The 144,179-nt window shown below is 37.8% G+C and overlaps 2 protein-coding genes and 1 long non-coding RNA gene across 9 annotated transcripts; 2 read left to right on the forward strand and 1 right to left on the reverse strand.

Moving 5' to 3' along the window:
- Positions 1 to 6,329: 6,329 nt before the first annotated feature.
- LOC101686436 lies at positions 6,330 to 11,874 on the reverse strand. The gene is made up of 4 exons (XR_006607857.1): positions 11,792 to 11,874; positions 11,156 to 11,283; positions 7,163 to 7,195; positions 6,330 to 6,635 (listed from the first exon to the last, which is right to left on the reverse strand). It is a non-coding gene; the product is annotated as an uncharacterized LOC101686436 (long non-coding RNA).
- Positions 11,875 to 12,292: 418 nt separating this feature from the next.
- Positions 12,293 to 24,055, forward strand: LRAT (lecithin retinol acyltransferase). Of its 3 annotated transcripts, none has more exons than XM_004772015.3 (4): positions 12,293 to 12,379; positions 17,390 to 18,770; positions 19,057 to 19,597; positions 23,411 to 24,055. In XM_004772015.3, the coding sequence occupies exons 3-4, from the start codon at positions 19,058 to 19,060 to the stop codon at positions 23,561 to 23,563; spliced, it is 693 nt and encodes a 230-aa protein (XP_004772072.1). In that variant the 5' UTR covers positions 12,293 to 12,379; positions 17,390 to 18,770; position 19,057; the 3' UTR covers positions 23,564 to 24,055. The 3 variants fall into 3 exon arrangements, with proteins under 3 accessions (XP_004772072.1, XP_004772071.1, XP_012901070.1); XM_004772014.3 differs by having other exon boundaries at positions 17,390 to 17,569; XM_013045616.2 differs by having other exon boundaries at positions 17,390 to 19,597.
- Positions 24,056 to 53,179: 29,124 nt separating this feature from the next.
- On the forward strand, positions 53,180 to 104,959 carry RBM46 (RNA binding motif protein 46). 5 transcript variants are annotated; one of them, XM_013045631.2, is made up of 6 exons: positions 66,219 to 66,485; positions 68,546 to 68,707; positions 72,002 to 72,469; positions 73,200 to 73,982; positions 95,764 to 95,823; positions 102,853 to 104,109. In XM_013045631.2, the coding sequence occupies exons 1-5, from the start codon at positions 66,443 to 66,445 to the stop codon at positions 95,817 to 95,819; spliced, it is 1,512 nt and encodes a 503-aa protein (XP_012901085.1). In that variant the 5' UTR covers positions 66,219 to 66,442; the 3' UTR covers positions 95,820 to 95,823; positions 102,853 to 104,109. The 5 variants fall into 5 exon arrangements, with proteins under 5 accessions (XP_004772078.1, XP_004772076.1, XP_012901081.1 ...); XM_013045632.2 differs by having other exon boundaries at positions 103,986 to 104,109; XM_004772021.3 differs by lacking the exons at positions 66,219 to 66,485; positions 95,764 to 95,823 and adding an exon at positions 53,180 to 53,347 and having other exon boundaries at positions 103,986 to 104,959.
- The last annotated feature ends 39,220 nt before the right edge of the window (positions 104,960 to 144,179 follow it).

Genomic DNA, 144,179 nt, shown 5'->3' on the forward strand with positions numbered 1-144,179 from the left:
CCTTCCTTTGAGAACATTATTCTCTTGTCACACATGACCCTGGATTGTTATAGAAGACTGGTCTACATTCTGCAAGGCAGAAATATCTGTCCAGTAAATCAGGAAATAGATAAAAGGAGTCTGGGAGAATTCTGTATCCCCTGAAATACATGAGCAGGCTTTTCTTTTTTAATATAATTGCATTAATTATAAGAGTATGATTAATAACAGTTCTTATATAATTTTCAATCTTTTAACTAAGATTATATGTAGAAGGAAAAAATGGGTCAAATTTATATTCATTCACTAACTTACAAAGGAAATAGTAGCCTAGGACAGGTTCTCTTATTTAAAATTAATCTTTGCTTAAAGTAACACGTTTAGAAATTTCTCTTAAACATGGATTTTATTCATTTGAGTAATAATGAATGTATTTTAAAAATATTTTATACATTTACTTGAGAGAAAGAGAGTGTGTGTGTACACAAGCCTGCAAGAGCATGGGAGAGGGGTAGAGGCAGAGGGAGAGAGACAAGCAGACGCCCAGCTGAGTGTGGAGCCCTACCTGGCTGGATCCCAGGACCCTGAGATCATGATCTGAGCTGAAGCCAGACACTTAACCAAGAAGCCACCCAGATGCCCCATGAATATATTTAATACTGTGTAAAATTGGTAGCTGTAATCGCCCAGTGAAAAAACAAAATCAAAGTCTAGTTGTTTGACTTGCTCAGAGTAAAAAATCTAAGAGGAAATAATAATCCTTTTTTTTTTTTTACCAGTCTCATGATTAACATAAGATATGCTATAAAATTAATATAAGGAAAAAAATGAAAAATTGTTTTAAAACATGGACAGTGAAGCTATCTTCTGTCAGTCTTAAATCTAGGACAAATATTGAATATATAAATTATTATATCAGTGCCTATACAATAAATCATGATATTCTGCATCCAGAATAATTGTATTGCTTTTATATATTCTTGCATAGTTGCAATTATATTAATTTTTCCACATCATTATTCAAGAAATTAATAAAAATAATGTTTAAAATATTAGGAAAATAATTTGTTACTAGAGGACAGGTATCTATACTATACCCAAGCAGTCGTAACCATATCCATCTACCTTTCCCTTTTCATTTAACTTCCTCATTTCTGTTTCTCCTTTCACGGATACATATCTTGGTCAAAATACCCCTCAATAAGGGTGGCTTAGTGGGTTAAAGCCTCTGCCTTCAGCTCGGGTCATGATCCCAGGGTCCTGGCATGGAGCCTCGAATCAGGCTCTCTACTCAGCAGGGAGCCTGCTTCCTCCTCTCTCTCTGCCTGCTTCTCTGCCTACTTGTGATCTCTGTCTGTCAAATAAATAAATAAAAGTCTTTAAAAAAAATACCCCTCAACCACAATACTCATAATACCCCTGTGACCTGCCCCATTCAGATCTTCTCTGAATGACTTCCATGCATGTTTGTGCACATGCTTGTGGTCATTAGTGAATCTTCCCTGGTCATTAGGGAATCTTCCCGGTGAATACTCCCATGAACTATCTATTGAGATTGTCTGACTTTAGCATATACTTTGTGGTATGCAGCTTTGTCCATGCTCAAAGACTAAAGCTTGAAGGCAAAAAATCTTAGGGGAAAAAAATAACATCTTTATACCAGCCCTCACGATTAACATAATATGTGCTGTGTATAGACCTCTTGCTTTCTACACCAATTTTGCACCCTGGGCAAACAGTTTTGAATTTTAAGGCTGATGGCAGTATGCCAGTGCTGGGGCTGATGCTATAGCAAAGAAACTGGAAGGATGATTTTGTACGTTAAAATGCACGTTTTACCATGGCATAAGTCTTCTTCAGCTGTCAATGAAACAGTGGGGAAAATCAACTTAGGATTGGTGGAAGCCCGTTGCTTATATGTAGGGCATCATTACCACTGCTGACACTTGGGAAGACAGACCAGTCACTGTAAGGATGGTGGCTGGAAGAAACTTTGGCTAGACTCTAAGCAGAGCTTTATGAAGAGGGATTGCTAATATACAGCATTAGACATGCTTGCCCATAAGGACCGTTGTCAAGGACATGCTTTTAACCTTTCATCCATGATGTGTATTTAAAATGCCTTTCAGTTTTACAAGGACCCCTATGGGGCTAGATTAGTGGTATCAGGATAAACTTATGGTTTTTGGTATGTAAAGACAGACATGGAAATAAATATAGATTAAAATGTATGTGGGCATGAATATACATGCGTATGTGTATACCCTTTTTTTTTTTTCTGTCAGCCGAGAGGGCCTAGGAGCAGTTGTAATGAATTTCCCAAGTATCCAGATTTTTATTTCTAAATATCATTCTACACTAGGAGTAACAAGGGCTGTGTTGGAACACCTTGTGGTGGCAAAAAGTGGAGAAATGTTCAAAGAATGAGAGAAAAATCCAAAGAATACACAAGCCAGTCTGAAGGAGCTCCCGCAAGACAAACTTGTAATAATTTGACCATCAAAATAAATAACATATTAATGGGTTATAATCCACTGGATAAGAATACGATGAGGTCCAAAATAATATTAATAAGTAGGGGAGAATAGAAAGCTTTTCCTTATGATAGAAATCTAATTTCTTACTGTAGAAAGGATGATGAAAATAGGAAAATTAACATTTGGTAGTATTTTGGATTCCTAGACCAAGTTTCAATGGGGCAAGATTGGAGTACAGTTTTCATTTAACACCAACAATTCTCTGAACACCAAGTTCAAATGGGTATCCTACAATTCAATTCAATTCTGACTCCATCTACCTGGAGATAGCAAACCAGGACACAAAAACCTAGAGATAGATACAGGTTATGGGCTCAATTCTATGGGACTATTCCCTTCCACCCTACATCAGATGCTAGTCTAAAGCTTAGTTAATTACCTGTACTTCTGATTGATTGGTTATAAGTGAGAATTTCCCATAATTCCTTCCTTGGGTTTGACTGATTTGCTAGAGCAGCTCACAGAACTCAGGAAACCCATTTATTCACTAGATTACCTATCTGTTGTAAAAGGATACAACTCAAGAGCAAGAGCATAGAGCATAGAGCATAGAGCAAGGTGTATGGGAAGACACTGGAACTTCTGGGCTCCTTCTAGGAGTGGCAGTCTCCCTGCATCTCAAGGTGCTCACCAACTTGGAAGTTCTTGGAGCCCTGTCCCTTGGAGTTTTTAATGGGGGCTTCATTACATAAGCATGGTTGATTAAATCACTGGCCATTGGTGACTGATTTAACCTCTAGCCCTTCCCCTCTCATTGGAGGTCAGGGGAATGGGGCTGAAACTTGGAACCTTATAATTATATGGTTTGTTTCTCTGATGGCAACCCCCATCCTTAGGTGATCTAGAGGCATTACAAAAGTCACCTCATTAACATAACAAAAGACATCTTTATTGCTCTCATCACTTAAGAAATTCCAAAGGTTTTAGGAGCTTTGTGTCAGAAATGGAAGGAAGACCAAATATAATTCTTATTATCAATCATAACATCCCAGGCAACAAGCTTGGTAAGAACTGATTCAAGCAATGGATGCTAAAACTGTGTTAGAAAGTTAGACATCACCAAGACATAGAAACAGTCCCAAGTGAACAAAGTTAGCATCACTAGCATTAGTGCCTTGCAGGCTGAGACCACCGGGAACACACCTGTATTGAACAAGCTGGGATTATGAATGGTGGTGATAAGGAAGAATGCACCCCATGGGAAACCATGAGGCAGTCCAGTGAGAGGGTGTTAGGTAACTCTGGAGAGGGGTAAAGAGAACAGTTCTGGATCAGAAGCTATCAGGAATTGTGGACAACCCTATCACTGGCTACCTCCGAAAATCTTATGCTGAAGGAAGAAAGGATGGGCTAAAGAGAGAGCTGCAATTGGCAAAGCAGCCACAGGCATACATATTTTAGCCAGGAGAAAGGAAGGATTGGCCATTTGTGCAATGATGACAGTGTTCATTGTTTTGTCTGTATTCAGACATGATAAGGGAGGGGTCTTGTCACAAGGTCCCAGAGTGGCCTTGACGAATATTGATGTTCTGTGAAGTAGTTTATGTTCAACACAAGAACGCCAAGGCCGAGCTCCGGGTGCCAGTGTCTCTCCTAGCAACCCCAAGGCCTGGCCTGTGGCATTTTCAGATGCCAGGTGTCAGGGACTGCTTTTCTCTTTCCCGATAGTAACCCATTAACCAGAATTGACTAAATCAATATCACGTGCCTCCTGATATGAAAAGGAAAACAACAGTATTCTTGTGGCATTTCTGCCAAAAATGCATACCCTAATCAAGAGAAATATCAGACACATATGGGTCAATATGCTATAAAAGAGTGGGTCTGCGTTCCTCAAAAATGTCAATGTTGTGAAAGAAGAGATTGAAGAATTGTCCTAGATTAAAGGTGAGCCAACTCTAACAAAGCACTGCAATCAATGAATTGAAATTTTCTTTCACAATAGCAGACATTACTAGGGTAATTGGCAAATCCTAAATAAATTTGTAGTTTAGATCACTGTAGTGATGTTAATTTTCTGATTTTGATAATAATACCATGATATTTAAGAGAATGTCTACTTTTAGGAAGGACGTTGAAGAATTTAGGGATAAAGGGGCATCACATCTACAACTTACTCTCAAATAGTTCAGAAAAAACATATATATGTGTGTGTGTGTGTGTGTGTATAGAGAGAGAGAAAGGATAAAGCAAAATTTGGAAAATATGGGTGGAGAATACATGAGAATTCTTTACATAATTTTTGCAACTATTTGTAATTATATCAGAGGTTGAAAGAAAATATACCATCTCTTCCCTTTTACAAATGCTTTTCTTTTTTGAGTAAAGGTTATCTTGCATGAGGGTGAATTCAGCCTTGGTGTTTCACTCACTACATTTTTTTTTTTTTTTTAAAGAGAGGGAGCATGAGCAGGGAGGGACAGAGAGAATATTAAGCAAGTTCCACACAGAGCCTGACACAGGCCTTGATCTCACAACCCTGAGATCATGACCTGAGCCTTATTAATCAGGAGTCAGCAACACCAACTGAGCCATCCTGGCACCTCTCACTCAGGGCGTTCTTGAGTAAAAGATCTATTTATATGTGTATTTACATCTAAATCCTTTCTTAATTTTCTATGTCTATAATAAAGCTGGCATGAGATTTTCTTGGGAGGAAACCACTTCCTTTTTTTTTTTTTTTAAAGATTTTATTTATTTGACAGAGAAAGATCACAAGTAGGCAGAGAGGCAGGCAGAGAGAGGGGGAAGCAGGCTCCCTGCTGAGCAGAGAGCCTGATGTGTGTGGGGTTCGATCCCAGGACCCTGAGATCATGACCCAAGCCGAAAGCAGAGGCCTAACCCTCTGAGCCACCCAGGTGCCCCAGGAAACCACTTCCTTTAGCAGCCCTTTTGTGGCAAAAAATTTTATAGTTCATCTTTTCTTAATTCTATAGATATGGATTGTTAGAAATACATGTATTGAACTTTGTGTTGAACAGTTCTCTTGGTGGTGGAAGCACCACCTCACTGAGGAGCAATCCACAGGTGAGCTCCTAAACCCTGAATGACCTCCCTGTTGTGTCATTTCCATGTGTTGTTGACATAGCCCATATCAACAACATTCTATGAAATATAACATATGCACTAATACTACAGAATTTCCCCCTTCAGAATGAGGAAAAACCTAGGAGGGAAGGCTCTTTGGAGAATTTGATGCAAAACAGTTATCTTCATTATGAATGTTGCTTAGAAAACTTGCATCTCAAAATTGAAGAAAACAGTTCATATATGATTGCATCTTGAAGTAAAGAGTAGTTGGTATTCTGTGGACTAAGGAAAGCCATTATTTGAGGCAAATAAAATTTGTATATATTATCGTTGTCTAGAACCAACTGAAGCCATCCATGTATTATGGAACTGGGTTGAAGTATGCCAGCGTCATCCTAAGAAGGAAGTCAAATCAGTAACTAGTTCAGCCCAGTGTATATCACTTAGTCTTAAAATTTGCTTATTACTTTGAAACACTGCTATGTTTAGATCTTCTTAATGATCATTGATAACTAGTGGTAGCTACGTAATTTTTTTTTAAGATTTTATTTATTTATTTGACAGAGAGAGATCACAAGTAGGCAGAGAGACAGGCAGAGAGAGAGAGAGAGAGAGAGAGAGGAGGAAGCAGACTCCCTGCTGAGCAGAGAGCCCGATGCGGGACTCGATCCCAGGACCCTGAGATCATGACCTGAGCCAAAGGCAGCGGCTTAACCCACTGAGCCACCCAGGCGCCCCAGCTATGTAATTTTTAATAAAAGTGTTGTTACCAAATCTGTGTAGTGGGAGTTTCTTGTAAGTTCTCACGTATATATGCACAAGTCATCTTACCAGGACTCCAGTGTCAACCTCACTGAGCCCCATTCACTTTTGTCAATGACCTGGGGTTTGGCAGAATTGCAAAGAAGAACAGCTTCAAACAAGGTGGTTCTCAAGGTGTGAGGGCCACTTACCTGAAAATCACCTGGGGTGCTCGTTAGAATGAAGCTTCCGGCTCAGACCTGTTCAGTTGGAGGCTCTTGAAATGAGGCTCCAAGGAAGTGATGCTGAGGTATCTCACATGGGAAAAACATTCTCAGTAAAACTTGCCTGAAAGGAAATTTGTAACAGTAAGTGTACTTTATACTCTTTTACTTCTTTCATATTTCTTACCACATCGAATACTTAGTATCTCAAACATGAGAAACCATTGAAATGATTTTATTTGATCTAAATTTTAGGAGGCTAAGAGTACATAAATTATCCTAAAAGCAGCTTCTCTGTAGCTCCGCTCTTTTTCAGTCTATCACTTGAATTATCTGAGGCTCATAAAGCCATTCTTTTTTATTTTTTTATTTTTTTTTTATTTTCAGCATAACAGTATTCATTTTTTTCACCACACCCAGTGCTCCATGCAATCTGTGCCCTCTATAATACCCACCACCTGGTACCCCAACCTCCCACCCCCCCGCCACTTCAAACCCCTCAGATTGTTTCTCAGAGTCCATAGTCTCTCATGATTCACCTCCCCTTCCAATTTACCCCAACTCCCTTCTCCTCTCTAACACCCCAAGCCATTCTTAAGCTTCCGTTATCAGTTAAAGGAAAGAAGTGGAAAGTTGCTAAAAACAACTCACCTGTTCAGCTGTGCTTTAGTCTAAGCCAGTAACCTATGGGATGAGGATAAGCAGAAGGAAAATATATCTGAAATTAAACTCATTTTCTTTCTTCCATAAACCCGTTCTTATTCTTCCCTTCCTTCTCTTACTGTTGGTCCAATTGCTCCAGTAAGGAACTTGAGAGTCATGCCTGGGCCCACTGTACTCCTCTTACCACTCCTACCACCCCCAATACAACCAGGTTACCAGTCTTGGCAGTTTGTCTCCAGTAATATCTTTCATCTTTTTAACATGCCCTTCCATCTCATGCCCCTCCCCACATCTTACTCTCTCTTCCCTGGACCACGACATGGCCATCCAACTGGTCTCTGCCTCCAGTTTCTCTCCCTTCTCCCTTCAATCCATTCTGCATCCTGCCTTCAGAATTACCTTGGAGCAAATCACTCCTGTTCTTGTAAGCCTGCACTGGTTCTCTGCTGCCTCTGCAGTGAAGCCTGAAGTCCCAGCAAGGCATGGGAGGCCTTTGCAACCTGGACCCCACAAAGTGCCAGTGGAAGTTCTAACCTCTCTGAGAGAAGCGTACACCTTATATTCTAGTAGAACTAGCAAATTATACCAAAGGCTTTTTAAAAAATCTTGCCTTTATTCATGCTATGCCTTTGCCTGGCCTCTTGGCACCAACCAGGTTCACCTGTGTACCTGGCAAACTCTCATTGGGGTCTTGACTCCTTGTGGTACAACTTAGGTGCTTCTCCTTCTCTCACTGTTCTTGCCCCAATTAAAAACGATCGTTCTGGGGTGCCTTCATGGTTCAGTGGGTTAAGACCTCTGCCTTGGGCTCGGGTCATGGTCCCGGGGTCCTGGGATCGAGTCCCATGTCAGGCTTTCTGTTCAGCGGGGAGCCTGCTTCCCCCTCTCTCTCTGCCTTCTTGTGATCTCTCTCTGGTCAAGTGAATAAATAGAATCTTTAAAAAATAAATAAATAAACAAATAAATAAATAAATAAAAATGATCGCTCTCTTGGAAGTGTCCCAGCACCGTTAGTGCCTGTGACTGTTCAGTGCGCTACACTGAACTATGTAAGTTTTATTCAGGTCTTTCTGTTCCCTACCTAGTGGCTCTGTGTTTCATTAGGAAGGGGACTAAATCTCATTTATTGTGGTATTTCTGGGTGCCCATACAGAACTTGAGACTCACCTGGAGAACAACATCATTTGTTGAAGTGGATTAGAGATTAGAATTCTCCCATCCCCATTTCTAGAATTTTCTACTACCCTATGGATCTTTGCTGCCTCTTGCAAATTTTCCTGCATGCTATGGGCAATCAATAGATTGTTGAATGTGTTCCAGAAAGAAAACTCATTTCTTGAGTTCTTACTAGGTCTTAAAGGAACATATACATATTAATTTTTTAATCCTTACAACAACCTTATGAAGTATCCATCATTTTTATTAGCATTCTCATTTGAAAGTGGAGATAACTCAGACCAGAGGAGTTAAACCACTTGCCCAAGGTCACATAGCTATAAATAAAAGAGCCAGGATTTAAACCCAGGCAGCCTGGCTACAGAGTAGACATGCTTAAACATTCATCGCATTTTCATTCTCATTACATGAGAACTATGGACAGTCCACAAATTTGCCTAGCCCTTTCTTTTGACCCATTGGTCTGATCCAGGCCCCCTGGGGTTCTTAATTATTTGGGAGAAACAAATATAGGCTTTTTCAGAAATAGGCAAATATTATAAGTATGTACATTTCATCTAATCCATTTGGCTATAAAAGCATGGAAACATTTTATTGATATGTACAATTTTTGGATATATAATCTGTAATTTAAAATTAGTCAAATATAAATTATGTTAATATTTCATTATTTTATGACATTTTCAATTTTATAAATTTGACATTTGGCTAATGAAAAAATACCAAAATGTATTACTTACATCTTTCTCAAAAAGGTATGGATGGAATTTTAGGGTCAAAAGGACTTTGAGGTTCACTCAGAAAGATGACTCTATATCCAACATAATACAATTTTTAAAAAGCGAAAATAAACTTTGGGGACTTCATCAAAATCAAAAGCTTCTGCACAGCAAAGGAAACAGTCAAAAAAACAAAGAGGCAACACACGGAATGGGAGAAGATATTTGCAAATGACAGCACAGACAAAAGGCTGATATCCAGGATCTATAATGAACTCCCCAAACTCAACACACACAAAACAGGCAATCATATCAAAAAATGGGCAGAAGATATGAACAGACACTTCTCCAATGAAGACATACAAATGGCTATCAGACACATGAAAAAATGTTCATCATCACTAGCCCTCAGGGAGATTCAAATTAAAACCACAATGAGATATCACCTTACACCAGTTAGAATGGCCAAAATTAGCAAGACAGGAAACAACACGTGTTGGAGGGGATGTGGAGAAAGGGGAACACTCTTCTACTGTTGGTGGGAATGCAAGTTGGTGCAGCCTCTTTGGAGAACAGTGTGGAGATTCCTCAAGAGATTAAAAATAGAACTTTCCTATGACCCTGCAATTGCACTACTGGGTATTTACCACAAATATACAGATGTCATGAAAAGAAGGGCCATCTGTACCCCAATGTTTATAGCAGCAATGGCCATGGTCGCCAAACTGTGGAAAGAACCAAGACGCCCTTCAACGGACCAATGGATAAGGAAAATGTGGTCCATATACACTATGGAGTATTACGCCTCCATCAGAAAGGATGAATACCCAACTTTTGTAGCAACATGGGCTGAGTGAAATAAGTCAAGCAGAGAGAGTCAATTATCATATGGTTTCCCTTACTTGTGGAGCATAACAAATAGCATGGAGGACATGGGGAGTTAGAGAGGAGAAGGGAGTTGGGGGAAATTGGAAGGGAAGGTGAATCATGAGAAAAACAATCTGAGGGATTTGAAGTGGCAGGGGGGGGGTGGGAGGTTGGGTTACCAGGTGGTGGGTATTATAGAGGGCACGGATTGCATGGAGCACTGGGTGTGGTGAAAAAATAATGAATACTGTTATGCTGAAAATAAATTTTAAAAAAATTTTAAAAAAGGAAAAAAAAACAGGAATAATCTTGAAATATTAACCAATAAGATTTAAGGTTTCTCAGCTAATTCAAATAAATGTAACTTCATAATAAAATTGTAAGTTTTAGATAAAATTAAGTGGGAGTTCTATTTAATGCCCACTGTGAACTTAGAACACATACGAATACTTAGTTTAAATCAAGAATGATGCATTTCTAGATAATATTGTTAAAATGAGGTTGTTTGAAGTCACGTTTTTGGTCAATAATCTTGGCAATACACTTTACTTTTACAATATCAATAATTACTCTTTCTTATTTATTCTTCCTGAGTTTGGCATCCTGAGAAAAGAAAAAAATTGATAGCTATTCTACATTGAAAGATTAAATAAGTAGAGAAAAATCTTGAAGAGTTCTTCTATTTAATCTATAAAGTAAAATACTGGATAAATAATAATTATAATTACTATTATTATTTTTTTTTTTGAAGTAGACTCCAACTCACAACCTTGAGATCAAGACCTGAGCTGAGATCAAGAGCCAACCAGACCTCCCAAACATCTGGTTAAATTATAATTGTCATTTTTTCTTTTGAAAGACAAAACCCAGAAATTGTTATTTGAAAAACAAATGGTACAGTCATAAAAGACATACAGTAGTCCCCCTTATCTCCTGGAGATAGTTTCAAGACGCCCAGTAGATGCCTGAAACCATAGATACTGCCAAACCCTCTATATATTACATTTTTGTCCTATACATACATAACTATGATAAAGTTTAATTTATAAAATTAAGTGCAGTATGAGATTAACAATGACTAATGATAAAACAATTACAATAATAAACTGTAACAAAAGTTATGTGAATGTGTTTTCTCTCAAAATATTGTACTGTACAATATTGTATCCACCCTTCTTCTTCCTCCTCTTATGATGATGTGCGAGAATAAAAAGCCTACCTGAGGAGATGCAGTGAGGTAGAAGACACAGACATCGTGACGTAGTGTTAGTCTACTAATAACCTTCTGAGCGAGCGTATGTCAGGAGGAGGATCATCTGCTTCCAGACTGTGATTAACAGTGAATAACTGAAACCAAATGAAGCAAAACTCAGATGCGCGGTGGGTGCTGTATGAGAAAATCTGGGTCCTCTCATCAAAAGTAAAAACAAGGGCTGAAAGAGCCATCCTTTGAGGAAACAGAGTTTAGATTGTCATCTTATATTTGACTTGGCAGTGAGGCATGCAGGATGACTATTTCTAACTATTGCTAGATTGAATTCTAGAAAGTTCAGAACACGAAGTCAATGAGAATCATCAGCAGGGAAGGTACTGGATGCTGTCACCACTTTTGTACATGAGTTGACAGGACATGAGTTGAACCAATTTACTTAGAATCACAAAGTAGGTTGTGACAATGTTTTGGGTGGTATTGGACTGAATGTAGGAAATTTACTAGTGATGTCAAGGATGTTGAAGTTTGGCTAAATCTTTGAGCTTGGCATCAACATCATTCTATAATGGGTGCCCGATTGGTATAGCCTGCTGACTGACATGGCATCCTGAGGTTCACAGTGTGGCTGGTTTGGTTACTTACCAAATCATCTCACAGGCCACTCCCATGCCAACTGCAGGCCTCCATTCCCAGGTTCCAGATGCATTTAAGATTCTGATTTTCTGGATGCCATCTGATCCATAAAGGTCAGAGCCAATGGGGATGATGCCCTTCAAGGATACCACTGAAAAATATCAGGAACCCTCCCTTCAAGATTAGCACCTTCCAGAATTAAATAATAGAGATTAAAAGAAAAACAGGAAAAGAGAAAGTGTAAAAATGTAAGTGTTAGAACATGAAATAGTTATGACCAAAGGGCAAATATCCTGGTTTATTCTTTTTGAAAGTAAAACTAATTGAACATTAAAATTACAGTGATTTCTGATTTAAATTCTATTGGATGAAAACAATTACACAGGTTTTTAATTCATCTTTAAAGAAAGAGCTACTGAATTTATTTTCTGTGTTAATTCTGTGTGATCCAAGTTCAATTCCACTCATTTGCTTTTTTTCTTTTTTTAAAGTGATCTCTGCATCCAACATGGGGCTTAAACTCAGAACCCAGAGATTAAGAGTCACACGCTCTACTGACAGAGCCAGCCAGGCACCCTCCACTCATGTGCTTTCCAGGTAAAGAATGGGTATAAATAAAATGCAAGTAATCCAACTTAATGGGAAGTCACTGTAGAGGGCAACCAGGATAAAAATCAGTGAACTTAATTCAAACATGAAGGTTTTTGCCTATAGAGAACACAAATAGCCTGGTTCTTAAAGAGAGAGCTGTCCATTTGGACGTCTTCCAGTTAAGAAGTTTGTGACAATTTCAAAATCAAGTTTCCCTTTTTAATAGTTGTTTGAGCTGTTTAGGTATGAGTCAGCTTTAGCTGAACCACACTGAATTTTATTTTAGTGTGAGCTAAGAGTCCAATTACAAAAATACCAGAAGGATATACTTCCTTCCTTCCAAATGCAGTTTAGAAATCAAAGAGGTATCATTCTTTTCAAGAACATACCAATTATATATATGGCTACAAAATACTGGTGAAGCAGTGTATAGTTTCTATACAATGAAACATACATAATCAAAGGAACCCGTGATTATCAGCACCAACTGCTACCAAACTTTTGCCCTGTCTCTCCTGCCCTTTTTATGGAATGACTACTTCACTGGAGTGATTTCTCTCACTTTTTTTTTTTTTTTAATTCAATGAGGCATTGCATTGTTTAAAGCAGTTATTGTGAATCCTATTTAGATTTTCTAAGTACTGGACAGTGATTTATCTTCATTCTCTGGCAATTACTCCCTGTGAAAATTCACCAAGAACAATGATGAAGACTCTCTGAAGGGCCTGGGTCATTGGATTTTCCTAAGCCCCAGGACCATTCACACTTGGAGGGTTTAGAGAGCATCTCATTCTAACCTGGCTCAAGACACTTCACACATGAGGCCTTCTAGGCCCCAGAAGTCTCAGATCTCACACAGCATCAGATTGGAGCATCTAAAGCTAATCCTGATATTAAGGAAGTTTGGCCTTCAGTAACTTGTCACTATATCCTTAGAATGTCTATGCATTTACAAAGAATTTTTGAAATATAGTGAATAACATGGCATTTATCACTGTTCCCAGTCCTTAGCATTACTGGTGATCACCAATACTGTTCTCTTTGGGTGACAGCAACATCTCATTCCTCTGTATATTTTATATATGAATACAGTGGTGGTATATTTATTTGCCTTTCAAATATGCAACCAAAGACTGTTGCTACATTTGCTTTTGTTAACAAATCTGGGTCACCAAATGTTCATATTTACTATTTACATATACATGTTTACATTACATTACATATTACATATTTACATATTTACTATTGCCTTACCATGACAGGTTAAAATTGAAAGGAAGCAAGCGGAAGTTACTAAGAAGTCACATAGTTTGCCAGTTACCGTATTTTGAAATGAAATGCGTTTTACATGTCGTGGGGCATCTTGGAATTTTTAGTCATTCCTTGGTATTATGTCATTTGATCATTTCAAATATGGACCTCTGGGGGTTTTGCATGTCTCAAGAGTCATCTTCAAAGAAAAGACTGGCCTTTATCTCTGTTCTTATAAATTATAAACGGCTTTATTGGTGGTGAGCAGCTGGAGGAGCAGAGCTCTGTGGAAGCTTCCGAATCTCCCCAGTGTGATTCTCCCTAGGCCCACTGTCTACTGACTGTCCCTCTGTGGTTGCACTCAACTCCAGAACAGTTATGTGCCTACTTTCTGCTCACCCAGGAGGGGTCTCTGAGCAAAAGCAGATCTTTTGTAGACACTGCGTTCTTGGATAGCTGTGCTGTTACAGCGAAGAGGAAAAGCACCCCTGCCTTACTATGATTCTCTGAAGAATAATGCAAATCATATGATAGACAACATGTTATGTTATGAATGTTGGTATAGTGATACAGTGTTTAATCCTCCAAGCATCCCTTTGAAATATTATTTTAGAAAGATGACATTGAGGCTCAGAGACGACAAGTGACTTGTCTGAATTCATTTAGCTGTAAATGGCACTATAAGGCCTAAACTTGGGATTTTTGCCTCCTTCCTCCATGTCACAGCTGCCTCAACCTGGTATTCATTTATATGAAGATTACTTACTTGAGTCCTGATTCTTGATATTAAATACACATTCTTGGTTTTTTGATCAATCTTCTTATTTTATGGTTAGCAAAACAAAAAAACAAGTAAACAACAACAACAACAACAAAAAAACCCTAAATCCTCTCTGGCTGGAACTGAAGCCTTTAATCTTTCTAAAGACAATAGGCAGGTCTGAGGCCCTCATACTAAGGTGCTGGCCAACCAGGAAGGAAGCTGGGGGAAGGAAGTCTTCCTCCCAGGAGGTAATTGATTACTAACACTCTAGTTAGGTAGCACTGAGTGTGGAATCTCCATGAAAAGGAATCTGTCCGTGTCCCCCCCACCCCCACTTGCAGAGGAAAGTGCACAAAGCCTTTATTCTCCCTACTCCCTTAGAATTAACCAGTTAGGGCTTCCGTGTTCATGGGGCCAGACCTGAGCATTTGTAAGTAAAATCAAGGCAGAAGGATAGCTCAGAAGAAAAACAAATGGTAGGATTATCATTATTTGTGTGTCCCCAAATTTAATAATCTTAAAAATCTAACAACAACAAAATCACGCTAAAGAAGGGCAATAATTTTGATGCATGAAGTTTAGAAAACCAAATTCACCAGGCTTAGGGACCAGGGGAAAGAAGGTGTAAGAGGTGAGAAGTCTGGGATCAACTAGGTTCTGCTTCTGAGCCCATGCCCCTGAACAAAACCCTGAACACCTATGTCTAAGGACATGGAACTACATGGCCTCTCAAGTGCTAGGGCCTTCCTGGTGAGGGAAGACTATTAACCAGAATCTTCATCAGACCTTCCTCACCACTACAGGAAAACAACTGATGCTAAAAATTAAACCCCCATGGCACTAGAGAAGCAGGGAAATGAAGTCCAAATTAAAAAGGCATGGGATCTAAGTTTAGGGTTAGGTATTTCATTGAATTTCCAAGGCAAGCATAAGCACCAGCCGCACAGCAGGTACTTAATAAATGAATGGATGACAGGTGAACAAACTGATGGAAGGTCAGTCCTTCCCCAGTGGTGATGGACCTGGGGGCAAAGAAACCTGTAGATGAGTCCTGATCCATACCAACACAGTGAAGGAAGCAAAATTATAAGCCTTTCTTCCTGTGTAAAATGAAGATGATAATTCACAGGGTAATGAGGATGAAGTGAGAAAAAGCTCACTTCAGGGCCCAGCACATAGGAAGCACAGAATTTTGTGATCCTATTGTCTACTCTAAAGACTTCTCTGAGGAACAAGGAGGCTCCAGATGCTAGAAGTTTGCAGGCAGGAAATGTTAGCCTTCCACATTTCCACTGGACTCTGCACCTTGTCTCTGAGAGTGGGACCTCTTTCTCCTGGGACCCATGATGGGCTCCCAGGGACCCAAGGGTACCAAGATGAAGCTCACAAGTTAGGTGGGCTTTATGAGGCCCGATTTCAACCCCTTTTGCACAGAAACCCAGCACAGTCTTGGCCTGTACCGCTGGGAGAAACGGGCCCAGACTTGAGAACTACAGGTGGGGTTGTTCTCACTCTCTACTGGGAGGATAGGGAAGTGGTAACTGAGGCCAGAGTTCCTGAACCTTTCATTGAAGTCTGTGTGTTGACCTGGGAAGCCTCAGCTCTTTTAGAATTCCCAGGCCAGACCTGGTGACCCATTTGAATGCATTCAAGGCATTTGCACATGGAGACTTGTTGAAAGTAGCTGACTTTCATACAATCCGGAAAACAAGAGATTTTTCTAGCAACCCATGGGGATGCTCCTTGTTCTAAGTGAATGATTTCTGGTTTAAGGAAGGAGAAATTTTTTTTTAAAGGATTTATTTATTTATTTTAGAAAGACCGAGACAGTGCGGGGCTGGGGAGGGGCAGAGAAAGAGCCTTAAGCAGATCCCACACTGGGGTTGGATCTCAGGACCCAACAACCTCAGCAGAAACCAAGAGTCCCATGCCTAACAGACTGTGCCACTCAGGCACCCCCAAGGAGAAATTTCAAACATCAGATTTTTCGTGGGCCTTTCTTTCTAACAGCATTTTCCCTTCCCAGTTTAGCTAATATTGATGCAGTCTATTAGTGGGAGTGTGACTATTAGCATATAAACAAATTTTTGAAGTGTGCCTCTAAGGGAGCAATCAGGAACTGACTGCTCAGCCACAAAAAATAATATACAAGCCTAAGAACGTTGAGAGTTGCCTTTTGTAAAGTAGGGTTACCATGGGGAGGGCAAATCAGTTGAGCCCTCTAGAGCTCATTGGAGGACGCTGCATTTTTTCAGTTGAGAAGCTGCCCAATCTTCCCTAACCACTCCCCGCTTAAGAGGTCTCAGAAGACTTCAAAAACACGGCAAATGGAAATGTTCTGCAGCCTCCTTTGGGTTACCCAGGGCCGAATTTCCTCAGGCGGGGCAGGGGAAACGCAAATCAGCTTGGCACTGCGTATCTTTAACAAAACCCCTTGGGGATGAGGCTGTTGAAGGTCTCGAGGTGATTTCTCCCTAATATTTTTTGCTCTGAAAGAGTTCTCTGTAGTTCTCCGTACTTTTGTCTGCGCAAATTTCCCAGGTGGAGTCAGTCGTAGGCGTTAATAATCCGCATTAGTGACCACCAGAGACGGAAATCGCTAATTACTAAGTCCCCTTTGATCTCCCCCAGCCGTTTGGCTCCTGACACTGGAGGTTCCGGCATCTACGCTTTCTTAAAACTGTACCAGACTAGAGTGTTCAGACGTGCGATCTGCAGTTTAACGTGTGCGCCGAGATCCGGATCAGATTTTTAAGAATTTCCACAGACTCCCCAGATTTTAAAATCCAGCGGCTGAACTGGTGTGCGGCTGGAAGCTAACAAACGCCCACGCGCGCGGGTGTTTGATTAATTTTGGCAGCTGCGTACTTCTGCGCTTTAAATTTTGGGGGGCAGGCTGGGGAAATAAACGATTTAAACTTTCATTGCACTGCCTGTCTCCCCTTCTCCATCGTCTGCTTTCGATTCGGTTGTGGGAAATGGAGTTTTCTTCTCTTTGCTAGAACTCTAATGTGATTCGGGATCATTTGCAAAAATGAACAAAAAAGTCACCGGCAAACGGGACGACTGGGGCAGAACGCTGATGGCAGACCCGGGGTGGGAGAAAAGGCCGGACCTCCGAGGATAATTAGAGAAGACTGCCTCCTCCCCGCCTGGTCTCCATGGTCCCCTTCATCTTCCAGGTAAGATGAATGGCCCTTCATCCATCATCCACAGCCAGCCTCCTCCCCCAGGCGAGCGGAGAATCTGCTTTCAGAAAAAACCTATTAGCCGCGAATTGGGCAGCTTTGTGGAGCCAACCGAGGCTCTCTATTGTGGCCTTTGTCTGCGGAATTTAAGCATTTACATAATGCACTAGCACCGAACTCCGAGCAGGGTTGGGACTCCGGGTGCGGAGCCTGGCGCGGACTTCGCGTCTACAGCTCCCTCATCCGGCTGCTCCAGCGGACCACCTTACCGGTTGCGCCTGGGTCACGCTGCAGGCGCTCTGGCAAGGAAAGCAGTGCCGCATCCGTACTTTGCCCACTCCGGGCGGCTGCGCTTTGAAAGCGGCAAGGTCTTGTTGGGTGAAACCACACAGGGTCCATCTGACCCTGAGGTCGGAGGAATAAACTTGATATGAATCTGGCTTTCCAGGCGGTCGTTGGGGGCTTCGCCGTTTTTCTGTTGACCGTTGAGAGCCGCGCGCTCAACGGTCACTGGTGCGTCCGAGCACAGAGGCGCCTTGGGTTCCAATCGCCAGAGCGCGGGATCTGGACTCGCGGGTCTCTAGGCGACCCGCGCGCCAACTGAGAGCAAAAAGGATTCGGGCATATAAAAGGGAGGACGAAGACCCGCGGCGCGTGGGACTAGGTCTCCGGGGAATTTAGGAAGGATTCCGCATGCTTTGGAGAGGCGCACGCTTCGAAGAGGAAATGCAAACACTTTAGTAAGCCGAGGTCTCTGGGTATCCACCCCTTTAGAGGGAGGTGGTTCGGCTCAGAAATCTCGCCAGAGGGGACTCTTCCACCGAAAACTTTCTCGAAGTGCCCAGAATACGCCCAATCCAGACAGGTGCAGAAACTTTTGCCGTGCAGTGCCTCCGCCACTGCTCTAAACGACCGCTTAGAGGATGCAAGAGGTTGGGTCGCGAGTGCTAAGGGGGAACCTGCATCTGGAATCGGGTCTCCAGGAAGAACACCGCACCCGGGGGGCCGCCAGCCCCCTTCCAAAGAACCCGCGCGCCCCTCGCGGCGAGCTGCGCTGGTAGCCTGGGCCCAATCAGCGCTGTCGTAGGGTCTGTGACGGCGTTCGGCCCCGCCCCCTTGACTGGGATAAAAGGCTTCAGAGAAGGCTTCAGCCCAGAGCTCCGCGCGCGGCTCTGCGCCCCGGCACTGTCCCCAGGTGGGTTTCGTGGATTGTTGCTCTCAGCGCCGGTCCCACTGTCCCCGCGGTCTGCCGCGATCAGGTCCTCATTCTTCTCAGTCCTCAGGGCGGGGCGGCCAAGCCAGTCTCCAGGATTCTCTCCTTTTCTTTTCGCTCCCCCTTCAAGGCAGCTGCAGTCCTCCGCGCACTGGGCCGCTGGCCTGCAGGTGCGCAGCAGCGCAGCGCCCCAGGCTGGCGAGCTCACCTACCCCGGCCCGTGCGCGACCGGCTGCGGTCCCCCCACAACGCAGCCTTTCCCCTGCAGGATGAAGAACCCGATGCTGGAGGCGCTGTCCCAATTGCTGGAGAAGCTGCTCCTCATCTCCAACTTTAAGCTCTTCAGTTCGGGCACCCCGGCCGAAGACAAGGCGAGGAATAATTTCTATGAGATCAGCTCTTTCCGCCGCGGCGACGTGCTGGAAGTGCCCCGGACCCACCTAACCCACTACGGCATCTACCTGGGCGACAACCGTGTTGCCCACATGATGCCCGACATCCTGTTGGCCCTGACCAGCGACAAGGGGCTCACGCAGAAGGTGGTCTCCAATAAGCGTCTCATTCTGGGCGTCATTGGCAGAGTAGCCAGCATCCGCGTGGACACAGTGGAGGACTTCGCCTACGGAGCCGACATCCTGGTCAATCACCTGGACAAGTCCCTCAAGAAGAAGGCGCTGCTCAACGAAGAGGTGGCGCAAAGGGCCGAGAAGCTGCTGGGCATGACTCCCTACAGCCTACTTTGGAACAACTGTGAGCACTTCGTAACCTACTGCAGATTCGGCACCCCGATCAGCCCCCAGGCAGACAAGGTACACGTGTGACTCGCCCGTGGGTTCGGTGGGGACCCCTTTTCCATCTCTAACTTTTTTCTAGGCTCTGGGATCAGGGATTGAGTTCTAGAATGAGTAACGGTCTCTGGTGTTCCTGAAGGAGGCCAAGTAAATAAATAGCGTTGTCCCTTGCAAGGTAACCTCAAAATGCGCTGTTAAAAAGTGTGGAAATACGGTCCCGCTGGCAGCGATTCTAAATCTACGCAATTATTGTTGCAGAGGTCCTCAGGGTGTCCATCCAGCGTCGTCGAAATGACAAAAGGGCAGGTCAGAGATGGGGGGGGGGGTTGAGAAAAAATCTGTCGTTTTGTGCTTGCAAATTTTCCCAAGAATTGCAATCGAAGAAAGGCGTTCATCGTTTGTATTTTATCTATAACCCTGTGTACAAATTGTTGTGCCTTTAAAATTAAGGAAATATGCAGGTTTCTCCGTCTTTAAGCTGCACAGTGAATTCCCTTTGCTTAATATAAACTATCATAATTCCCAGTAGGAAGACCTCCCTGGTAGATCCCTTATTCTTGTGTCTGGCTTCAGAGAATTTATTTCCTTGGTATTCTGAATTCTTTTCCTTGAAAGCTTTAATCCCCATCTAGACTTCCTCATTGTTAGGCATCCTTCAACCCTTAGCTCCAAAGGTGGGATTGTTTATGGATTCCTCAAAGATCAAAACAATTGGTTTTCAAGAAGGTCCATTCAATGTTGTAATTTTAATGGGCACTTAAAAATAAAACCAGTATTAGCATTGACGATGATTAAATTACAAATCCAAAGGGGTGGAGGAGATGGATTTTTTATTTCCTTTTGAAACCTCTTAACTTAAAGATAGTTGACTTTCTAAGCCTGCAACTGCTTTTGCAATTAGATGCTTTCTCAGTCTTTGCTGTAGTTGTTAAAGAGTTTATTGTTAATGTTCACTCTTAAGTGAAACCTGGGCCATCACCTAATGAGCTTCACATTTTAGCCTTCATGTTTAGATACTTTGTGGACCAAAAGAATGAGTCCATGCAACTGATTTTGTATTGCTCCACATCTTGATGAATTTTTTGACCATATGGAGAAATCTTTCTTTCATCTGTGGCAGAACATACAAATTCTATGCTTTTTATACATTGGTCTATGAAACTCCTGATAGATTATTTATAGAGCTACACCAGACTCAAGCTAGGAATTCTTTTCTAAGTAAAATAAAAATATAGTTAGAGCAGTGTGCAATGATTTAAGAATCACAGCCCCAGACCAGGCCTGATTAGAAATGAACTTCACTACATTTGCAAACAGTGGCTCCAAAAGTGTACAAAAGGAAACACGCCAGATTTACTTAGGAACCAAGCAAATTATTTCTCTAAGGAAAAACAGTATTTCTATCCAGTAATTAGGAGTTACCCTTTCATGGAACACATATAGCACTGTATTCTATATTTTGACCAAAAAAAAAAAGTGCTTTTTTTGAGGTAGTAAAATATTTAGTGTGCATAAATAACTAGCTGGAGTCGTTTTTCATCTTTGGAAACTTTGTAAGGTTTTACAGAAGTAAAGAAGTGTTTTAATTGCTGTTGCTGCATAGCACCTCTTGTGAAACGGAGTTTTTGTCTCCACTTTGAATGGTGTAACAAACAATTTGGCCAGAGTAGATTTCCTGGGGAAAAAAAAAAAAAAACCCATCCCAAATTTTCCAATTCTAAGAACTGTTTTTTTGAACATGCCTTGAGAGAAGTAGGTCATTAATACTGAAGGAGGACTGGTTTCTTCTTTTCAGAGATGTAAGGGATTACTTGATGCAGGGTCTGATTGCTGGGTTCTCCATCTATGTAGACAACTGTAAGCATAACACTGAGAGTTGTAAGTTGTCTCTTAGTTAAGTGTGAGTTTATAACACTCTGAAGAGCACTTTCCCTCATGAAAGCACTGCAACTAATTGGAAAATAAATTGGAAGAAAACATTTTGCTTTTTTGTAGCATGAAGCTCTTTAAACAAGTGTAGAAATCATAAAATTAAGGGAGTTTTATATTACTATTAACAATTTCAGTATTTTGGAAACTATAAAGCCCTTTAGTAACTATTGCTATGCTTTATGCTTTTTCAACTCTTCTTCTTCTTCTTCTTCTTCTTCTTCTTCTTCTTCTTCTTCTTCTTCTTCTTCTTCTTCTTCTTTTTAATTGCTGGTCATGCTTTTCATTGTTAAAAAATTAACGCAAATACCCCTTTTAATTTTGGGGGTCTCAGTGCTCAGAAAGTGCCCCTACAGGCTTCTTCACACCTTCCAGCAATGCAGGACATTTCCTCCTGTTGAGCAACACTAGACTAGAGATGCATTCTGAGCTAATGGCCAAGTGAACAAGAACAGGACATAGAAATAAGACACTCCTTGGGAAAAATCTGCTTTTGGGGAAAGGAGTCCACAATGATTCCCTGTTTTCCTTAATTAACAATTACTGGGGAAAAAGACAAAAGGACATAACTGTATGGGGACAGCTTACTCATTTACCTAAATGCATATCTTCCCATTATTTGCCAAGCACTTTTCCCATTGTCCTGAAAACTTCATTTAGTTTGATCCTCACCACTTTAAGATTGTATATTTGGGGTCAGTGTTTTTGTTCAGCAGAAAGAGACAAATCATCTGTTTGACATGTAAGAAAAACAGCATCTGGATAACTAACAGGAAGTTTCGTATTTGTATTTGTATAAAAGTATGGATAGAGGCAACCTTACAGTCAAGGTAGCGCATTAAAATATATTGGGCTTGTATAGTCTGTCCATTAAGAACTTAGAAACCTAGCTGTCCAGGACTGTATAGGACACCCTCAAAACATATACAATGTCATGTCTAGAAAAGGAGCTTAAAACTAGTATGAGTAGTGAAAGTCACACATAAAATCAGTTCATTGATAAATTTTGCCCAGACAGTGATGAGGTAGAGATAATTGTCAACAGATGTAGCAGTAATAATAATCACCATAATGCCTTACATTTATGCAGCATGTAGAAGAATACAGAGTACTTTTGCATTAAAGATCTCATTTGATCCTCACAACAACCTCCTTATTCCCATGGAGGAGAAGAGGGTAGTCTGGACAAGTTAAATGATTTACATGAGATTTACTGGAGCTAACAAGAGTTGAGCCAGGACTCAAACATAAGCCATCATTTCTGAGTGCATTAAATTTTTAAAGAAAAACAATTTCACATATTAGAAGAATGGTTTCCTCAGAGGCATTTATTTATCTCCAGCAGCCAATTTTATGTCACATAATTGATTGAATTTAATTTACTCAGGGAATGGGATATGACCAAAAAAATTAGACTTTCTATGCCTTTAGATTTTGAGATTTATGAAGAACATTTTCACTGGTATCATCAAATTTTCAAATGTGAGTTGTAGGAATTGAATTCACCAATAATAATAAGCTAAATTTTATCACTCAAGATTAGAGATTCCTATGCTTATGTAGTTTTAGAATATGTTATTGTTATTGAAAGGCAATTTAAAATTTTAATCTTTAATCCCAAATAACTTTTATATGGTTACTGTAGTTTTCTATAAAAATTCTGTATTTAGAAATTGTCATTATGAACCTCGTTGCCTGAAGCATCATTTCAGTCACTTATGGGATGTGGAACCAAGAAACTGAACTACTCACATCTTAAATACTTTCCAAAGTCATTAAGAGCAATTCTAGTTTTTCTGTTAGACAGAAAAATAGGTGAGAAAATTATGCTTTACTATTTGGTATAGGTGATTCTTCTTAGGTTCAGCCCCTTTTCTAATATTCTTAAATTTTATTTTCTAGTTCTGTGAGAATGTGAAGATAATTATCCGTGATCAGAGAAGTGTTCTCGCTTCGGCAGTCTTGGGATTGGCATCTATATTCTGTCTGGGCTTGGCGTCGTATACTACCCTTCCTGCAATTTTTATCCCATTCTTCTTATGGATGGCTGGCTAACTTCATATCCCCGTGTCAGTGTGTGTATTCTGTGTGTAAATATGTTTATATTTATAGAGCACAAGTCAGTATATGCATCGTCTAGAAAAATGTGACCTGTAACACTGTGTTCTGGATAAAAATGTGACTAAGAATCATGCAAAGTGCTTACTGTGTAAGCCCAAGAACAAAGGCTTTCTCAATCTTCAGGCAGTTCCATTTTAAAGCCCTGTGCAGATCTTGGAAACATGGCAACTTGTGATAGAAGTCATCCTTCCAAGGGAACCAGCCAGTAAGATGATGGCCACAGGAGATTATTTTTTCTCCTGTAATCATGGTTCTCCATTAGGCCTGAATTTGAAGATTAGAAGACTTACTGAATGAGCCCACTAACTTCATTGTAAATTTATTCTGTTTCATCGAAAACCTTACATTAAACTAAAAGAATTTCCCTTGTTCAGATGAAAACATGTTTGGTGATGGTAAAAAAAAAAAACAAAAAACAAAAAAACATAATCTTTTTTTTCATGTATTATATATAATTCCCAATAAGTCAAAAGTATTTTTATTACTTGAAACCATGTTGTAAAGTTGGAGTTTAATGATAAAGTAACTTACTAGAACTATAGAAACCTATGTTTTCCTGCAGAAATAAGCTAGTATAGCATCAGTTGAACAATTTGATTTGGATTTACTTACCCAGAAACTTGACATTTGTTATTTTTTTTTCCCTTTATGTGTCACTGTGGTGATATTAAACCACTCTGAGAGGTAAAAAGATACAGGATTGAAGTAATTTGGATACTTAGAGAGTGTATGTGCCAATTAAATATGCAAATGTACACATTTACACAGACTGATGAGAGACAAACATTCTTGATTGCTTTATAATACAGTGTGGTTGCCAGAGAGCATTTGTAGAAGTGATGTAAAAACAAGTTTAGTCTGTTTTCTTAGACCTTGCATCCACAGTATAACTTTCATATATGTCATTGGATGGTTTACCTTTTAAAGCACTTACTAATGTATTGTATAGTTTTTAAAAGTCCTCAGATTTGTCTTCTAACAGATTTATTAATTTCATTGCAAAGTGTAGTTTCCATCCTTTAAAGAAGGATGCCCCAAGGAAATTACTGTTAGAAGTAATTTCTGAGTGTCAGTGTCACCAGGTGTGTAAATAGATTACACTGAGGCTGTCTTAATATCACGGTTGAGATGTAGCACTGTTAAAGACAGCATTCAAATACTTTGTAGAATTACCAAATTATAAAAATTAGGCCACAAGCTAGACTTGCATTTCAAGTATTAAAATTGCTTTTTAAGCTATCAAGAATCACAAGATAATGAGTCACATTATGAGTGATATGGGGAAGTTGAGTCGGTTACTCAGTGATCTAATCAGAACAAATTTAAGAGCAGATTTTAGTGTAACTGTTGTTTTACTACCACTAATTTACAACAAATTCAGTTGGAGTTTAATAATAATTAAACTTCGGGGCACCTGGGTGGCTCAGTGGGTTAAGCCTCTGCCTCCGGCTCAGGTCATGATCTCAGGGTCCTGGGATTGAGTCCCGCCTCGGGCTCTCTGCTCGGCGGGGAGCCTGCTTCCCTCTCTCTCTCTGCCTGCCTCTCTGCCTACTTGTGATCTCTCTCTCTGTAAAATAAATAATTAAAAAAAATAATTAAACTTTGTGTTTAATAACTTAAAATGTTTTAAATAGTCAAAACACGAAATGGCAACACCACAGAATAAAGGTTATCTGGGCCTATTCCAACAACTTAAATTTATCTTAAGTATGTGTACATGAAAGCAACCACTATGAGAACTCCCTTGTATTAGTGGTTTTTCCCTGACTGTATATTACCTTTGTAGCAACTGTTTAAATAAATTGATTTTTTAAACATATGGTGTCCTGCTAAATAATGTTAAATGTTAAAATTTTTTAAACATATGGTGTCCTGCTTTTTTGCAGACTTCAGTATGTCAGGTAGCAAAACCCACTGCCTGATGTTAAATCTGTGTTCACAGATAATAATCCCTTATTAAATGCTAAGGGAAGTATTAAGGTTAGAATTAACATAATTAGTCTTACTTCATATGCTTAAAGTAAGATCCAGTTCCTCATTCATTTGAGTGCTCATTATATGCCAGGCACTGACCTGTTGTAATTTCAGGGTCTAGAATTAATATTACATTTGAACTACCCATATCAGAGTATATACAGTGCTCAGGGAATACAGGGGAAGAAGCATTTAAATCTCCCCAAAGTTCAGAGAAATCAGAAGTAGGCAATGCTAGCATTAGGCTGAGAAGTAGTATGAGGTGATTTTATCACACTGATGTGTTCTGCTATTTACAGGAAGAGGAAACTGGAAAGAAGCGTTTGTCCAGTACCCCACAACACTAGAATCTATTGAACTTAGGACAGAGGAAAGTTTTGGTGTGCTCAGTTTGATGAGTTGCTTAACAAGGTAGAAGCAGCACAGATCCCTGATTTGTGGTTGTGGAAGAAACTGAGCCATTCCTGTGTCTCTGATGAATGTCTCTGGGCTTCATTACTTAAGATTCATCCTTAGGATTCTGCAAGTCCCTTACAGTTCTAAATTCCCTTCTAACTTGTGAAATGGTAAGTAGTGTCTAAGGCAGCTTTTTGGTGCTTGTTTTGTTGCCATATGTAGATGAAGGCCAAAGAACTAGCTGGGGCTAAGATGAAATAATGTCTCCAGTACTTGGCAGGTAATAAGAATGAAAAGAAGCAGACGTGGACCTCAAAGTTTAGGGCCTCATTGACACAGAAGCAGTACGTCTGTAATAGAGCTGGTTTAAAGCACAGAAAATGACCTGGTTAGTTTTAACCAATAGGGCCAAAATTATAGGGATGTGTACTAGGACTTGGAAACGGGATGTTTTCCAAGGGGAGAGATTTGGGTAGGGCATTCTACGTAGCAGGAACAGTATGAGCGAATGCAGGAAAACTGCCCATTCCTTGCCTAGCACCCAAGTGGGAGGCACTCAACTGTTCATTGACTGAAGCATAGAACTGCATGGGGCAGTCAGGCATAGGCACGTGGTTCACAGGCTAGCGTAGAGCAAGGCTGATGAGGAGAAGTGTTGGAAAAAGAGAGCAAAGATTAGGTGGGTACAAGTTTTGTGCAGACCAAGAAGTTTGGATTTTATGAACAGGCAGTGGAGGTTTGAATTCAGCAAGGTAATTCCCAAAAGTATAGAGGAAGGAGGGAGCATGGGGCAAGATAGGACAAAGGACTTTCTTAGGAGACTAGTTATGGTCCCTAATCTCTCAAATCAGGGCCTGTAATTGTGAGGGTGGGGAGCAAACATGTCAAGAAACTGTCAGCAGAGGAGCCAAATCCTTCTATTTGACTCATGAGTAACTGTTTGTGGAGTGTCAGGGAGGAGTCATGCATCCCTTCCTGCCAAAAAATCTGTTCCTGAAATAGAACTTCATGTGGTAACTGTATGTATTTTGGATATTTCAGAACTTTATTCTGCTAGTTCTGTGTCTTTGCAAGGACAAGCAAAGAAGTGCAGATTTGTTGTTTAATTTTTTTTTTTCAGAATAGAGATATATTTCTTATTTTTCCATTTCTATTTCATACTACTGCTGAAAGAAGTTTTCCAGTGATAACACAATTACGCCAATGGCAAAATTTTGTGATAGATGAGAAGCATATAAGAAATGATGATTGCCAATATTATGTTTTATATAATCTGTTTAGAGAATTTTATCTAACCTATATCTGTTAGCTCAACTAGTTTTATATTTGGTTTATATGTATATGAAATAAAATCAATTGTATATGCTGTCCTCTCTTGTCTTTGAATTTGATACACATAAATGTTTTTCTGAGCATGGTAGCCTGAGAATTTTGTCTTTCAAGGCTTCCTTTACTGAACATAATTGGCTTTACATATTTGAAATTATAACTATGGGGATATGCTTCCAGATTGATATGATTTATGTTATCCACATCGGGAAGCCGATCTTGATTATAGAAAAAGTTTCTGTGTATATTAAATAACAACTCTCTCCATTCCACAAAGCCAAGCAGCAACAGCACAAAGAGCCATGCACATGAACTCAGTCACCAGATATTTAACCCTGCCAGTGTGGCTGCCATTTTCCTCTGGCTGAGTGGAGCAGCAGTGTGAGTAGGACAAAATCTCAGGGTCGGTTTTGAGAGATACATTTACCGTATTGTAAAGAACCACAGTGGTTGCTGAGCCAAACCCTTAAACATCTAACCACATTTCAGACATGGAAAATCAGGCACAGAAGTTGAAATACTTTGCGATTACACAAATGACCAGAGGCAGATCCATAATTTGACTCCAGCTTTCTTTCCTCTATATGACCTTGAATTCCTGAGGTCTCCCTAAATTAGACAAGCTTTCATCCAATGAATGTATTAATTTCTTGCAGACCTTTTGTCTACTCCAAGCAGGGCCACAAAAGAATGAACTAGTTGGAATCTTAGTCCTATAGTTGCTCAGTCTCATGAGAAAGATTGGCAAGGAAACAGATTTCAAAACAATAAGTTTGTGCAAGTATCAGAAGGGCAGAGGCAAAACTTATACCTGTCTGCTGGGGGCAAGTAAAGGAGAGAGATGGTGAAACAAGTTTTCAATATCTTCATTGAGTTGTAAAGAGTACAAGCATTCTAAGTGAAAGAGATCTTTCTCCAGGCCATTACAGCCACCTGGAGAAGTACATGGAAAGGCACGGAGTCATGAGAAAACAAAGCACAGTTGGATTACTGCTAGTCTCAAAGAACAATTACCTGTGTTTATATTGTTGTCTGAGAGCAATGTATCCATACTCTTCGACCATTCCTTTGAGGAGGACAACTCTAGGCTCAGGTGCTTTTAGAGAAAAGAGGCAAGATCATGGAGAACTTGACACTATGAAAGTCTGAAGTGGAAAGAAAGCATTTCCTAAACTTTCCAAATACCTCAGGTGAGCCTTATGAGCATCCTGTTTTGTCAAACACATGATCGGATGGGATATGGTTGTTAGGAAAAGAAATGTAAAGTTTATGGACGGAAATTTATTTAATTTATTTAAGGAGAAATGGGAGCTGTATGAATCAAAGGATGAATGGTCACATCTCCCCAATCCGCTCACATCTGCTCCCATGATCCAACAACAACCCTGGAGCCATCCTCCTCTTGATTCTAGATTCTGTCCCAGATACTTCATTCCACATTCCACTGAGCTTGTAACTGCTACTCTTCTTGCTACCCACCTACTGTTCCTGACCCTCAGAGTATCATCGTTTCTGCTGCCTCACAGTTTTCTACTCCTTGATTTTGTGTTTCTTCTACCTCTCCACTCTCTGGGCCTCTGTCTCTCATTTAAAATTTCTAAAGGATCTAATGAAGCTGACCAGTCATTATGTAATATTGGTGGTCATGAGCAAAGCTCTCTTTGAGGCTACCTCATGGCCAGTTGTTCTTTCCATATATGTTAGGTCTATTCCCTTCACGTGACATCCTTGGGCCAGTTGTTGCCAAGTTGCACAATGACATGCTCCAAGGTAAGGAGCCTAAAAAGGCTACTTATGGGGCGCCTGGGTGGCTCAGTGGGTTGAGCCTCTGCCTTCGGCTCAGGTCATGATCTCAGGGTCCTGGGATCAAGCCCCGCATCAGGCTCTCTGCTCATCGGGGAGCCTGCTTCCCCCTCTCTCTCTGCCTCTCTGCCTACTTGTGGTCTCTGTCTGTCAAATAAATAAATAAAATCTTTAAAAATAAATAAATAAAATAAAAAGGCTACTTATGATTGATTTTTCTTTGAAGATAGCAATCAGTTTTAGTTTTCAAGAAGAGAGTAACATCTCATTATCGTCACAACTCACTCTGCAACTGTGTAGAGAATGGATTAGGTGAGGAGATGTAACTTAAGGGACATAAATTCTATCACCAAAATGTAGGAGAGAAATTATGAAGACCAACAGTAACTCAGTAGGATGGAATGAGGAGGGAGGAGAGAGAATGACTGATTTGAGGGGTGAGGAGGGGGTTTCATTTGGGCCCAATGAAGAAAACAGAAATCATTCTAAGTATTGTCAGGTGGAATGAGCATGTAGATGTGTGTAATTTCCTGGTTTCCCCTCTACTCTCACCCTCCAGTCTCCCTCGAGGGCTTCACATTGGCCAACTAAGCCAGAAACCAGGTTACAGAAAAGCCTGCCAAGAATGACAAGAAATGCGTCTGAGGCATGACAGGCTATGATTTGGCACCAAGATAACCGTACCTGTTGTATGTGACATACCGGCTAATTTGGGCAGAAGTAGGGAGAAATAGAATGAGCCTGATCTGGGATATATAAGTTTGAGAAGGCTTTGGTCTCATGGGTGGAAATGCACAGTAGACAACTGGAAATTGGAGTCTCATGCTCAAGACAGAGCTCAGGAATGGGGATATATTTAGGAGTCATAATGGTGGTGGGTGAAGCCAAGGATATGAATTGGACCCTCTGGGGGAGTCTATGCAGAATTTTAAAAAGGAGGTAAGAGTAAGGTCACAAAAAAATAAGAGGGAAGAAGAAAGCAGTAACAGTTCCAGAAGACTGAGGAATAATGGCACAAAGGTTAGAGTAGACCAAGGAGAGACTGTGAGAAGGCCAGGAAGGAGTAAGTTTTAGAAGCTAAGAATCTGAATAGCATGGAGATACAGAAGAGAGCTGGGGTCTGGTGGGTGTTCACAGTGGATTTGACAAATGAAATTGAGTGGCCTTAATGAATCCACAATGTTAGGTATGGGGATGTTAGGGAGTTTAAGGGAGAAGGCAGATTATGGATTGAAATGTAAATGGAAAGTGAGCGTGGGCTTCCTTTTGTCATAGTTTGGTGGGAAAAGGAAGTCAACAAAGCCCAAAGACAGAGAACCGCATAATATCCGACATCTCTGTTTCCTCTTCAGCATTCTTTGGAAGGGAACATACTGGGACCATACTGTGAACTGCTTTATGCCTCATTTAAGAAGCATAACTCAAGTTAATTTTCATAGTTATTTTCTGAGGGAAATAACTTTTGGGGATATTATCAAAACTGCACTTTTCTTTCAGAGCAGCCATGACTATCAGAGAGTTAAGTCAAATCAATGAACATTCCCATTTCTATTGTCTTCCTTGAAAAGAACACATATTCAGATGTAAATTCTGGTAAGGGGGTAGGGGGAATGGGAAGGAGTAGAAACAAAAACCATACTGCCAGATCTCTAGAGTCTTGAGCTCTTGTTCAAACAACCTGTTGAGGGGAGTCCATTACCATTTCTTCTTTTTCCCAGAACGATGGAGAGATCAAGACACAGTGCAAGACTCAGATTCAAATGCTATTGGAATTGGGGGGGGGCATGATAATCTCAAGTATACTTCAGATTCTCTACAGATTAAAATGGTCATGGGCATCTGGGTAGCTCGGTTGTTAAGCATCTGCCTTCAGCTCAGGTCAGGAGCCCAGAGTCCTGGGATCAAGCCCCGAATCAAGCCCAGCATTGGGCTCCTGGCTCAGTAGGAAGCCTGCTTCTCCCTCTTCCACTTCCCCTGCTGTGTTCCCTCTCTTGCTGTCTCTCTCTGTCTATCAAATAAATCAATAAAATCTTTTTAAAAAGTCATAAAAATCATAACACAAGATTAAACCAATCCAAACCGCTAACCTGTTCAATGGATATTATCCAAAATAATGGTTTCTTATCCATTAGTTCTATATTGATCTCAATGCATGTAGAATTTTGAGATCATTTTATCTGCTATTCAGCTGAATCGCTTATTCTTTGAGGAAGAATGTGTTAGTGTTCCTAAGTAAATCTTCTTGTTTATCCTGAGTAAATCAATGAGCTGAAACTCCCAAATTTATCAAATAAACAGTTCTTGTATGCTAAGCCTGGCTCAGCCTGCAGCTGCCCCCTAAGGATCTGCTCAAGCAGAAGAACCAGAGCTTTTTTTTTTTCCCCTAGAGAAAGAGAGAGAACAAGGGGGGCTGAGGGGCAGAGGAAGAAGCGATTCACCACTGAGCAGGGAGCCCTATGACATGGGACTTGATCCCAGGACCCCAGGACCATGACCTGAGCCAAAGGCAGCCACTTATCAGAGTGAGCCCCAGGTGCCCTTCCCCCCACCCCGAAGAACCATGTTGGTCCAGACACCTGGTCTGACCAGGTGCCTCACTGCTGGGTGGAAACCCAGAACGTAGCAATTGCTACATGCTGAAGCTACACCAACATTTATTTCTTCTTTGAGATTCCCCAACTCAGCTCCACACTCCACTACTGCACACACATCTCCCTCCACCTCATCTCTGGCAAGTCACAGACAAAGGACAGTCGACGACTGTCAACAGTGGTCAGTTCTCTCCTTTTCTCCCTACATCTAATTTTTCCTGGAAATGGACTTTAAGTGACAATAACATCTGAAAATAAAAGAGAATGAAGGAAACGGCTTTATAGCAACAGCAGTCTGAGGGACTAGCTCCTCAGGAGGCTACTCCATCTGCATTTCTCTTTGTGGCTGCTGTGGGAACTGACACCCCTCCTTCCATAGCTCAGATTTCTCTATTTTGCTGGTGTTCATTCCCCTAACCACCCAGAGACCAAGTGCTATGGATATCTTTTCTCAAAGGAGAAAGGACACTTTTTCCATTTATTTTCTACACACCTCAGCAATAGGTGAAGACACCAACAAGAAGACTTGATCAGAACCGTGATTCTCCCCATATGGCCGTTTCCTTGGTTTTCCTTCCAGGCCTCAAACTGATCCCCCACCCCCCAACGTAAGTCCACCATTGGTTTGCACAAAAATGAGAATGGGTGGGATTGATGAGCTGTAGTCTTTGCCTTCTTATAATGAAGCAGGAATTTAAGTCACTGTGTGAGAGGCCTATGTGGCTTGAACGGGCAAGTACTGAAGGAGTCGTCATCTTGGTTGCCTCCGAATAAGCATTTGAGTTTACCCCCTTGCAGCGTCATTAAGTATGATTAAATATAATTTGTAAATTTGGTAGTCTCCTTTTTATCTGTTATTATTATTTTATTATTTATTATTGATTTTTTTTACTTAGGGACGTATGAGTCCATTTTCTTTCTTGGAACTTCACCTTTATTTTTTGCTATGTAAAAGGCAACCAAGTGTTCATCTTTACATCACGTCCAGACTCAGGTGCTGCAGCTCTTGGTGGCTTCACCTGCTCATGCAGACTTTGCAACGCAAGGTGACCTGATGCTGACACGTGGAACGGACTCTCCTCGAGAGCCCAGAACGTGAAAGTTTCCAAGATTTATTTAAGAAGTATGTTGGAATGAAGGGATGTCATGACATCTGTGGCAAACTGATTTGCCCTCAGATTGCCTCCACGTGGCAGTTGTCTTGCGGTGATAGTGACTAACTCTGAACCTCAGGACATGGACTCCGAAGTCAGCGTGTTAGGATGTGCTCCCAAGTACACATTTGTTTCCTGGTAGGAGGGAGACTTGGCGGGGTGAGGGAGGTCTCTCCTAGGTACCCAGAATCTGGGGGGCTTCCTGATCAACCACTCCACATTTGTCCTTCAGGCTTAGGATACCAACTACTTTTTGGCAGTGCAGCTAACTCATTCCCATGGGAGAGAATTCAGATTCTGCTGCATTCCTCCCATTCAGCTCACCTATAGTGAGTGTCCACGATATAGGGGTCACTGACCTTGGTAAAGGGACTAAAGGGGTGGGAGATGAAAGTTTTCACTCTCTAGTGAGAAGGCAGAGGGGCGCCTGGGTGGCTCAGTGGGTTAAAGCCTCTTCCTTTGGCTCAGGTCATGATCCTGGGGTCCTGGGATCGAGCCCCGCATTGGGCTATCTGCTCAGCGGAGAGCCTGCTTCCTCCTCTCTCTCTCTGCTTGCCTGTCTGCCTACTTGTGATCTCTGTCAAATAAATAAATAAAATCTTAAAAAAAAAAAAAGAGTCTCTAGTGAGAAGGCATGTTGTGACCACAGTTTTAAAACAATCTTTGGTTGAAAGTGGCTTTAGAAAATATCTGACATATTCTCATTAATTATTTTATAAACTCCTGTTGCACACATTTGCTTATTTGATAACAATTACCCTATAAAGAAGAAACTGGGCCTACAAATAATAAATGACTTCCTTTTTAACCACCAAAGTGTTATTCTTGTTTTACAGTCTGGGAAACTGTTCTTGTTTTACAGTCTGATTCAACGCTCATGACCCTGAAGTCAGCGATGTAGTATCAGGACTCAAGCCTTGGTATTTTTACCCTAAATTCTGTATCATATCCCATCACCCTCATTGTGGGCAACCAGGTAAATGAGGACATCAATTTCTTTCCGAGATCATACTGCTGTGTCTAGCCAGTGGGCTTGGCATAAGAAGGGGACACCTTTACTTGCCTAGTCCTTACCTGTGCTTTTTGGTTGTAATCTTAAAGTTCAAAAGGATGTAACCACTCTGAAGATCTTAAATTCTCACAAGAGGGGTGCCTGGGTGGCTCAGTCATTGGGCGTCTGCCTTTGACTTGCATCATGGCCTTGGGATCCAGTCCCACATCAGGCTCCCTGCGTGGTGCCTGCTTCGCCCTCTCCCAGTCCCCCTGCTTGTGTTCACTCTCTTGCTGTTCCTCTCTGTCAAATAAATCTTTAAAAAAAAAAAGAAAGAAAGTCCTCACAAGAAATTGATATGTAAAGGCCAGTTGGTCCCTGTCCTTGGAATTGGAAAGTTTGGCTAACACAGCTGATGCCTGGTTTTAGTTCTGTTAGATATGCTAAGTGGCTCCAATTACTGCAGGTACTGCTCCTGCTCAGCAGCCTTCTGATGTGGACAATACAGAGTTTCTAAGCTGGCACTGTGGTGAACACTCTAAATTCCATGGTGAGTTATTTACAAGGCAGCTTCCTTCTGTGAAGCAATGCCAAGACAGATGCAGAGATAAAACCAAGGCTTGTGTAAGAACATCAGGTGTGTCTGTCTGTTTGTTGGTAAACACACAAGGGCACACACAGTTCCCTAAACCACAAAACTCATCTGGGACTTATTATTTGGGCCAGGTGTTTCATATTCCAAGTTAGAGCCCAACTCAACGGGTGAATATTGAAAAGCTGAGAAAGCGGGGGTGGCAAATGAACCTTCCTGGCTCTCCACCTATGGGGCATGGTGAAAAGCCTTCTCAAAAGTTTATTGTGAGTGGTAGAATCACAAATAATGATAGACCTATGTTACAAACTGAAGGACGTTATTTACACGTACAATATATCTAATATTGTTGATTCAGCAGAAATCTGTCTTGGTAATTTTCTGAGAACAGGCTGGATTGAATATCCTCCTATAGTTGAAAACATTTTCCCTCCAGTCTCTATTCTTATGGACCAGGCCCTAGAATCCTCGCTGACAGCACCACCACCGGGTAAGCAGAGGACAGAGGCAGTGGGTCGAAGAGTGAGGCCCTTGAGCTTAGGAGATGGACATTGTGTCAGAAGGCAAAGTGAGAGACAGGTAGGTGGAGATGCAGGTCTTTGTTTTTGTTTTCTTTAAAAGCCGATCTTTTAGATTGGTAACGAGCTGAACCAAATCCTTAGGGTGCACAGAGTGAAGGTAAGGTGAGGTGGGAAACAAGAATGTCCCAGGATCAGAGCTCCCAGGTGCTTTTTTTTTTTGTGTGTTTTTTTTTTTTGTTTGTTTGTTTGTTTATTTTTAAGATTTTGTTTATTTGTCTGAGAGAGAGATAGAGTGAGCGAGTGAGCACACAAGCAGGGGGAGCATCAGGCAGAGGGAGAAGCACACTCCCACTAAGCAAGGAGCCCGATGTGGGATGGCCCCTGTTGGAAAGCCACAAGATTGGCCTGGTCTCATAAGTACAGGCCTCTGCCTCATGTGCCCCCACTGGGCACCTGTTAAAACCCAGACCCAATGTTTGCAGCAAGGTGAGGGGTTAAAAACAGAAAGACTACACCTGGAGTGCAGGAGTGAACTGGTGGCTGCGGGCCCAGCTGCCTTTATTTCTAATTCTCCAATGGGGCTTGGGGCCAAGTTCAAGGGTCTGAGATGACCCAAAATAACCAGATGCCGCAGGTTTGAAATCAATGTATTTGCCTTGTTGGTAGCTGGTTTCCTAGGCCCCTGCATTAAATTATACGTTCTCTTAAAGTGTTTCTGAGGGTATAATATAGTGTTCAATAAATTCTTAAAAATAACTACAATTTCAGTATCTCCCACTTTTTTTTTTATAGACATTCAGCCAAAGGAAGAACATTCTCTCACTTTTAGATCCATAGCAGACTTACACTTAGACATCTAACTAGCCACTCACCCTTTGATTGTTTTCTCTCGTTACTTTCTTCCTTTCAGCAAGCAGACATTGAGTACTTGCATGCAAGGTGCTTTATGAGCTATGGATGTGGACAGTGAGGCCCCAGGGCTTCCTTTCCACCAGAAGGCCAAGGGCCCTGTGTAGCCTCCCACAGTCTCATGCCTGGCAGTGATAATGGTGATATTATTCAGGCTGGGTTTTCCAGGCATGAACGTGGCACTTATCCCTGACTGTTGTCAATTTCTTTTCCTTCATTTTAAATTTTATTTTTTTAACTTAAATTCAATTAGCCAACATGTAGTATGTCATGAGTGTTGTAAATTTCTTGTTTAGTCCTTTGCTCCTCTCATGTCATAGTTTCACATTTTCATTCTTAGCCCTTTTTCTGGGTTTAAGGAGCAGATGGCCTTTCTTTTCGTCACTTTGCTAAATTTCTTCTGTTGCTCTGATAGCTAACATACAAGAAAGAGTTTTGGCCATGCACCAGTTTCAGGTGTTCCTCCCCTGGCTCTGACAACACCGCCGCTTCCCAGGGTGTGGGCGCATTGCCCACCTCATAGCCCCAGCAGGCACACCTGTCAGCACTAGGCACAGGCTTGCAGACTTGCCTCCATGACGCACTCCCTCAACGACTCTGATTCTCTGCCAAACACCCTGTTCCATCTTGCAAGTTTTCCTGTTTGTCTACCATCTAATCTATGGGAGATTGTCAAAATAATTGCATTTCTAGATTTCATAGCAAGAGCATTGATTCATCCTGGAAATGTTAGTGTCGTTTAATCCTTTTTCTATTGTTTCATAAATGTTTTCACATTTCTTTGTGATTCCCCAAGGTGATTTCACTTTCCCCCCTCAACAATCATGTTCAGTCTTTGTCAGGGAGTCTCTGTGGTACAATGGAAAGGTTGGGCTTTGGGTCTTGCTCCTGACCAGCTGAGAGTTCTTTGGCAAGCTATCCTGCTTTTAATGTTCTCCAGCATAAATGGGGGACAGACGACATTACTTATTTCCAAGATTATGGTGAAGGTTACAGTATGTCAAACTGCTGTGGGCTTGGTCCATAAATCTGCTTAATGCATGGTAACCAAGATGTTATAGTCAGTATTGCCTCTTCCATGCTCTAAGCAGTTGCTTCTAGGCTTACAGTTCCTTTTGGAAACTACACACCAATTCTTTCTGTTAATGTTTACCAAAGGGATTCTTCTGGGCTCAGCTTCTCCTCTTCAGACTTAGCTCTAAAAAGCAAAGCAGCTGTTTGTGTCTCCTGCTGAGGTGCTTTTGTGGAGCAAAGCCTGGCCGGTGGGGTTCTGGGGCACTGCATGAGGCTTATGCCAGGGGGCGGTTAGGTCCCAAGGTCCCCAGATGGTTGTTTAGTCGGTCTGCCCATTCCAATGATGTGACCCAGCTGCTGACCTCTTGGAAATCCCAGCAGAGGCCAGGCTTCCAGCAACGAGAGGTACTGGTTCTTTTATGAAGAGAAGGGGCTACTGTCAGTGAAAAGCTTTTTCTGTCGAATCTGGGTAATAGAAAAAGTTTGGAAGAGCCAGGGCAAGGAGGAAGGAGGGAAAAGGAAAGCGTGGCCTGAACACAGAGGCTGTGAAATGTGAATTTCAGCTTGGGACATCGATGGGCACCTCTTATTCTAAAATCGGAACCTAGGAAAGCTAAAAGAACCATTCAGATGTCCTTAGCAATCATATGGAAAACTGGACTTTACAGCATTCAAGATTCCACCTGAGAGAAAGATTTGATTATGCTCACTTTCTGGATGGGGGCAGCAGGAGGCCGGGGGGGCGTGAGTGAGGTGGAGTGGAGTGTGCATGTGTGTGTATTCAGGGTTTCTCCCAAATACTGGGCAATAATAATGCATACATAATAACATGACACTTAGCCAACTAAATTATTTTATTTAACACTCACACCCCATTTCTAGCATTCTTAATAAAGGTCAGTTTTCTTTTCAAGGTATACATTTCATTAGGCCTGTGTACCTCTGTTAAATGGAGTGCTTTTAAAAACAAACAAACAAAAACAAACAAACAAAAACTTTAGTATCATTCCAAAAAATCCCCCCAAAACAAAACCTTAATATCATCCCATTCTTCTTTTTCCCTTTTTCTGATTGTCTACAGTACTGTTCTCCAATGCATACTCCACGGGCCGCTTGAATCAGAATCACCCAGGAAATGTGTTAAAATTGCAGGTCCCTGGACAACGTTCCACATACAGTGGAGCTGGGATTCCTAGTCGGCTATCACATCAGCACTGTAATATGATCCTTATTTAGTTGGGGCTAGCAAAACACCTGTCGAAATACCAAATTTCCCGACTGTCTTTTCCATGGGACAGTGTTCTGACCAATCTAATGAAGACAGACATGTTGTAGAGGAATTCCAGGTGGGCACCTTGAAGGGGAGGGAGTGTGCCTTCTCTTTTGCCATTTCTCTCACTGACAGCCTGGAAGTGGACATAAGGGTTCAAGTGCCATCAGCTGTTCCGGCTCATGAGGTGACTCTCTGGATGGGAGCCAGCAGCCTAAAATGTTGAAGCAAGAAGAAAGAACCTTGGGTCCCTGTGATGATACTATATCAGATTTGTACTGTGTTCCTTCAGAGCAAATAAGCTGTTAATGTATTCAGGCAGTTGGAATTATTTTAGAATGTTCTGTTCTATGCAGCTGACCTAATTGCAATTGCTAAATTTGCTGATTCAAAATCTTGACAGGGATCTTAGATATCTTCTTTTTTAATGACTACCCCTCAAGACAATTCTTAAACACAGTTGAATTTAGGAGTCACTGCCATGCTATTCAAGGTCCATAAGTAGTTTCACAATTATCTCTTGAACCAACCAGACATAGGAATGGTGTTATTCATAGGAATTGCTCTTATCGTTCAGTGCTTAGTACTCTGACAAATACTGGAGATGGTCCATCAAAGTCTACAGAATGAATATTGTTTTCTGTTTCACCCCTTAATTTTCTTCCTTTAGCTACCAGAGAAAATGTTTCTTTACTGAGGACAGCCTTAAAAAACGCTTGGAAGGCAAATCTTTTTCTACTGCTTTGAAAGTCCTAACTATACTACCTCACAGCAACACAGTGAGCAGCAGCTTTGCTGTGATAAGATTCTCAGTGTGGAGTCCCGTCCAGAACTTGCTACCGGGGGATAGCAAGAGCCCAGTGATCCTACTTAGTCACTCAGTGATGCTAGCCCCGTGGGGAGTAAATCCAGTTTTAAACACAAAGCAGTTAAATGCTTACTGTATTGCTTTAATGCTCTATATCTTTATATGGACACACATGTCATTTTATGAACAAAGTAAACTTCCAAGTTCCTGGGCATTAAATGGCCTCTAATATTATGGTAACTAATAACTGTGATAATCACCCTCATGAAAAATGCCAGTTATTGGGACACCTGAGTGGCTCAGTCATTAAGCGTCTGCCTTTGTCTCAGGTCATGATCCTAGGGTCCCGGGATTGAGTCCTGCATCTGGCTCCCTGCTCAGGGGGGAGGCTGCTTCTCCTTCTCCTGCTTCTGCTGTTGTGCTCTCGCTCTCTCTCTGTCAAATAAATAAAATCTTAAAAAAAAAATGCCAGTTATCTGGATGAAAAGTTAGGTCTTTCATTTAGAACTGTGGTGCCAGGGAGTCAGGGATGAGACATGTTAATGATCTACGGGATTCTCGCCAAGATTTTTGGAAATGACCCACCTCCTGCTTTAAGACATTGATCATCCAATGTTTCTAAAAGGGTGTAAAAAAATCCAGCTCTTTGCTTGAATTTCCATATTCCCTAGGACACTGAATCTGTCAACTTATCCAAGTAATTTTCTTTCTTCACTGTGAGTACTGGAATACGCTACTGAGTGTAAGAGATTTCATAATTGTTATCATAGGGCAATGCTTGAAGATAAAGTGGTTGCTAAATTCTTACCTATACAAAGCAGGAACACTGAAGTTAAAAAAATAAATAAATAAAAGGGAGGGGGTGTCCCTGGTTGGCTCAGTGGGAGGAGTGTGTGACTTGATCTCGGGGTAATGAGTTTGAGCCCTATTTTGGATATAGAGATTTCTTTCTTTTTTTTTTTTTTAAGATTTTATTTATTTATTTGTCTGAGAGAGAGAGAGAGAGCGAGCGAGCACAGGCAGAGTTGCAGGCAGAGGTAGAGAGAGAAGCAGGCTCCCTGCCAAGCAAAGAACCTGATGTGGGACTCGATCCCAGGATGCTGGGATCATGACCTGAGCTGAAGGCAGTGGCTTAACCAACTGAGCCACCCAGGTGTCCCATGGGTGTAGAGATTTCTTAAAAAAATAAAACTTAAAAAATAAAAAAAAGAACAACTAAACTTCCTAAGCTTGGGTTTTCTTCCCTGATAAAATAGAGATAAAAATAGTACTTTTACATCAAACTAGTAAAGAATAAGTAAGATAACACATTTAAAGTTCTGAGCACAGTGCCAAAACAGAGTAAGTGCTCAGTAAGCATTAGCTGTAATTGGTAAATTCTCATTCTAGTAAATGTTTCAGCTTCATGGTGTGTAAAACATCTGTGAAGCTTTATTAAATACATTCTCTTAAACCTCTTCTCTGAAGTTTTTAATAAGGGAAAACCAAAATTATCTTCCTTGAAGAAGATATTTTCCAGATCCTGCTTCTAATATTTCCAAAATTAATAACAGAATGGTGACCTAAGATTACCTATCTTCCTGGGAGAATATGGGAATAGTTTGGGGAAGAGTTAGTGTTACATCATTTCATTCATTCAAATTCTACTGGAAAGAATAGAAACTCTACTGTGTCACTGGGATGCAGAAAGATGGCAGCACCTAGTGGGAGGGGCCTACCAGGGTAGTACTAGCGGGGGGAAAGAGTAGGTCCTGGAATTCTCCCTGCTCCCTCCTTTACTCTGGGAGTATATAACCAAAATCTAAGAAGATTCTCTGGCCTCTGGCCAGCTGCCAACTCCCTAAGCTGCCCAGCAAAGGACTGGGCCTCAGTTCATATTACTGATGAAGAGCATCAGTATGGCCTTGAGCTCACAAGGAACATTAGATAACCAAAGATCACAACAGCAACCAAAGAACTGGACAAGCCATAGTGGATGAAGTTACATTGATGAACTAGAAGGCAAGTTTAAAATAAGCATGATACATATTCCCTAAGAAATAAAGGAGGCTAATCGTAACATGAAGCAAGAACTAGTACTTACAAACAAAAAATTAGAAAAATAGCTAAATATGAAAAACATGATCTAAAATAAAAACGCAACAGGAGAGATAAGTAGCACAATGCATATAACCAATAAATTAATAAGAAGCTGGATAAAACAGGTCAAAAACTCTACCCACAACATTATGGATAAATAAAGACAAGCCTTACAGCATCTTGATTTTTAAAAATGTGAACTCTCCATCCAGATGCACAGGTTCAAATATCACCTCTGCCACTTACTGGCTGAATGATCCTGAGCAAGTTACTTAATTACAACCATTTTCTCATGTGTAAAATGGATAGTGTAATAGGACCTACCCTATAGGATTTGTAGTGAAGATTGAATTAACTTATGCAAAATGGACAGAAGATGCTACATAAGTATAAATTATGATGATTATTATAAAGGGATAAGACATACAAAAAATTTTAAGTGTAGGAGAGAAGTATATTCAATTAATAAGAATCCTTGAAGAGAAAAAAACAGTTAGGTGAAAAAAGAAAATGTTTGAAGAAAAGCCTGTGAGTACTCCAGAATGAAGGAAAGATGAACTGTATCTGAGTGAAGGAGTTCATAGAGAGCTAAACAAAATGGATGAGAAAAAAAAAATTATACATAAAGGGGCATCTGGGTGGCTCACTTAGTTAAGCATTTGCCTTCAGCTCAGGATCCTGGGATTGAGCTCCCTGCTCAGCTCCCTGCATCAGGCTCCCTGCTCAGCAAAGAGCGTGCTTCTCCCTGTCTGCCGCTTCCCTGGCTTGTGCTCTCTCTCTCTCCCTCAGTTTTTTTTTTTTTTTTAAACATATAGTTTAAAAAAAAACAACTATATGTAGACGCATTATGATAAAATTTAAGGCCAAAGAAAGAAATTATAAACGCTTCCAGAAAGAACAGAACACCTTCAAAAAGAAGAAGATTAACTGATGTCAGACATCTCCACAATAACACTGGTTGCAAGAAGGAAACAAAGTACTATTTCAAGGTGTTGAAATAAGAAAGCTGAGAAAGTAAAATTTTATTTCCAGGAAGACTATTATTTAAATATGATGGAGCAAGAACAATGGTGTCAGGCATTCAAGGCTCAGAAAGATTGTATTTAAAGGCCAACTTTGAAAAGACTATTGGAGGAAATCACTCAAAGGAAAAAAAAAAAGAAATTAATCTAAACAGTCACCTTAAGATATATGGGAATAATGAGTGAATAAATAACTTATTAAATAATTTATAAGAAAAGAAATGTGTGTATGTGTGCATGTGTGCACACGTTTGATAATCCAAAGTGAAAACCAGGTAGCAGCCACAAAGCATGTGTGTGTGGTTTAGTTGGGAAGCCGGTAAAGAAAAGCGGGAGCTGACAGAGTTCTAGAGTCCTTGCTTTGATCATAAGAAAAATAAAAATTTTGATGAGTATAGGTCTTAGTTAAGTTAGACATATTGAGTATATAATATTCTTACAAACAGAAAAATAATCTAGAGTAGAAGTTGGGAAAGGGAAAAAAATAAAAGAGCCACATCCTTTTCTTTGCCATCATGTTAAATGCCTACTTCCTTTATTCTTAATTACACCAGGCACAAGTTGCCAACCTCATTAGGAGTTAATAACTGGTCACACACTCAATTTGGTTATTCCCTTGTTGCTGCAAAAGGCAGATAAAATGAGGCTAAATTAGGTACCAATAGACTTAAAACCTCATTAATTCAGAGATACACTTTGTATTCCTTGACACTACTGACAGGATGGGTTAAGGCTTAATTCTGCATGAATTTAAGAACACTAGTAGTGTATTCAAGATTACAAGAGAGGATATGTAAATTACTTGAGACAATCATTTTAAAGATCCCAAATACTTCTAAAGCAGTCATTTACTCGTACCCATTAACTTGCAAATACGCTAAGGTAAATAAGTCATTCTTACGTATTCATTAAGTCTGTCCTCAAAAGAATTCTTTCAGTCAGTATTTCATGTTCACGTTTCTGTTATTAAAATAATAAATACTTATTGTCAGTCCGGAGAAGTAAAACATTTGAATTTTTCTTAAATTAAGATAAAAGCTCTTTCGCCTCTTCTGATCTGAATTAATGAGTTAAATTTCTATTGTAAAGAGAAATCTAGCATTAAATCTTTACTAAGTGCAACATAACATTCTAGCTGACCTTGTGTTAACCTTATTTGACAGCATAGACTCTGTAATAAGAAACCGACTTCCATGGTGATTCTAGCTCTCAGAGTAAGCAGTATCTAGATTTTTTTTTTCTATTTATCAGGAGGGTGTTTTCAGACAAGATAAATGGTGCACAATCAAGTAACAGATTCCGTTTTAAAACTAAATGCAACACTTATTTGGCGGGTTACTAAATTATCTCTCTCTTTTTTTTCCTGTGGCAGATGAAGGCAGATTTTACTGAGTATTGATCTATGTAATTGCTGTGGTCACAGCATACACACAAAAGAGGGGAAGGTTTATTACTTGGTCTCTACCTGGACAGATAGTTTTGATGAGCTCCTTCTGGCCTGAAGCAACTCCTTGGGGCACTGGGTGCTTCCTCGCCCTGGTCCTGGGGGTCCCAGCCTGGTCAGCTGGGAGCTCCTGGTGGACTTCTTCAACCCTCAGCTAGTGATGTGTTGCATGAGAATCCAGCTGTTCTTGGACATGCTCCCCTTCACCGCTAAGTATAGGCTGTGATACAGGTGACTGCCCATCTTAATTTTGCAGTGCCTTCTGAGCAGCTGGTGGAGAGTTCACCTTCTCCTCATCCAGATAACTTTCTCGGACATTCAAGCACCACCAGTACCCTTTGGCTTACCTATGCCCAGACAGATGGCTGTCCTTTTCTGGCATCAAGCCCAGGAATGGGCGGTCACAGGCTTGCACATGGTTAGCTTCCAGATCTGCCAACCGGAGTTGGTACTAACTATTTCACTGGCCTTATTGGAGTCCAATCAGAGCCTCTTCTTGCCATAACAGCTGATGCTGGAGGCCAGCCTCTTCTGAACCCCAGACATATTCATAGCTGGCACCACAGTGCAGGAATACAAGTAAGTTACCTGATTTATCTTCCCTTAAAAATCACATTATCTTTTTTCTTTTTAAGAAAGAATTCTATTACATTGTTCAAGATAGCAGAATGAAGTGAAAAAAATACTTTATTTTAATCCTTCTCTTAATATTTCATAAGAATATTCTACTTTTAGTAAAAATGGACTCTCCTTTTAGAATCATAAGCAGTATTTTCCCCCTCCTGAATATTCTTCCACAACAGAAGTTTTAGTGACTGTCAAATACTCCACCATATGGATGTTTTACAATTTATTTAATCAGTCTTTGAATTTTGGACACTTTGCTAGCTGTGCAACTTCTCTTTTTCTCATCTGTACAATGAAATCAATAATAATGCCAACTTTAAGGGTTGTCAGGAGAATTTAAGGCATTAACACATGCAAAGTGTTCAGAAGCATGCTGACTGATATTCCTCTTCTAGACCATGACCACCATCAAGGCAAAGATCTTCTCTGCCTTTTTCAGTTTTGTATCTCGAGGGTCAAATATTGATTTGGCATGTAGGAGATGTTCAATAAATGTGAATAGTAGTGTTAGTTTTGGTAGTACTGGAGGTAGAATTAAATTCTCAATAAATAGTTGTTGAACAAAGTAATTAACATCCTTTTACTGATATACTGATAGAGAACTACTTTAAACAACTAATACACTAGGAAATCTATATTAAGTTTCAGAATAAGACATTTTGTTTTTAAATGCTAAGACCTTTTCATTGTCATGTGGAAATTTAGTGAGGTTAAATTTACAGTCATTGGAGTAGCATTTTCCAACCATCTGAAGCTGTTTGGTAGTTAAATAAGTTTGTTGTGGCGCCTGGGTGGCTCAGTGGGTTAAAGCCTCTGCCTTTGGCTTGGGTCGTGATCCCAGGGTTCTGGAATTGGCCCTGAATCGGACTCTCTGCTCAGCAGAAAGCCTGCTTCCTTCTCTCTCTCTGCCTATCTCTCTGCCTGCTTGTGATCTCTGTCTGTTGGATAAAATAAAATAAATAAATAAATAAATAAAAAATAAAAATAATTAGTTTGTTAAACCTTGCGTTAAACAGAAGTAAAGAGTTATCTTTACCAGAGGACATCTCTAAACTTCTAATAAGCTACTACACAATTAGAATTTTTAAGAAGGGATGTAGTAGGTGGTGTTTATCAAATTAATTTGGTCACATAACTTTTTTCATGGAGCATTTTCTAATTCAAGCGTTGTACTGAACACAGTTTGTGAATTCAAAGACACTGTTTTTGAAACATGGGTATCTACTTAATAAACAGGAAGGCATACAGGAAGCCACCTAGAGGAAACAGACAGACCCAAGATGGATGTTACACTAAACAGTTTACATTTACCATGTCATTGATTTTGCTGTTCAACCAAAGCAGGTGTTAATGTTCTGGGTCCCTAGAATTATACTTCTCAGGCCCCTTTGTGGGTGATTCCATGTGACCAGCTGCTATTAATGTGATGTGATTGGAAGGATATGTGTCAGTTTGAAATCTGGCATGCGAATGCCCACGTGGGAGGGTCCTTTTCCTCTGCCATGGTGGCCTGCAGTGTAATAGCCAGCCGTTCTCCATCTGTCTGGGTTCCTAAAGTAAAGGACCATCTCACATGGGCAATTGCATTTCTCTCAAGAGAGAAATAAGCCTCTGTTACTTTCCGCTGAGATTTGTGGGGTTATTTCTTAGTGCAGCATAACTCAGTTCATCCTGACTGATAGAGAACCTTATTTAAGCTAGACTACAAATGTCCAAGACAGCCAGTATTGTTGTATGTGTAATTGATATGAAAATGGAGACATTGGGAGGCTAAATAATTTATGTCCAAACTTACACTGCCAGGATTTGAACTATCTCATTCCAAAGCCCATTGTATTTCCGCTTTATTACTGTGACTAACAAAAAAAATTATTTTTGAAGTGGAACTCATTAGACTTCACAAGTGCTTAGAGAGTAGTAGGTTGTAGACAAATATTTATTGAACAGTGTTGCTCATGTCCTTGAACTACTCTTGAAGTGATGCATGCAGTTGGAGTCCTTTATTGGGCTAGCTAAGTCTACTTCTAGAGGCCAACAAGAAGGCTGACAGTAAAATTTCCTTTGGGGTTTACAGTAATTTCAGCTTTTACGGTAATTTCAAATCCAGGGATTAAAAAAAACCAAAACAAAACAGAGCAGCTTAAATTGTGCAAAAATGAATTTTTGAGTCCCATTATTTTTTAAGATTTAATTTATTTATTTATTTGGCAGAGAGAACAGTGAGAGAATACAAGCAAGGGAAGAGGGAGAGGGAGAAGCAGGCTTCTCACTGAGCAGGGAGCCTGACATGGGGCTTGATCCCAGGACCCTGATAATGAACTGAGCCCAAGGCAGTTGTTTAACCAACTGAGCCACCAAGGCACCCCTCAGAGTTCCATTTTTATCAGTCTCAAAATACTTTAGATATAATTTTTCTAAACCCTGACATTATGAAAATCATTTCACTCATATTTTGCAAGTAAGTACTTTAGTTTTTCTATCAAAGCAGGGAGATGGAGATAATGTCCATCAACATTTTAGTAATTTGGTAAATCATATAGGAATTATAGTTTTCTTTTGATCACTTTAAGCATTCAAATTTGAGAAGAAATTAGCTGCTCCTAATTTTTAAACTCCTACTCATTCCTTTGTGTCACTTGACAAATAATTGTTAGGGGCACTATGCTAAGCACTGGAGGTGGGCAAGACATAAAATGGGCAAAAATCTCTGCTTTCTTGGATCCTATATTTTAGGAGGACAGATAATGGCAAGATTATGGATAGGTAGATGGTGAGAAGCACAATGGAGAAAAACTAAGCAGAGAGAGATAGATATAGCTTGTATGAGTGTTGGGGAAAAAGATGTAATTTACATAGTATGGCCTTGGAGGGTCTTACTGAGAAGGGAATTTCAATAAAGCCTCAAAGAAGAAGAAATAGCCCATCACTTGACCATGTGTAGGAAGCAATTCCAGGATTATGGAATAGCAAGAGTAATGGCCCTGAGGCAGAAGTTGGCCTCCTATAGTCAAGAACAATCAGGAAGTCAGTGTGACTATACTAAAGTGAAGGCAAGGATTTTTGTCTGCCTCGTTCACCATGAATCCCCACCCTAGCATTAGCATTATGCCTGATATGTAGTAGGCATTCCATAAACGTATACTGAATAAATGAACCTATCAATGGGCAAAGGGAATAAATGGGAGGCCAAAGGAGATTCAATTTTTATCATATGTGTGCATGGGCGTACACTTTTTTTCAAGAAAAGAAGAATGAAAGCCAACATGACTGGTTGTTAACAGCAATCAATTCTGAGTTGTGAGAAAGTACATTGCATCTAACTTGTTAAATGTCTATTTTTAAATTTCTAAAATTACAATAATACACAACAAACAAATCAAAAAAAGACACTTAAAATCTCACATCCCATGGGGCGCCTGGGTGGCTCAGTGGGTTGAGCCGCTGCCTTTGGCTCAGGTCATGATCTCAGGGTCCTGGGATTGAGTCCCGCATCAGGCTCCCTGCTCAGCGGGGAGCCTGCTTTCCTCTCTCTCTCTCTGCCTGCCTCTCCATCTGCTTGTGATTTCTCTCTGTCAAATAAATAAACAAAATCTTAAAAAAAAAAAAAAAACTCACATCCCACAAAAGAAATGGGCCCTATAAGGCTTCGTATTTTCATTGCTCTCTCCTGGTAAACGACCCACCTCTGAGACAGCTGCGAAAACTGAAGCTCGGAGACATTAAGTGAGTTGACCAAGGCCATACACAACTGGAAAAAGAAGAGCTGAAATTGGCATATAGATTTTTTGGCTCTGATTCCAGTGCTTTTTTTCTTTTTTTAATACCATCCTAGATATAAGATGTATATAAAAACAGGCTTTGCTACAAAGATAAACTAAGATATTTAACCATGCATGTAGTGAATAAGTAGTAAGAAAAACAAACCTGTGTAAAATTTTAGTATGATGTAATGCTATTAATATTTGTTCTTAAAGCAGTCCTTATCAATTTAGACCTTATGGTTATTCTACACCTACTTCGTCTTTACTTCTACACATCTAACTAATTGATGTAAATACTACTCACCCACTTCCCAGCCTTCTAAACACATACTACAGACTTCCTCTCTTAGTTATTGTAGTAGTAAAGCCCTATTTCTGGGTTACACGGGGCTACTGTATGGAACCAAAGAAACAGTTCTAATCCAGTCTGGTTAGCCTGCCCCATATACACAGGGCAGTCCTAATGAAAATCAGAATTATACTTTGTAGTTGTTTATTTAAATATATTATTTTGATAGAACAAAATGTAGATTGTTTTTTTTTTTAACTTGCAAGGGCTTGGCAATTCAGTGGTGGCTAAGATGTGGGTTGAGATGAAAAGGAAAAGTATCCCATTTATTAAGAATGAGGATTGGAATGGAATAGTTAAAAATTGGCAAAACATAAAAGGTCAGTGATTTCAATGATGCCCTAGAAATTGTATGTATAAGCAGATCAATGCAAATTAAAACAAACATAATAACTTGTTAGAAAGATCTGATGCTTTAACGTAGAACATTGACTGACTGGATTGTGGATTGTAATGGTTTTCTACTTTCCCCTTTGAGTTCCATGGACTCTCTAGTCCCTGCATTTGAGAAAATGCAAAACACTCTCACAAGCAAAGAGGGGCAGTCTCCCTCTGCTTCTTTTGCTAAGACAATAACTGAGTTAGATAGACATAGCTGCAGTCACTTTGGGAGGGCACCACCCATGGATTCTGAAGAAAGAAATGTCAATCCCCAAGAAACTACTTCACACATCCTTTATGGCCAGGAGTACTAATATCTCTGAGCCAAAGCTGACCTGGTTGTCCTCGGCCAAAATAATATTCTTCGTTGAATATATCTGTGATAGGGTTTTTTAAACCACTGTGTAATTTAAAGCACAATTTAAAAGTTTCTCTGAGAGCCAGGTTTTAGGACTGAAAGTCAGGAGAGAGAAGCTGGAGATCCAGTATTGCTATTAACTGGCTCTGATTTGGGACAAGTCATTCTGGCTCTTCCAGCTGAACAACTGCTATGGTGTCTGTCGGCTCTAGTTCCACTGTAATTTGTGACTTAAAGAAGATTCTTCAGTGAGGTAAGACAGGAAAGAGTTCATCATACTTTCTCCCTAACCAAGTATTTAAGTTTTTAATCAGAAAGTTATTTTTTAGGGATGCCTGGGTAGCTCAGTCAGTTAAGCATCTGACTCTGGATCTCAGCTCAGGTCTTGATCCCAGGGTCATGAGTTCAAGCCCAGAGTCATAAGTTCAAGCCCTGGGTTGGGCTCCACACTGGACTCTGCATTGGGTGTGGAGCCTACTAAAAAAAAAAAAAAAAAAAAAAAAAAAAAGGAAGAGAGAGGAAGTTATTTTTAACGTATTTATTGGTTATTTCATATGAGGTAAGTCTGTTTCTCAAAGCGGGGAAAAGATGATTTTTATGGGATCGTCAAGCACTATTTCTAATATTGTAATTGATTTTAAAAAAAAACAACAACTGGATGACTGAATCCTGTTGTTAACTAACAACTAATAGCAATCAGCAAAGGTTGGTTTTAGTATTGCTTCCTTTAGTTAGCACCTATGTTAACTGAGGCCTTAGTTACAAATTTGGTCCCTGTATAGACCATTAAATTATGTACAAAGATTCCCATTTCTAATCTGTTGTCTTGGGAGGATAGTTTGCTAATCATGGGAAGTACACTGACTGAATGAAAAGATGGCTCGGGATAGCCTATCACCTTAACCGGTCAAAGCACTTTTCCACCTTATAATCATCTTGGTGCTGACATTTACATCCCAGAGACATCAAAAGTTCAAATTAATCTGTTAAGCAGAAAGCCTCAAATGAGGATCAGTGAGTTGAAGTGAGTAAACATATTTACTCTGAGATTTTTTTTTTTTAAAGCCCCCACACTTCTGAGAGCGTTTTGAGATATCATTTAGATTGGAGAGTCACCTGATTAAAGGATGGTCCTTAGCTCCCAAGCTGTGTCCTGTAGAAAGATCATTAATTCTGTAAAAAAGCAAATAGTTGGCATGTTTTTGGGGGATCTGTGCTATCACTGCCTGATATGGAGGGAGTAAGCTCTAACACTATACAGTGCTCTTTTTTTTTTGTATGAAAGTATTCACTCCTCATTTCTTTTATTAGGACTAAGTTGGATTTTAAGCATTAATACAGACTTCTTATTGCTTTTCTTCCTCTTTGGGGGGTTCGTATTTTACAGAAGTTATATGAAAATATTTATTCTAAAAAATTGCATTTCATATGAGAAAAACCACACATACATGATATCTAGACTACTTGAACCAACTATATTTTTTGTATCCCTTTCAATTTTTTGATTGAATTGATTTTACTGATAACTTTTTCTTCCCAGGTCCCAAAGTCATGCAGAGAGCTCCCTTTCTATTTTTTCCTTTACTTATTCAACTTTAGGCTTCTTTTCAGTAAAATATACCTCCATATCACTTATTTTCATCCTTCATTCTTCCTATTAATTTGGATCTCCTTTTCTCATGAACTTGAAAGCCCTAATTTGGAATTTATTCCTGAAAAAGAATTCTAGTTGGTAAAGGTATTTAAGATTCTCTTTTCAAAGAGACTTGAGAAAGTCTTACTTTTATATACAGAGAAAATAGTTTTATAGCATTTGAAAAATACATCTATTAATAGATTTTGGATAGTAAAAAATTTTAGAAGAAATCTGACCAAAAGGACACACAATGTAAATACCACAAGGGTCTTCAAATAGCATTGTCTTCATCAAAGCAAGGTTCTAATGGCCTAATGCCTGTTGAGAAGCCTTTGTTTATTTGTTTTTCTTTATATGGGGCTGGGAGAGGGTGTCTGGCAAAGGAAAAAAGGAAGCTAGAAATGTAAAATAACCCTTGAGGCTTTTCCAGGAACTATCTTTTGCACCTCACAAGATGACATCTCCACCTAGTGAGGCTTTAAGGATCTTACAGCAACTCCTAGAAATATTTTAGTTTGAATTTTTCAGACTAATATGTTTTAACACAATTTCAGCTAAAACACATGTAGTTAGACCTTAAACACATGTAGTTAGAATTAATTACTGAGAATTGAGATGGCACTGACATAAAAATAAATAATGTGGGTAATCTCAGGAGAAATGAAAGAGCAGTCACTAATAGTAATCAACATGCTAGAGCTTGCCATATTTGCAGTTCTTTAGGTAGAGAATTGACATGTTAAAAAGCAAACAAACAAACAAAAAACCCAGCCAAATAGTTACATTCTGTGTCTGGATTTTCTGGTTGGTTTTATTATTATTATTATTATTATTATTTTATATATAGGCATATAGTCTATATACGTGAGATTGGTGGTGTTCATGAACTGAAGGACACACAGTTTAGGAAGGTATTTGTTAAGCTTCTACTTAACATGCTCTGGGCATTACACCACTTGTTTCTGGACACATTTTGAGACCGTATAGCATAGTGGTTATGTCTGCAGGGTTTACAGTGGAAATACACTTATCTGCTGTATGACCTTGAACAAACTAACTTAAACTATCTATCTGCGTGTCTCCATCTGACACATGCAGGTACATGGGGCAAGTACCTTTGTCAACGTTATTATGAGAGTTAAATGAACTATTATGTGAAAATACCTTATAGTTGTTTCTGGAACATAACAAGTGCTCAATATTTGTTAACATTATTTATCATTAATGCTCCCAATCCCTGGGACACCTGGGTGGCTCAGTTGGTTAAGCCGGTTAAGCCGCTTTCTGCTCAGCTCACGGTCCTGGGATGGAGCCCTGTATCAGGGTTCTTGCTGGACGGGGAGCGTCCTTTTCTTTCTGACTGCTGCTGCTACCCCTGCTTGTGCTCTCTCTCTCTCTGACAAATACACAAATATAAATCTTAAAAAAAAAAAAAAAAATCCTCCCAATCCCCATTATGTCACGACCAGAAAATGGTAACATGGATTCGAGTCCAGATCCATTAGACTCCCAAGTCCTTGCTAATTCCTACTACGAGAATAGGGATAAAAAGCACACAAGCATGTCTTGTTAACAAAATGTAAGACATTTGTTAGTGTCTGAACATAGGGAGACAAATTAAAATCACTAGTTAATGTAGAAGAAAGCACCTTGACGTTGGGTATTTGGGCACCTAGGTCTTTGTGTAACCCAGTGGATTATTCTGGCTATCAAGTCCCTCATTTGTGAAAGCAGAAGCTACGAGATGGAGGTTCTTTCCAGTCCTATTATTCTGAGTCTATTAGTCAACAGACTAAGTTCCTAAAGCCGTTTTTATTTTCTTTGCCATTTAAACTCATGCAATATCTTCAAAGGAAGCAAAATTCAAGGCGTGTATGTAGAATAACGCACAACCGTACCTGTGAACGTTGGTTTTACACAAGCATAATACCTGGTTCTTCAGCTCCGACACTGTCATTTCTCACCCAAACTGATTAGGGGTGGAATCAGGCCTATTACTAAGTCTCCCCCGATTTAGCCCATTCTCCTAGGCATTTAAACCATTTAACTTTCATGTGTCTAGTCTTATTTGCAAATCCGCCCGTTCAGCCTCATAGCTCCCCATCCTCCTCCGCCTTTATTAAAAAATGGTGTAAACTAGGAGTTTAAGACTTGAAAACTCCGTCAAAAGAGAAGAATCATGACAATATATCCATATTTTCCCCGAAGTAACAGAAGTATGTCAAAATCGTAGCCTTCGTTTTTGAACACCTTAACAAACACCTTAACAGATTTTTAACACCTTAACAGAATTCTCGACACCTTAACAAAATTTTCTTTCGGCATCATTACATGTACGACCAACCCCTAAAACTTGCTCTCCTAATTCCAATTGGTTAAAGTGCTTGTCGCTCCACGCGCTTTTAGTCCCCTCAGAGAGCCTCATTCAGATGAAAACCTGTGGTCCCTCCCACTCGCCCCTCCCTGTCTCCTCCCCGGGGCTGGTCACTGATTGGTTGAGGTTCCACTCCTCGTGGGGAGGTCTAGACCACTGCGCGCAGCGCCTGCTGGGAGACAAACCTAGGCGCGAGGACCGCGCGAGCTCCTCCGTGTGGGCTCCCCTCCCCCTGCGGCGACTTCCGCTCTGACCGACTGGTCCCCGAAACGGTGGCGGCGGTTTGTGGTCGTTGGTCTCAGGGATTTAGGACCAACATTTGAAGGCCAGAAGGGGTGAGGAGGGGATGGGGACAGCGGGGTCACTGCCAAACCGCTGGTAACGGCTGGAGACCCTGCCTCCCAGCCGCAAAAGGCCCTGCCCGACACACTGTCACGCCAAATGCGCAGTGGGGACCCACGCCCCGCTGGAGGCGGTGTCTGCCGGATTCGCCGTTCTCACTCCCCTGCCCCGTCGAGCCTTGGGAGAGCTAGTGTCAGAGGCTGGGCTTCCTGGCCCCAGAGGGCATCTTTGACTGGATAACTCCCGCTGTCACCCTTTGCGCCGCGTGGTACGAGGCGTCTGGCTCCCAGGTCCCCGGGCCGTCGGGGGGGCCCCTCGGCGGCTCCCTCCGCCCCCCCGGCGCCCTTCCCTCTTTCTGCCTTATTTCCGCTCTCCCCCGCCGCCTTCCGGCTGCTTCCCACCTGCTGCCCTCCATGTTCTCCTAACCCCGCGTCCGTCGACCGCCACACGTCGAGGGTGTCCGGCCGTTGTCGCGCTCGCGCGTTCCCCTCTAGAGGCTTTGGGACGACGTCCGGGGCGTCCCGACTGCTGGGTGAGATTTGGCAATCCGGTCGTTTTCACGGAGTTCTGGGGATGAGCCTCGAACTTTCCTCTGCCTTTGACCCTTTCTCTTTATTCCCCAAGTGCTCTCTTGTGTGTAGGGGTTTGAACAGCGAAAGGTTGCGGGTGTGCGGGCAAGATAACTGACCCCCTACCACCCCCCTGCCCCGCCTCGCGCCGCAGGCCGCCACGGAAGGTAATACTCGCAATAGTATCTGTGTTTCCTGACGTCAAGTAGTTTCAATTACAAACTTTTTAGCGTCTTTTCTTTGGAGTCCTGGAAGGACCACGAAACCTGGAGTCCGGAGATCCGGGCTTTAATCGTGGCGTTGATGCGAATTCTGAGATCCTTGGGAAGCCAGGACCAGTGAATTGGGGCACCAGTTTCCTCCTCTGTGAATTTGGTTAATGTTGAAGTTTCTTTTAAGCTCTCCCTTTCTATTCTTGACAAGTAATTTATAGCCTTTATAATATACGATGATTGTAACACAGGCCGATATTGCCGATGGAATACCCGGAGGAGCTTTTCAAGACTCGGCTTCTCTTTACAGATCTGTTCCACTTTGTGCTTGAGAATGGCGTCAGAGTCAGGAAGCAGGATATGTTGAGTGTATAAGTACACTAATATATAAATAACATACCCACTGTTGGTAGGATTTTCCTTACATGAATAATAGGAAGATATTTTCATTTCAGGAATCACTACAATGTATAGTTGCGCCTTTGGACAAACTTCAGTTCAGAGATTTTCAGAATTAAAGCTCCTCAGCTGTAATGATTGACTTCTTTCCAGGGTACATATCTAAAGGTTTCTTCTTAAAAATTTGGTTTTTTTTTTTTTTTTTTTTTGCACCTATATGCCATAATAGACATAAAGATCTGTTAGTGCTGCAATTAGCAGCGCCTTAATTTCTGTTTAAGGGACTGCTTATTTGCTAATTTTCACTTTAGAGGGTGGAGTATTGGACTTGAGCATTATTGCCAAAGATTATAATACATATCAACATCTGGAATATACATGTATAATATTGGATGTATTATGAGTTAACAATTATAAGAATATGCCGAATTTATGGACTGAAATTAAGCCTCATATTTTTAATGCTGTCATTTTTGTTGTTAGGAAACAGACATGTTTTAAGGAGGGTTTGTAACTATAAATGAAATAATTGTAAAATCTGTCTGGATTTGTATATTAATGCTGGGTTGTGTCTTATTTTATTTTACTATCTTATCATTGGTAAAGCAAAAACAAAAAAAATTGAGGAAAGAAAATGTGATCTCTATGTTCAAACTGTCACATTTTGGATGAAAGCTTTTAGAAAAACTTATGTAAGGAGTAGCAGTGTATTAGTGGCATACAAGAATTTTGGTTGTATTGTGGATATCTTTATCCTAAATTCCGAGAATTTTGTGTTCAACACAGTATTTAAAAAATTTATTGTTAATTATAAATTAAAAACTGTACTGCCCTCCACAGTATTACTAAAAGTTGTGAAACACCCAGTGCCAACGCTTTTTATACATTATATATTTAACTTCTAGAAATAAAAATGTGTCCTCATATTTTAATAAAAATAACTTAAAATGGAATTGAATTGATCCATCTATACCTTTTTACTCTGAAATACTGTTAGACTTCTAAATCCATACACTTTTGAATCATCCTTCTCAGTTTCCAACCATGTGGAAAATAGTGCAGTCTGTTAATAAAATGAGCTGCCAGTAAAAAACTTTCATTGACTTGGCCTCTGTGGTCTAAGCATACCATACTCAATTGAACTAACAAATCAGGAATTTAATACCATGTAATTTAAGGAATGCCATAAAGATCTAATGTGATTTCTATAAAAGCATTTTGATACCTTAAAAATTAATGTTTTCTTCACTATTGTATTCACATTTTAAAAATCATAGTAAAATTTATAAAATGTTCATTTTCACTTGATAAATTTTTACTGTAATTCATAAAATGAAGTTTCAACTTAAGTAGTTTAAATGTGGCTGACACAGATTTCTTTAGATAAATGATTAATTTTCATGTATATTTTGCTAAAATAGTGCTAGTTATTTTTTGGCTAATATCTATTTTGAAAGGCAGTATGAATTTGAAAATTTATATTTTTGCCAACTTATTAAGGATGCTTAAAATTAATGAGGATAAAGTTAGCAGTTAAAGCTAAAGGCTTGATTTGAACTGTTAGTTTGAACTGTTAGTTGAATACCTATCCTGTGATTGGTTATGCCATGTGGCTGTCTACTTTATAGCTCAGAGGATTTTTTTCTTTAACTTTTCTTCTAATTTTACTTTTGAAACTGAGCTGGGGAGGAATCTTTGAAGTTCAAAATTCAGGAAAAAAATTTATCCATGAAAACTAGAGTTTATATGTGATATAATAACTTTTATAACAACTTTTAATCTGCTGTCCCTGCTTTTTTTTTTTTTTTTTTTTTTGCTGTTTATGTCAAGAACCTCCTTCCTTTACTCAGATTCCTTGGGTCAGCAAGACTAATTGAGCCTAGAAGCTTCAGTTGGTATGTCAGTTTGGTTATGATATATAGGACTGCTATGCTTTCTTGGAATTTTGGTAATTCTCAGATTGATTTTGGAATATTTTATAATAAATATAAAGACATGATATGCCTGTTTTAGATTTGATTTTTAATTCTCTTGTTAAGGTTCTTAAATTCTGGCTTTTTTTAGAAATGTATTTTGTTAAGTATGGTATTAAAGTTATATATTTTTAGATTTTTGCATTAGCTATGTGTATATATTACTTGTGTTGTGGAGGCTTTAGGAAAAAGCATATATTCCTTTCCTTTTTAAAAAAAAATTATTTGGGAGAGAGGGAGAGCAGAGTGAGAGAGAGAGAGAGAGTGCACACACATAGAAGTTGAGGAGAGGAGCAGAAGGAGAAGCAGATACCCCACCAAGCTCAAGACTCAGTCCCAGAACCCAGGGATCATGACCTGAGCCAAAGGCAGACATTAACTGAGCCACCCAGGTGCCCCTTTCTAAAGAGAGGGTGAGACAAAAGAAAAAAAAAAAAAGGTGAGATTAGTGACTCTCTTGTATGTCTTATACTTATGTAATTTTAAGTTTTTAAGATATTTTGGTTGAGATTTCTTTAATGTATGAAGTCCAGCATAGTTTTCTAGTTGTTATCTATTAAAAAGAGTCTTTAATGTGTAGACTGAGCAATTTCAACATGACACGCTAGATATCTTTAAAAATACAACTTTAGAGACATGAATTGACCCAAAATATATATCTGTAAGTAATTGCTGGGGTGGGTTTTATTGCACACATCAGCCATTTACAGTAAGCTGTGAGTTACAGAAAAACAAAACAAAACTGTGTATTAATTAAATTCTACATCTTGGGTAGAAGCAGAAGGTATATTTACCAGTTGTTTTTATAGCAGTAAATAGATATGTAAGGTAGCATATTAAACTAGTGGCATGTTTAAAATATATAAATCTCATATTTGCCACTTCTCCACATTGTATCAACGTAATCTCTTTAGTGTAATGGACCAGCGTAGTGTCCCATGGGGTGGGCCATCTTAAGTTTATAAATGTCTGAAGGTTTGAGCCACAGGTCTTTTCGGTTACTAGTTTTGTGACCTTAAGCAAGTCTAATATTCTCTTAGTAGAAAATCTTCAAGGATGGTATAATGTCAAAACCTGGTAAAAACAATCTTAAATGGAGAAAGGTAGCTTTATTATTTTTAAAAAAATGTTTCTTCAGAATATCACATATACTTGGTCTTCAAATGTAAACACATTTTTAAAATGGATCAAGCTAAAGGCTTGATTTGAACTGTTACTTGAATAATCAGTCTCATTACAAGGATGACAGAATTTCGACTATTTAAAAAGACAGTGTAGAAGGTTCCTGAGTGGCTCAGTGTGTTAAGCCTCTGCCTTTGGCTCAGGTCATGATCTCAGGGTTCTGGGATAGAGGCCCGCATCAGCTCTCTGCTCAGCAGGGAGTCAGCCACCCCCCACCCCTCTGCCTGCCTCTCTGCCTACTTGTGATCTCTCTCTCTGTGTGTCGAGTAAATAAATAACATAAAAAAAAAAAAAGTGTAGAATCATTTTTCACTGGTCCAACCAGGACAGTTTTAAAATATTTTCTGATTATATTTGGAAAGATTGTTCTTAATTAAGCATGAAAATAAGAAAGTTATGTCTTGGGGGTGCCTGGATAGCTTAGTCGGTTAAGTGTCCGACTCTGGATTTCAGCTCATGATTTTGGGGCCATGCTGGTTGTGGCACCTGCTTAGGATTCTTTGTCTCCTTCTCCCTCTCTTCTCTCCTGCCTCTCACTCTCTCTTTAAAAAAAAGTTATATCTTGGAAAAGGAGGTTAAGTTAGGCCATATCGTAGATGGGACACAAGTGGGTAAAAGGTCAGAGGGGAAGTTAAGAAATTGTGGGTTGAATCTAATATGATGGAATTCAGTATGGCTTTAAAATCCAATTACTTTGACATAGGCTAAGAAAGATTTGGGTATTTTGTTGACAGTATGCTTGATTTGAAACATCAATGCCATGCAGCTATATAGAACACTAACATCTTTCTCTGTAATTTTGGCCACTATGCTTTTAAAGAAAAAAGAGTCAGGATAGTGAGGGAACATGAAACTGTTTGTGTAAAGAGTAGTTAAGGCAGCATTTTCTAAATAATTTCAGAGAAAGTTAATAGAAGTAGTAAGGTCGTGTAGGGTGGAAGGAGTAGGGTATTGTGTTGAAATAGAAGTTATAGCTGAAAGATTTGTTTTAACTGAAAGTTTTCATGGCCTTAAATACACTGATTTTCATTGTGATACTCTTAAAAGAGTGGTATAGTGATTCTCAGATGTATTTAGGTATGGAACACATTTTTGAGGGCTGTTAATTGCTCTTGGAATAGTATTCTAAGGGATACCATTTTAGGAAATGTTGGGTTTAAGGTGGGTGATAGAATGAGATAATTTTTAGGATCTCTAAAAAATCTGACATTATTTATTAGAGTTTTTCCAAGAGGTTTTTTTTTGTTGACTTCTCCCCCCTCTAAGTTAATACAGGTGTGGTTTTTTTTTTTTTTTAATGGTATAGTTTTTCAAGAGGCATGAGTAACTGAATAGTTGTTACAGTTGTATTTTAAAAAAAAAGATTGATGTGAAAAAAAATTTGGATTTAGATACTGGTTTTGCAATTTATATGATTTCAGGCGAATCACATCACTTTTCAGAGATCTCAGATTATTAAATATCTAAAATGGAGGTAGTCTAAAGTAGAGCTTGGAGCCCAACATTTAGGCAGACAGGTCTCTGATTTGAGTATCTACCCTACCAATTTGTGGGCACTATAACTTTATCTTAGTCTCAGTTTATTTTTGAAATAAAATAGAATAGTACCTCACAGGGTAATGAAATGATGTTTATAAAGTGTCTGTCATGCAGGGTATATAAGGTGCTAAATAAATGAATGCAGAAATAAACATAAAATGGAATTTCCTAGATTAGGAATGTAAAGGTAAATGTTGTAAAGTAACCCGTCAAAGATCTCCTGACTAAGCACAGAATTCAGGTCTTCTCTCACCCAAGTCTATTATTTCTAGTTGCAATAATCCCATCCTTTCTGTCTTATTCACTGAATGGTAATCACATACCAGGGAGTGTACCTGGTGGTAGAGATTTGGAAATGAAAGGCTAGACTCCGGCTATTTGGCAAAATTTAGGGGAGAGGGAGGTAGAAGGGATTGACAGACCAGCACTCTCAGATGGGTTCTGTGATGATAGTACAAATAGAGGAATACTTAGTTAGCATTTAGACGGGAGGGTCACGGGGAGGTTTTCCTAAAGGATATTAGGAATGGGAAAGGCAAAGAGAGTGAGAAAGGACTGTGGGAACAGGCTATATACAAAGGCTGGTATGTGAGAACTTGGCACATTTGACAAATTGCAAAAAGGTAAGTATTGTTGTTCACATATATTAAGAAATGAAATTGGAGAAGTAGACTGGGCCAGATTATGAAAGGACTTTTAAAAGTGACCTTTTGTTTTTCTTTCTCTTTTTTAAAGATTTATTTATTTATTGCAGTGAGGGGAAGGAGGAGAGGAAGAGGGAGAGATTCAAGCAAGACTCTTCACTGAGCACAGAGCCCCAGATGCTGCTCTTGATTTGATCTCAGGACTCTGAGATCAGACCTGAGCTGAAACCAAAGTTGAATGCTTAATTGACTGTGATACCTAGGCAACACTATGGCTTTTTAAAGAGTTTAGATTTTATATTTAAGGAAGAGTGGAAACCCTCAAAAAGGCTTCTTGCTTTTAATACAAGTAGTACATGTTTTTGGCAGTCACAGAAAAGTGAAAATTAGAGTACTCTGACTCCTCATTCCTACTTACCAGTGATAATTACTGTTTAAATGTCTTGTAAATATTTCTAAATTTTTTTTATGCTTCTACAAACGTGTGAATGTATATGTGAATATCTTTAAACAAAATATTTCGGTTGGTAGACCAGTAAACATCTTGTTTTCCAATGTAATTTTTTAAAGATTTTTATTTATTTATTTGTCAGACAGAGATCACAAGTAGGCAGAGAAGGCAGGCAGAGAGAGGAAGGGAAGCAGGCTCCCTGCTGAGCAGAGAACCCAATGCAGGGCTTGATCCCAGAACCCTGGGATCATGACCTGAGCCGAAGGCAGAGGCTTTAACCCACTGAGCCACTCAGGTGCCACCTTCATATATTTCTTAGTATTTTTCCATATCAGTACATACAAATCTGACATTCTCTAACAGTTACATAATATTCCATTATGTAGTTAACCATAATTTTAAAATATTTTATTCATAGACAACTAGCTATTTTTTTAGATTTTTTGGTCTTTTTTTAAAAGATTTTATTTATTTACTTGAGAGAGAGAGATGCTTAACCAACTGAGTCACTCAGGGCCCTTCCAGATTTTTGCTTTTACATACCTTGTTTCAGCCCACATATTTTTGCATACTTGTGAAACTATATCTGTAGGTTAATTTTTTAGTGATTACTAAGTTTATAAACACTTTAGATTTTGATAAATATTAGCAAATTTCCATCTAAAAAGATAATTCCAATTAAATACATGCCTCTTAACAATATATGAAGTCCTATGAGGATTTTTCTGAATTTTCTGTAGATTCTTCATCCAACAAATAATTCTTGAGCACCTACTATGTACAAAACACTGTAATGGATAGCAGGCTAATTGTTCAAGGCATATGGAGTCTCTGCCCTTAGACGCAGCCCAGAGTTAAAACCATAGGAAGTCCATAGGTGGTGTTTGGTCTGTACAGTGTTTGTTACTGTTTATATATTTGATATAATTTTCAGTTTTTTGTTTGGTTTATTTTGGTTTTTTTGAGTATGCAATACTCTGTTTTCAAGGAACCATGTTTGAATACTTCCACTTGGCAGGAAGTTACCTTCTGTGTCAGTCCTTTCTAACTTAGCACAGTTCTGTCTGCTAAGTAGAAAGTTATATTACTCTCTGTCCCCAGCACCAGACATTCGTGATTGTAATTCTGCCCCTTAGGGTCATCATTATGACTGAAAGTCCAGTAAAGTGACTTGGACATAGAAAACATTTAATAACGGTATAGAGAATTGAACTGAATTTTGAGAATTTGACTCATTAAGTTTTGAATTGGAATTTAGAACTAATATATAACCAGGACTGTTTGAACATGATTTTCTACCAGATTACTTTTTAGTCATGCCATTTTTATGTCTGTTGAGTATCACACATGTAAATGCAATAACGTTTATGTAGCTTAGCAATATTTTACTTTATTTTTTATTGAAGTATAACATATAGTATTATGTAGTTTCAGGTGTACAATATAGTGACTAAACAGTTCTGTGCATTTTCAGTGCTTATCTCAGTGTACTCTTAATCTTCCTCATCTCTTTCACCTACCACCCACCCATATCCCTTCTGGCAGCCACCAGGTTTCTCTGTAAGAGTTTGTTTTGAGGATTTTGGGGGGTTTCTGTTTTGTCTCTTTTGTTGTCTGTCCATTTGGCTTTATTTCTTAAATTCCACATATGAGTGAAATCTTACGGTTATTTGTATTTCTCTGACTTACTTGGCTGGCTTAGCACAATACCCTCTAGGTTCATCCATGTTGTCACAAATGGCACAACTTCATTCTTTTTTTATGGCTGAATATATTGCACTATATGGAATATGCCACTTCTTCTTTATCCATTCATTTATCAGTGGACACTTAGGTTGCTTCCATTTCTTGGTCTTTATAAATAATGCTGCAGTGAACATAGGGGCACATACATCTTTTTAAATTAGTGTTCTCTTATTCTTTGGGTAAACACCCAGTAATGGAATTACTGGATAATATGGCAATTCTATTTTTAATTTTTTGAGGAACCTCCATAGTGTTTCCCATGGTGGCTGTACCAAATGCATTCCCACCAGTTCTGCAGTTTAGTAGGTAAAAGTAGCTCTTTGGTTCTCAAATTAAAAAAAATTTTGAGTCACATAAAAATCTGCAGATTTCTGGCTCCCCTCCTGAAAAACTGGAAAATTTGGCATAACTGGGAGACTGGATTTGATCATGATAACAATTTGCTAGAATTTTGTAGCCCTTTTCAGATGGTGCTTAACACTTCTTAGAGTCTTATCCTTGGCCTTTCTGCTTATCTAACATTTCTTCCCAGGGACTTGTAGGCATTTGAATTGGTCATTTAGTGGATACAAAAACTTAACATGTGCAAAACTGAACTGTTTCTACCCCTAAAGTCTGTTCGTTTTCCTCATCTTTCTGCTTCTCATGGCCCAGGCCAATACTGGGGTGTTATCCTTGACTTCTCTGTTTATCTCACAACCCATATCCAGTCTGTCAGTGAATTCTGTTGGATGTATTTTAAAAATATATCTCCTATCAGAGACTCCTTCTTTTCTTCTTTTTCCCTTCACCAGCCTCTCTGGTCCATTCTGCCATTTTCTGTCACCTGAATTTTAGTTGTAGTCTTCTCATTAGTCTCCCTGTTTCCACTTTTTGCTTTCCATTTTTGTTGTTGTTGTTAAAGGTTTGATTTTTAAAGTAAACTCTACACCTAGTGTGGGGCTCGAACTCAGAATCTGAGATCAAGAGTTGCATGCTCTACCAACTGAGCCAACCAGGCATACCACCTCTTTTCACTTTCCAAAACGGTAGCCAAAAGACCCTTTTGAAAGGAAAGATCCTATTACTCCTGTGTTCAGGAACCTATGGTGGCTTCTCATTTAACTCAGAATAAAAGCTAAAGTCCTTTGTGACCTGACTTACAAGGTCTCTGTGTCATGTGACAGCTTGTTATCTCTTTGACCTCCTCTCCTACTATTCTTATCACACCCCCCACTGTCTTACCATACCAGTTCCCTTGCCTGTACTTTTTGTGTGCCATGCACACTTGTACCTTGTACCTTTGTCTTCGTTTTTCTATTTGTGTGCAGTGCTTTTCCCAAATACCTGCATGGATGGGTTTCTTAATTTTTTGCTCAAATGTTATCTTCTCATTGAGGTCAGTAGTAGTTATCCTATTTAAAATTATACTCTCTCTTCTGTCAGTTCCTTCCATGAGTCCTATCCCTGTCTGTCCCCTGCAACACTACTACCTTTCACATATATTCCTACCTTATTACTTTCATTATCAGAATTTTGGTCTTTTATTTACTGATGTATCCCAGACATAAGGAATAGTATCCACATACAATTGGTGCTCAACAAACATTTGTTGGACAAGTGAATGAATCCTGAGTTTGCAATCCCTGGTCTGCAGTTTGTGCTTTTCTTATTATTTTATTAGTCAATTTATTATACAATAATACTTATTAGAAGTTAGTTTTATTTATTGTTGCATATTAATTAGATAGTAAATACATTTATAGTGTTTATATGAAAATAGTTTTCAGCCCTTAATACTTAATCCTGGTAAGAACGCTGTGAGGTAGAAACTATTATTATCCACTTTTTTTTTTTTTTAAGATTTTATTTATTTATTTGACAGACATATCACAAGTAGGCAGAGAGGCAGACAGAGAGTGAGAGAGAGAGGAGGAAGCAGGCTCCCTGCTAAGCAGAGAGCCCAATATAGGTCTTGATCCCAGGACCCTGGGATCATGATCTGAGCCGAAGGCTGAGGCTTTAAACCACTGAGTCACCCAGGTGCCCTATTATTATCCATTTTTTTAAAAAGATTTTATTTATTTATTTGACAGAGAGAGATCACAAGTAAGCAGAGAGGCAGGCAGAGAGAGAGGAAGGAAGCAGGCTCCCTGCTGAGCAGAGAGCCCGATGTGGGGCTCGATCCCAAGACTCTGGGATCATGACCTGAGCCGAAAGCAGAGGCTTTAACCCACTGAGCCACCCAGGTGCCCCTATTATCCATTTTTTAAGGACAAGTAAACTGAAGACCAAAGTCAGAGCTAGTAAGGGAAAAGCCAGGATTTATATTTAAGCAATTATTTAGGTACTTGAATTTGTTCTTTAATTTATCACACCATTCTGCTCATCTTTATTTTAAATAAACCTTAAATGTATGTGTTGCAGATAATTTTTCCTTGTTTAAAATTTTCTATCTTGATTTTGCTTTTTTGCCCTCCAAAATAGTTTAATATTTATGTAGTAAAAATAATAGAGTAATATTTTCCTTTGAGGCTTGTTTATTTTTTGAAGGTCCTTTTTGTTTCTAAGATTCCCCTTAGTTTTTTGATTTGTAGTCAAAGCTTAAGATGATCAGATACACATTTTATATCACCTTGATGGCATTGTGGAGATTTTGTTTGAAGGGCGTAAGACTAAAACCTGGAACAACAGTTAGGAACCTAGTACTTACCCAGTAAGAAATAATTGAGGACGGACTGTGGGGATGGACAGGAAGAGATTGATTTCAAGATATATTCATAGGTAAAATATGCAGGTCTTTGTGACTGATTAGCTGTGAATTAAAGGAAGACTACATTAGCTTGCAAGTTGCTGGTTTTAAGTTTGGAGGAGAGGGAGTATGTTTGTTGTGATGCCATTTATTGGTTGAATGGATGAATTGATGGGAGATATAAAACAGGAAGGAATATAAACAGGTTTGGAAGATAAAGTGGTACTCACTTTTGGATATGTTGAATTCAGGATGCCTACTGAATACCTAATTTTCTTTCCCTTTTTTTAGAGAGAGAACACTAGTGGGGGTGGGGGAGGGTCAGAGGGAGAGAGAGAATCCCAAGCAGACTCCTTGCTGAGCATGGAACCTGATGAGGGGCTCTATCTTAGGACCCTGAGATCATGACCTGAGGCGAAATCAAGAGTCAAACCCTTAACCAATGGAGCCTGAGTATCTCATTTTCAATACGTTCATTCGGCAGTTTGGTAAATGAATCTTAGCTTCCTGAAGAAAACTGGGCTACTAAGTTGAAGGAATAAGGTAGATGGCAGGTAGAAAATATATGGGTCTATGAGCTACTTTCCTGCCTTGTTTTCTTCAGAATTACTTCATTGAATAAAATATAACAGTTCGCAAAGAGCTTTAAAGACTGTGAAAAGTTTGTATGTCTGTTATATGTGTGATATTAATGTGTTTGTAGCTATATTCATCACTCAGAAAACTTCAGCTATTTTACAATTAGGAGGGATTCTAGGAGTCACTTGACTTAGGTATATGAATTCATAATTTCTGAATATTCCACTTGCATAAAAGTCAGTTTGGATACTTTGTTTTTTGAGGGGCTTTTAAGGTAAAATTGTGGCAAAAGGGCATTTTCTTGGCAGGAGGGGATATTGAGATCAGGAAGACCTCGTATTGAATTCTTTCTGTGCCACTTTCTGGCCCCATGATCTTGGATAATTTATCTTTCTTAGCCTCAGTTTTTTCATCTGTGGAAATAATTTTCTTTTAGCAAGGTTGAGACTCCCTTTTAGTGGTTTTAGAAGCTAGAGATAATGTATACATGTTTTCTTGTGTTTATAATAGGCTACTAAATAAACGGAACCTCTTCTGATTTTTGTTTTCAACCTGTTTTTATCCAGTGTCATACTTTTGTTCTGAAATCAGTTACTGTAAAGATAAGTATCTGGATTCTAAGCTAGAGTTATTTGCAGATGTTTAATGGTTCTAAAGGTTCCAATATATGCATAAAATTAGTATTCATGTTTATGTCCAAAAAATGAGTTTAGAGGTTTTTAACAACAGTTAGCTAACTTAATATCCATGAAAGCTATGAGATAGGCAGTGTATTTTCTGCATTTTAAAGGTGAGAAAATTAGGTTACAGAAGGGCTAAGTAAGTTAAAATTATAGCTAGTTGAGTGCAAAAGGATTTGAATCTAGGCAGTCTGGCTTCAGAACCACAGTCTACTAAGTACTAGGGAGTAAAACTGCAGTGACAGTTTTCACTTACTCTAGAGCCGAAATTCTTTGGTAATGTCTTCTCCATTCCCACCCTCTGTCCACTGTAGAGATGCTAATGCTCTTCCCTAGGTTTGTGTCTGCCACAGCACAACTCCTCTGCCCCAATCTTTGAGAAAATGCAAGATGTTTCTGAGAACAGCAAAAACAAAAGCACTGTGGGTATGTGAAAAAATAAGATGAGCTGCCCTCTATATTTATCAAAACTAACCTTTAATTAAGCCTCAGGTGATTCTAACAAGACTTTTACTTCATTGCCCCATTTAATCCTAACAGCGGCTTTGCAATAACTTGTATTGGTATTCTCATTTTATAGTGAGTAGAGAGAAAATAAGCTGACCAATTTGCACAGCTATAAAGTGGCAGAGCTAAGTCAAATTGAGGTGCTCTGGCTAAAAGTTTTGTACTTTTTTAAATGCTGTGCTGTGGTTTGGTTTCCATTTATAATAAGAAAAGTTCTGTTGAAAGTCAAAAATGGCTTGCTCAGTGCAAGATTTTAGTTTTTTTTTAAGAGAACCTTTTTTTTTTTATTTTTAAGATTTTATTTATTTGTCAGAGAGGGAAAGAGAGAACGGGTACAAGCAGGGGGAGCGGCAGGCAGAAGGAGAAGCAGGCTCCCAGCTGAGCAAAGGAGCCCGATGCAGGACTCCCATCTCAGGACCCTGGGATCATGACCTGAGCTGAAGGCAGATGATTAACCACCTGAGTCGCCTAGGTGTTTTAATTTTGATTTTAACTTTTTAAGAATTATTTATTTATTTGACAGAGAGAGAGTGAGAGCACAAGCTAGGCAAGCAGCAGGCACAGGGAGAGGGAGAGCCAGACTTGCTGCTGAGCAGGGAGCCTGATGTGGGGCTTTACCCCAGGACCCTGGGATCATGACCCGAGCTGAAGGCAATACTCAATTAACTGAGCCACCCAGGCACCTCTGTGGATTTTAATTTTTGTATTTGTTAATGATAACACCAAATAAGAGAGACATAAAATTAAGAAATAGAGTAAATCAGAGTATTAATCTTTTGGATCAAAGTGATTTTTCTGGCAACCTAAGGATATGGTAATTAAGTTCATTTAAAAAAATTAAAAACACATCTTTATATATAGTGCTCAACATAGATCTCAGGTTCTCTCTAGGTCCTGCTTACCCGTTGATGTAATTTTCTTTTTCTTTTTCTTTTTTAAGTTTTATTTATTTGAGAGAGAGAGAGAGAGCATGAGCAGGAGGGGCAGAAGGAGAGGGAGAGAGAACCTTAAGCAGACTTTGCACTGAGCAGGGAGCTGGACATGGGGCTCAGTCTCAGAACCCTGAGATCATGACTGGAGCCAAAACTAAATTGGATGCTTAACTGACTGTGCCACTGATGAGCCCCTAATGTAATTTTCTTAATCTGCTGCTAGTTGAAAATCACAGTAGTTCCTGTTTCTGCTCAGAGGAAGTGGTTTTGATCCCCACTTTCTCTAGTAGCAGCTTCTTGGAACAGGGTATTTGTTTACTTACTCCAAGGATCTGTTCAATTTCTGATAACTGGTGGGGTCCTTAAAGACTGCTGACAACTTGAACCATACTGGCATTAGGCTACATTTATCTGAAAAGTATAAGGCATAATAAAATCCAGGGGCACCTGGGTGGCTCAGTGTAACCCACTGCCTTTGGCTTAGGTCATGATCTTGGGGTCCTGGGATCTAGCCCTGCATTGAGCTCTCTGCTCGGCGGGGAGCCTGCTTCTCCCTCTCTCTCTCTGCCTCTCTGTCTACTTGTGATCTCTCTCTCTCTCTGTTAAATAAACAAATGAAATCTTTAAAAAAACATCATAAAATCCAGTTGGCCTATATGATAAAATAATTTAAACTTTGGGCTCCGTGGATCAGCAGTGGTCATATATTCATTGACGGCAGTATATTTATTTTGTTATTTCTGCTTTTTTTCTTCTCTAACTCCTTTCATGTATTTGTGTTTTCTATTTTTGTTGTTGTTCTTTTCTCTTTTTTACTTTTGCCTTCTTTTTTTGTAGCTTAATGCTTTTTAAAGGTACTGGTTAATTGATCAGTCACACTAAGTGAAGTTTCCAGCTTCCATTATGTAACATAACTTTGTGGGCAGGACCACAGTGGTCACCAATTGTAGCAGCCACAACTGTTTTTGGTTTCTTGAACCCCAAAGAAATCCTTCATAGGTCGCTGGTGCTTCATGTCATAAACACTGATTTTGAATTTTGTTTTAGGAATTGCAACCATGAATGAAGAAAACATAGATGGAACAAATGGATGCAGTAAAGTCAGAACTGGTACTCAGAATGAAGCAGCATTACTTGCTTTGATGGAAAAGACTGGTTACAACATGGTACAGGAAAATGGGCAAAGGAAATTTGGTGGTCCTCCTCCAGGTGTGGATTTATTTATGTTCAAAACTATTGAGTCTTCAATATACATTAGGTATATATATCCACAAATATTCCAAATAATAGTTCTTTCCTTATAACTGCTGAAATACCTTAGCAGTTATTTTTACCATTGTGAGGGAAAATTGGTAGATTATGTATGTTATGCATGTTTGACTCTTACATTTTTTTTTCAACTCTGCTCTTGGTTTAGGAAATAGTTGAGGAGAAAGTTGGGTTGGTTGGGTTTTCTTTTTTCCAATTTTTTATTAAATTCTAGTTAATTAACATATAGTTAATAATGGTTTCAGGAGTAGAATTTAGTGATTCATTGCTTACATATAATACCCAGTGCTCAGTGCAGCAAGTGCCCTGCTTAATACCTATCCCTTCTTTAGCTCTCCCCTGGCCAACCTTCCCTCCAGGAGCCTCCCATTTATTCTCTATAGTTAATAGTCTCTTATGGTTGGCTTCCTTCTCTTTATTTTCCCCTTCCCTATGTTCATCTGTTTTGTTCCTTAAATTCCACATATGAGTGAAATTATATGGTATTTGTCGTTTTCTGACTGACTTATTTTGCTTAGCATAGTACTTTATGCATGTTGTTGCAAATGGCAGGATTTCATTCTTTTTGATGGCTGAGTAATATTCCAAAGTATACTTCTTTATCCATTCATCAGTTGATGGGCATTTGGGCTCTTTCCATAATTTGGCTATTGTTGATAATGCTTCTATAAACATTGGGGTGTATATGCCCCTTCAAATCAGTATTTTTGTATCCTTTAGGTAAATACCTAGTAGTGCAATTGCTCAGTCATATGGTAACCCTGTTTTTAACTTTTTGAGAAACCTCCTAATTGTTTTCCAGAGTGACTTCACCAGTTTGCATTCCCACCAATGGTATAGAGGAAATTTATTTACTTTCTTGGAATCCTCACCAACATTTGTTGTTGCTTGTTTTATTAATTTCAGCCCTTCTTACAGGTGTGAGGTGGTATCTCATTATAGTTTTGATTTGTATTTTCCTGATGATTAGCAATATTGAGCATCTTTTCATGTCTGTTGGCCATCTGGATGTCTTCTTTGGAAAAAGGTCTATTCATGTCTTCTGCCTATTTCTTAACTGGATTATTTGTTTTTTTTTTGGGGGGGGTGTTGAGTTAAATAAGTTCTTTATAGATTTTTGGATACTAACCTTTTATTAGATAAGTCATTTAAATATCTTCTCCCATTCTGTAGGCTGACTTAGTTTTGTTGATTGTTTCCTTTGCTGTGCAGAAGCTTTTTATCTTGGTGAAGTCCTAATAGTTCATTTTTGCTCTTGTTTTCTTTGCCTCTGGAGATGTATCTGGTAAGAAGTTGCTATGGCTGGGGTTTATGGGTGGCTCAGTTGGTCAGACATCTGACTCTTGATTTCAACTCAGGTTATGATCTCAGGGTCATGAGATTGAGACCCACATTGGACTCTGTGCTCAGTGTGGAGTCTGCTTGAGGTTCTCCCTCTCCCTTTAAATAAATAAATAAAATCTTAAAAAAAAATTGCTACGGTTGGGGTCAAAGAGGTTGCTGCCCTTGTTCACTTCTAGGATTTTGATGTTTTTTTCCTTTCACACAGTTAGGTCTTTCATACACTTTGAATTTATTTTTGCGTATAGTATAAGAAAGTGATCCAGTTTCATTCTTCTGAATGTTGTTCAGTTTTCCCAGCACCATTTGTTGAAGACACTTACCTTTTTTTCCACTGGATATGCTTTCCTGCTTTGTCAAAGGTTTATTGACCATATAGTTGTGGGTCCATTGCTGGGTTTTCTGTTCTGTTCCATTGATCTATTTTTGTGTCTATTTGTGTCTATTTTGTGTCTATTGTGATCTATTATATGTGTCTATTTTTGTGACCATACCATACTGTCTTCATGATTACAGCTTTGTAATATAGCTTAAAGTCCAGAATTATGATGCCTCCGACTTTATTTTTCTTTTTCAAGATTGCTTTAGCTATTTGGGGTCTTGTGTGGCTCCATAAAAATTTGAGGATTGTTTGTTCATTGAAAAATGCTAGTGGATGGGGTGCCTTAGTGACTCAGTTAAATATCTTCCTTTAGCTCAGGTTGTGATCCTGAAGTACCAGGATTGAGCCCCACATCAGGCTTCCTGCTCAGTGGGGAGTCTGCTTCTCTCTCTGACCCTTCTCCATATCATGCTTGCTTGCTCTCTCAAATAAATAAAATCTTAAAAAAAAAGAAGAAAAATGTTGGTGGTATTTTGATATGGGTTGCATTAAAGGAGTAGACTGCTTCAGGTAGTATAGACATTTTAACATTATCTGTTCTTCCAGTCCATGAGCATGGGTTTTTTTTTTCCATTTCTTTGTATCCTCTTCATTTTCTTTCATGAGCATTCTGTAGTTTTCAATGTATAGATCTTCTTCCTCTTTGATTAGGTTTCATCCTAGTTATCTTATGGTTTTTGGTGCAGTTGTAAATGGAGTCAATTCCTTGATTTTTTTTTTTTCTTTTTCAGTATCGGTGTATAGAAATGCAACAGATTTCTGTACATTATTTTATATCTTGCAACTTTGCAGAATTTGTGTATTCTAACAATTTTTGGTGAAGTCTATTGGGCTTACTACTTGGGTTTATGAAGAGTCAGGATTGGGTCACTGGGAAAAAGAGTACTGTTAAAGGAGAGGTTATTTTGGGGAGGATTTTGAAAGAACAGTGAATAGAGGAGTGGTGTTTATACTAGAGGCAAACCAAATGGAAACAGCTACATAAATACGATGTTTTGCCTTTCTACTAGTAGCCAGTGTACTTTATTTGCTCAGAAACCTCCAGTTAGCTTTTTATTAGACTTAAGATAAAATCTTGCCTCTAGGCACCTGGATGGCAGCACTACAACTTTAGTACTACTTCAAGTATGTGTTAGCTGTATAGGCCTGTGTGCTCTATGGTGTTCTAACATACAAAACACTTGCTCTTTCTTAATATATCTGGAAGGTTCGTTCCCTCATTTTTTTCTCATCTCCTCTTAAACCTCATATGCTCAGAGAAGGTTTACCTGAATACCGAGAATATAAGCTCTTCTGTGGCTTTATTTTTCTTCATAGCACTAGTCATTATCTCTTTTCTCTGTTGAATGTAAGCCTTATGAGGAAGGGTCTTCTATTTTGTTCACTGTTGTACCATTAATATCTAGAATAGTGCATAGCACATAGCAGGCACAGTAAATTTGTGGAATGAGTGAATCATTGAATAGTGCATATAAATATCTTATTAGAATTTGTTTATTTTTGTCTTTCAGGTTGGGAAGGTCCCCCTCCACCGAGAGGCTGTGAAGTTTTTGTAGGAAAAATACCTCGTGATATGTATGAAGATGAGTTAGTTCCTGTATTTGAAAGAGCTGGGAAGATATATGAATTTCGACTTATGATGGAATTTAGTGGTGAAAATCGAGGGTATGCTTTTGTGATGTACACTACAAAAGAAGAGGCCCAATTAGCCATCAGAATTCTTAATAATTATGAAATTCGACCAGGAAAGTTTATTGGTGTGTGTGTAAGCTTGGATAATTGCAGATTATTTATTGGAGCTATTCCTAAGGAAAAGAAGAAAGAAGAAATTTTGGATGAAATGAAGAAAGTTACAGAAGGAGTTGTAGATGTCATTGTTTATCCAAGTGCCACAGATAAGACCAAAAATCGTGGTTTTGCATTTGTTGAATATGAATCTCACAGAGCTGCTGCCATGGCTAGGAGAAAACTAATCCCAGGTAAACTTGCCTTTTAAAGTTTATTTTTTCATATTAACCTAATTGTAAATATAGAAAAATGACAGCACCTTATGGATTGATATTTTGATAATATGTAATGCCCTTAAAGAGATAAAGAGATTTTTTGAGTAAGGAAGTAAAGTAAATGGTTCTAAAAAGACAAGAAGAAGTTGTCCCTATAAAATCAGTCATTATCTGTAATAATATATGAATTTACTGAATATATACACATATACACTTTTATTGTGGTGTTAATTGTTGTTTGGTAAAAATCCAAAGGACGGTACCTAATTCTTTTGTTAAAGGTCTTTTACAAATTTTTTTAAGATCTAACCCATTTCAGAGACAAAGACAGCATGTGCAGGGGGAGAGGGATGGGGAAGGGCAGAGGGAGAAAGAGAAACAGGCTTCCCACCAATATAGGGCTCCATCCCAGAACCCTAGAATCATGACCTGAGCCAAAGGCAGATGCTTAACTGACTGAGCCACCCAGGTGCCCCAATAAATGTCTATTTTTGAAATGTATTTGTACTGTTGACTCTTGAATTCCACTGTAAGTTCTGGCTGGGTTTGCCTTAGTAAAAACTTTCATGGAAGGTATCATGTGAGAAACTATATTTAACCAAATATACTGATATTGGAGTTCCTGCTTCTTTCGAGAAAGTTTTATTTAATAGTTTTTGACTTTTAGTTGTTTTAATTGTCTTCAGGTTAATTTATTTTTTTACAGGTACATTCCAACTATGGGGCCATACCATACAGGTAGATTGGGCTGACCCAGAGAAGGAGGTTGATGAGGAAACCATGCAGAGAGTTAAAGTTCTCTATGTAAGAAATTTAATGATCTCAACTACAGAGGAAACTATTAAAGCAGAATTCAACAAATTCAAACCTGGTGCAGTTGAACGAGTAAAGAAACTTAGAGATTATGCTTTTGTTCACTTTTTCAACCGAGAAGATGCAGTGGCTGCTATGTCAGTTATGAATGGAAAATGCATTGATGGAGCAAGTATTGAGGTAACACTGGCAAAACCAGTAAATAAAGAAAACACTTGGAGACAGCATCTTAATGGTCAGATTAGCCCTAATTCCGAAAATCTGATTGTGTTTGCTAACAAGGAAGAAAGCCACCCAAAAACTCTAGGCAAACCACCAACTCTTCCAGCTCGTCTCAATGGTCAACATAGCCCAAGCCCCCCTGAAATTGAAAGATGCACTTATCCATTTTTTCCTGGAACAAAGCTTACTCCAATTAGTATGTATTCTTTAAAATCCAATCATTTCAATTCTGCAGTAATGCATTTGGATTATTACTGCAACAAAAATAATTGGGCACCACCAGAATATTATTTATATTCAACAACAAGTCAAGATGGGAAGGTACTCTTGGTATATAAAATTGTTATTCCTGCTATTGCAAATGGATCCCAGAGTTACTTTATGCCAGACAAACTCTGTACTACGTTAGAAGATGCAAAGGAACTGGCAGCCCAGTTTACATTACTTCATTTGGGTAAGTTTAAAAATACTTTACATAATTATTGTAGAATATGAAACTAGGAAATACTATTATTAAAAATTATTTTGAATTGATAGTATTTAATATAGGTTTTACCTCAGTTTTATGAATTCATGGTAAATTATGTTGAGACTTTTCTCTTGTATAATCTTCCTATATTTAGCTTTTAGCTTTTTAAACATTACTTAGGGGAAAATTTGGTTTTGATTTACAGAGATCATGATCTTATTTCATTAATTTATTGTTTTTGTAATGACTAATCTTCATTTTATAATTTCTATATAACTTACAGGATGTTACTTAAACCAGCTTATAAGAGTGTCCCTACATCTTTGGTGAAGTCTACATAGTAATCATTTTGGGGGGCAGTAGCAGAGAGTTGGTAAAATCAGGGGTATTTCAGATGGATTATGTGTAGACACAACCTTAAGCTCACCAATCTGGAAATTTGTCATTATTACTCATGAAAGACGAAAAGCATCACCAAGAGGTGTTTATGACCATTCTCTTCTTAATTTCATGCTTTTAAAAGATTAAGTTTACTTAATACCTTTGAGGGATAGTTAAAAAGGCTTTGGTAACAAAACATTTTGCATTGTGAAGGAAGAGATGCAATATCACTCTGGTATTTTCTTCTGTTTTTTTTATTGTTAGTACCCTCCCCCCCCAACACCACTTTTTCTCAGTTTTTTGACAGAGTTATAGATTGTGTGATTATTTTGTGCCTCAAATAATATTTATTAGAAGAATAGTGGTTTCTTGAAGATAACAGTAATGAGTCCCCAAGAGGGATTATAATTGTTTCTTGATTATAATTGTCAAACTCTTAACTTAAAATTGATTTGTTATATGGTTGCAGAACCATACTACTGAAGCTTATTTCAGTTTAAAATTGATGCTCAAGTTTATTAAAGAGAAGGCAGTCTAAAAGGAAAACCATTGCGAAGGGGGGAGGGAATTTTATATGTGCTTATTCATGCTTAACCACCATAGTATGCATGTTTTTAGGAGAATCTGATCATCAGAATTTCAGGGCTGAAGGTAGGGTTTCTTTCAAAAGAAACTTTTTGGTCATGTCCTCAATTATTGGAAACATTAGGGGATTTTATAGTCATTGAAATTAATAAATTCTTAAGTATGATTTTCATTAATGCACAAAATAGAAGCCTTCCATTTTTTTTAATAAAGACAATTTAATTTAAAGATTAAAATTACATGGACAGCAAATAATTCAAATTAGGGTTCTTAGAAAAAATGGATCAAATTATTTTTTTGGAGTGGAATATAGGTAATTAGTTGCTGAGCAAGATTTTCTCAGAATACTTATATCTGATCTAACATGGTAATGCTAAAACATACTTCTCTCCCTACTCATTCCCTTACAAATTTAACTTAGCTTAAATTTCCAAGATTCTTAAAATAGTCTTAGTTCATAGTAGATTTTCCAGTTCGACATGATTTGCCCATCTACTTATTCCATAAAGATCAGATGCTAATTGAACCAGAGGTTTTTCATCAGCTTTTAACTCCATTATTGAGATGGTTTTGACTTGAGTTCTAGGACCATAGTTAGTTATATTGACTTTATAGTTCCTAAAGAGAATCCCTGTTCAGGTATAGTTTTCCCAACTTGATTTGTTTTTTTTTTTATGGATGAAGTTAGCTTCAATAAATGAAATACTTAGAGGACACAGTTTGCTTTAGTCCTCTATTTCAGATTTTATCAGCCTTATATAAAAGCTACTTAAAATTAAAAAATCGACAATTTCTATTTTATATATTTTCTCAGTTTCTAATTACCATCAGAGAGAAGACCCAAGATCTAAATATAAGCCAAAAATTTTAATTAAACACTAGGACTTGTTTGGATGCACTACACAAGGCTTTTGAGGCCTTATCTACAAAGTGACGTAAAAATCCTTATTGCAGTTGACCAGATATGTGAGTGAAGGTTGAGGCAGCTGAGAAGAAGGGATAGAATTTAGGGAAGTGTAAGAAACCGAAATCAGGGGTCTAGAAATCTTTGATCAGAAAACAAGTGCCTGACCTTTGGAGGTTATTAAAGTAGGGCAGGAATTATAGACAGCCAGGAGGTTACATGTTGCTAAATGGGAGATTAAGGTATATATATAGACTGAATATTGTTGTGGCAGTATTCTGGTTTGCTTTTTACTTCTGTTAATATTGGACTCTGTTAATATTGGGCTTTAAAGAGTTGATGCCTTTTTAGGTACAGATCTAAAGTTTGCAAGGTTTTATTGGGTGTTTAAGGGTTGAGATCAGTTGGTAATAGTGTGTTCTTAGAGGGTAAAGGGTGGTATGTTCTTCCTATCCTACTAAATATATACATGTTTCAAGCATTGGATTTTTCTGAGTCCTTGAGAGGTTGTTATTGGTTCCTAGAGTCTCCCAAATAGAGTTCATTAAATATTAAATCATCTTTTGGCTCTGTTTTCTTAAAGAATTTGAATGTACCTCTCCAGATGGTACAGATGAATTTGACTTCTATTTTAAAATGTTTTCTTTGGGTGTGGTAATTTTTTTTTCTTTTTTTAAGTTTGTTTTCATACCCTTCTGTTAACCCTTTCAGTTTGATGTTATTCTGAGCATTATTACCTAGTCTTACCTTGATGGTCTTTGATTATTATATGTGATATAGTCATTTACCTTTTTATTTCAGAGCCTTTAAGAATGTACTTTTAATACCCACATTGTTTGGGTGTTATCATGCCCATTTTTCAGGTTTGAAAAATAAAACAAAAAATTAGACTTTAGTTAAATGATTATCATTGGTGTTATGAGGAAAATAGTTTTCTTAAAGGGATAATAGGTACCTAAATGAGTAGTACTAGAGGTCTGAGAGTTTACTTCTAGTGACCATTTAATGCTTTTAGTGGAACCCTAAAAGTTCTTGGTGGGTAGTTCTTTAAAGTCAATTAAAAAAAATTGGGGTTATTTGGTCCCATTTAAAGTGAATTCTATTTTAAGCAAAATACCCCTAATAGAAGAAGCTAAAAGCTGGGATTTAATGCCAAAATTGAACCCTCTTTTTTTTTTTTAAACTTTGAAGTTGGAGACTATCTTCCTCTTCATAATGTCAGAGAATGATCTCGCTAACCTCACTGGAAACTGATTACGCAACCAATGGGATGAGAAATTGTCGCCTGTTTATATTTAGGAACCTGTAATATGTGAGATACTCAGTGGATTTAATACATAGACTACATACCTGTGGGCTCAGAAATAGTTTTCTATGCTAAGTATTTGATATGGAGATATCATGGGTCATTGAGTATCATATCTCTTTTTTAAAGATTTTATTTATTTATTTGACAGGTAGAGATCACAAATAGGCAGAGAGGCAGGCAAAGAGAGAGAGGAGGAGGCAGGTACCCTGCTGAGCAGAGAACTGTTGCGGGGCTCAGGTCCTGGGACCCTGGGATCATGACCTGAGCTGAAGGCAGAGAGGGTTTAACCCACTGAGCCACCCAGGCGCCCTGAGTATCATATCTTTTTAAATAAGCATTTTCTAGTTAATAGTTTTGTATCTGTTTAATAATGGATCCAGACTATGAGTGTGATAGTCTTTGCCACTATTTTGAACATTGGCCTTCCATATTTGCCACTGCTTTCCCCTGGAGGATTCTTAAACATGTTAGGAGTAGGATAAGAAAAATCAAGGAAATAAAGGGAGGTCCTGGAAAGTTACAGTTTTGACGAAAGTCCTGGAAAATACTTACTGGAAGGAGGGAGTAGCCTCAAGTGTGTCATGGCAGTTCACCTTGTTATATAATTTATTAGTAACCAATTGAAGGCAAGGCATTTTTTTTCTTATTTCTATGTTTGTATAATACTGACACAAGTGGCAAGTTTTTACTTTGAAACAGCAATAAAGAACCTCTGTCACAAATCAGCTTGTGCCGTTGATGTAATTTCATCATCTTTTGGCTGTGACTAATGAAGTTTATTAAAGAACAACTTTTCTTGAATGCTTCTCATGTACTAAGTGTAATTTTGTAGCAGTCAGGAGTTAAATATAAATAAAACTTTGTTTTTGGTCTTAGGGAGAAGGCAGAGACGAACTGCAGAAGTTTTGAGAGTACAAAGGAAGGGTGTGCCCACCTGATTTGAGTTGTAAATCTTGAGAGAGTTTATGGGTAGAGGGGCACAACATGAGCAAATACCTGCTAGAAAAACAGTATGGTTCGGGGTGGCTAATGGCAAACAGTTGTGTCTGGTATTTGCTTTGGTGATTTCAGTCAGATTTTAAGGATTAGAAATTGAAAAGTTGTGGACGTTAGTTAATTGAAATTTCATCAGTCTTGATTTTTATAAAACTTTGCAAGGTTTTTTTTTTAAATTTTTTTATTAGTATGACTGTGTTGATTTAAGTTGCTTTTCTTTTGAGCAAGTAATTTTTTTCTGGATGAATCCATCCTAAGTTGTGTGGACTATTTTATGTGTCATCTTACGGTCATCTTTTTAATATCTCCTATATTTTCTATTTTCAGTATTCATTTTGTGGCTGACTTGCATATTATTTCTCATATTTGACTTTGTAATGACATACTCTTTAGAATTTTTAATATTTTATGGTCATAGAGTGGTAAAATATTTAGATATATATTCTAAGCATGATAGCTGTTATCTTTGCTAAACCTTTAATGTCATTAAAATTAGGTTTTGATTTTTGCTACCACTTATAATTTGGTTGAAAGTTATAAAATAGAAGACACAGTACAATGAAAGAGAAGTTTTATTCTGAAAAATAATTGGTGCTTTTGTTCTTATGAGCTATCATTATTTCCAGATTGATGGGCAGAAATGCAAAAATAAAATTTTAATTAAAAAAATATGCTAACAAATTGCTTTGAAACAGAGAAACTTTTTTTTTTAATTTAGGAAATAATTTTGGGAGACAAGCTCAATATATGTAATGTTTGTATCATATTTAAATGAAATTTATTATAAATAAAAGAAAAAGAATGCCTTTAGAAAGTTATTTTTTCCAGTTTTAATTACAGTCCTAACTTTGATGATACTATTTCAAATTGATAATCTTAAAGAAAAATAATCTAAATTTCCTTTAAAATTCATCTAGTTAAAAAGAAGGAGGGATAACATCAACATTTGTACATTAATTTGTTTTTGTATGACCAAATGGTGAGATGAAAATTCCATTAACTCAACTATGTGTCTTTGACCCTCTAGAGGGCCCAGTGCTCATGAAAATGTATTTTTGTTCCTCTTGAAACATACTATTTTCTTCTGCAATATCATCATCTGGTATTACTCATAATTCTTATCTTATTAATACTTTTATATTAATGAACCATAATTATCATGGAGTTAATAATGTAAGAGAAGCAGCTTATTTAACACAAAGTATTGAGTAAAAATTTAAGAACCTATAGCCTCAATCACCAACAAACAGACCTTTCATGGCAAATGAATCATTTACTCTTTGTGTACCTCAGTGCCTTCACCTCTAAAATGTCAGGGTTTTTACTTGATGAGCTTTAAGGATTCCTTTATCCCCCCAATTTATGGTTTTGTTTAAAATATAGTAAAAAATCCTATGAAGGACCAGAAATAATAACTTGAATTTTTATACACACACACACACACACACACACACACACAAATATATATATATATATATATATTTGAATTTAAATAGTTTAAAACCAAGGGCTGCTTTTCTAGGAATTAACTATCAGTTTAATATCCCTTTCTTTATATAATTGAAAGCTTTCATCTCTCTCCTTCACAGCAGAAAAATGGGTTAAAAAAAAAAAGTAATGAGTCACCTATTTTATTTGCATTATGACAAGTAATTTCTTTTTGGTTATTTCTATCCCTGAATTTTTTCAGTTAAATATAATCAAAACTGAGATTTTATAAAACAACCTAATTACTTAAAAGTTTGGAAATTTGCCTTCTTTTGTAACAGAGAATCTAGGAAAATAATGATCTGTATTAAAACATATCATGTGACCAGCATTTCCATAGTTATGTTATTAACTAATGTGATCTGTGATTTCATTTGTTTTATATATTTATTTAATCGTGTTTGATTACTTTTTCTTTTGTTTCTTTGGTAATACCTTTCTGAAATACTTGCTCTAATATACATTTTAACAGTAGCTACTGCTTTATTTTTAAATTTAATATCTGATTTTGTCATTTAACATTTAAAAAATAATGGTTTGTAAATTTTCCTCCCTTGTATCAAATGCCACAATAAATTTTGCATGTATATTCCATTCTTAGATGTCAGCAGCAGTTTATAATTTTGCCACATGATGTCCCCTAAATATATTTTTTGGCATGGCTTTGAAAGGAATTTCAGTGTTATATTGAGATTTCTCTTCTTTCTGGCTTATTTTTGGGGGGAGGTAGACTCAGCAAAATCAGTGTGAAAAGCTGCATTAGTCTTCTGCCTGCTATGCCCTTATTTCTGTTTCCTATTGAATGGTAGACAGTAGTTACTTATGCTTTGGCAATATAATCTAGTGATAGGACTAGTGAATGGAGACAGAATGTTTTTAAAAAATGGTTTTACTATGATGATTTTATTCAAGTAATCATCTGTGCTTTTAACTACTTTAAAATTATTCAGTGCCAGTCATTTCCAGGTCTTTTGGTTAGATTAAATAAAGTATCTACTTTTATTTTTTTATTTTTTAAGATTTTATTTATTTATTCGACAGAGAGAGATCACAAGTAGGCAGAGAGGAAGGCAGAGAGAGAGGAGGAAGCAGGCTTCCCGCTGAGCAGAGAGCCCGATGCGGGACTCGATCCCAGGACCCTGAGATCACGACCTGAGCCGAAGGCAGCGGCTTAACCCACTGAGCCACCCAGGCGCCCCAAGTATCTACTTTTATTAGTTAATTCCAGATATATCATCTACTCTAGAGCAAATGATTCTCTGTTCTAGAGTAATACATACTCTATGTAAGACATGATAGGCACTACCTCCAAAAATGATGCTCTTACTTCTGGGGATTCTAAATAGAAGTTTTAAATCACGAGAGTATTAATAAGTGCTCAGAGTTCTTTGTTCCTTAAATTTGTAGTATTTGCCTAAAGATACGCTAGTTATGTGTGAGCCATTATTTATCTCATAGTAAATGACATTTGGACTACAAAAATGACCTGTTTGTGGGTTTTTATATACATAATGTAGTTCAAATTTTAAGAAAGTGATTTGTTTATATACCTTCGTGCATTGTTTTGATTCAGTAAATATCATCTGTATACCACACTGATAATTCTGCTATAATTGTATCTGTAACTTTAGGTTAAAAGGTATATAGAAATGCAGTCATTAGAAAACAATCTTTTGTAATTGTATTGCCTGATAATTTGGTGAGTGTACTCAGAAATGTCTCTTTATTTTGTGTTTAAACAGCATAGCTTGTTTTTTATAAGCAGATTAACTCAAGGGATTTACATTTGAGAAACTTAAATAGATAAAAAAAATGTAAAGTAGGATATACAATTCCAGCTTCCTTATAGGCTATGTTGACCTTCACTTTTCTCTTGTACCTTTTGATTTTCTTTCATTATGTTTTCTAAAAAGGATATTATTACTAGAAATACTTTATTTTTTCAACTATTTTTAAAAAAATAGTTGTATGTGGATTTTTGTAAGACTGCAGGGCAAGCCCATTAATATTTTTTCTTGTTGCCTTTGTTTCAGCAATACACGTTCCAGTCTGCTTGTTTATTGGCCAGGTTATGGGATAAACAAATCAGTTTGCAGCTTATGTGCCATATATGTATAAGGCTTTTTTTTTTTTCCCTACCACTGCTGTGTTAATTTTTGGTTCAAGAATGACCAAATTAGTGTTTGTGAATCTATGAAGATTAAAGATTATTTTGGGCACAGAATGTATAAAATTCCAAATGAGCCATTATGAATCTTTGGAAAAAATGTTTAAAGTTATATTCTGCACTATAAATTTAATACTTAATTTAATACAAAAGTAAAAAAAAAAAAATCCAAGCAAGGACATGTTTATTAATTTAAATGATTCTTACCTGTTTGTATTATGTCTTCATGTTTCCTTGAGATTTCACGAATTAAGTTTCCTTAAGTGATCAAGAATCCCTTAGGGATTCCTCAGTCTGAAATTTAGTTTTATCAAGTATGGAATTAGTGATGATACTAGAGCATTGGAAAGCTATTCCTTTTCTCTTAAGAAGTAGAGGGGAAAAGGAGATACTAAGCAAAAATAGGATTATTTGTCCCATGAAAGCACTCTCCTAGCTTCTGAGGGGGATTTACACACATGATGAAATACTCGTAATTGTTTTTCCTTTTTCATTTCTTAAATTTTTTCCCCTATGGTTTACTTAGCAGTAGACTTAAGATTCTTTAACTTCTTTTATTACAGTGCATCTAGGATATGTGTGATTTTTCTGTTCTTTTTGCAGTCACCTACTTTGATTTAGGAACCAGTGTTTATTAAAAACTTCACTTCTCTTGGTTTTTAAAAACTTCTGTACTTTATGTTTATTTATTTATTTATTCTTATTTATTGTAGTTCATATGCAAACAAGGAGTTGCTACATTAGTGTATATGACTTGGAGAGAGAGATAGACAAACTTTTTCATCAGTCCTCTAAGGCTTCAGAAAGTAGATTGGTGATGTCAGGCACTCGTCCATTTGAATTGGTAACTAAGGGAATGATTCCATTGCCTTAATAAATGAATTTTCAGGTAATTTCTATTTTCATTTCCTTCAGTTTGATGTGCTGTATTGAGAATTTTTCTATGACAAGAAAAATTCTGTAGTCAACTCCCAAATATTTATACTTAGATATGAGATATGAATAAACCAAAACTAAATAATCCATGTATAATTGGCTTATTTATTTAATTATATTTGTTTATCCCAGGATTTGTTTACGTGTATGGTTCATCAATTCAGGAAATTTACAAACATTCTAAAGCCCTGTTATAAAACCCAACTTAGGAAAATTTGGAAACTTCTCCTCTGCTCAGTTTTCTAGGGGGGAGGATGGCATTATCTCATATTGGTGGAGTGCATGGACTTAAGTAGAATATTCATCTTCCCTCTATTTTTTTCTCTTTTTTTTCTGGTAATGGATGGGGTTATTCACTTTGATCCTTAATTAATTATCTATGAAAACTGTGAAGTGGATTAAAGACTTTCTTGTTGAAGAGAGACCACACACGAGCTGGGCGGAGGGCAGATAGAGAGGAGAGCATCTCAAGTGGACTCTCTGATGAGCAGGGAGTCTGACCTGGGGCTTGATTCCATGACCCTGAGATCCTGAGATCCTGAGAATCTGAGAATCTGAGATCTTGACCTGAGGCGAAATCAAGAGTCAGACGCTAAACTGACTGAACCACCCAGGCACCCCAGGATTCAAATTTTAAATTGAAAGAATTGAAGCAATGGGGAATTATGAGTAGGAAAATAAAGCCAAGCAAAACCAAACAATTTATTGTTTAGGGTTATATGAATATGTGGCAAAATCATTGAGAAATGCAAAGGAATGAATAACACTCAAAAATTAGGATCATGATTACTTTAAGGGTTCAGAAAGAGAAACTGGAAAGAATGCGAGAGAGACTTCTAAGTTATTGATAATTTTCTGTTTCTAAGCCTGGGGCGGTGAGTACATGTTTTTATTCTATAAATAATGTAACTGTACATTTATATTTTATATATTCTTTTTATATAACATACTTTTACAGTTAGGTAAATAAGCTGGCAAAGAATGAAAGTTTCAACCAGCCAAGCGTTGAGCTTGAATTATTTTATCAAAATTAGAATGAGTCAGTTGTATTCTAGAGATTCTCAAATTCATGTAATTCAGGGATATAGGAAAGTTGTGTTGTTTCCAGACCAAATATTTTTATTCTGCTCAGACTGTATGTGAAATGTTTTGTTTTCTTTTGGGACCTGTGGTTTAATTAATTCTTGACAACCAGGGAGGACTTGGAAAATCTAATGCAAAGTAGGACAGTGAACAATTGAAGAATTGGGGCTTTTTAGTTTATATATTCTGTATTTACAGAGGAAATACGATTGCTGTCTTCAAGTGTTGGAAGAGCTGGCACATGGTAAAAAGACTGTAATATGAAGTTCAGGGGTTAGAATTAAGTCTAATAGAGGAAAATTTCAGGGGGGCAGATTATGATTTAATATAACCCAGAACCAAGTAAGTGTTTAAAGTACTACAAGCTCTGTTTCACCCAGTTAAAAAAGAAAAAAAAATATCTTTGTTTTAAATCTCTTTATTAAACAAACGTATGGGGAAAGGAAAGATTCTTTACTAGACTATTAGAACTCTGAATTATTTTCCTTAACATCACTTAGAGCCTTGTTGTTTTGAATCCCTCTGAAAAATGTGCTTTTCAAAACTTCAGTGTAAGCAGGTTTGGCTTTGGCATTCTTATTCTCATATGAACAACCTTTTTGTTTATTACTCTTCACTCTTTTAGGCTTTCTGTTCTCCTTTTTGGTTTATTAATGGACAGCTGGCTGACTGTTAAACCTTGTTAATATATGCGTTGATTCAGTAAATACTTACCGAACACTGTACTTTGTCTATAAAGTTCTGAGAATCTGTAGTGAATCAGACCCAGTTGTTGCCTTCATAGGGTTTACCTTCTATGAAGAAGGTGCTAAGTTACAGTTCTGATAAACACTGAAGAGCTGCAGGGTATATGAGGATACATAACTGGATGACCTGACCTAACCTGAGGTGAGAGTGTTAGGGTTGTACATTGCACTTGGAAAGAATTTCTGCAAAATGAAATTCAGCACTTTATATTTAGTATAAATTTAGGCTCCGTAGACTAAAAGAGCATGGCATTTGGAGCCAGATTTCCTGAATTCAAATCCCAGCTTCATCACTTATTTGGAAAAGTTATTTTTACCTCTCTGTTCTTTAGTTTCCTCATCTATAAAAATGGGAATATTAACAGTATTTATCCCATAGGGTAGTTGTTTGTAATAAATGTGTTAAAATGTTAAAAAGCACACAGTAATGCCATTTGTGTATTTAAGTGTGTCATACAAATATTGAAAAATAACATTCAGAAAATAAATCTAAGACAACAGTTTCCAGTCATTTATAATTATAAATATTAGTAATAGTTAAGATACTTTCGATATTTATATAGGTACTATGCTAAATGCCTTGACATATAATACATTATTCTGAAACTTCCTTAGGTAAATATTACTTTAATGCCTATACGGGCTTTTTTTTGGTAACAAACGAAGAAACTGAGGCTCTAGGAAATTAAATAGTTTGCCAGGATCCCCCAGTTAGCTAAGAGACTGTATGCTCTTAGCTGCTGTTCTTTGTAACGTCACGTGATAGAAATGATAACTAACCTGAGTCTGTTAAATATTTGATAACAGACTGTGAACTTGCGGGATATTATTGGCCAGTTATTCTTCTAAAAATTAAAATGGAAGGAGATGGGTCTTTGTTCCATGCTTTTACATCCTTTTCAGAGATAGTTTTATCTTTACCAGTCCTACAAGCTCATGTATCAGACCACTTCAGTGTAGTGTGGACTTAGGACATCTATCTCAGACCTAAATGAATCATTTGATTCTAAATTACAGAGATAGGTGAACATATTTTGTTTACAAGGTAAATTTGGGATTTTAAAATTTAAGATGGACATTGACAACCAGTACTGTATGTTTCAAGGTGGCAGATGATGTTTTCTTTTCCTCTATCAGATGCTAGACAGAATCTCAAACAGGTAGAGTTTGTTTATTTCATGGTCCCTTGTTTGGTACATTCATGTTGCTCTCTGATTATACTCAAAACATCTCAAACACATAATTCAGCCATATGATTTTTCAGTCTGATTATATCTGTTTTTTCATTGTTATTTTCTTGTTCAGGAACCAATACTGGCTTGCTATTGTGATATGATAAAGTTCTCTGAACTCCACATTCTCTTGTTCAGAATGCTCTCCTGGTTTTCCCCATCTTACCTAACCATAGTCAAATACCTCTTAGTTTTGATCATCTGAAATTGTCATGCTCATGGGCACTTCCAGGCTTTTCCAAGTGGTGTTCCCTCTGCTTGGAATATTCTTCTACTTGCTGTCATTTACTTAACCTCTTATATCAAGCTTTTCTTAGACATAATAACTGCTGAGGATGACTTGTTCTTTATATTACTCAACAGTTTAGTAATTTTTATATTACTCTTTATTTTTTATTGTAAAATTTTTGACCCCTCAGGATTGTAAAGCCTAGGGACTTCATACTTTTAAAAAAAATTGTTATTATTTACTGCATTTCTATAATCTAATATTGTCTCCTCCTTTAATACTTAGCCTGTAGTGCTTTTCAAATAATTGAAAATTATCTTCACATTCTAAGATTAAAGCTAAAGATTCTTATGAAAGATAAAGACTGTACTTTGAGCAGTAACTGGAAAAGGATTGGAAAAGAAATATCTGAGATATGGAGTTGGCACAGATACAGAACAATTACATTATGAATGGTGGTTAACAGGACGTTATATAATTTTATTTCAATAAAGTAGAAATGATTAGTGTATAGTTTTTAAAATGCTGATGAAATGAGTATTTAAAAATAGTGAAATCCTTAAAATATAGACTTGGGTCATGGATTATTTTATGTTAAAGATTATAAATTATATATGTTTGTATATATATATAAATGAAATTTGGATAGTGGAAGAATAGGAGATTTTGGTTGTAGTAGAATAGAGTATATTGGATCATATGTACAATTTTATAATTTTGTTGACCATTTATTGACCAAATATTTTGTAATTTTATTTAAAAATAATTTAATGTTATTTAATTTTTTAATATTTATTGACCATTATAGCTTCTTAAGTTCATAACATAAGCCATAGTTACATATAGTGCCATCTATAACATTTGTTAAGACATCACAAATGGAAAATAATTGGCAATAGCTTATTTGCTCTATGTTCTTTCTAAACTTATTATACTGGCTTGCATTTCTTCATTCTTCTAAACAGGTGTAGAATAAGAAGATGGAGTTCTTTCAGTTTAGTTTTCTAAAGACAGGAAAAACCCTGAAAATTCAGGTTGCTCATACAGAATTTTCTTTTGGAATATACTAGAATCCTGTGCATTCAGTTATTTTCTGTTTTGAAAAGAAGAAAGAGCAGTATGCCAAACCTGAAAGTCTGAAACACAGTTCTTCATTTTTTATACTAATTATTTAAAAATTTGTATGGAATTCTTCTTCAAACTGAAAACCAGTGAAATCTTCAAAAATACACAGTATGCTTGTACAGTTAGTTTTAAGTGACTTTTAAAACATTTCATCACATGTTTATAGAACAGTTCATATCTACAATGATAGGTCTTAGTGGATATAATGAAAATAAATACCTTAATTAGTAGGAATTTTACCTAGTTTATCTTTTTTTGGCTTTTACTTCAGCATAACAGAAGACTAAAAATAACGTATCTAATGATTTCAGCTTTATAGAAAACGAGATCCTGTTTCTGATCTTTGAAATTTGATGTATCCTATTATTATTCTTGACTTTTTGACATGCCTTTTCTTTTCCCTCGTGTCTGGATTATTGAATAATCCCTTACTGAATAATCATTATGTTGTATACCTGAAACTAAAAAAAAAAAATTCTTTTGAAATAGTTTCACTGAATGAATTTATTAACAGTCAATACTTTTTAAAAGGAATAATGAATGACAAAACTAACAAATGACAAAGCACCAGTAGTAACCCTGTGTTTGACATTTACTTGAGATTCTGCTGATGGTTTTTACTTTTCCTTTGAGGATTATCATCATCTCTTCTGTACATTAACAGAAATATAATTGTCTTAGACTGATAATTTAAATCCCAGCATTTTCCCTCTTTAACTTTACTAAAGATTAACAAATAATTAATTGTAAAACTCCAGGCAGTGTGTGAAGGCCTTATGGAGGGACAACTGGTTCCGTATTTAATAGTAGTTTCAATTAGATTCTTTACTGAAAATCACCATTATAGTTTCTGAATTGCTCTGAATCATTTTTACTTTATTTTGCTAACTGTATTATGAATATAGTTTTATTTTTTAATCATAGTGATGGGTTTCTCATATATGGATATCACTATAGTAGCTGTTGTAATTCCATTTTTTTTTAACTTAGTAAGTTATTACATTACATACAGACAGAAAACTCCACAAATCATAACTATAAGCTTTGTGAATTACTACAGAGGAAATATCTGTTTAGCTACCAGTGAAAACAAAATATGAACACCTCAGAAAGTTCCTTTGTTTGTACCCCAATGCACATATTATCTCCTCTCTTCCCAAACCATCCTTCTGACTTCTGTGTTTTTGGTTTTTATACAGCATTTTATATACTTTTGTCTGGCTTCTTTTAACATTATGTTTATGAATAAAGATTGGTCCATGTTGTTGCATGTGGCAGTACGGTTCATTCACTCTCATTGATAGTAATATTCCATCAGAATGTTAGAATTTATTTGCTGTTTCTGTTGTTGATAGAAATTTGAGGTGCTTTCAGTTTGTGCTGTTCGAATAATGATGCTGTGAAGATTCTTGCATGCATTCCCGTTGAATACATGGGAGTAAAAGTGGGTCATATTTTTAAAACTTGAGTAAATAATGCCAGTTTTTCAAAATGTTTATATAAATTTACACTTCATAAGCAACATGTGGGTTTCGGTTATTCCAAATTCCTGCCAACACATGGGTATTATTAATCTTTGAAAATTTGGAACATTCTGGTTAGTATATATTGCTGTCTCCTTGAGATTTTAACTTTTATATCACTGTTTACTAATGATATCAAACATCTTTTAAAAGGATTATGGGGCATTAAGATTGATGAAATGTCTTGTTCTAAGTTTCTTGTCTCTTTATTGTAGTGGGTTGCTTTTTTTTTTTTTTTTTTATTACTTAAGATACAAGCCCCTTGTTGGATATATATTTTCTACAAATACCTTTTTCTGTGTGGCTTATCTTTCTACTCTTATTCAAGGTATACTTCGAAAAGAAGTTCTTAATTTTGGTATGGTTTAATTTATCAGTTTTTTTAAAGTTAGTCTTGGTTGTGTCCTGCTTAAGAAATCTTTGCTTACCTCAAAATCATGAAATAATTCTCCTAGAAATTGGGAATGTTTTTTCTTTTACTTTTAGTGAGGGTTTGAAGTACATGTTCATTTTATTTTACCTTCAGTATGTATAATCATTTACATAGCACTATTTATTGAAAAGACTACCCTTTTCTCATGACTCTGAAGTGCCACCTTCAGCATAGATCAAATATGTATGTGTATGTACACACATGCATACCTATGTGCACATACCTGCCTTATTCTGGGTTCATTATTTCATTGATCTAATTTAATTTACCACATTTTCTTAATTATATAACTTTGAAAAGTCTTAATTTGATAGAGAACATCTTTACATTTTTTTTCTTGATTATCTTGGCTCTTCTCAGCCCTTATGTTTCCATATGAATTTTACAATAAGATTGTTAATTTATACCAAAAAGAAGTCCTACTGGGGCTTTGATTAAAATTGAATTGTATATGCTGATCGATTTGCAAAGGAATGACATTTTATACTATTGGAACTTCTGATCCATGTATATTATAGATTTTTCCATTTATTTAGGCTTTCTTTAATTTTTCCAAATATTCAGTAGTCTGCTATATAAATTTCTCCTACATCTTTTATTAGATTTATTTGTAGGTATTTAATGTTGCTCAGTGCTAATATAAAAGGTGCCTTTTAATTTTGATTTCTGATTGCTTATATAAGTACATTTTATTTTTTATGTTTTAAATAAAATGATCTGATTCTAATGATTTGATCCTCCATTATTTTAAATTTTCTACCTACACAGTCATGTCAGCTGCAAATAATGAGCTTTTTCCTTCTTTTCTATCCTTACACTTTTCTTTTTTCTCTTGCCTTGTTGCACTGGCTAGAACCGCTTGTCCAGCATTGAATACAAATGATGATAGAAGGCATCCTTTTAAACTTTCACTATTTCTCCATTAAGGTATGATGTTTGTCATAGCTTTTATTATAGAAGCACTTTGTCACAGTAAGGGCATTTTCTTCTATTCCTAGTTTGCTAAGAGTTTTTATCAAGAATGACTTGGGTGATGAATTTTATCAAATGCTTTTTTGTATATAGTTAGATAATTATATCATTTTTGTTTTTTATTCTTTTAATGTGGTGATTTGCATTGGTGTTTCAGTGTGACATCAGTCCTGTATTTCTGTAATAGATACAATTTGGTCATCATGCATTATCTTTTTTGTGTATTGCTAAATTTGGTTTTCCTTATTTTTTTTTAAATTTAATTTAATTTTTCCAATGTTCCAAAATTCATTGTTTATGGACCACACCCATTGCTCCTTGCAATATGTGCCCTCCTTAATACCTACCATCAGGCTCACCTATCCTCTCACCTATCCTCCCTCCCCTCCAAAACCCTCAGTTTGTTTCTCATAGTCCAGTTTCTCATGGTTCATCTCCCCCTCCTGAGTTCCCCCAACTTACTTCTCCTCTCCATCTTCCAGTGCTCTTTGTGTTACTCCTTATGCTCCACAAGCAAGTGAAACCATATGATAATTGACTCTTTCTGCTTGACTTATTTCATTCAGCATAATCTCTTCCAGACCCATCCATGTTGATACAAAAGTTGGGTATTCTCCTTTCTGATGAAAGCGTAATATTCCATTGTATATATGAAACATATCTTCTTTATCCATTCGTCTGTTGAAGGGCATCTTGGCTTTTTCCACAGTTCGGCAATTGTAGCCATTGCTGCTATGAACATTGGGGTACATATGGCCCATCTTTTCACTACATCTATATCTTTGGAGTAAATAGTAGTGCAATTGCAGGATTATAGGGTAGCTTTATTTTTAATTTCTTAAGGAATCTCCACACTATTTTCCAAAGTGGCTGCATCAACTTGCATTCCTACCAACAGTGTAAGAGGTTCCCCTTTCTCCACATCCTCTCTAACTAGTGTTGTTTACTGTCTTGTTAATTTTGGCCATTCTAACTGGTGTTAGGTTGGTATCTCAATGTGGGTTTGATTTTAATTTCCCTGATGGCTAATGATTTTCTTAGCCATTTTTTCTTTTTCTTGTGTCTTTTAGCCATTTTTTCTTGTGTCTGTTAGCCATTTGTATATCTTCTTTGGAGAAGTGTCTGTTCATGTCTTCTGCCCATTTTTGGATATGATTATCTGTATTTTGGATGTTGAGTTTGAGGAGTTCTTTATAGGTCTTGAATGTCAGCCCTTTATCTGTAGTGTCATTTGTGAGTATCTTCTCCCATTCTGTGGGTTGCCTCTTTGTTTTGTTGACTGTTTCCTTTGCTGTGCAGAAGTTTTTTATCTTGATGAAGTCCCAAAAGTTCATTTTCCCTTTTGTTTCCTTTGCCTTTGGATACATGTCTTGAAAGAAGTTGCTTTCTAGTTACTGTCTATGTTCTCTTCTAGGATTCTGATGGATTCCTGCCTCACATTGATGTCTTTTATCCATTTTGAGTTTATCTTTATGTATAGTGTAGGAGAATGATTGAGTTTCATTTTTCTATACATAGCTGTCCAATTTTCCCAGCACTGTTTATTGAAGAGACTTTTGATATTTTCTTTTGGATTTTTAGACCTCTGTTTATTAGTGAGATTGGCCCATGTCTTTCTTCCTAAAAGCAGGAAGTTTTTTCTCTTTGTTCTGTGGAAGAGTTTGTATATAATTGGTATGATATATTTTTTGAATATGTGAAATACCATCAAGGAAGCCATCCTAGTTTAGAGTTTTCAGCCTTTTTTTTTTTTTTACTGTAATATATACATATTCAGGCTACAAATTTCCCCTCCTAAGGTATGGTGATCACTGTGACACAGTTTGTTGTATTTTATTTTTATTTTTATTATGTATTGATTTATTTTTATTGTGTTAACTTCTGTAGTCAGCAGTCCTCGAGTTGTTGGGTTATAGATGGATAATTCTAGTCACTGCCTCTATTGTAATAATTGTCTTCTCCCTGTGTTTCTGTGTCTTCACAGGGCAATCTTCTGTTTTCTCTACTCCTGGAAGGATACCAATCATATTAGATTAAGGCTCTATCATACTCTGCTGTGACCTCAGCTTAACTAATTTATATTTGCAATGGCTCTATTTCTGAATAAGGTCGCATTCAGAGGCATGAGTAGTTGGACTTTAGCATATCTTTTTGAGACATACAAGTCAGGGCAAGTTTGTTAATCATATTTAAATTTATGTTTCATGATTTTTTTTTTTTTTTGGTCTGCTCATTCTTTTATTGAGAGAGGGTTATAAAAACCACCCACTGTGATTATAGGTCTATTTTTATTCCTCCTTTGGTTCTTTCAGGTTTTGCATTTTATATTTTGAGGTTATATATTAGGTGTATAGAAATCCAGAATTTGTTATATTTCTCTGCTAAGTGTACCTTTTATCATTATACTGTCATTCTAGCTCTATCATGCTTTCCTGCCTTAAGCTGTACTGTACTTTTCTGATGTTAACTTAAACTTACTTATAAGCTGTCTTTTGGTTAGTTTGCATATTATATATTTTTCCATTGTGTAATTTCTACTTTTACTGTATCTTAGCCATAAGATGAGAGCAGTATATAGTTAGGTTCTGTTGTTGTTTTTGTTGATGTTTTTGTTGAAAGTCTGTTCTTTGAGTGTTTGGTTAACTTGCATTTAATTTTCTTATTGATTTGCTTAGAATCTTTCATCTTGCCATTTGCTTTCTATTCTTTGTTCTATTGCCCTATTCTCTTTTTCTTACCTGCTTTAGATAGATAATTACTTTGCCCTTTTCTCTTTTTTCAGCTGTATTAGCTGTAGAGTCTTTACTGTTCTTGTAGTAATTACCCTGTTGATTCCAACTTGGATTCTTAACCTATTAAAGTCTAATATTAATGCTTTTATCACATTCCAGACAGTGCAAGAACCTTTATACACTTCAACTTATTTCTTCTTCCAATTTCTACAGTGTCATGGTATTACCATATGTTTTATCTTTTTTTTTTTTTTAATAAGTAGTCTCCACACCCAGCATAGAGCCCAATACGAGGCTCGAACTCATCACCCTGCGACTGAGACCTGAGCAGAGATCAAGAGTCAGAGGCACCCTGGTATTTCCAAATGTTTTAAACTTGTATATTTTAGCTCCCGCATACCTAATTATAATAGTTCTTTCTAAATATATATTTGTATTCATTTACATTTACATTTTTAGCTTTTTCTTTATTCTTCATTTCCTATTTTATATCTCCAAGTTTCCTCTATACTTGTTCCTTTATATTCTGCCCAAAGAACATTCATTTGTATTTCCTTTACTTCAGTTTTGTTTACCTGAATATGTTTTTGATTCACCCACATTTTGAAAGGATATATATATATATATATATATATATATATGTACATATATATAAATAAAATAACTGCTGATCTTATATATAAGATCTTATATATATATATATATATAAGATCTTATATATAAGATCAGCAGTTATTTTCCTCTAGCCCTTTGAAGTTATAATTCCACTCTCTGTTTTCTGGTTTCCACTGTTTCTGTTGAGAAGTCAGCTGTAATTTACTTACTGTTCCTTTGAACAATCACCTCACCCCTGCGGGGAGTTTTAATATTTTCTCAATATCTGTGATTTCTGAAAGTGTCACTGTGATGTGCTTACGTACTGTTTTCTTGGCTTTTATCTTAATTGAGACTTTTCACCATGTCTAAAATCTGTGGATCAATGTTATTCACTTGTTACAGAAAGTTCTAAGTTACTTTGTTTTCAAATACTGGTTTGGTCTTGTTTTTTTCCTTCATTTTTATACAGTACTCCAGTTACACCTGTGTTAGACCTCTTTACTGTATCCCATTTATCTATTATGTTTTTTCTATGTTTTGCACTTTTTTGTATGTTTTGTCTGTGTACTTACCTCGGACCCTTTGTTCGGTTCATTAATTTTTTCAAAAATATGTGTGTAACATGCTGATAAAACCATTTATTTGGATTTAGTTCTAGGATTTCATTTGACTTATGATTTACATTTTCCCTTCAGAATTTTTAGTCTTTTATTTCCTTGAGCATATTAGGCATAGTTATTTTAATATCCAGTTCTGAAAACTTTATCTAAATTCCTTGTAGATAAGTTACTGTTGAATGTTTTTCTGTTGGTTTTAGGTCACATTGTTTTATCTTTCTGTGACTGACTATTTTTGATCGAATGTCATATATTGTCTATGAAAAGTATAGGGATAGTTTGAAAGCTAGCATGCACTTACGTTTATTTAGAGAAGATTTATATTGCTTCAGAAAGATGACCAAGGTACTGGCAATCCCAGATTGCCTTATTAATCCAGGCAGGGATCAGGAAAAGTTGAAGTTGAGTTTACTCTCTCTTAAAGTTGGTCTTCTCTTAAAAAGTTCAGTTTTATTCAGGCTCCTAGCTATCACTAGCTCCACAGCTCTAATTTTGTCCTTTTATCCTCAGAAATTTGTTTGTCTCTTGTTATCTTCCATTGGCTATCAGATCCCTCTTCAGAGATGACCAGTCCTTCTAGGGGAAAACACATCTCCAAAAGGTGTGCAAACTATGTTGGGTTTCCTTCTTATCCAAGATCACAGCCCCATAATTCTTCACTGTCTTCCTTGGTCCTTCTCAGTGCTTTTTGATAAATCCTTTTGCTTTTTAATAATTACCTGCATTTTTTAAACTCTTACTAGAAGGGTTGATGGTAGTTACCTAAGTTCATCATGTAAATAATAAAATATTTTCACTTTTTTTCTACTGAGTTATAATCTTTAAGATGGCTATTTAAAAATCTGTAGTTCTATGTGGATCATCAAACATTTTAATTTGTTCATATTTTTTTTTTGCACAATATCTTAGCATATGGTTGGATGTACATCCTGACCAGAATGCTTTAAGGGATATAAAGAGATAACCACTAAAATGTATGGATATCCAAAGTTGTACTATATATGGTTATATTATGTTTCAAGTATATAAAGTTTAGCTGTTAATAAGAAAAACTTTTTTTAAGCTTAGTATTATTTTGGCCATCTATCTCTTTTTTTTTTTTTTTTTAATTTTATTTATTTATTTGACAGAGAGAGAGAGAGAGATCACAAGTAGGCAGAGAGGCAGGCAGAGAGAGGGGGAAGCAGGCTCACTGCTGAGCAGAGAGCCAGATGTGGGGCTCGATCCCAGGACCCTGAGATCATGACCTGAGCCGAAGGCAGCGGCTTAACCCACTGAGCCACCCAGGCGCCCCCATCTATCTCTTTTTATGACAGAAAAGATACTGACATTTTTCAAATTCCTTTAAGATTCTTTGGGCTATCTTCTTATCAGAAATTGGGCAATCTTATTTGTTTTTAAAGTCCTTTATTTTATTAGTACTTTTTGGAAAAACCAATTAATAAAGACTTAATTTATATAGAGAAACATTTTTGGATTATGTATTAACTCATACTTTTCATTTATATATCAGAATACTGTTTTCTTTTTTCATCTTTGCAGAGATTCGGAAATGATAATTATTTGTCCCTTGTTTGTTTGTTCTTTAAGTTTATTTTCCTACTTACTGATTGAGTTTTTAACTAAAGTTATCAAGGATTCCATGCACTTCCAAGATTAGGGATAACATCAATCTAAAGACTCAATTCTTTTCTGTCTTCACTGATTACAGACAGGGAACATAATCTCTTCAGCCTGGACCTATGTAGAAGAATTTGGAGAAAATAAACAGGTAAGAAAAAGTCTTTTAGGAATATTAAGTGATATATTTAGTTTTCAGAAAGCCAGTTATAAATTATTCTTATGGTTATAAGAAGAGAATTTAAAATTGTCTAAAAAAGCTTGTGAAATATTTGGTTATAATAGCTTTATTAATTATAGATTTGTTAAGGAAAGTTTTAAAAAGTTAACTGGTTTCCATATTTCAGGTTCTTCTCAAAGCTTATAACATACCTAGTGTATGTTTTGAACCACTACATGTGGTAAACAGTATTTTAATGTAGATGTTGTTGGAGTGAGTGTATTATATGTAGATTTTCAGCATTTCTCAAGTTTATCTGAAAAATTTTTATCTATTTTTTTTAACTAATAAAACAACAATTATTGTTGATGCAACTTAGAATAAAAGTTACTTACTAGGATTCATGCTTTAGTTTTTCCAACATGGTGCTGAAAGGATAGGTTTTAGTAGGATATTAAAGGTAGTTTATAGTTTAAATAAAGATTACTTTCATTCAGCTTCCTTTTCACATGTTGAGGCAAAGAGATGTTGTGGTTCCCTGGGTAGAATCCATGTACTAGTTCTGTGTTCTTAAGTAAATTAACTTTCATCTTTCTGTGCCTCAATTTCCTTGTTGAAGAGGAAAATAATAGTATTTGTTTTGCAAGGCTTTTATAAGGTTTAAATAGTGCTGATGTTGTGTATAGGTAGTTTTGGCACTTATTAAGTACTCAATAATTAACTCATTAATAGAACTCATGCATTAGATACAAGGAAATGTATTTATTATGCTTGAGGCATATGACTTTATTTTTGTATATCTTAATCTTAACATAAAATTCAAATATGGATGCTATTCACAGAAATTCCTTTTACAAGATTCTGTAGTTCAAATTTTGAATTATGAGGACTAATTTTACTGATAGAAATGAGACTTGAAAAGAGTTGCCATCTTTTCTAAGGCTTTTATTCTCTCTTAACTTTTGCCCAGATAGTTTTTCTAGTGAGCTGTAGTTTTTGAGCCATACTGAAACCTAGATAACTGTAGCGCTCAGATAATAATTTTCTCATATAGGTTGCTTTTCTATTAATCTCTTCCAAATGGTTTAGGAACTGTCTTGAAAAGGAATTTGACATAATCTATTAAACAAATGTAACAGACTGGAAACTCTAGGTGTGGTTTGTTTGGTCTCTTTGGTTTTTTGAAAGGAAATCAGTTTGATTTAATTTCAGTACAAATAGCTCGACACCTGTTTTACATTTGGTCCTCTTTGAGTTCTTTTTTCATTTTTTTGTTACAGCTGAGCCTCTGAGGGCATTTGAATTTGTAATCACTGTGTTTAACATAGTTCAAGAATATTTGTTTTATTTTTAATGTTTGCCATTACATACTAGCTCTATTAAAATTTCTTCCCAAAGGGTTTTTAATGTTTATTCAGTTAAATAACAGTTTCTAAGGTCAAACGAGAGTTTGGGGAATGGTGTGTACTACATACTGCCTTAGGAAAAATCATAATGCTTATTAGTGTATAAAAAATCACTGCAGTAGCAAACTGTGTAAGTGTTAAATCCAGTTTTACTAAAATTTTTTCAGTATTTTATTTGGCTTAGGGATTCTTGTTTTGAGTACTTCAATTGTACAGTGATATACGTTGGGAAACACTGAAACTAACTGAAAGAAACACTTGGGTTTTGTTTATAACCTTAAAAAAGTATAACAAATACAATAAAGTGCACATTTAAAGGGTAGTACACTTTGGTCAGTTTTGATTTATGTATATATCTGTGAAATGATATCACAGTCAGGAAAACATTTTGCCACTCCTACAGTAACCTGTTCCTTTGTCTTCTTTTCCAGGCAACCACTGATCTGATTGCTGTTACTATAGATTAGTTTGCTTTTTCTAGAATTTCAAACCTTTGTTTTTTGAAAGCTTAAATAACAATCTTTAGGTAATTTAGGATGAAATAGTAGTAATATCTTAAAAATACGAGTACAGGTATCTGACAATTATGTTTATAAAAATTGATATATACTGTCAAAGTTTCACAGCAAGAATTTGAAACAAATCACTCAAAATTAAATAAGAAATAAATTGTAAATTTAAAAAACAATTAAAAACAAAAACAGATGATTTTTTCCCCAAAACTGAATCTGAAAAACAGAGAACTAACCAACTAGAACTTTATAAGATAAAGAAGTTAGAGATAATAACTCTCATACTTATACAGCCACCATTACTAGGATTATCATACTGAAAGCCTCCTAAAAATCATCTAAAACATAAAAACTTACCTAAGCTATTATATGAGCCTAGTCTTAGAAAAAAACATTGGTCGTGTCTACTTCTTGCTCTTTTCTGTCAGTTGCCTATAGCAAAAATTAAGTAAAGGTTAAAAATACCTTGTTTTGGTCAATATTTAATTGTAATAGGGAAAGTAAACTAGATAAAAATGCCAGTAAATTTGATAATAACTAAAGTGTTCTAGCCAAAAATATTACTTAAAAATTCTTGTTAATAATTTTTAAATATGTCGTAAGTTATAAGTTATTTAATAAGTAGTAATTTTGAAAATTTCCTCTTCTGTTTTACAGTTAGTTCTTGATAATTCTTTCCTAGGATGGAAAGGACAAAATAATTGATAAATGTCATTTACACTGTAATAGAGATTTTTTAAATCTCTCTTTGAATCCAGCCATGTTTTGTGTTCTGCATATATACAGTGCTGTGTTAACATGTTAACTTGTTAATAGGCAGGTGAAGTTTAGTGAAAGAAAGTTACTGAGTTGTTTCAGTTATGGCCTCTTTGAATTTTAGAAATTGAAATAATAAAATGGTGAAATAAAAATTTTTTCAAAAAATTTAGTAAATTTCCTATAGAAATCAAAAGAAGTACTTAAAGTATGTATTAAAGTTATGGGATATGTATTAAGGGTATGGGAAATGTGTTTCATAGATCAAAATATCAGGTGCTTCATTCTCATACACTGCTTTTAGGAGGGTAAAACAGTATAGCTATCTTAGAAAACAGTATAGTTGCCTCTAAAGTTAAACATAAAATTACCTTATGATCCAGCAAGTTGATTTCTAGTTATTTACTTCAGAGAATCGAAAGCATATATCCACATGAAATTTTGTACACATTATTCCTTAGCAGCATTATTCTTAATAGCCAACAGAGAGAAACAACCTAAATATCCATTGACTGATGAGTAGATAAACAAAATGTGGTATATTCATGCAAGGAATCCAAAGAGGAATGAAGTTCTGATATATACTACAACATGGGTGAACCTTGGAAACAAATGCTAAGGAGGTAGTTTAAAAAGACAACATAAATTGTATGATTCCATTTTTTTTTAAAGATTTTATTTATTTGACAGAGAGAGAGAATCACAAGTAGGCAGAGAGGCAGGCAGAGAGAGAGGAGGAAGCAGGCTCCCCGCTGAGCAGAGAGCCCAATGCGGGGCTTGATCCCAGGACCCTGAGATCGTGATCTGAGCCAAAAGCAGAGACTTTAACCCACTGAGCCACCCAGGCACCCCCTTCCATTTTTATTAAAAATCTAGAACAGGCAAATCAATAGAAACAGAAAAATTAGTGGTTGCTGGAGCTGGGGGAGAGGAAAGAAAGGAGTGACTGCTAAATGGTTCAGAGTTTCTGTTTAGGGTGATGAAAATATTCTGGGTCGTGTTTCTGGTTACATAACTTTGTAAATCTATTAAAAACCACTTGAATTATACTTAAAAAAGGTACATCAAAAAGGGAGTGGATTTGAAGGTAGAACTTAAATAGTTAAGGAGAAGAAGAAAAATAGTTAACAAGGAGAAGAATTATGAAGAATGTACTTACTTAATGGAAAGTTAAAGAGTATGGTCAGAAACAAATCAGAAGAAACAGATAGCTAAAAAAGTGTAGGAAGACACTTGGAGCAAATTCAGTGTAAGGTCTCCATTAAGGGTTTCCTCCCTCTTTTATATGAAGCAGAGAAGCAGTTTGAGAATCCATGGTGTTTGGTCAAGATGTGTAAGAGAATTAGAAACAAACAAATGAGACAAATAGAGTAAAGCAGCGTGTACATCCGTTGCTTAAATTTTCACTGAGAAGCATCTTGGTGGTGGTTTATCTCTTGTGTTGGTCAGAGAAAGGTAGTAGACTGAATTAACACAAAAGTGGAACTGGAAGAATGGTGGTGAAAGTGCTGCCAGTCTCTGCACTTGCTCCCAGGTCAGTGGCACAGCAGTTACTGCCTATTCACTTTCTTGCTCAATATAGCCACAGCTTCCATATGGTTGGGAATTGGGGGTCCTTTTAGCCATTACTGCTTGATTAGAATAGGCACTTAAGGTTAAGCCTGTTTCCAGTATAGATCAAAGTTACTCTATGGAAGTGTATTCTTTCCAGATATAAATATGAAATTGTAGGCAATTTGCTCAAAATGCTATCTCTAATCATTACATTAGAGCAAACTCCATTTATTTATTTTTGCAAAGGGCCTTTTCTTCAAATGAGATTCTTAGATAACATTTAGCATATAAAACGGGAATGCAGAGCTGCGTGGTTTGAATGGGAAATGTGGGGGTGAGTGGGTGCAAGCAGCAGCCAGATAGCTGAGAGCACTATTTACTGTATTTCTACCCTCTAACAACCTCTTATTAGACAACCTCTAACAAACACTTTCCCCAGCCCAGTTTTGAGAAGATATACAGAGTGAAAAAGCTGGTCAAGTAGAAATAATACTTTCCTAGGAATTAGGAGACCTAATTTTTAACTCTTTTTTCTTCATTTAACTGTGGGAGTAGCCAACAGTCACTTAATCAACCATCTTTGGTCTGTGTCACTCTTCAGTGAAAGGTGGTTAGAATTTCAGAGACTTCTGAGGACCAACCTATTCCTGGTTTATGATTTTGAATTAGAGAATTTGATTAGCTAAAAATTTTTATTATAAACAATAAAAAGTCAAACAAATAACAATAGATCAAAAGGCTTGAATACATACTTTACTAAAGAACATGTTCAGATGGGCAACTAAACACATAATTAGTTATGAGGGATTAGTCATGAGGGAAATCCAAATTAAAACCAAAATGAGATTCCATTTCACATACTGGGATAGTTATGATTCAAAACACTGGCAATACTAAATGTTGGTGAGGACATGGAACAGAGCTTTTGTATTTTACTGGTATGAATGTAAAATGGTCACATTGGAGAACTGCTGAGCAGTATCTGTCTGTCCAAAGACCCAGCAGTTCCACTCCTAGTTATTTACCCAAAAGAAATGAAAACATATATCCACAAAAAGACTCATATGAGAATATTCATAACAGCTTTGTTCATAATAGTTGAAATTTAGAAACAAATATTTATCTGTCAGCAGGTAAATGGATAAAAAATGTTATAGTGTATACATACAATAGAATACTGCTGAATAATAAAAAGTGACATACACAGCATAGTGAATCTTAGAAATTATATTGAGAGAAAGAAGCTAGGCTTAAGATATTTTAAAAAATACATTTTGTATGAAGTCTAAGACAAATCTAAGCTATAGTGAGAAATCAGAAAGTGGTTGCCTCCTGCAGAAGGGCTATTAACTGGAAAGGAACACAAGGAACTTCTGGATTGATGGGTATATTTTATATCTTGTTGCATAGGTTTATAGTTATCAGAACTCACTGAAATGGGCACATAGGATATATGCATTTCACTGTATATAAATTTGTACCTCAATTTAGAAAGTATTAAGACAGTTGAATAATTCTTAGTGTAAAACTTAAATTCTGAAATTGGCTCTGTCATTCCCTTAAGAAGGGAAAAGGGGAGGACAGATCCAAGTCTTGAGACAGAAACAGTGGGATTGAAGAGTTAAGAATATTCATTGGGAAGAAAAACCAGGGGTGGGCAAGTAAGTATATGCTAGGAATTCTGACTGACCTAATTTATTTCATAAAAATCAGTGATGCTTCCTGATTTTTATTTTCTGTGATATATATTATATGTTAGATCTAAGGAAAACACGATTCATCTAGGTTTATGTCAGTAGTTACTATCTTAAGTTTGATATGTATTGTATTTTCTGATTACCCAGATTTTTTCTGAATATATTTAGATTCTTGTAATAAAATTTACTTTTGAAATGCTTATAAAATCTTATGAACAGTGAAGCTTTTCATTTCCTAATTTTCATAGTATTCGGGGGAAATTTTTTTCTCTTGATTTATCCTGTATGAATGAGGTCAAATTTTGTATTTCAATTTAGTTTCCTTAGAAATTTGAGAAGACAACAGTTAATTAGTGTATTTTTAAATTAAAGGTTTACAGTAGGAGACTATATAAAATGCCCATTTTCAGACCTAAGTACTAAGCCAGTAGCCAGTTGCCTGGCTATTTTCTTTGTGAAATCATTCTCTGAAGATGTCTCTTATCTACATTTCAATGAACAGCCTGCATTAACTGTTGCATGGGTGTAAACCCAAAGTGAAAGTGATTTCTCTGAAAACTACATTTTCCCCACCTACAGAAGTATAACTAGTTAAAGATCTGCTCTTCTAAATCGAATTGTCTATGGCCACATTGTTAAAAATTAAAAGAGAAAGTTGTATCATAGATGCCTGTCTAATAAATAATTGTCTATATTTGTGTAATATTCTTTAGGGGGAGAGAATCAGAAATTCTTTTAAACAATTTGAATTATGGAAGCACTAAGATTTTTGTTAATACTAAATACCATACCATTTAGGCACAGTGCCTCCTTCAAGAAAAACAATTCTGTGATACCTATTTACCCTACTTTGGATATTAGGAAAGCAAATGGTATCAAAGTAATTCCTTATCCAACTTCAAAATACTGAAAATATTTTGAACTGGATATTTTAAATGTATTTGTCTTTTTGGAACAGACTGCTTTTATTGCTTTTATGGTACCACTAATAAAAATAAAAAGATTATAAAATTAATCAAGTTAGAGTTTTATAGTGTTAGAAATTAAACATATTTAACTGATTTTTATTTTTTCCATTTTTTTTTTCTTAACTAGGTCCTTACTGATGTTGCTTGAGCTTATTCTCCTGCAGTTGATCACATTCCTGTTGGCTAAATATTAAGTCCCATGACAACATTAAGTTAATGCTTATATGTTTTAGGCCTCATCTATAAGACCAGGAAAATACAGAAAAAACTTGACTTGTGCATTAGATTACCTAATTCATTTTTTTTCATTCCTAGAAACACCATAACTTTTATAAATAATCATTTTATAGTCATTGTTAGGCCCTTGGCTTATTCTACCCTAAAGAACATAGTTGAGTTTTTGGAAAGTACAGGATTTACAAATTTGGTCTTTAATATTCATATACACACAAAAACATAACAATGAAGCAGGAAATTATTGGTGCATAAGATGAATGTTTATTGTGGAATAGTAATACTTCAAATATAACTGGTTTTTAAAAAATAATTTGGTTTTAATTTTTGGATTTTTCTATACTATAAGTTGATAATGGTTTCTTGAAGTTTATTTTATAAACACGATTCATTTTACTGTTTTATGGTACAAGTAGGAACGCTAATGTTAAATTGGTATATTGAGTTATACAGAAGTTTATATTAGTATTTAAATAATGAAATATTGGACAGTTAGTTTACACCAAATGTTTTTGCAGCCCAGGGGAGAATGTTTCTGCTGGCTTGATGCCAAATACAGTTTCAAAAAAAAAAATAAGCAAATATGAATTCGCTGGTTTTTAATCTTTTCTTCATGGACTACCCTTTAGCATCAGAACCAAATTTAAAAGGAGCTGCATTGTAGAACAAGGGAAATCAGAGGTTCTCTTTTTTCTCTGATCAAACCCACAAAACAATGAATAGATACGCAAGTAAAAGATATCCAAGAATGCATTCTAGTAAGATCTCTGAAGTTTTGTGTCAGTGAAAGAAGTTGCGTCAGTGAAAGAAACTTGCGTCAGTGAAAGAAACTTCTAGTAAAAAACCATTAGAATTTGCAATGCTCTGAATGTTGAAACAGTCTTTACCAGCAAAATAGTATTAGCAGGATTTTGAATGTTAGAACATTATGTCAAACTGTGATTATAGTTTTAATGCTTTGTCTCTTTGAATTAAATTTGTATCCATAAAGATGTGCAGCATAATTGTTCATGTATTTATTTACAGACTACAATTTTCGTCGCAGCTCAGTAAATAGTCTTTCCCCTGTTAGTGCTACTTTCTCTTCTGGGACTCCCAGCGTGCTTCCTTATACTTCAAGGCCTTATTCTTATCCAAGCTATCCCTTGTCACCAACAATATCACTTGCTAATGGCAGCCATGTTGGACAGCGACTGTATATCTCCAATCAGGCCTCATTCTTCTGAAGAAGATACTGTAAACATGAGTATGAAAGTTTCTTTGTAAAGCATGCAAATTAAAATACTGTTTTATTTTAGAATCGGGTTTGCACATTTGGTTTTAAAATGATAAATACATATTTATTTCAACATAGTAAACATCAACCATAATTCGGAATAACCTACAATTGCAGAACTTGTAAAAATGCTAAGTTTAAAAAGTTATTCAGTAGTTTCTCTTGATAAAGGTATAGCAAACTACTCTTCTTTTTAAACTTTTGGGATTTTAAATACTTCTAATTCCTGAGTGGGCAGTAGAACCCAATAGTTTATGTTAAATTTTTGCATAATAGCTTTGCCAAATAGCATTTCACAAATATTTAAGCACTTGCAGACAATGGTTACACTACATTTGATTACCAAGGATCACTATCTGTATTAGAGATTGTAACAGTTATATAACCAGAAGCAACTAACTATTATGTAGAAAGAAATGAAGGGCAAAAATTAAGATACAAATCTTTTGCAGTACGAAAGGAAAAGCAGTCTACCAATGTGGTCCTTGAAAATAACTATAAATATTTTACTTAATTACCTGTTATAGAAATAAATTTTAATTTTGCTGTTAATGTATTTCAGGTTTTTATAGTTATACTTCTTTTGTGTTTTTGATATTCACTGTATAGTTGTTTGACTAATAAGTGTTATGGTTTTTTAATGTTGAAATCATGTGTTGTTTAATTTTTGTACGTGAATTCAAATTCTTTGACATTAAATATGTGATGCTTCTAATATGTATGTGTTTTATTTTTGTTTATTAGTATACACAAAAAAGTTAGCTCTCACAATCATCTTGACCTTTTCATGGGCTAAGTGACTTTATGGGACCAAAGCAAAGGATATTGCAGACCAAAAAAAGTGTTTGTTTTGTGAAACATAGTAACCAAAATCCTTTTCAGGAGCCAATAGAAATAATTTATTGGTGAACCCAATGAAGTTTTCTTCTTTTACTTATGAATACTTAGTGAATCCTTTCATTTTGGCTGTTTAATGGTTTGGTAACTAATGATGATTTACATAATAATCAGGGACAAAAATTTTTCCAGCCTTAGATACCAGACATTAACTTTGTTGATTAACTCATTATGTAGGAGCATAGAACATGGGATTTCCATACATAGAATATGAAATGGTTGCAAATATTTCTTCTAGCTTAAGTTTCTAGCAGAAGTTAAATGGAGAGTAAATTACAGTTGACCCTTGAACAACTGGGTGGAATCACTTATACAAGGATTCCGTACAGTACTGTAATATATTTCCCTATGATTTTATTAATAATGTGTTCTTTTCCCTAGCTTTAATGTAAGAATACAGTATATAATACATATAACATACAAAATATGTGTTAATAGAATGTTTATGTCACTGGTAAGGTTTCAGATCAACAGACTCTGAGTAGTTAAGTTTTGGGGGAGTCTAAGGTTAAATGTGGATTTTTGCCTACATGGGGATTGAGATGGGGCAGTTGGTGCCCCTGAGCCCCATGTTTGTTGTTCAAGGGTCAACTGTAGTCTCATTTTTTTTCACCCTCTATGGAATGCTCATTCCATATAACCATATGCAGTATTTAATTTTCCAGGTTACAGCCTTAGATTTTCTAATTTAAATGAGCATAGATATTATACTAAACCAAAATTAATTTTTTTTCCTGACATAGATTGTATAGCTTTTGCAGTTTAAATACCATGACTTACAGGTTCATATCACTCTTTTGGCAAACACATAGAGTGTTTATTTAGTCAGCTACTGTGCTAATAACCTGGGGATATGGAGGTGACTCTGTTTCCAAACCAAAAGAAAACATATTAATATAGTTTTTCATAGGAGTGTTTGTAATGGCCCAAATAATCACAGTTACAAGTTCCCAAGCATTTTCATTAAACAAACAAACCCACATTGAGAGAGCTTACCAGCCACACACACTAATATGATGGAAAATATGTAAGCCTTGGTTATCATATTAGATTACCACTTCTGCCAGGTAACAGTTCTTTTTTTTTTTTTTTAATTTATTTTTTTCAGCGTAACAGCGTTCATTGTTTTTGTACCACACCCAGTGCTCCATGCAATCCGTGCCCTCTCTAATACCTACAACCTGGTTCCCCCAACCTCCCACCCCTCACCCCTTTAAAACCCTCAGATTGTTTTTCAGAGTCCATAGTCTCTCATGGTTCACCTCCCCTTCCAATTCCAGTTCTTTGAACTTGGAGACAGTTTTTTGATCTGTCTGGGTCATACTTTAACATTTGTAAAATGGCAATACACACCTTCTAATGTTAAAAACACCTGTCAAGTAGAAGGCACTCAAATGGTAGTTGATATTATTTGGATATAATTATATAAATCATATACTATTTGTACAAGTCTTTCATCTCCTCTCCCTTCAGGCAGAAATCTGGAACATCAGTACATTCATGTCAAACACTGTCCATTTATATATTATAGATGAGCAATTAATTTTGTTCATGCTGCACATGAAATTTCATTTGGTTTGTGAACATAGATGCTAATTACTTGTTGCTTTAATTCTTATAGGCTGTATAAAGCCTTTGATTCAAATAAGGGCTTCCCTAGTTAGTTCATCACAAATTATTATGGATAAAAGCCTCTTAGCTATTTGATACAGCTCACGGGTCAGGGAAACAATTCTTAAGACAGTCCTTTATCAGATTCTCTGTGCAACTTTATGCAAGGGACCATGGCTGAGATGTGGAGTAGTCCTATTATGGAGCGATGATCTATTTTGCATAAAATCCCTTCTAAACAAATCAGAAGACTATGCAGAAAGCTTAACCTTATTTCTCTAGTTTAAATCTTTTATAGTGTTACAGTGGAAAAGAGTTCTCTAACTATGACTTAACATCTTGTAGCCATTATAGAAAAGGTTGTTAAGTAATTTAAAAAGAACATGCACGGCAAGAAAGTACATATGTCAAAGGAAAAAGATGAACAAGAATCGCAAGTTATTTTTCCAAAAGGCTAAATTCTAAAATTTTAAAATATCAATAAAAGACCATCCACTCAACGGGCGCCTAGGTGGCTCAGTTGGTTAAGCATATGAATTGATTTCTGCTCAGGTCATGAGCTCAAGGTTGTGGGGTCTAGCCCCATGTTGGGCTGTGCGCCCAGAGTCTGCTTGTCCCTCTCTCTTCACTTGAGCTCTCTCTCCCTCAAAACTCTTTAAAAGAAGTACCATCTACTCAAGAAAAATGGATAAAATAGGCAGATAACAGATCGCCCTTAAATGTGTAAAAAGATGCTTTATCTCAGAAGTGCAAAGAAAGTTCAGATTTTCAAAGAAATCTGAGAAATTCAAAGGTCTGATAAAGTTTTGGTAAGATTTTAAAGAAGTATTCTCATTTTACTGTTGAGATTATAAATTGGTATGATTCATATAAAGAACAATTTGGCAGCAGTTGTCAAAAATTACAAATACTTCAATCATTTGACCTGCAATCCTAATGTTTTGGTGATTCATTGAAACATTTTTTATAGCCCAATCAATACCTGTCATCATGGGACTGATTAAAATGATACATTTATTGGTGCATATTAAGAAATAAAAAAAGAGACACTCTTTATTCCTAATATAGAAAGAGATAATGTTAAGTGAAAAAGAGCAAAGTTCAGAAGTATGTGTGCAATATGCTGTATTTTGGAATAAGGAAGAAGACATTTGTGCTTATATTTGCATACCAGCCAATGGAAGACTATACAAAAAATTAAGTGATTATGAGAAAGCAGGTAAGATTACACTTTAAAAGTTCCCTTTACTCCAGACACAATGTGACTATCTATCTTACCTATCTATGTCTCTGTCTAATCTATCAACTATCTTTTTTTTTTTTAAGTAAAAATACATATGTTTTCAGAAACAAAAGATCCCTAAGGAACCATGGTCTGAACACAAGGACAGTAGGAAAAGCTACACTGATCATTGATGACTGATTGACCAAAAGTTGGGTTTTGAGTAGGGATCCATGGTAAAATACACCCAGATGGTAAATGCAATGCGATGTAACAATGCAAGCAGCTGTGTACTTCACTACTTTTGACTCAATGGGTCCAGTGTACTTCAAATATGTCACTATGAAATATATCATGTTTATAATCTCTGGTAGGAAGAACATATGAAGACTCCTCAGGGAACAAAGCCGGGTTCTCCGAAACAAATAATTTGCCTTTTTGAGAAACTGCTGTTAGAGACTATTATGAACTTGGTTGTTACTTGATCACCAAGTTCATAAAGCTGAACATGTTCAATAGCACTACTGTCTAGCAGAAATGGTGTATGACAGTCCGAAGTATTCTTGCTATGCTGCCGATCCTTACTCTCTGTTTCTAAAATTCGTTGGCGAAGGGGAAAAAAATGGGAACCTAGTACTCTAAGGATAATGGAAGTCACCAAAATCTAAATCTCTTTACACATTTTCTAGAAACTATGCAGAACAATAGCAAAAGCAAATAAAACCACATATGATCCACACCTTCAGCATAATGAGAGAACACTACACAATTTGCAAAATAGCTGTAAGTAAAAAATAAATACGGAAATGAGTTCCAGGACAGTTATTTTTTGAGCTCTTGATGCAACACTTTGTAGAGAGCAGAGGTATGTTGGGGTCTGGAAAACCAAATAGGAAAAAAAAAGAGTAGAGGGTCAAAGGGTGAGCCAACAAGGAAGCCCATCCCAACAGTGAAAATACTAAAAATAATAATAATAATAATAAAAATTCTGGTATGTACAAGCAGCCTTGGAAAAGCAAAGTTTCCGGGGAAAGGAGGATTCTTTTGTTTAATATGTCATAAGTTAATTCATTCAACTTTAAACATAAAGTTTAAAAAGGTGTTTATATAACCCAAGTGTCTCTCCACATTTAAACACAGTGACCTTTAATACCATGATACAGACACTCCAAAATCAGCAACAGAAGCCACTCTCAGAAAGACAGGAACAGTAGCACTGCTGTTTCTTTCAAGTAGAAATGGTATCCTCTCTCACCCCTAACTTAAAAGAGTTCATCATTGATCTCGTGTATTCTACATGTAGACTCCTTATATTCACTCATTCAGCAGATATATATTTTATGCCTACTTATTCCTGTTGTAATTAGTGTCGGATGAGCATACTTTGTCTTCTTTTGGAGCTGATATGTAAAACTCTCTGGGTGGAAGCTTCTAGATTGTTTGATAACAGAGGTATGACTGAGAACCATTAGTCTCCACACCAATATCCAGTCCTCAATAAATAAGGTGATCATCAGGATTGCACAAAATTCTATATAGCACAAATGTTAAGGTGAAATACCTCAGCTCTGATTAGGCAATTATGTACTCATTACAAAAGGGCTCTGTAGAATGTTCTCCAACAATAGGTAATTCTTAAAAGGCAACCTTCAGAGAACACTGGAGAGAGAAAAGCACACCAAATTTGTCATCCACCGAAGGATCTTTGACCCTTGAATTGGCTGCCTAGGGTCTCTTAAGCCAATCCCACTTGAGTATCTACTCCCGGACCTTTTAAATACCCCAATAGAACCACTGAAATCTTAGGCACCACATCAGGAAAATACGGCGTGTGAATTAGGAAAAATCGTTCTCTAAGCAGAGAAGGGGAGTTTCCAGTTAGAAAAACGATACATGAAAGATGGCATTGCGAGGCACCATAGCATGCTGAGGGAAGCAGTCTGGAGTCCTTGCGGGCACACATCGCAGGGCGGGCAGAGGGATGAGAATGAGGAGGGAGCCCAGCTGTTAGCCTGGAGAGGAAGGTGGGTGTCAGGGCACGAAGGGCCTTGTACGCCACGTTGAGGTGCTCCTGCTTTATCCTGTGGCACCTGAGAAGCCAGGTACCAAAGGGCCTGAAACGGAGAAAAGAATGATCATTCGCATTCCAGAAAGGCAGATTGGCGATTGGTTAAGGCTTTGAGGAGGAGAGCTGGGTTAGGAAGCCATTCCAGGAACCCAGGTGAGAGACGGCAACAGCAGGGCTATCTATATGTGACAGGCTTGGGGGTGGGGGGTTGCGGAAGGCGTACCCCGGAGATCCCTGGAAATGACTGGAGGTACCATTTGGGGAAGAGGGAAGAACCCAGAAGAAGCTTTCCTCTCTGGTGAGATGAGGTGGCCTGCTGGGTACGGTAGCCTGGCAATTAGCTTCTTTTGGGTGCTGCTGTACTCTCGCCGGTGTCCCAAGGGGTGGAAGCTCGAAACTGCATTTTCCAGGCGCTCCTGCAGCTGAAGTTCCGGACTTGATTCTGCTACGGGGCTGTCCCCACAGGAGCTTTGGGGTGTGGGAGTGACGTAGAGGCTGTCCTCCTACCGTTCGATACACTGGGGGAGAGGAGGGTGTTTCTAGCGGCAGAGGCCGCTCTCGCCATCCGCTTTGCAGGGGTGAGGCGGTGGCTGTGCTCAGAGCAGCACCCGCACCTGCCCCGTGGCTGAGGGCGGCTCAGGGGAGTGATTCGGAAATCCCAACGGTCGGGAGGTGGCTCCTGACTTCGACCTCTGTCTAGCAAATCGTGTAAGCACTCGGTTTCCCGTGTGAAACCCCTTCCCGAGGAGTTCTCTAGAATGGCTTCTGTCCCCTGCACCGAAGGGGTGGGGAGTCCGTGCCTGCCCGTCTTCCGGACGGGCCCGCCGTCCCTCCAGCCATGTCGCCGGCGACCTTCATCACTCCCCGAGTCTGCAGTGCCACAGCCTGGGTGCCCACGCGAGCGGCGAGAGTGCCCTGCTTCACGCTGCTTTTTTGTTGGAGGTGCGGGGCAAGGAGAAAACAACGAGCCTTTCCCCTTTACCTAGATTTGCCGAAAATTCCCCAAAATATTGCACTTCAGAGGCCCCTGTTTCCGAGTTGCCTTTTCTCAGAAGCCCTTGTCAGGCCGGTGATTCCTCCCCAGCAAAAGTTATGACCCTTTCCGGATGGGATCTTTCGAGAACAGTTTTCTTTACCTAACGTCTCCTGCAGGGGGCAACATCCTCCAGTGTATGAGGACAGAGCCCGCAACGGGCGGCGTCCACCCTCTGGCTTGGCGAGGATTGCAAGAGCGTTTTGGAAGGAGAAAGTTGCAAAAGCGCTTGCTTGATTCCTAGTCTATATTCCTTGGATGAAGGGAAATTATACACACACAAATATATATGTGTGTGTGTATATACATATTTTTTTATTTTTTTTTTTTTAATAAAAAAGATTGAAAGAATGTGTGTTCTCTTAAGTCAATCTTCGCTGACCACATGTGTAATGTTCATTGTACTCCCAGTGCTTGGAGGGCCCACATAATCTAAAAGCATAAATACCACCTGCTGTAATTTGTTTGCTTTCCAAGAGCTGGAAAGAGCTCCCAGGACCGAGGGACAGAGGCATCACCATTCCTTGTGCATTTCATCAGTTGAAACTTACCTGACTGCCTCATTGAGGCACTGTGTTGTGTGCTGGGGATACAAAAGGGAAAAAAACAGGGTTTGTGAACTTGAGTTTAAAGAAAAAAGATTAATGTTTGGCAATAAATCATTTTAAAGATTTCTTTCAATCTGATGTTTAAAATGTTTGTTTTTCAGAGACATTGATGGGGCACATCAGTGTCTTCTTACTTTATCTATGGGCCTTGAAAGGAGAGGTCACCTTTACTCTCTTCCTACTGCACCTGGTTTTTGACCACCAAACGGCAGCATTCGGAGAGGCCTTTGCCAGATCCTCACTTGCTTTGACTTTCCTGTAGTATTTGAAGCCATTTCTTTTTTTCTTTTAAATATTAATTAATTTTAATGAGGGGGAGAGAGGGGGAAAGCATGCAAGTGGGCGGAGGAGCAGAGGGCAGACCCCATCCTGAGCGTGGAGCCTGTGGAGGGGCTTGATCCAGACCCTGAGAATACAACCGCAGCCAAAATCAAGAGTCTGAGGCTTTACTGACTGATCCACCCAGGCACCTCAAGGCCGTTTCTTAGAAAGCTTTCTTCTAATGTGATTTACAAAGTGTCTTCACATATATTATATTTTTAAAGATTTTATTTATTAGAAAGAGAGAGAGCACCTACAAGACAGAGAGAGAGAGAGCAAGTGAGTGCAGGGGCAGAGGGAGAAGAAGTCTCCCTGCTGAGCAGGGAGCCTGACAATGAGGGGTTTGATCCCAGGACACTGAGATCATGACCTGAGCTGAAGGCAGATGCTCAACTGACTGAACCACCTAGGCATCCCTCACACATACTATTTTTTTTTAATCCTCCTTCAAACCCTGTGATGTTAGCAGTACAGGGAAGTAGAGCTATAGTGAGATGAAGTGACCTGATTAGGCTCTTCTCTTCTTTCCCAAATATAAGAGTGTTACCACATGCTTTATTTTTATTTAGATTTTTCTTTCTCTTCATACTGTCCCTATAGATATACCGTGGAAATCTAAAGTTTGATGTATCTGTAATCCAACTAACCGTGTCTCTTATTTCCTAAAATACTCTCTTATTCCCATCAGTCACGCAGTCTTCCTCTTTGGCTTCCAGAAGTGTCATCCTTTATTTATTTATTTTTTAAAATATTTTATTTATTTATTTGACAGACAGAGATCACAAAAAGGCAGAGAGGCAGGCAGAGAGAGAGAGAAAGAGAGGGAAGCAGGTTCCTGGCTGAGCAGAGAACTCAATCCCAGGACACTGGGATCATGACCTGAGCTGAAGGCAGAGGCTTTAACCCACTGAGCCACCCAGGCATCCCTCGTCCTTTATTTCTGTCCTGTTTACCTGCCATTGATCTTCCTTAGAGTCTTATCTAAGTTTTTTTGTTTTGGTCTGTGTGTGTATGTGTGTGTGTGTGTGTGTGCTGCCTGAACCATTACAGTAGCCTTCAGCCTGAGCTCTGTATTGATGACTTCCTCCCACAGGCAAAGTTTATAACTACATATTGTCAGCACCTGTACCTGTTTATTGCCTATTTCCTTGGGACACGGACCCAAGTATAGATAATATCTGGAACAACACATTGGTGTTTCTTAATAACTATTAGTTGGACGAATGTTGAAGTGATGAACAGTGCTGTAATCATCTTCTCAACTCTCAGTTCTGATTTTATCAGTCTTGCCCCAAAGCTTCCATGGCCAACTCTGGTCTAAATGCCATCGTCATTGTCTGACCTATACCTGCTTTTCCATTTGCCTGATACAGATCTGGAGGAAAGAGAACACATGAGCACTGTGGGTAGAATTGTAAATTGGTATAATTACTAAAGAAAACAGTACAGAGGAGGCTCAAAAAATTAAAAATAGAACTAATGGTTGTCTGGGTGGTTCAGTTGGTTGGGTGACTGCCTTTGGCTTGGGTTTTGAACCCAGACTCCTGGGATTGAGTCCTGCATTGTGTTCCCAGCTCCCCGGGGAATCTGCTTCTCCTTCTGACCTTCTCCCCTCTCATGCTCTCTCTCACACTCTCTTTCCCTCAAATAAATAAACAAACAAATAAATAAAATCTTTTAAAAAACCCAGAACTACCATATGATCCAGCAATTCTACTTTTGGGTATATATCCAGAGGGGGTAAAGAAATCCCACTAACCCAAAAAGATGCCCACACCTCCATGTTCATAGCAGCACTATCTGCAATAGTCAAGACACCAAAACAAGGACCCATACATACCCTAGGTATGTATCAAGGCATAAAGGAATAAATAAGTTGTGACATGTATATGCAATGAAATATTATTCAGCCTTAAAAAGTAAGGAAATCCTACCATTTGCAACAAAATGTTGGACCTTGAAGTCATTGTGCTATGTGACATAAGTCAGAGAAAGACAAATACTGTATGATCTTACTTACATTTGGAATCTCAAAACAAGCAAAGAAAAATAAACTTATAGAATCTGGAGAAAGGTGATCAAAGGGTACAATTTCCCTTTCTGCATCTTCATTATTAATGTACAGAAATATTATGGATTTCTCTACATTGGTTTTTTATCCTGCAACTTTACCGAATTCATTTATCAGTGTTAGTAGTTTTATGGTTGGGTCTTCTATATATACTATTGTCATGTCATCTGCAAATACTGAAATTTATTTCTTCCTTACCAAATTGCATGACTTTTATTCCTTTTTCTTGTCTGACTGCTGTGGCTAGGACTTCTACTACTATTTGAATAAAAGTGGTGAGAGTGAACACTTTTGTGTTGTTCCTAACTTCAGGGTAAAAGCTCTCAGTTTTTCATTATTGAGTATGATGTTAGCTGTAGGTTTTTCATATATGGCCTTTGTTTTGTTGAAAGTATATTTTCTCCAAACCTACTTTGCTGAGGTTTTGGTCATGAATGGGTGTTGTACTTTGTCAAATGATTTTTCTGCATCTATTGAAATGAAATTATGGTTTTTATTCTTTTTCTTATTGGTGTGATTGATGTATCACACTGATTGACTTATGAATATTGAGCTACCCATGCATCCTGGGAATAAATCCCATTTGCCTGATGCCCAAATCTTGAGTTCCCAGATTCCTCTGAACTCTCTGAGCCTGAACCATGCTCTCCCCTATTAATAGCTACATTCGCCCTTTGTTGAAGGTGATGCAGAGGTCCCCTTGGGATCTTGTCTCTCCTCCTGGCCACAGGGCCTGCACTCAGAATTAAGTCTCAACACCACCCAGCAGGATGTTCTGGGCCTGATAAAGGAGGAAAGAGAATACCTCAAATGTGATGCAACACAACACACATTGGCAGGAGCCAGGAGAGTATGAATGAGCCTGGGCTCTGAGGTGCTTGACTTAGGTGGAGGGTATATTGGTTTGGGGGCATTCCTTGGTGATACAAGATTTAACACCTTGGTGAGGAACACAGAAAATGTTGTGAACTTGCTACTGGGTGGTCTCTAGATACTGGAAAGTGGGGGGTAAGCTGAAATATGAAGAAGGAGTGGCAGGGTAGCCAAGTAAAGGAAGTTGTAGGGTGGATGGAATCAGGGACAGGGCAGTATAAGGAATCTTTTCCTGGGCTGCAGGGCTGGGCATCACTGCTGTTTAGGTTACTGCTCAACTATAATTGCAAACCTCGCTCTGCCCCTCAGAGACTCAGCTCATCCAACTCTGGCTCACCAAGGCATGGCCTTTGAACTTCTCAGGGCTTTCTAACTCTGGCAATCTCAACCTTGCTTTATTCCAGTGTGGCAGAAAATAGTATACTCCTGCTTTGGGCTTGTCTTTCAGGTGTCTCTTTAAGGTTGCTTTCTCTGTGGATCCCTCTAAGCAGATGCCCTGCTTAGAGGAATTCAGACCTGAGCATCAAATGATTGTCATCAAAATTATGTTCGCTTGCCTCCTCTTCCTAGAGAGGGTTGCCTTCTAATAATTACCTTAAAAATGAACCTCTTACCACCTCTTTTTCTGTATTTTTTCAGTAAGAGGATTGTAAGGGGCTTTAACCTGGAAGGTCATTTGGTACGAGATTTCAGATGATGTGAACAGTCTCTAAAAGCATAAGAGACCTGGAAGTAAAAGATGTGGTTTGTGGCACTTGAGAGCTGCTTTGTAGAGCATGACTGTAAGACGACTGGTTCCAGGGCATGACTGCTAAGCACAGGGAGATGAGGAAGAACTTTCTGAACCAGGCTAAGTTTGGGGTATCACCCAAGGGTCGGGGGCAGGGGACACAAAAGAGGGCTCTGTTTGGGTTGCAACATCACCAAATTATTCCTTACTATAGTCTGGAGAACAATTTGAAAAGATATTATTAGGTAACTTTTATTTATTATCTTATTTAATGTTAACTTATCTATTTTTTTTTAAAGATTTTATTTATTTATTAGACAGAAATCACAAGTAGACAGAGAGGCAGGCAGAGAGAGAGAGGGAAGCAGGCTCCCTCCTGAGCAGAGAGCCCGATGCGGGACTCGATCCCAGGACCCTGAGATCATGACCTGAGCCGAAGGCAGCGGCTTAACCCACTGAGCCACCCAGGTGTCCCGTAATGTTAACTTATCTAAGTTAACAATTAGTTCATAGTTGCTAAAGTAAACAAATATGTAAGTAAATAAACATTTAAAATTATAAATACATATATATATCAATGCTGTAGGTTTTTAGTAGATAACAATTCATATTTTTATAAGTACAAAAATTGCTAACATTTATTAATTAAATAACTTTTTACTAGAAAGCACATGTTAAGTCATTGTGGCTGAGGCTTGTCAAAATGGTAGACAAGATCCCCGCCCTCCATGAGAGGGAGGCTTTGTGGCCCAGTGAAGCCATTGTTAAAACTCAGCCTGGACCTCTGTTTTTAGCTAATAAAACAAAACGATAACAGTCATAATGACCTGGAGGTTGTGTAGATTAAAAGAATTGCTGGAAGAGTTGGAAGATGCAAGGTGAGGTGGGTACGGTGCAAGGTTCCAGCCTTGGTTTTGGGGATGAATGTCGGGAGCAGGAAGGCTCATCAGGATACGTTTGTAGTGTGTGGTGCAGGGGTTGTTATTACACAGCACTGTGGGCAAGAAGAGGGTCAGGCTATTTTCAGAGCCTGGAGTGCTCTTGGCCTTCCTTAACTGCCACTGCCCCTCAGAACAATGTATTACTTAAAATATAACCCATGGGAAATTTTACTATTTACCAAGCGCATTCAAAGGACTTATCTAACTAGCCACAGGCACTTTTGGGAGGAGAAAGGGGAGATGACGGCAAAAGTGATGCTGGCGGCTTCAGCCCTGAGCAGGCTGGCCGTTCCCAGCTGCTCAGCTTCAAGGCCTCTCCCCCAGAGGCCTGTTGCAGTATGTGTTTTTCTTAAGGCTATATCCTAATGTGCTGGGTAACTAGTAAAATTTCCTATGAGTTGTATTTTAAGTAATACATTGTTCTGAGGGGCAGTTGCATTTCTCCCTTTTTGTTTGTGAAGAAGTAGAAAAGTCGATTTTGCCGCTTCTTGATTCTCTAGTCCTTGGAGGGATTTTCACATGCATCTGAGGACTAAGCATAAAAAGAATAATCATTCCACCTATAATGCCAAGACCAGTTTGTTTGATTCAAGTAAAAGGGTTTAGATTAGACAGAATATCGCTAATTCTTTGAGTAAAACTCACTCCTGGAACTGATCGTAATGATCAGTGAGTAATACTTTGAATAGTACCTTGAAGTTGTCTAATATCTAAAGTTAGATTATCACCATAATGATTAGTAATATGCCGGCGAATTTTGCTCCAAGATATTTCTGATTCATTATAGGCATGGGGAATAACACAGAAAGAAGAAACATTCTAGTCACATAAAATATGAAGTTTAAGCTTTATATTTTGAAGATCATCTCCTATATATATCATGGCTGCTTCTAAATCAGAGATACTTTTATTTAATTTTTGATCTATGATCATTTGTTGATTCCAAGCTTTGCTAGTATTCTCGTGCCACTTTTGTACAAATTGTGTGGTTTGTACAGTTTGATGCAAGGCTATTCCTATAGTGGTAGCTGTAGCAGTAATGGCTATAATTTCTAAAATAGTTGTTATAAGTAACCCAAGAAATCTTTTTGTTCTATGGACCCAGTTCTTTAAAATTGTTAAAAGTACATGTATATCTGGAGAGCTTTCCCAAACACGGTGGTATTTCACTGGTAACCAAATGTCTATTTTTCTTCTAGCTATGAGAATGATAGAATTATCCCTATAAACATTCTTATCTACACAGGTGAACATTTTACATCTGAGACAGTTTATTTGTTATGACAGTCTATTGTTATGATCAAAAGTCATTTTTCCAATAACAAAAACATAGGGATCTCTAACACAAGCTTTCACCCATTCTTCATCCATTAGGAAAAAAGAGAATGCATAGTCATTAGACTGATGAATGTGAAAGTCCTTCCAAACTCTTATGTGATTTAAAGTGGTGGTGACCTTCCATAAATTCTTTTGTTTTTTATGATAATTAACAAAAGGGGATGGCATAGAAAGTCCTTGCCCAAGCCAGACCAGAGGTGCATCTCCTGAGGTTAAGGTTTGTAGTGAAATGAGATAATAAAAAACTTGCCATTTTAAATTTCAATGAGAGGAGCAGGGTCTCCCAGTGCAATTGGTGACTGCCATCCCCTTAGGGGACCAGTCCCATACAATTCCATAGGAATCATTAATAACAATACCCGGGTGAGAAGCTCGACAATCGTCCCATAAAGGGTGAATTCCCTCATCAGACCACATTTGTGTTAGTTTGCATTTGGGAGTAGGGGGTGCTGCTCTGTTATGGTTAGGACCCCAATATTCATTGGCTAAGAATCCTTTAGTAGAGAGTAAATGTAACTGAACTTTACTCAGATAATTATCAGTAGGAAAGTCCACCAACCATCTTTGATTATCAGGGATAAGACAACTGGAATGATTGCCGATACATATTGGTCTATTTTGATATCCTAAAGTGAGATTAATATTTGTGCCCTCCTCTAAGTGCAATAGTGGCAATCTAGGATCTAAAATTCCAGGTACCCATTTTGAGGCATTTAAATAAATTGGTATTATATCTTCTCCCCATTCTCCTGGACGGAGCAAGGAAGGATTGGGTATATAAGCCCAGTAAGCAAAGTTATTTATTTGTGCATAACATCCAAAAAGACTTACGGCTACCATGATGAGAGCCATCATATTACATCAGATGTAGAAATAGTAGTAGTTTTGATATGCTGTAAAACATATACTGTATATAAAGAATCAGATAACAGATTAAATGCAGAAGAAACATCTTGAAACAATGCTATGACCACCATTAATTCTGATTTTTGTGTTGAGAGACTGGTAGTAGATATGATCTTTGAAGTAGGACCATAATAACAAGCTTTATCTTTGACAGAGCCATCAGAAAAATAAGTAGGGGCATCTGTTATTGGATTTTTAGAAGTAATTTTAGGAAGGACAAAAGCAGTATGTTTTAAAAAGGAAACAACAAGGTTAGGGTTGAGTTAGGTTAGAGAAGAAGTGTTTCCAGTAAAGCCACTAAGGGCAATTTGCCCGTTTAAGTTATTTTGGAATGTCATTTCAATTTGTGTCTTATTTAAAGGCAGAACAATAACCTGTGGATCATACCCCTGTATTTGGCAAATTCTTTTTCTTCTTAATTGAATAATACTGCCAATATGGTCTATATAGGTAGTGAGTGCTTTAACAGTATTATTTGGGAGAAAAATCCATTCTATAATTAATTTTTTCCTGAATAATTAACCCAGTGGGTGTATGTGGGGTATGAAAAATAAGAAGATCTAATGGTATCTCAGGTTGGGCTCTATCCATTTGCATTGAATGAATCTGGCTTTTAACAAATTGTAATTCTTTTAAGGCCTCTTTTGATAGGGTCCGAGGGCTGTTTAAATTAGGATCTCCCTTTAAAGAGGCAAATAGATGCTGTAAAGCATAAGTGGGAATTTCAACTTTAGATCTTATCCAATTAATGTCTCCCAATAATTTTTGCAAATCATTCAAGGTTGTAATTTTATCTCTACGGACTTGAACTTTTGGGGGTTTAACTGAGGTCCTGTCCATAATGAACCACAAATATGAGAAAGGTGTGGTGACTTGTATTTTTTCTGGAGCTATAATTAGTTTGTATTTTTCAAATTGCAATTGAAGCATTCTGAATGCATCTTGCAATTGCATGTTATCAGAGGCTGCACATAACATGTCATCCATATAATGGATAAGATAAACTTGTGGAAATTGATTTCTGGCTGTATAACTTTTGCCACATTCTCCTGACAGATAGTGGGGCTATTCAACATTCCTTCTGGAAGAACTTTCCATTGATATCGTTTGGCTGGTTCTTTCAAATTTACACTGGGAATAATGAAAGCAAAATGGGGACAGTCTTCCTTAGCAAGTGGTATAGTATAAAAGCAATCCTGTAAATCTATGATGATTATTGACCATTCGCGTGGGACTAGATTAGGCGGAAGCAATCCAGGTTGGAGAGACCCCATGGGTTGGATAGCAGAATTAACCGCACTCAGGTGTGTTAAAAGTCTCCATTTTCCTGATTTTTTCTTAGTAACAAGAACTGGTGAATTCCAATTTTAGTATATGTGCTGCCGAAGCGAGCATAAGAACTGGTGAATTCCAAGGACTGTGAGATTCGTCAATATGTCCTTTTTTTTTTTTTTTTTTAAATCTGTTTCTCTACTATGGCTTGTAAAGTAAGTAATTTCTCTTATGTTAAGGGCCACTGCTCCACCCAAATAGGTTTGTTATTTTTCAAATTTAATTTAATGGGTTCAAGAGCAGTGGCCTTCAGTGAAAAATCTGGGAATCCTCCTTAGGGAAAGGTATAACCAAAGAGGCTTCCCATTGACTTAGTAAATCTCTCCCCCAAAGGTTAATGGGTAAGTCTACAATATATGGCTGTGGATAACACTTTTGACCCTCAGGTCCTTCACAGAAAAGAATATTGGAGCTTTGACACACATTGCCAGCCGGTCCTACTCCTGTAATAGTAACAGAAGAGGAATTATATGGCCATTTTTTAGGCCAATGTAATGATCTTATGATAGAGACATCAGCTTCAGTGTCAATTAAACCTAAAATTCCTTTTCTTGTATCACCTTTTGAAAAGAAGAGCACTTCTCTCCTTGGGGTTCTATTCTCTCCCAGGCTCTCAAACAGTAATGCCGGAGCTGCTCAATAGCTTGATCATTCATTAGTACCTGGTCTTGCACTTAAGCCCACGGCCCAATACCCATGAACTGTTCCATGTAAATAGGGACATTACAAGCTCTATTATGGGAAGCTGCTGTTTCTGCGTGATCTTGCCACCATGTTTTAAATTTTAAGAACTCACTTGAAGATAGAACTGTTTTTTCTAACAATGACCAATCAATCGGAATTAAGTTGATTGACTTCTGCGATGCCTTGAATGATTCCTGTTGTAAATGGAGAATTAACTCCATAGTTTTGTACTGCTTATTTTAGTTCCTTCAATAATTTGAAGGGAAATGGCTCATGCTTGGCCTCATAGATACCATTAAGGTTGTTAGGATCATGTCCCTGAGGGACATGTTCTTTAATAATAACCGGGAAATTAAAATGTAAGACATCTAGGTCTCCTGCTCGTTGTGTTTCAAGGAGGCCTTTTTGAATGGCTGATATCATGTATTTTTCATCTTTTTCATTAAATGGTGCCTTCTTACAGAATGATGAAGCCGAGGGCGGCAGTGCCACTTGCACCTTTTGTTCTGTTATTGGAGAAGGAGGAGGAGATTACTCCTTTATGATGGCCTTAGTAATTTTTTTCTCCTCCTGCATGGTGTGTTCAGGTTCCTCTTTTTTAGTTTCTCCTGAAAATTCATTATCGCTCTCCGAATCAGGGGTTTGTAAAAGCTCCAAAACGGAGCGAATGAGGGTCCAAGTAGGCCACATAGTAATTGGAGTTGGTTTTCCTTTAGTATGCACAAGTTTTAACTCATGACCTACTTTTTCCCATGTTTGTAAATCTCAAGTCCCGAATATAGGGAACCAGGAGCAATGTTCTTTAATTATCTTTAAAAGCTTCATAAGTTGGCGCTCGCTGACTTTTGCTCCTCCTGCCTTTAGGAGCCATCTCAGTAAGCAAATGTAAGGGCGATAATCCTTTGTGCTCTCTAGATTACCCATACCCTGCGATAAGTAACCACAATTCACAATTCACCAGCAGGAAAAAGGCATGGCCGTGCAAAAACTCACGTTGGGGCTTCTTCTCCTGTTTTGTTTCTGGTCCCTGTTTGGGCGCCACTTGCAGCTTCTTTTCGACTGTTGTCCCCTTCTCCCTTTCTCTTGCAGCTGACTTGTTTGTGTCTTATTCTTCCCCCGTTCACCGACTGGAAGTGGCACTTAACTTCTTGTCAAAATTCTGTCTTTTAAAGCTCACCTCAGTTATTACTTCTGCAAAAGTCCTTCCTGGTTCCTGGGAATTGCTACCCCTCCTCAATTCATTGTGTGAACGCCTATCTTAAGACTTCCCTTTCATCCTTGATATGGAGCCAGCTGTCAACATGTCTGTCTTCACTAAATTGAAAGCGGGAATCATAAAATTTTCCATCTTTCATTGCTGAGCCCACTCCCTAACACCCAGAAAGGGCTCAAGAAAGATATATCTATTTAATTGAAAAGTGACCCAAATCCCTGGCTAAAAAATTGATGTCAAAGGGTACTTGTGAACAGACTAAAAGTCCTGGTCTTTCCCAGTGAGCTTAGCAGAGTCTTTGCTAACACGTTTTGCAAGGTCCATTATTAGTACCCTCATGATTGTCTTTCCCTCCCAGCCTTGATGTTTTAGTTTTATGTTTATCTTGTCCAGTTGTAATACATTGATTTTATTTTTTTTTTAATTTTTTTTTTTAAAGATTTTATTTATTTATTTGACAGAGAGAAAGATCACAAGTAGGCAGAGAGGCAGGCAGAGAGAGAGGAGGACGCAGGCTCCCTGCGGAGCAGAGAGCCCGATGTGGGGCTCGATCCCAGGACCCTGGGATCATGACCTGAGCCGAAAGCAGAGGCTTTAACCCGCTGAGCCACCCAGGCGCCCCAATACATTGATTTTAGTAAATTTTCTCAACTTTCGTGGAATGAGGCAGGGTATACATAATTTTTTAAAGGTAGCTTCTTAAAATAGAGGATGAATATGCACAACTTCTCTATTAAATATGGAGCTCTGTGAAAGGGAGCAATTATAAAGGAAGATGATTGGTTTTAGATTCTCCCAGCTGAGGAATAGACTCTTAGTGTTCATGATGTGTCTTCAGAAGTCTTCAGAAGCAAAGGGAGGCCTGCCGTATAGGTAACAAAGTTGGGTAAACTGTAAGGATTGTTCTAGCAGCATGGTATATGATACTGCTTCTGTGTTTTTGCTGGCCAAGGTTCTGAGTATGTCACCCTGAGCATTGTGCTTCTTACAGCTATGAGTGGGCTAGAAATTCACAAATCCATTACAGATGAGCAATGCAGGAATTAAGCTTGCCTGATTTCCATAATAAGTAAAATTAAATTCATTCTATGCAAAAGGAATAGGTACTTAAGGAGGTTCAGGTTTGCATATAAATTTAGTGATGTTATTGGGCTCCAGTAGGCAGATTAAAAAAAATTCATTGATTTGACAGTTGATTAACATGTGTTTCTTTTATATGCCTTTATAAGTTAAATTTGTTTCTTCAAAAAGCAGAAGAAATCCTGACAGTTGATCTGAAATTTCAAGCCAATAGCCATTTTTCATAGACATGAATGAAACCTTATTTCATAGCAATTAATAATTATGTCAATACAAATAATTATGTCAATACATAATTAATAATTATGTCAATAATTGTCTCAGGGAAAGTAGTGCTTTTGAAGGCCTATGTGTGTGCATACATATATTCACAATTTTATGTTTTTTTTTTTTAAAGTAAAATTTGCTTTAGTGAATATATCACACTTGAAGAAGTTTAACTTATAAACATATAGGTGCACTGGCTTCTCTTTACTGAAGACATGTGTACAAGCAGGCCTCCAAGTCACAGTGTGTGCAAAATGTGGCAATAAAGTCATGAATGATTATTAAAAACAACTATTTCATTTTATTTTGTAAAGATTTATTTGTTTATTTGAGAGAGAGAGCGTGTGTCCATACGAGGGAAGAGAGTGGCACAGTGGAGAGGGAGAGAGAATGCTCAAGCAGACTCTCCACTCAGTGTGGAGTCCTGACAAAGGGCTTGATCTCAGGACCCTAACATCATGACCTGAGCTGAAATCAAGAGTTGAACACCCAACCGATTGAGCCACCTAGGTGCCTCTATAAACAAATAATTCACGAGTTGTATTCAAATCCAGTATATGGACCATATAAGAAAAAGTAGCCTCTTTATTTCACTCATTTCTTACTCAAAAATGATTATTCAAGTTTGTTCAACTCATCCATCCCATTACGTCCAAATGACTTTTGGATTTTTTCAAAAACCACACCCATTCTCAATGGATAACACCATCTTTGAGACTGTCTTCCAAGGAGGCTCTGTTTCTGACTCATCTTACTGTATAATATATTGTCTGGCTTATGGTATGGATCAACAAACAAATGAAGAGATTCCTCAGGAATTTATAAACCTCTTCAATGCAGAGAATATATCTTAGATTTCTGAGATACCCCATAATTTAACAGTTATGCCTCACACCTGAATATTATACATAGGAAACTACATTCTGTTTTGAGCTAGAAAGGAAAATCCATTTATGGACGTCTCTATACCATGTGTGAAAGATTTAGGGGAAAATGAGTCATAGCCAAAGCAATATAATACTAACAGTTTTTATAAAATAGTACTTTTTGCTTTTCCAAGATCTTTAAAATGTATTATTTCATTTTATCCTCATGACAATCATCTAATATGTGCAAGAAGTATGGAGGCGGAGAGGAAAACCATCTAACTGTTCTGATGGAGACTAAAGCTTATATAATTTGGGGATACTCAGTAAGAAAAGGAACCAAATTATGTAAGAAAACATTTATTTGGAATGAGGAAAAAAGTCACAACAAATTAAAACTTAAAAAAATGATAAATACTGTAATCATCTCCAAAGCTAGAAAGATAACTGCAGTTTTGTTAATGAACTACCTGACACATATCTGTAGGACATCTCCCTGTTTCTGGCAGTGTAATCTTTGATTGCCTATTTATATGACAACAAAGTAATATAATTTTTATAGAGATATAAGAAAGATAATTCAATCTTATTTTTAGTCTGGTTGATTATTGATTTTATGACTGATCCTTGGGATGCATAAAATATGTGACCTTACACACAATGGCATTTGTGGTTTGCAGATTGCTACAGGATTGTACCCTTAAAACCCAAAAATGATGACAAATCTTATTTTGCCTCATTCTTAATATACGGAAGAACATTTGTAACTCACTGATATTTGCATACACTGGATTATAGAATATATAACTGACAAGGGAGAACTTCTCTTTTTTAATTTTAATTTTTTAATTTCTTTTCAGTGTTCCAGAATTCATTGTTTATGCATCACACCCCATGCTCTGTGCAATACATGCCCTCCATAACACTCACCACCAGGCTCACCCCACCTCCCACCCTCCTCCCCTCCCAAAACTCTCAGTTTGTTTCTCAGAGGCCACATTCTCTCATGGTTTGTATCCTCCTCTGATTTCTCCCAATTCACTTCTCCTCTCCATCTCCCAGTGTCTTCCATGTTATTCTTTTTGCTCCACAAGTAAGTGAAACCATATGATAATTGACCATCTCTGCTTGACTTATTTCCCTCAGGAAAATCTCCTCCAGACCCATCCATGTTGATACAGAAGTTGGTTATTCATCCTTTCTGATGGAGGCATAATACTCCATAGTATATATAGACCATATCTTCTTTATCCATTCATCCGTTGAAGGGCATCTTGGTTCTTTCCACAGTTTGGCGACTGTGGCCATTGCTGCTATGAACACTGGGATACAGATGGCCCTTCTTTTCACTAATCCATATCTTTGGAGTAAATACCCAGTAGTGCAATTCCAGGGTCATAGGGAAGCTCTATTTTTAATTTCTTAAGGAATCTCCACACTGTTTTCCAAAGTGGCTGCACCAACTTGCATTTCCACCAACAATGTAAGAAGGTTCCCCTTTCTCCACACCTGTTGCTTAATGTCTTGTTGATTTTGGCCATTCTAACTGGTGTAAGGTGGTATCTCAATGTGGTTTTGATTTGAATCTCCCTGATGGCTAATAATGATGAACATTTTTTCATGTGTCTGGTACCCATTTGTATATCTTCTTTGGAGAAGTGTCTGAGAACTTCTTTTTTGACTTGGTCAGTGTCCTCTAGCAAGTTAAGAATTATTACTATATTTTTATTGTAACTAAAGCCATTTAAATAAAATAACTAGGTAAATTATGCAGAAATGAAACATCACCCAAAAATTAAAAATAAATTACAGAAAGAGGTATAAAACTTGAGTGATTATTTTTCTACATCCTTCTTAATTATAAAGAAGTTTAAGACAGTCCTTATTGATTCATACAATGCACCCTATGAAATACACGCTAAATAGATGAGAAAGTGAGGCCAAGGGAGAGAAGGCCAGAGGGAAGCTGAATGAGACCAGGATAGTGACTTCAAACAAAGAGAATATAATAATGATCCAAGCCTTGTGCCTTTGAATACAGTGTCAGGTGAGCAAGTTACTCAATGGCTGCCAGCCCTGTTTTTCTTATCGGTAAAATGAGGACATTAGTAATAGCTATGTCAAGGAGTTTTTGTGTGAAGATAGAATCACTTAATACATAAGGTACTAATATTAGGTCATATTATTCTTTAGACTGTAAGCATCAAATAAGATTTAGTTTTAGCAACTCCTTAAAATAACGATCAGCAAAATCGACTTCTTACAGTGTAGGCTGTTCTTCTCTCATTTTTGAATTTCTACAGAATAATAGAACCAGGGCAACCCACCACAGTGATAATTTTCCTTTGTATTGCAGCAACGATTCTGTGAGATCTGTTTGAAAACAGTTCAAAGGTTTGATTTAGTTTGATGTTGAGTACTGTCCCATATCCACTAAATAGTGTAAAATGTACTCTTTCATGAGTACCTGCATCCTTTAGGCAAATTTCAGAGACAAAGCGGAAAGTGGAGACAGACATAAAGGGAAAAACGTGTGTCAGTGTCTTTTTATTTGTTACTGCCATGCAGTCAGTGGTTGTCTTATTGATTATTGTTTCCCAGTACCTCCGACTATGCTAGAACAAAGTTTAGATAGTCAATAGATATTTCTTAGGCTTGAAGTTAGTGATTGAGATTGTCAAATAAGAAAGTGCATGAGCAGTTGACTTGGTTTTAAAAAATCTATTTCCATCCATCTTTTCCTAGATAATTGAACACTTTATTATCTTCTCATGGAGATAATGAAATAAGAAACTTTGCAATTAATTTTTTAAATCAGATCTTATTGATTGATGATAAAATGCCTTTTCCATCTTTTCCAAAAGATGTTTATGCTAATGGAGTGGAGGTGACAATTTAAGAAAAGGTGAAGTTTCTGCCAGTTACTCTGCTCCTCCCTTAGCCCTTATCTTTATCTGCTTATTCAAAATGGATTGCTGGCATCTCTGCTCTCAGGTTTGCAGGAAAGGAAAAAGAGCCAGAGTCTTGGAAAGGCAGCTTCTCTAGAAAAAGGAGCTGACATCTCCTTGAAAGCTCCCTTTCCTTTCATTGGCTCAGCTGTCACATGGCAACACCTGGCTGCCAGGGAGACTTAGAATTGCAGTCTTTGGCTGGGCAGCCAAGGACGTGGGAAGAACAGACTTTGGAGGAATATGACCAGCATGACCATTTTAAGCAGCATCCAATGGTTTTTGTATTGAAATTCCTCAACCCAGTTCTATACTGATTTCTTTTCTTTAGGGAGTAAGGCTTTACTGTACTCAAAAGAATCTCAAGTGCATGACAACTTTGAAGAGAGGATCCCTGTGAGAGTAGATGATTAGGCTGCTAGGTACGCAAGAAGACATGTTATTTGAACTGCTGTGGGAATGAGTTAACTTTGTTAGACTAGTTTAGACTTTACCTTAACAAATTTAGAGATAGGTACTTGGGAATGGTGTACTTTCATAACACAAAATTGATGATATGTTGCATTTTTTCATAACACAAAATTGATGATATGTTGCATTTTAGTAGATGAGGGACAGGGGACGAAGAAATAGGTATTGTAATCTGGAATACTGCTGGCCATTTTTTACCACATAATGAAATATGTGATAAAACTATCTATTTTAAAATAATATCTAGTAAAAAGCTAGGAGAAAAAGAGAAGGTAGAATTCTTATTCTCCAAAATAACCATAACTAACATCACACTTGATGATGAAATGTTGAATCCTTTCCCTTTGTGATCAAGAAGACAAACATGTCTGCTCTCACCCCATCCATCTGACACTCCACTCGAGATTCCAGAGAGTTCAGTAAAACTAGAAAAGAAATAAAAGATAAAAGGATTAGAAGGAAGAAACAAAACTGGCATTATTCAGAGTGTGGTGAGAGATTGCAAAGCCAACAGGATTGAATTGAACAGTATAGATGCCATACACGAAAACATCAAAAGTATGGAGCACTTCGGAATAAATCCAACTAACTCTGTGTCAATCTTCTACAAATAAACTTAAAAGAGTTTATTAAAAGAATAATATAAAATGGAGAGTTATGTACTATGCTCATAAATTGGAAGAAGCAGTACTATATGGACAGGTCGATTAATTTAGAGGGTCATTGCCATCTGAATGACCAATGGCAGAAGGCTTTGTGTGTAACCTGACAAGCTAAGTCTAAAATTTATATAATACACAAAAGGCCAAGATTGCTGTAAAAAAGAACAAGTTTGTAAGATTTGTTTACGGCCATCAAAACTTCTTCTTCTTCTTCTTCTTTCTTTTTTTTTTGACAACATAGCAACCTAGGCAGCATGGTATTGACAACATAGCAACCTAGGCAGCATAGTATTGGTATGGAGATAGACAAATCAGTGGAATGGACTAGAAAGCCCAGAATCATATCTACACATATAAGGGTATTTGGCATTTGACAGAAGCAGCATTACAGATCAGGGATGAAAGCACATAGTTTATCATCCACAATGCTGAGACAATCTAGTATCCATGTGGAAAAACATGAAACTAGATCCTACTTCATCCCACACTTAAAAAACAATTCCAAGGGGGATTACTATCCCATATTTTCTTGAGTCTAAGAGACACATTTTAAACATTCAAATATCTCTTTCTCTGAAACCAGGATGTTTTCACAATCAATGCCATATCATAGTTCAGTTAGCTTATATAATCTTTCCTTTCTTGTTTTGAATATATTAATGGTGGATATTACATTTGACAATGACATAGATTTGATGAAATATGGTGCAACAGTTTGGGTTTGATCAGGAAAACAAAAGTCAATTAGCAATCCAAGAATGAAATATTTTAGTATAGAGAAGTAGAGGCTTCCCCTACCATTGGGAGGAGTAGGGAAGTAAAGAGCTGGAAAGTTGTCATTGCTGATCTAACCCAGCACTGCTGGAGAGCTTACCAGTGGGCAGGTAAAAATCACAGAAATCCCGCTCCAAGAAGCCATTAACCACTCCCTCAGACTCAACTTCCCAGGAAGCCAATATCAATGATGTCAAGTGCCAGAGATCTGCATAATTTGAAGACATGCATTCCTATGATCCTCTGATGCTGTCAACAAAGCATTATAAGAAAGGGATATGCTCAGGCAAGAATTTGGTCCCCATTGTAGATTGAGTGTATATTGGGAAGGAAGTAGATAACATATATAAGCTGTTTTCTTTTTTTTTAATTTAATTTTATTTTTTCAGTGTTCCAAGATCCATTTTTTATGCACCACACCCAGTGTTCCATGCAACATGTGCCCTCCTTAATACCCACCACCAGGCTCTCCCCTACCCTCCCACCTCTCTCCCCTCCAAAACCCTCAGTTTGTTTCTCAGAGTCCACAGTCTCTCATGGTTCATCTCCCCACTCCAATTTCCCCCAACTCACTTCTCCTCTCCTTCACCTGCTGTCTTCCATGTTATTCCTTATGTGCCACAAGTAAGTGAAACTTTATAATTGACTTTCTTTGCTTGACTTACTTCACTCAGCCTAATCTCCTCCAGTCCTGTCCATGTTGATACAAAAGTTGGGTATTCATCCTTTCTGATGGAGGCATAATATTCCATTGTATATATGGACCATATCTTCTTTATTCATTCATCTGTTATAAGCTGCTTTCTTGTGTATACCTTCTGGACCATGAGGAGCCACTTTGGACCAGATGGAAAAGTTGATCATCACTTGGGGATCCTAAAGTTTTGTTGATCTGGCCATAGTAACTGGATGGGACTTTGAGTATTTCAGAGAAAGTGTAGTGTGTTGCTTGTGTGGGTATAATGGTGTGTAGGATATTTGGGTGGACAGAAGGGCAGACCACAGCAGAATGCATGTTGTCTCTTTCTTCCTGGATATGTGGTAATTTATATAGAAGTCACATTTCTCAGTCTTTCTTGCAGAGAAGTATGACCATGTGACTAACTTTGGACCAAGGATATCTGGGAAGAATGTGACAATTTCAACTTACATCTCTTCTCCAACTTAAGGACTAGTTACTTTTCCCAGACAATGGATCTTTTCCCCCAAAGTAGGAAATAGAACACAGATGTGTCAGAGACCTATGACTTTGAAGACAAGGACAATGCCTTTGTGAATGATCAAGCATGGGGGGGCAGACACATGGATCTTAGAATGCCCATGTGGAGCAGAGAGATCTTGTCAGTTTAGAACAGCTAGACTATAGTTTGGTGGATAATAATAATCTGTCTTATTTAAACAATTCTAGGTTGGAGTCTTTGATCTATCATATCAAAGTTAACACCATTGAAAATATAATGGATGCAATTTGAAATTATTTTTGTAGTTAGTTTACCACCCAAGGAATTCAGCAATAACTTTTTAGTTCTTGAGATCCCATTTTAAAATGAACAAATCCAAAGCCTCAAACATGAAGTTTTTCCATGGTCCTAGGTTTTATATGACTTACTCTAAAGCTTGTATTCCCATCCCAATAGGTAGTTAACTCAGACAATTTGGTTTGTTTTCATAGAGTATCTTTACAAACAAGCCCGAGAACATTGTAGAGCTCAATAAATAGTCTTTGATTGATTAGAAATGATGTAAGTAGACCAAATACTGTGGTGTTTCAAAGGAATTTAAAAAAAGAAACTTAATGAAAAGAAGAAGAGCCCTCTTCTTTAATTTTGGATAAAGATGTTAATTTTGGCCTGAAGTTTGAAGTTCTGACTGAAGCCATTCTTTGAACCATTAAGAAGTACTGATTTTGGGGAGGAGTCAAGATGGCGGAGAAGAAGCAGGCTGAGACTACTTCAGCTAGCCGGAGATCAGCTAGATAGCTTATCTAAAGATTGCAAACACCTGAAAATCCATCAGCAGATCGAAGAGAAGAAGAACAGCAATGCTGGAAACAGAAAAACAACCACTTTCTGAAAGGTAGGACCAGCAGAGAAGTGAATCCAAAGCGACAGGAAGATAGACCCCGGGGGGAGGGGCCGGCTCCCAGCAAGCGGCGGAGCAACAGCGCACAAAATCAGGACTTTTAAAAGTCTGTTCCGCTGAGGGACATCGCTCCAGAGGCTAAACCGGGGCGAAGCCCACACGAGGTCAGCATGGCCTCAGGTCCCGCAGGGTCACAGGAGGATCGGGGGTGTCTGAGTATCGCAGAGCTTGCGGGTATTGGAACGGGAAAGCCGGCTACAGAGACAGAGCCGACAGTAAGCTCACAGCTCGGTGTTACCTTGAACCGGTCGCAGGCTCCGTGAGCTTGGAGCGCGGCCGGAGATCAGGCAGACGGGAGTAACTGGGCACTGTTCTCTGAGGGCGCACTGAGGAGTGGGGCCCTGGGATCTCGGCTCCTCCAGGCCGGAGACCAATAGGCTGCCATTTGTATTCCCTGTCCTCCGGAACTCTACGGAAAGCGCTCAGGGAACAAAAGCTCCTGAAAGCAAACCCGAGCGGATTACTCACCCCGGCCCCTGCTAAGGGCGGTGTAATTCCGCCTGGGGCAAAGACACTTGAGAATCACTACACCAGGCCCCTCCCCCAAAAGATCAACAAGAAATCCAGCTGAGACCAAGTTCACCTACCAAGGAGTGAGGTTTCAATACCAAGGAGAGCAACAGAATTCCAGAGGAGGAGAAAGCAAAGCACGGAACTCATGGCTTTTTCCCTGTGATTTTTTTTAGTCTTGCAGTTAATTTAATTTTTTTCCTTTTCATTTTTTGTTTTTTTTCTCACCTTCTGGTTAAATTTTTTTTTAACGTTTACCTTTTTCTTTTTTAATGTTTTTTAATTAGTTTATCTAATATATATATATTTTCTTTTTTATATTTTTCTTATTTGTTTTCTTTTTTTTAATTCTTTTCTTTTTTTTTTCTTTTCTTTTTTTCTTTCTTCCTTTTTGAAGCTCTTTTATCCCCTTTCTCCCACCTCACGATTTGGGATCTCTTCTAATTTGGTTAAAGCATATTTTCCTGGGGTTGTTGCCACCCTTTTAGTATTTTCCTTGCTCCTTCATATACTCTTATCTGGACAAAATGACAAGACCGAAGAATTCAACACAAAAAAAAGAACAAGAGGCAGTTCCACAGGCTAGGGACCTAATCAATACAGACATTGGGAATATCTCAGATCTAGAGTTCAGAATGACAATTCTCAAGGTTCTAGCCGGGCTCAAAAAAGGCATGGAAGATATTAGAGAAACCCTCTCGAGAGATATAAAAGCCCTTTCTGGAGAAATAAAAGAACTAAAATCTAACCAAGTTGAAATCAAAAAAGCTATTAATGAGGTGCAATCAAAAATGGAGGCTCTTACTGCTAGGATAAATGAGGCAGAAGAAAGAATTAGTGATATAGAAGACCAAATGACAGAGAATGAAGAAGCTCAGCAAAAGAGGGACAAACAGCTACTGGACCACGAGGGGAGAATTCGAGAGATAAGTGACACCATAAGACGAAACAACATTAGAATAATTGGGATTCCAGAAGAAGAAGAAAGAGAGAGGGGAGCAGAAGGTATACTGGAGAGAATTATTGGGGAGAATTTCCCCAATATGGCAAAGGGAATGAGCATCAAAATTCAGGAGGTTCAGAGAACGCCCCTCAATATCAATAAGAATAGGCCCACATCCCGTCACCTAATAGTAAAATGTACAAGTCTTAGTGACAAAGAGAAAATCCTGAAAGCCCGGGAAAAGAAGTCTGTAACATACAATGGTAAAAATATTAGATTGGCAGCTGACTTATCCACAGAGACCTGGCAGGCCAGAAAGAGCTGGCATGATATTTTCAGAGCACTAAACGAGAAAAACATGCAGCCAAGAATACTATATCCAGCTAGGCTATCATTGAAAATAGAAGGAGAGATTAAAAGCTTCCAGGACAAACAAAAACTGAAAGAATTTGCAAATACCAAACCAGCTCTACAGGAAATCTTGAAAGGGGTCCTCTAAGCAAAGAGAGAGCGTACAAGTGGTAGATCAGAAAGGAACAGAGACCATATACAGTAACAGTCACCTTACAGGCAATACAATGGCACTAAATTCATATCTCTCAATAGTTACCCTGAATGTTGAATGGGCTAAATGCCCCTGTCAAAAGACACAGGGTATCAGAATGGATAAAAAAAAAACAAAACCCATCTATATGTTGCCTCCAAGAAACTCATTTTAAGCCCGAAGACACCTCCAGATTTAAAGTGAGGGGGTGGAAAAGAATTTACCATGCTAATGGACATCAGAAGAAAGCAGGAGTGGCAATCCTTATATCAGATCAATTAGATTTTAAGCCAAAGACTATAATAAGAGATGAGGAAGGACACTATATCATACTCAAAGGGTCTGTCCAACAAGAAGATTTAACAATTTTAAATATCTATCTATGCCCCAACGTGGGAGCAGCCAACTATATAAACCAATTAATAACAAAATCAAAGAAACACATCAACAATAATACAATAATAGTAGGGGACTTTAACACTCCCCTCACTGAAATGGACAGATCATCCAAGCAATTGATCAGCAAGGAAATAAAGGCCTTAAACGACACACTGGAGAAGATGGACATCACAGATATATTCAGAACATTTCATCCCAAAGCAACAGAATACACATTCTTCTCTAGTGCACATGGAACATTCTCCAGAATAGATCACATCCTCGGTCCTAAATCAGGACTCAACCGGTATCAAAAGATTGGGATCATTCCCTGCATATTTTCAGACCACAATGCTCTAAAGCTAGAACTCAACCATAAAAGGATTTTGGAAAGAACCCAAATACATGGAGACTAAACAGCATCCTTCTAAATAATGAATGGGTCAACCGGAAAATTAAAGAAGAATTGAAAAAAATCATGGAAACAAATGATAATGAAAATACAACGGTTCAAAATCTGTGGGACACAACAAAGGCAGTCCTGAGAAGAAAATATATAGTGGTACAAGCCTTTCTCAAGAAACAAGAAAGGTCTCAGGTACACAACCTAACCCTACACCTAAAGGAGATGGAGAAAGAACAAGAAAGAAACCCTAAGCCCAGCAGGAGAAGAGAAATCATAAAGATCAGAGCAGAAATCAATGAAATAGAAACCAAAAAAACAATAGAACAAATCAACGAAACTAGGAGCTGGTTCTTTGAAAGAATTAATAAAATTGATAAACCCCTGGCCTGACTTATCAAAAAGAAAAGAGAAAGGACCCAAATAAATAAAATCATGAATGAAAGAGGAGAGATCACAACTAACACCAAAGAAACAAACTATTGTAAGAACATACTATGAGCAACTCTACGCCAATAAATTTGACAATCTGGAAGAAATGGATGCATTCCTAGAAACATATAAACTACCACAATTGAACCAGGAAGAAATAGAAAGCCTGAAAGACCCATAACCAGTAAGGAGATTGAAACAGTCATTAAAAATCTCCAAACAAACAAAAGCCCAGGGCCAGATGGCTTCCCGGGGGAATTCTACCAAACATTTAAAGAAGAACTAATTCCTATTCTCCTGAAACTGTTCCAAAAAATAGAAATGGAAGGAAAACTTCCAAACTCATTTTATGAGGCTAGCATCACCCTGATCCCAAAACCAGACAAGGATCCCATCAAAAAAGAGAGCTATAGACCAATATCCTTGATGAACACAGATGCGAAAATACTCAACAAAATACTAGCCAATAGGATTCAACAGTACATTAAAAGGATTATTCACCACGACCAAGTGGGATTTATTCCAGGGCTGCAAGGTTGGTTCAACATCCGCAAATCAGTCAATGTGATACAACACATCAATAAAAGAAAGAACAAGAACCATATGACTCCACTCCAAAACTGCTAGAACTTGTACAGGAATTCAGTAAAGTGTCAGGATATAAAATCAATGCACAGAAATCAGTTGCATTTTTCTACAGCAACAGCAAGACAGGAGAAAGAGAAATTAAGGAGTCAGTCCCATTTACAATTGCACCCAAAACCATAAGATACCTAGGAATAAACCTAACCAAAGAGGCACAGAATCTATACTCAGAAAACTATAAAGTACTCATGAAAGAAATTGAGGAAGACACAAAGAAATGGAAAAATGTTCCATGCTCCTGGATTGGAGGAATAAATATTGTGAAAATGTCTATGCTACCTAAAGCAATCTACACATTTAATGCAATTCCTATCAAAGTACCATCCATCTTTTTCAAAGAAATGGAACAAATATTTCTAAAATTTATATGAAACCAGAAAAGACCTTGAATAGCCAAAGGGATATTGAAAAAGAAATCCAACATTGGTGGCATCACAATTCCGGACTTCAAGCTCTATTACAAAGCTGTCATCATCAAGACAGCATGGTACTGGCACAAAAACAGACACATAGATCAATGGAACAGAATAGAGAGCCCAGAAATAGACCCTCAACTCTACAGTCAACTAATCTTCGACAAAGCAGGAAAGAATGTCCAATGGAAAAAAGACAGCCTCTTCAATAAATGGTGCTGGGAAAATTGGACAGCCATATGCAGAAAAATGAAATTGGACCATTTCCTTACACCACACACAAAAATAGACTCAAAATGGATGAAGGACCTCAATGTGCGAAAGGAATCCATCAAAATCCTTGAGGAGAACACAGGCAGCAACCTCTTCGACCTCAGCCACAGCAACATCTTCCTAGGAACAATGGCAAAGGCAAGGGAAGCAAGGGCAAAAATGAACTATTGGGATTTCATCAAGATCAAAAGCTTTTGTACAGCAAAGGAAACAGTTAACAAAATCAAAAGACAATTGACAGAATGGGAGAAGATATTTGCAAACGACATATCAGATAAAGGACTAGTGTCCAGAATCCATAAAGAACTTAGCAAACTCAACACCCAAAGAACAAATAATCCTATCAAGAAATGGGCAGAGGACATGAACAGACATTTCTGCAAAGAAGACATCCAGATGGCCAACAGACACATGAAAAAGTGCTCCATATCACTCGGCATCAGGGAAATACAAATCAAAACCACAATGAGATACCACCTCACACCAGTCAGAATGGCTAAAATCAACAAGTCAGGAAATGACAGATGCTGGCGAGGATGCGGAGAAAGGGGAACCCTCCTACACTGTTGATGGGAATGCAAGCTGGTGCAGCCACTCTGGAAAACAGCATGGAGGTTCCTCAAAATGTTGAAAATAGAACTGCCCTATGACCCAGCAATTGCACTATTGGGCATTTACCCTAAAGATACAAACGTAGTGATCCAAAGGGGCACGTGCACCTGAATGTTTATAGCAGCAATGTTCACAATAGCCAAACTATGGAAAGAACCTAGATGTCCATCAACAGATGAATGGATCAAGAAGATGTGGTATATATACACAATGGAATACTATGCAGCCATCAAAAGAAATGAAATCTTGCCATTTGCGACAACATGGATGGAACTAGAGCGTATCATGCTTAGCGAAATAAGTCAAGCAGAGAAAGACAACTATCATATGATCTCCCTGATATGAGGAAGTGGTGATGCAACATGGGGGCTTAAGTGGGTAGGAGAAGAATCAATGAAACAAGATGGGATTGGGAGGGAGACAAACCATAAGTGACTCTTAATCTCACAAAACAAACTGAGGGTTGCTGGGGGGAGAGGGTTTGGGAGAAGGGGGTGGGATTATGGACATTGGGGAGGGTATGTGCTTTGATGAGTGCTGTGAAGTGTGTAAACCTGTTGATTCACAGACCTGTACCCCTTGGGATAAAAATATATGTTTATAAAAAATAAAAAATTAAAAAAAATAAGAAGTGACTGATTTTTCTATTACTCACCCATCAAAAAGGATAAGATCTTACCATAGGCAATGACATGGATGGAACTGGAGGGTATCATGCTAAGTGAAATAAGACCATCAGAGAAAGACAATTACCATATGGTTTCACCCATTTAAGAAACAAAACAGAGGGGGCACCTGGGTGGCTCAGTGGGTTAAGCTGCTGCCTTCGGCTCAGGTCATGATCTCAGGGTCCTGGGATCGAGTCCCACATCGGGCTCTCTGCTGGGCAGGGAGCCTGCTTCCTTCTCTCACTCTCTATCTGCCTGCCTCTCTGCCTACTTGTGATCTCTGTCTGTCAAATAAATAAAATCTTTAAAAAAAAAAAAAGAAACAAAACAGAGGATCATAGGGGATGGGAGGGAAAAATAAAATAAGATGAAATCAGAGAGGGATACAAGAGACTCTTAAACATAGGAAACAAACTGAGGATTGCTGGAGGGAAAGAGATGGGGGGATGGAATAACTGGGTGATGGGCATTAAGAAGGACAGGTGATATAATGAGCACTGAGTGTTATATGCAATTGAGGAACAACTTAACTCTACATCTGAAACTAATAATATACTATATGTTAATTGAATTTAAATAATATAAAAAAAAGAAGTCGCTCATTTTTCACACTGCTATATGTTGGATTCTATTTTTTCCAGCCATAATGCAGTCTTTGGCATCATTACCTCTTTTTATTGCAATAGATAATTCTGAAATTAGTTTGTAGGTCAGAATCTTATACATTACGATGTCTTGCATAATTTATTTTAGTTTTCCTGAGGCGTTATTTCTTTTTTTTTAATTTTTAATTTTTTGTAAACATATAATATATTTTTATCCCCAGGGATACAGGTCTGTGAATCACCAGGTTCACACACTTCACAGCACTCACCATAGCACATACCCTCCCCAATGTCCATAACCCTATCCCTCTCTCCCAAGCCCCCCCCTCCCAGAAACTCTCAGTTTGTTTTGTAAGATTAAGAGTCTCTTATGCTTTGTCTCCCTCCCAATCCCATCTTGTTTCATTTTTTCTTCTCCTATCCCCTTAACCCCCCATGTTGCATCTCCACCTCCTCATATCAGGGAGATCATATGGTAGTTGTCTTTCTCTGATTAACTTATTTTGCTAAGCATGATACCCTCTAGTTCCATCCACGTCATCGCAAATGGCAAGATTTCATTTCTTTTGATGGCTGCATAGTATTCCATTGTGTATATCTTCTTTATCCATTCATCTTCATTATCCATCTTCTTTATCATAGGATAGTTCTATCTTCAACATTTTGAGGAACCTCCATGCTGTTTTCCAGAGTGGTTGCACCAGCTTGCATTCCCACCAACAGTGTAGGAGGGTTCCCCTTTCTCTGCAACCTCGCCAGCATCTGTCATTTCCTGACTTGTTAATTTCAGCCATTCTGACTGGTGTGAGGTGATATCTCATTGTGGTTTTGATTTGTATTTCCCTGATGCCGAGTGATGTGGAGCATTTCATGTGTCTGTTGGCCATCTGGATGTCTTCTTTGCAGAAATGTCTGCTCATGTCTTCTGCACATTTCTTGATTGGATTATTTGTTCTTTGGGTGTTGAGTTTGCTAAGTTCTTTATAGATTTGGACACTAGCTCTTAACCTGATATGTCATTTGCAAATATGTTCTCCCATTCTGTCAGTTGTCTTTTGATTTTGTTAACTGTTTCCTTTGCTGTGCAAAAGCTTTTGATCTTGATGAAATCCCAATAGTTCATTTTTGCCCTTGCTTCCCTTGCCTTTGGTGATGTTCCTAGGAAGATGTTGCTGTGGCTGAGATCCTTGAGGTCCTCAAGGATTTTGATGGATTCCTTTCTCACATTGAGGTCCTTCATTCATTTTGAGTCTATTTTCGTGTGTGGTGTAAGGAAATGGTCCAATTTCATTTTTCTGCATGTGGCTGTCCAAATTGGACATTCTTTCCTGCTTTGTTGAAGATTAGTTGACCATAGAATTGAGGTTCTATTTCTGGGCTTTCTATTCTTTTCCATTAATCTATGTGTCTGTTTTTGTCAGTACCATGCTGTCTTGATGATGACAGCTTTGTAATAGAGCTTGAAGTCCAGCATTGTGATGCCACCAACTTTGGCTTTCTTTTTCAATATTCCTTTGGCTATTCAATGTCTTTTCTGGTTCCATATAAATTTTAGGATTATTTGTTCCATTTCTTTGAAAAAAATGGATGGTATTTTGATAGGAATTGCATTAAATGTGTACACTGCTTTAGGTAGCATAGACATTTTCACAATATTTGTTCTTTTTTTTTTAAATTTACTTTCTATTTGTTTTCAGCATAACAGTATTCATTATTTTTGCACCACACCCAATGATCCATGCAATCCATGCCCTCTCTAATACCCACCACCTGGTTCCCCCAATCTCCCACACTCCCCCTGCCACTTCAAACCCCTCAGGTTGTTTTTCAGAGTCCATAGTCTCTCATGATTCACCTCCCCTTCCAATTTACCCCAATTCCCTTCTCCTCTCTAACTCCCCATGTCCTCCATGCTATTTGTTATGCTCCACAAATAAGTAAAACCATATGATAATTGACTCTCTCTGCTTGACTTATTTCACTCAGCATAATCTCTTCTAGTCCCATCCATGTTGCTACAAATGTTGGGTATTCACCCTTTCTGATGGGGGCATAATACTCCATAGTGTATATGGACCACATCTTCCTTATCCATTCGTCCATTGAAGGGCGTCTTGATTCTTTCCAAAGTTTGGTGACCGTGGCCATTGCTGCTATAAATACTGAGGTACAGATGGCCCTTCTTTTCACGACATCTGTATCTTTGGGGTAAATACCCAGTAGTGCAATGGCAGGGTCATAGGGAAGTTCTATTTTTAATTTCTTGAGGAATCTCCACACTGTTCTCCAAAGTGGCTGCACCAACTTGGATTCCCACCAACAGCGTAAGGGGGTTCCCCTTTCTCCACATCCCCTCCCACACATGTTGTTTCCTGTCTTGCTAATTTTGGCCATTCTAACTGGTGTAAGGTGATATCTCAATGTGGTTTTAATTTGAATCTCCCTGATGGCTAGTGATGATGAACATTTTTTCATGTGTCAGATAGCCATTTGTATGTCTTTATTGGAGAAGTGTCTGTCTATATCTTCTGCCCATTTTTGGATATGATTGTCTGTTTTGTGTGTGTTGAGTTTGAGGAGTTCATTGACTGTTTCCTTTGCTGTGCAGAAGCTTTTGATCTTGATGAAGTTCCAAAAGTTTATTTTTGCTTTTGTCTCCTTTGCCTTTGGAGACATATCTTGAAAGAAGTTGCTGTGGCTGATATCGAAGAGATTACTGCCTATGTTCTCCTCTAGGATTCTGATGGATTCGTGTCTCACATTGCGGTCTTTTATCCATTTTGAGTTTATCTTTGTGTACAGTGTAAGAGAATGGTCGAGTTTCATTCTTCTACATATAGCTGTCCAGTTTTCCCAGCACCATTTATTGAAGAGACTGTCTTTTTTCTACTGTATATTTGTTCTTCCAATCCAGGAGCATGGAACATTTTTCCATTTCTTTGTGTCTTCCTCATTTTCTTTCATGAGTACTTTATAGTTTTCTGAGCATAGATTCTTAGCCTCTTTGGTTAGGTTTATTCCTAGGTATCTTATGGTTTTGGGTGCAATTGTAAATGGGATTGGCTCCTTAATTTCTCTTTCTTCTGTCTTGTTTTTTGAGGTGTTCTTTCTTAATTTTAAATGTCTCTGGTGACTTTCATCACCTTCTTCAGCACATTCCTCAAGCCGTCTTCTGGAAGATGGATCATTCCATTTAAAACTGCACATCCCTCCCGCCCGCACATGCTTAATCCCCTTTACTGCTCTCTAGTTAGTTTCCACTGTACTTACCATCTGCCAATATGCTATGTGAGGTATTCATCACAGTTATGGTTCATGTTTGTTTCTTCCCACTAGAATAGAAGGTCCATTCAGATAGGGATTTATGTCTGTTTTATTAACTGAAGCAGCTTAAGTAACTACAGTGGGCACTCAGTATGTTTTAATGGTTACGTAGATGAATAATCTGCCATGTTACTGAAGAACAGTTTGATTTAATTCTATTTAGAAGAACAGTTGAACAATTTGATGCAAGAAACCCTAAAAGTATATTTTATTTTGAAAACCTGAGTATATATTTTCAGGAAAGGCATTCAAACAGCAAAATAAGTGAAGCCAAATCTCTTTTTACTTTCCTGTATGAATTGTCACTCGTTTTGGCTAAGAAGAAAAAGAATTGTCATGTGCAAGATTCATGACTCTTCCACGCTGTGGCAGCAGCCCCTGATCTTACCACACATTATGTTCACAATCTGAACATGTCATCCCACATTTCTGTGTCTAAGAGGAGATTTTTACACTCTGTGCTTTGTTGACTCCATAGAACAGTAGTCAGCTGGTTCCGGCAGGTCCCATATCACCTCCCATGTTGAGGGTTCCACTTCAGGGACTGCAGTGTTGCCACCAGGTGCAAGGGCAAATTCAATCCTGCAAATTAAATTTCACATCTAATCAAGATTATTGGGGGAAAAAAGAGGGAAGGAGGCAAATAATAAACCATCATTTTTGCCTGGATGGCAGGGACTCAGGCCCTGTGCACATTACCACTTGGGTGCAATTGAGTGATGTCTTAGTTTGCATTCCTCCATCTCTTTGCACCCTTGCATCCTTCTTGGAATAGCTGACATCTGTTCACCTACTGGTGTCAGACACTGTTACAAGCATTTTATGTTATAAAAATATTATAATTAACCCTACTCAGCAATATGATGGATTCGATATTTTAATGATCCCCTCTTTATGGAGGCATAGAGACATTTTCCTCAAGTGCGCACAGCTAATAAGTGGCAAGAGTTCGCATCCCCACCCGCAGTCCTCCTCTAGAGTCCATGCTCTCCAATACTACCCTTGCAGGAGAAGACTATTTGAGTCTCCTGTGCAAAGGTTCCCTGCAGCCTGTGAAATGTACTTCCCTTGCCATTGGGCACTTCCCATCCTCTGGCTTCGCCCTGTCCTCCGCTGCATATGCCAAAATTCTCTCTGCCTCAAACAGCCTGTTTCACTAAAGGATTTATTGCTGTCTCCTGCCTGCTGTGTCAGGGATGATTTACTTTTCAAAATCCTTCACCAGAGACCATGTGGTATGTAGAAGTGTTTTAATTATCTTTAATCCACATGGATGGCGCGTAGTTGCCCAAGGAGGGATACACACTTCAGGGATGGTGAGGTGGCATTTAATCAAAAGGGCACTTTCGGAGGAGAGAGCTCCTAGTGGCTCTTCAACTATTTTTAGCTCTAATCAACACAAGGCATTTTGTTGATTAGCAATATGAATATTTGGAATGGGCTTTTGCTAGCAAAGTGTGCTAGAGGTGTGAGTTGGCCAGATATATGGATAGACTGTAAGCTCAATAGTCTCCACCCTTTGGTATGGTGCTCAAGGCTTGGTGCCTATGACTTGATTCCCAAATGTTGCCTGAGGGCACCTTCCTATTCAGAAAAGTTTGGTTGTCTTAGGCTGAATAGAAGTTTTGTTGATCCTGCATTTGAAAAATTATTAGTTTCTTCTCTATTGTCCCTTTCATGTCAGTTATGTTTAGAGCACCTAAAGAGACAGCTGGGACTTGACCTCAAAAAACAGGTTTTGGGGCCCCTTCAATTAAGCATCTCTCTCTCTCTCTCTCTCTTTTTAAAAGATTTATTTATTTATTTGAGAGAGTACAGAGAGAGAATAAAAGGGAGAGGACTCCCCATTGAGCAGAGATCCCAGCACCCTGAGATCATGACCTTAGCCGAAGGCAGACGCTTAACCAACTGAGCCATCCAGGTGTTCTGCAGCTCACTCTTGATTTTGGTTCAGGTTGAGATCTCAGGGTCTTGATATCAAGCTCGCATTGGGCTCTGTGCTCAATGGGGAGTCTGCTTGTCCCTTCCCCTCTGCTCCCCCTCCCCCACTCAAGCTCTCTGTCTCTCAAAAAATAATTAAGATCTTAAAAAAGAACAGGTTTCTATTTATTTGTCTGTTTGCTAATAATTTGTCTGTAGGTGCAGACAAATTCAGTTGAGGGTTACCTTTCTGGAAAGTGGTTGTGAGGGGGCAGAGGCTCCCTAAGGCCTCCATCTAATTGCCCTTACCTACCGGTGGCTACAGATATCTTCTGTAAAGTTTTCATTTAGAAATGGCCACATTGGCTGCATGAGTTTGGTACTGCACCTGTTCCAGGTTCATTTCTCCTTTTTAAACTCTTCTCATAAGTACTGTTTCCTGCTGAGATACTGTTCATCCTAGCTACATATTTCACAGAACATTTCACCTCTTTATCTTTATATTGTGGTCCAGCTCAAAATTCCATGTTCTCATGAAGGCTTTGCTGACTCTTTCAACCCTTTCTCATCCTTGTACTGGGGTCTTAGTGCACTCATGCACAGCACACATAAAAAAGCTTTTGATCATACATGAATTTCCCTGACAGTGTTCATTACGAGCCCGAGATAAAACTTAACAGAGGAACAAGATTGACATCAAGGGGATCCCGGTTGATGATAATGCCAGTGGCAACAGGTCCTTTACAAATGAGTAGGCCCTGTTGCTGCTTTGCTCTCAGGCACCCCTGCCCTTCCCTCTGGGGGTGTTTTGTTTATTGCTGTTCTTTTGTTCTCTTATTTACCTTTGGAGAGTTTGAACTTTGATAGAAGCTAAATGACCGTCAAGGCCAAAGGTGATCAAGAGAAGTGGTTCCCAAGTATGTGGATTCCAGATCAGAGAAGAGAGATTCTAATCCACCAATTTATCATTTTTTAACTTGAAGTAACATGCACCATATAGAGTGTCCTGCTATAAAAGCCATGTTTGTTCCAGAATTCTTGTAGGGACAACAATTTTGTATAGTGAGTCTGGAGTTCTGTAGCTCCATGCCCTTTACATTAATAGTTTTTACAGATTTGTAAAGAAAGTTTGGGATTTCTTAAGAACCTTGTTCTATACATATGCATAGCCATAAATAATTTTATATATTCTATACTTATATAAAATATTTATAAT

This window comes from Mustela putorius, unplaced genomic scaffold (genome assembly GCF_011764305.1).
Source record: "Mustela putorius furo isolate JIRA1106 unplaced genomic scaffold, ASM1176430v1.1 tig00000056_pilon_pilon_pilon, whole genome shotgun sequence".
Classification (NCBI taxonomy): domain Eukaryota; kingdom Metazoa; phylum Chordata; class Mammalia; order Carnivora; family Mustelidae; genus Mustela; species Mustela putorius.

What these genes read in the sequence shown, in the direction of transcription:
- RBM46 (XM_013045627.2), top strand. Translation starts at nt 66,443, where the DNA reads ATGCAAGATGTTTCTGAGAACAGCAAAAACAAAAGCACTGTGG. An exon ending in ATTTGGTGGTCCTCCTCCAG is followed by an intron (nt 68,708 to 72,001) that starts GTGTGGATTTAT and finishes TTTGTCTTTCAG; the next exon opens with GTTGGGAAGGTCCCCCTCCA. An exon ending in TAGGAGAAAACTAATCCCAG is followed by an intron (nt 72,470 to 73,199) that starts GTAAACTTGCCT and finishes ATTTTTTTACAG; the next exon opens with GTACATTCCAACTATGGGGC.
- LRAT (XM_013045616.2), top strand. Translation starts at nt 19,058, where the DNA reads ATGAAGAACCCGATGCTGGAGGCGCTGTCCCAATTGCTGGAGAAGCTG. An exon ending in TCAGCCCCCAGGCAGACAAG is followed by an intron (nt 19,598 to 23,410) that starts GTACACGTGTGA and finishes TTTATTTTCTAG; the next exon opens with TTCTGTGAGAATGTGAAGAT.